The following is a 144,179-nucleotide window of genomic DNA, read 5'->3' on the forward strand; positions in this document are numbered from 1 at the left end:
GGGCCGACTTTATGATACCCTACACCACTTTGCTAATTTAGTAGAACTCCACATAACAATTAAAAGTTTTTATGGGAGAATTCAATCATACACGCTATGATTATAATTGTAATTTAAAGTTCAAAGGACTAAATGTGCCGGAGCATTTGTATCTTTTAAATTCGGACTTGTATTGCCTATTTGGTGCAAAATTAATTTTAAATCAGATAAATATATATATGGGAGCTATATCTATATCTGAACCGATTTCGATCAAATTTTTCATACTTACTTTCAGGCCTAATTTGGTTGTATGTGCAAAATTCCCTACTATTCGAGCTGGTATTACACGTCTGGTGCACAATAAAAGGCAATCGGACAAATATCTATATCTAAATTTTACCGATTATCTCCAATTTCAATAGGGTTCGTCCTAGGGCCAAACAAATGATTTGTGCAAAATTTCATATTAATCGGATAATAAATGCGACCTGTATTTCGTTCACAAGAATACACGGACAGACGGACGGACGGACTGACATGCATAAATCAACTCAGAAAGTGATTCTATGCAGATTCTCAAAGTAACTATGGGTCTATCTTGCTTCCTTCTCCATGTTACAAACAAATGTACAAAGACATAATACCCTGACCACCTTGTGGTGTAGGGTATAAAAATCGCATGCGAAAAAAAATAAGAAGAAATAAAAATATGCCGCAAAATACTACAAAATCTATATTAACATCATTATGGGCATATTTTTATGCGATTTTTAAGATTTTATTCTTTGATGCCAAGAGGGCATTCTGAATTGACAAATTTTGTCAAAATCGGTTCAAGCATTTTTGAGATATAAGCGTTCCAGCTAACATTAGCTTTCTTTGTATATACACATTGTATATATTTCGCTATATATATCTGATATATTTACTGTCGGCATCTATGTAACGGTCAGAAATGACCTGCTTGTCTATTTGTGATTTCGCCGGGACTAGAAATATTCGCGGTTTAATGGAAAATTTGACTTTTATTTAAAACAAATGTTATGGTCTATTTCACCCACTTATTACATGATGACCATTAAAATTGGATGACTTCTGCTCAGCCCTAAGCTCTAGCCCCATGCTAACTTCTGCGTCGATTGGTCTATAATTGCGACCTGTAGATCAACTGGAAAATCAAGTAATTTTTTTGGTCCATTTCAACCTCTAAATATTATGTGATCAATTTTTGGCCCAATCAAACTTATAATACCCAAACCACATAGTGTTGCAGGGTATAATAAAGGTATATCAAATTGAATCTAAAGCTCAGCCGTTAAATCTCACCTCCGCTTGGTTTCTCATTCTTCCTCTTACTGCATTTACCAGGAGGCTGGGCTTGTGTTACCTTTCTGTTCTGAAAACTTTAGGCCCTGCCCCTGACTTTTCAAGGCGCATATGGAAGCAATGGCACATTAATTGCAAAACACTTTTGCTTCGCAAGCCCAACGTTTTACAGACAATGTTTTTTTCCTACATTAACAAATCTTAAAAAATTAAACAGGCCGAGGAGTAAAATAAAATTACAATTAAAAAACAATCCTTTTATTATTCCCTTATCACGAATGGCAACAGTGGTGTGTAGGATAGCCAACATCAAAGTATGTAGCAAAGTATGATTGGTGGCAGAGGCAAACGCAGCGAGACAGACAACGCTTACAACCAATAGTGGTAATAAAGATGATGGCATAAAATGGCAGGACAGCCAAATGCTGGTCAACAGGACAACGATGGACACCATAAGAGCTAGCCAGTCATTATCATTGCCCCACGGAGAAACAGTGAAGAGTTGAGACCACAACAACAGCAGCAGCAGCAGACATCACATCAGAATGGAAGGCGCGCGAAGATGGTACGCATTTACTGTTGGCATAATTTGTGGTAATGTTTTATTAGCCCATTGGGAAACATTATACGATTTTTTCCTGTTTTTTGGTTTCAAATGATTTATTTTAACATGGTTTATTTGTACGGTATGGACGAGGTCTACTTTCTGGAAAAGGCATGACCTTTCCTTTGCTCTCTCGTTCTTGCTCGCTCTCCCTCTCTCCCACGGCCCATAAAATCTGTTAAGCGCCAGGTCTTTTATTTTTATATTTTAAGGGAATTGAAATTGTTTAAACCCCTTTTTGGCAATTCAATACAAGTACTGAGAGGTGAATACCAAGATATATTGGTGTTCTACAGAAAACCGTTAATGGAATGCACACACACACACACACACACACACACCACACCAAGAGCAATGTAACAGCCCATAGGTTGTCGAGCAAGGAAGAAAATTTAAATTCATTAAAATTGAAATTTAATTGCCATGGCAAGGCAAGCAATTGAATAGTACCAGTCATGTAAAATTTACTTCGTGTTTGTATTCATGGCACGTTCCAGGGCTTTAAGTTACAAATTTTGTCCAGTGTTTATTTTCTTTGATTCTACTTCCTAGAAGGAAACACAATGAAAATAGTGAAGCAATTTGTATTTTATAATGGAAAAGTAGAAAATAATTTTAAATCCACTGCTCCTTGGCGAAAATGTTATTTAATTTAATTGCCCAGGTCAAAATTCAATTGTGAAGTTTTGAATACTTTGAATAAATTATCATGACTTTTATACCCATTCTGTGTAGAGTATATTTAATTTGTCATTCCTCGAAATATTCATGTTAGACCCCACAAAGCATATATATTCTGGATCAGCTCGATTTAGCGATTTCCGTTGGTCTGTCTATTGTTATCACACTATATTTCGAAGCAATTGAGATAGAAGGCTAAAATTTTGGACACATGTGTATTTTCTCCATTGGCAGGTAAAGTTCGTAAATAGGCCACTGTTGTCGTATAGCACCCATATAACGATATTTCCGATTATTCGGTATTTTGATGATTTTAGCGACATTATTCACCGGAATTGTTTCAAATTTCGTATTCGAAGTTCGGATTCGGTACTACAGTATATGTCACAAAATTACTTATGCAGGTTCACGTCTTCGTATAACTCCCATTAAACACTATGCCACATTTTATTGATGTTATTAATATTGTTTTTATACCCTCCATTATAGTATGTAGGGTATATTAAGTTTGTCATTCCGTTTGTAACACCTCGAAATACACATTTTAGACCTCACAAAGTATATATATTCTTGATCAGCATAAAATTCTATTTCCATTTAACGATGTCAGTCCGTCTATTCGTCTGTGGAATTCACTCCTTTTTACTCAAATCTATGTTGTCTGCAGGACTTTTGGTATTGAAAAGGGCCATGTAGGTCCACGTTTTGGTACAGCCCCCATATAACGGAACCTCCCGATATTCGGTATTTTGATGATTTTAGCGACATTATTCACAGGAATTGTTACAAAATTTGTATTTGAAGTTCGTAATGGGTACTACAGCCTAAGACAGAAAATTGTCAGTACCACCCGATATTCGGTATTTTGTTGATTTTCGCTACATTACTCACCGATTTTTTTAAGTTTTTCATTTGAATATTGTAATGGCTTATTATAAAAGTTAACTATGCAAGTCCATGTCGTCGTACAAACCCTAATATAACAGCTACATTCAGTATTTTGAAGATTTTAACAGAATTGTTAACAAATTTTATTGTTTTTGAAGATTGGAAAATTCGTTCCAAATTGTGGAGGGTATTCAAAGTTCGGTTTGGGATTTGAATAGATGTTGATGTCATTTCATACAGAACTGTGCCAATGACACACAGCACACATAACAGTGCCTTATGAGAGGCGAGTGCGGAGAACATTTTATTTCCCGTTCGGCAACGGTCAATTGGCCGCCTAGATCGTGCGATTTAATTTACAGTTTATATCTATATAGACAAACCCGCTTGACGTAGTAGAAGACAACATTGAAGCAAAGTGAGACTAAGTAGATGGACCATTTGTCGCGGTCAACATTTGCCTGAAATAATCTTCAAACATTAATTTTTATCATGCAGTACTTATTTTTAGATACAGTACTTTTCTCAGTTTCATGAGATAAAATTAAAACGTGTTTTTTAGGAGCAGTAACAAATTCTTTCAAAGAATATTCATTTTCTATTTCTCCTGCAATTGTCAAAGTTCATCGTCCAAATGAGCATGCCAAGAGGACCTCCCATATACGGAGCCTCCTATATCCTCCTATATTGGGGCTATAAGAGAACTATATTTCGAGAAGTTACAATGTGATTGGCAAATTTTATGTATCGTCCTTAGTATGGTGAGGGTATAAAAAGTAAATATTAGTCCTTGTTTAAGTATAGTTCTCATATAATCTGATTTAATACTGGTTCAGTACTGTATGACTCTCATATAACCTGCCGATTTGAAATTCCTTCTTTCCCAAAGGGACCATTTCCAATTTTTATGAATTGCCAAAATCGCTGCTGCCGTTCTTCATTTCTTCACTTATAAACATTTATATTCAAATATGTGGTATTTAGTATAATGAAGATTTCAGAATTTTTTTAATCAAATGCTATGCAATTTTTGGGTTCTAAATATAAATCCACTTTTGGATATAGCTCTAATTTGGCGATCCCACCCCATATTCGGCATTTTGCAAATATGTTCAAATAGTAGGTGTCTAAGTACCGTATAATTTTTCCAGACAAATTATAAAATGTTTTCCAATAACAGATTTTATTTAGGTATTAAGAAGAAAATATTATATGCAGAATAAATGAGGGAATGCTGTTAACAATGAAAGCAATAAAACCTAATTGGCCGCCATAGGCACTATTAGAGGGCAGTATTATCTTTACGAATTATGTATTACCCAATACAATGGTGGATACAAAATTTCTTGATAACCTCAGCCATTAGTTAAGGAAGCAGCCGAGGTAATTCCTGATAGTTTTCATTCATTTCAAGGACCCAATCTGCAAGGAGCGATGGTGTTAACAATAGGCCGATTTGATTTCTTGTGCTAATTGAACTTTATAAACCCAAGTCTTGAAAGTATGCTTAATTACCGTTTAGTAATGTAAAATTCCAAAGAACGACGGGGAATGGGATTATAAAATGTTAACTGGGATTATAAAATGTTTAACATTTCTATAACCTCAGCCGTATGCATGAAGAAAGTACATATCATTAGCGAAAATGCGCACGATAATTCGCGGATTCCCTACAATCGAGATCAAGTTCGGAAATGGCTTATATCGGTACACTCCTTGCCTTATGGTGCCCCTAAAAATGGTAACATTTGGCAAAATTATAAAAATTGCATATCTCACAACGAGCGAAGGCAAGATATTTGGAAAATGGAAAAGGATAAATATTGATATTACCATATAAAGTAGACAATTAATTTGAGATTTTATTCAAACTTTTAAATAAACTTTAAATAGAGCAAAGATGGCCAACATCGAACGACTCTTTCAATCATCAGTAATATATCTATCGTTATTTAAACTATCACTCAATTTTTGGAAATTGTACCCTTTGTACAATTATAATACACATTTCCCAAACCATCTTCATATGTCCAGGACACTCTTGAACTCTTGAATAGTACTGTTTAGTACTTTTCGTGCACTTGTAGTAAAACCCATCTTTTTATCACAAACCTTCAACCAACAGGGACCCCAATATCGAAACTTCCAAATTCAATACGTTGACCCTAATCAAACTGTTCCAAATTTAGTGCAATTTAAACTCTAAGGACGCGTTTTCAAAACCACCTTCAGATAACAAATCTACTTTCCAGCCTTAGTTCTCATAACAAATTTTAAGTTTTTCTCTTTCCGTCCACATAGTAGCAATGAGTACCATTTTAGAAATTTAATTTAGTACAATTTTAGAGCCTTTTGTTACCTTAAAGTTCGAATTTCCCAAACCCTTTGATGCATCTATCCTGCACTCCATCAGTGACTCCCATGCCAAATTTAATAATTCCAGCTAATTCATTTTGCCCAGTACAATGTATTTAATTTTTAGCAAATTGTAGAACTTTTCGTACCCTTTGGAAGATCTATCCCGCACTCGAAATGCGATTCTCATTCCAAATTTCAGAATTATAGCTTATTTGTCCAATACGTAATATAATACAAATTGTCAAAAATCCAACTTAATCACAAGCATACGCACCAAGACAGATCCTCGTGCAAAGAAAAAAAAAAAATATATATATAGATATGTATCTATTTAATATAACCCTTTCCAAGTGATATAATGCACTCTACAGCAAACTATAACTGCTCTAAAGCCAAATGTCATTAGGTGGTATGATCTACTTGCAATAAATTCTTTTGTTACGGGAGCTCTGCTAAATATGCATAGTGGTGTAGGGTATCAAATAGTCGGCCCCACCGGACTTCTGACTTTTCCCTTCAGGTTTTTTTTGTTTCACCTTTTCACAGGTATTGTAATATCACTCAAGTGAAATAAATTATATGAAGAAGTGGAAAATATATTCTTTAATATTTTTTCTTATAGAGGTTCCATATTTTCAACAAACACAAATTGATATACAACACACGTTATTTATATGTCTGTTGGCACCATTAAATGCTAATATACCATAACCGATGTTAAATCACTTTAACATTTTTATAGTCCCATATAGATGCTATAATAATATTCAGCAAATGCTAAACCTCTGTTAAACTGCTGTTCACATCAAATGCAAACATTGGAAAGTGTTTCATTCGACAACATAACAATTTCCTTGTTGTACTCTGTCTCCCCCATCAATGTTTTCTGTTTCACATTCTCGCATGTTCCTAATTGGGTGAAATGTTTCATTACACAAGTGGACACACCCCCACAATATACACAACTAAACGGCAGTTATATCCTTGCTCACGAGAAATAATAATTTGGTTCTCACTCCGGCTTTCTAGGATTTATTGTACTCCCTCTCTCGCGCTCACTTTCTCTTTGGTAGTGTTTGTTTTTTGGTGGGAGCGAGATATGAGTACTAAAAACATCTAGAGAGCATGAATGTCAATTGTACCGTTAGACTTTCGAAGCTCACACGGCCGACCTATGTTTAGAAATGTATCTAAAATAAAAAGTAATGTTGTCAATGACCCAAAGAGAAGCGGGGCTAGTGAGAGACAGAGATAAATATGTTGGGAGAGTTTAGGATAAATTCCTTAACGGTTCTAAAACAAATACTAAAACACGATTCTCGTGTCCTGTTTTCCTTTTTGCTAGCATCACATCTGCTGGCCAGTGAGAAGACATTGTTTACGACAACCAGCAGCCTCTGTCGTTTTAGAAGATAAAACCACCAATGTAGATAAAGGACTCAGCTGAACAAAACTGAGAAAACAAGACACGAAACGTGTTGTGAGCCGTAAAAAATAGAGATACACGACGAAGTTACTTTACAATTTTCAGTTATAATGATAATGTCTAAACGAATAGATGTAATACCCGACACGGAGTAGAAGAATTTCTACCGACGCACATTTTTGCCGACCGAAAATATTTTTTTGGAAAACAAAGCAGGAAAATTATACCGATAAGTGTTTTGGGCATTTCAATGTCGAAAACTGCCAAGTGTCAAAATAAAAGAAATTCAAAATAATAATTTGCAGTTCAAATAAAAAACCAGTGAATAAATTATACATGATTTTTCGAATCGCTTGATAATTGCTCGTGTTATCACCACCAAAGACGACAAGTGTTGGGTGTTAAATTTGCAAAGCAATCGTTGCAGCTCTTTGTTTATGTTCTCGTTTTTGTCGTATGCCAGCATCGTGTTATCTCGCATTTTCAAGAAACCGGGATTTAAGTAACACAGCTTTTTTTATAAAAATAACAAAAATCATCAGACCAAAAAAATTTTTTAATCTGAAATTCCAAAGAAAAAAATATTGAAAAAATAAATATTGTGATTGTGCATTGTTTTGTTGTGTTGAAATCGTTGTGAAACAAATATTTCCAGTTTGAGTCCCATTGCCTTGGCTTAGAAGACATTCATTCATTCCTCCCACAGCTTGCCAAACAACAAGTATTGCAAGAACCAGGAGCAAAAATAAAAAATCACCAAAAAGTCATAACATAAAAACCCATAAATTTTCCTCAGAAAATTCTTGTCGGAATCAAGTGGGGAAAACTTATTCTCTGGTTTCATCTAAACCAGAAAAAAAATATAACAACTTTCATAGCAGCAGCAGCAGCATCCAGCCAGCTAGCCAGGCAACAAACATCATACCAAAGTTTGATTTGTAGTTGAAAACTAAGCAAAAAGTGTTTGTAAATGTGTGTGTGTGTGTCTCTTGTGTGTGAATGTGTAAACGACAGGCAAGCAAGCCAACAAGAAGTAAACCAGCAACTGAGCTAAACTGAAGGATCCTACTAAGAATTTCGGCCACAAATCATAAAGTTTATGATTTGTTATCCCAAAGGTAAATATATAACGAATAAAAAACTCAACAGAAACGTGTAACAAACAATTTCACCAAAAAAGGTATTTTTTGGAAAATTTAAAAATAAAATTGAGAAATAATTCGACCAGTTGTTGCCCCTAAATTTGGCAAAATAGTTAAGGAGTAATTTTATGGGGAAATAATTTCTATTTGAAATTTAGTTTTCAATACTTGTGTTCTAGAAGACAAATCTAGACAAGCTATGCAGTTAAAAAATCAAGAATATACTTATATCGAACAGTATGATTCATTGTACTACTGATGATAATATCATACACATACATGTAAACTTATATAGATTATAAAATTAGAATGCCCGCAGAAGAAAATATTCATTTAAGTATCTAAATACCAGTCGATATTGAATTGACACTGTGTGTTCTTTATGTCAGTTGCCATGAATATAAACATAATCTCAGGGAAATAAATTCTCGATTTAAATAGTTTACATATAGAAACCGGTGTAGAATATGGCGTGGGCATAACTAAACAAAATATCTCAATGAAGAAACAGGAATTTGAAAGATAGACATTATTACTAAATTAAATCTTGAAAAAAGGAAGTAAATCAAAATTTTTGGAAAACAAGGTCAGTAGAGCAGGGATATAAAAAATGTTTACCAGGAAGGTTTTTATTTTCTTAAAAAAGTGCTGGGGTTCATGTGACATTGTGACACCCTACACCACTACATTTGATCAAAAGTTTTCGTACAGAGTAATTTATTGTAAATTTCAAGTAAGATTTTGCACACAAAATTAATCCTTAAGTGCTATAAATTATATAAGGGCAAAGAGGGCTAAAATATAAGTTGAATTTAAAATTATTGAAGGAAAAATATGTAGAAAAAATAAATTAAAACTTTTAATTGAATATTATTCAAAAATTGACACAAATGTTTGCTAAAACTTAGCGAGCCGAAAATGTGTTGCATTTCAACACTAGACTAGAATGAGTGAATCCCTCAAGAAATTGAAATACAGGTATGAACGATTTTAAGAATCATTTCCAATTTCAATGATACTATGATATTGAAATTGTTACATTCCTCCCTACGAATAATCCTCATAGAACTAAATCCTAAAATGTTGTTAAAGGACTATGTTCGCTAGAAGGACATATCATGTATTACATGGATATTAATTTTTATATTCCCCCTCATCGCAATAACGGTTTTAGACCCTAGATCTCTTTAGACAAAATCCGTTTCAGGACATTTGGATTCGATCTAGCGATGTCCGTCCGTCTGTCCGGCTGGATCGAGTCCGGAGATGGGCAATATCCGTCCACTCCTTCTGGTATCTACCCCACTATAGACCAAAAAAATCATCCAATTTTGTTCAAACTTTGCAAATCCTAATATATTTACTAGTGGGAAAATTGGCAATATCAGCCCACCTAGTCAAGTACCTCGTCCACAAATTATCAAAATAATAATAATTATAATTTTTATAAAATGTGAGCTAAGAGTCTGATTGTCTATTAATTTCTCACATCTTAATATGTTAATTAACATAATATGTAATGAGGGAATGGGATCTAAAGGTTCACTCTTTTAGATACCTTCACACAAAGGGTCAACATTTTTAATACTCTTCTCTCTTATAAAATGTGAGACAAGTGTTTCATGGTCTTCAAATTTTAACACATCCCAATTCTTTTACCAACACAAAATAGAATGGACCATTCTCCTGGTACCTCCCCCATAACGGGTCAACATTTTGAACAACAGTGACGCTCAAAAAAGGCGAAATGAGCATCCGATTCTTTTAAAATGTGGCACATTCTTATATTTCAATTAACACAAGTTCTAGTATGGAGATGGAATACATCCGCCTACGCCTCCCCCACAAAGGGTCAAATTTTTGAATAATTTTTAAAAAAATGTGACATAAGGGTCTGATTCTCTTCAAATTTTACAATTCACAATGTTATTATTTTACAAAATTAGTTATTATTTTACTAGATTGGTTCCTGCTCAGTCCTGTCCCGTCTATAAAATTTTTATCTGTAAAGCGACTGCAAAATAAGAAAAAACTCAGTTTTTGGTTTATATCATTTACTAAATATTTTGAACGTATCCCTGACTACCTCATAACATAACAATTTTATAATCACCAAAAACAAAGTAAACTCAAATATCAAGTGAAACTCTAAATAATTCTCTCTCAAAATTGGGAACAACTGTCAAAGCCTTGAAAAACGTGGTTACGACCTCAAAATAAAATACCTTATAATTGTAGGTCACTGGGAGCAATTCCAAAATTTCTCTCTATTTTTAATAATTTTTGCGAGGATAATTTTTACTCAATAAAATTTTAAAATATGTATATGAAAAAAACGGGACAAGAATCAAGAAAATAGCCGGTGAATTATTGACATTTCTGAAACCTATGTGTGTTGGGCTTTTCACCTATAGTGTAATCAGGTTTTAGCTTCAGTTTTAATCAAATCATTGTGTTATAACGTTAACAAGCAAGCAAAGGCTATGGGCTTGCTAAAGTCCTTACCATTAACAGTCCCAACAGCTCTTCAATTTATTGGCCAAATAATGGGATATTTAAGAAAAACATTCCAAATATCGTGACTTTCACAGGTAAGATGTGTATAACGCATTAATTGGCAATTTATGAGTAGAATTTTGTCATTAATACCTTCCAAGTTTTGAAAAACCCACTTAGGTCCAAACCCATTTTGGTCTAATTCGGTAATTTTTTGTGTTTTTTTTTCACACAAGAGTTGTGGTCCATCTTATACCAAAAATATTATCTTATGGTCATTGAAATGCTCGGCGTCTGCCCTGACCTTAACCTTAACTTAACCTTATGCCAATTTCCGTGTCGACTGGTCTTCTAACAAGTAACTTCTAACAAGACTTCTAAACAAGTAAAAAAGTGTCAGTTCATTTCTACCCCTTAATATTTTGGGCACATCATCAAAAAACAAGAGGCTTCTATTCTCACCCTAAATATGAGAAATTTGGTGAGGATCGGAAATTACTACCAGTATATAAGTAATAATCCTATCAAATAAAAAATGAAAAAAACAATAATGCAAAAAAACAATTCTTTATTTTAAGTCTGAAACTGAGAAATGACAAATAATAACACAAAATGCAAAAAATATCCACTTCTTAATGGAATATTTTCATGCGATTTTTTGATATTATCTTTTTCTGTCGAGAGGCCTTTCGAAATTATTGAATTAGAATTATCAAACTCACTCCAGTCGTTCTTCAGTTATAAGCATAGTAACTAAAATGCATTTTATATGAATTGATTTTATATATTTTGACATGTATCCAATATATTTCCTATTAGCATCATGTAACGGTCAGAAGTGATCTGTTTGGGTATTTGTGATTTCGATTAAAAATATTCTGGGCTAAAAATACTCGAGGTTTATTGGAAATATTTGCATTTTTTACACAAAATTAGATCAATTTCATCCTCTAAATATATTACCATGACAATCCAAATTGGAAGGCTTCTGCCCTGTTTTAAACTCTAAACCTATGCAAAATTGAGCTTTGCAAAATCAGAATAAAAATAAATAAATAAAAATAAAATCCATTAAAAATGCTTTTAAAATCTCAAGAAATCCGAATACAGAGATTTAAAGTTATTTTGAGGTCTATATGAAGACGTGGGCCTACATAAGCAATTTTCTGTCACAGGCTGTAGTACACATGAGAAAGGTTAAATACGAAATTTGAAGCAATTCCAGAGAATAACGTCGCTACAATCATCAAAATACCGATATTTATGGGTTGACCTGGAACTGCATAGACAATTTTCTGTCATAGAATGTAGTACCCATTACGAAGTGCAAATATGAAATTTGAAACAATTGCGTTGAATTTTGTACCTAAAATCGTCAAAATACCGAATATAGGGAGGTATAGATATATACGAAGACCTAGACCTGCAATGAAAATTATCTGTCATAGACTGTAGTACCTACTAGAAACTTCAAATACGAAATTTGAAACAATTCCGTTGAATAATGTCGCTAAAATCATCTAAATACCGAATATAGGGATGGAAAGGTTTATGGGGGCTATAACCACACGTGGACCTATAGCCCATTTTCAATACCAAAAGTCCTGTAGACCAAAGACACATATTTGTAAAATTTTATCAACCTTCTTCAATAAGTTTGGAATCTAGAGTGGACAACCAGACAGGCGGACGTACATCGCTAAATCGACATAGAATTTTAAGCTGATTAAGAATTTGTGAGGTCTTAAATGTATATTGACAATCTTAATATACCCGCCATACTATAGTGGAGGGAATAAAGGTGGAGAGGAGAGGAGCTTTGTTTGACTGTTCTTAAAAATTTGGTTCGAAATTTGGTATTTGGCGTTCCTAATAACCGCTATTTCCACTGGCAAAAAGGTTTTATAAAGTTCCATGTTTTTATACCCTACACCACAAGGTGGTCAGGGTGTCTTATGTCTTTGTGCATTTGTTTGTAACAGGCAAAAGGAAACGAGATAGACCCATAGTTCCTTTTAATGATCTGCAAAGAATGACTTTCTGAGTTGATTTATGCATGTCAGTCCGTCTGTCCGCCCGTCTGTCCGTCCGTCCGTCTGTCCATGTATTCTTGTGAACAAAATGCAGGTCGCATTTATTATCCGATTGAGATGAAACTTTGCAAACAACATTTGTTTGGCCCAAGGACGAACCCTATTGAAATTGGAGATAATCGGTAAAAATTTAGATATAGCTCCCCTATACATCTTTGTCCGATTTGCCTTTTATTGTGCACCAAACGTGTAATATCAGCCCGAATAGTATGAAATTTTGCACAAACAACCAAATTAGGCCTGAATAAGTACGCCAAATTTGAATTAAATCGGTTCAGATATAGCTATAGCTCCCATATATATTGTTCATCCGATTTGTTATTTTTGTCCTCCGCAGCCGTAATATGCACTCTATAACAACAATATTTGGGGAAATATATCAAATGCAGCTCAGAAATACATTTGCTAAATTTTATCGAGATCGGTTCAGATTTGGATATAGCTCCTATATATAACTTCGTCCGATTTACCTTTTATTGTGCACCAAACGTCTAATATTTGCCCAAATGGGATGGAATTTGGCACATACGACCGAATTTAGTTTAGAAGGTAGTATGCCAAATTTGGTGAAGATCGGTTCAGATATAGCTATAGCTCCCATATATATTGTTCATCCGATTTGTTGTATTTGTTAGGGACTTTAGGACTTTCTTTACTGTTTTTTTTTTTTTTCGTAGCCTCTGTGTAACTATTCAAAGTTAATGATTTTTGTAACATTTTCCAATGGAATTGTTTTGGATTTTATATTTAAGGTTTGTAATGGTTACCACCCCCTATGACAAAATATTGGTTAAACAGATCCTCATTTTGAGAGCTGATTAGGATTTGTCAATATTTTTCTCATATAAATAAATTCTTCTACAGCTTGTACTTCTCCATTCTCGGGAAGAAGATTGTAATTTAGCAAATTTATGAAAAATTCGAAAATGCCAATATTTTGAAGAGTTAAAATTTTTCAAAAAAAGTCATATATAACCCATAAATGTTCGACATTTTGACTAATAACTGTGGTAATATGTGCTCCATTTTTCAGGAAACCCCAATATGAAAATGTGAAAATATATCAGATAACTCCTTTTGAATATTGGAGTATTATTTTAGTAAGGAAGTATCGCACGAAGTTTTAGCTCGGCATATCATATAATTAAAATAACATGTATATGAGGTGTAAAAATGGATTCTATTACCCCACCAACTCCTGCACTTCCGCCATAAAAACCGATTTTTGAATAAAATAACTCCCTTAAAGTGGGAAATTAGTGTAAGGCTTTCTATGACTTTTTAACACCCCAATATATTTTCCATATCCCTGAAAATGGAAAATGTCGGCCCACTTTTTGTTGTACCTCTGCCACAAAAAGTTTAAAAAAATATATATCATGCTTTTGGCCATGTAAATCGGATTGAGTAGCCGATTTAGTTCAAACATGGTCCTTGGTAAAATTTGGTACAAAAAGGTTCAATCTTTATGGTATGTCCTACCAAAAGAGGTATACATATATAAATGGCCAAATCCTAGGTGTATATATCTGTCCGAAGAACGACTGACGATTTTCTAAATTGAGTAAATTGGGAGGATTCGGAAAGATTTAAATTTCTGATTAGAATCAAGAATGTGATCAATCTAAACACTATTCTGCAGCTAAATCAAGACTATGATATAAAACCTTGTCCCAAATTATTCATACAATATTCTTAGCCTCACAGAAGTGTAGGGCATTGTCAAACTTCACTTATTTAAGGTCTCCAATGGCAAAACCTTAGACAAATATTAGAAATATTGCCAAACCTGAAAAGAATGTTAGATGAAATCTTTCTTGTCTGACACAAGACAAATGTTTGTTTCTTGTTTAATTCCAATTTACCCACAAAAATGCAAACAAAAAAGGGGAAAGGATGCGAGAGCAAACACGAAGGACGCTTTGTAGAAGAAGGCACGTTTAATAACAAAAAGGAATTCCTTTAAAATAGATAGACAAAGATTTTCGTCTAGAGGAATTTTTCATAGAACCAAAAACAACAACAACAACAATATCAGCAACCTAAATACCTTTCCACGCTTAGGTAATAAGTACCCTTTGTCATGAATGGCTTAGGAATTTGAAAATTTTCCAAATAATTTTGTAAATAATGATTAATGTTACAATTCCCACCATTACCGGCACCTATCCTTTTTGTCCGGTGTGTTTTGGGGGCCCCTGAGTTAATTAATGTTTATACAAGCATGGGACCGTAAAAGGAAAGGCTACTTAAATCGCCCTTCCCCTCACCCACAGGTTTATAAAAGGCTGGCTATGTGATAATGGCGCTGGCTGTCTGAATTATAGTTTATTTCAAAACTTGGAGGTTGCTTCCGTACTCTAAAGGTCAATCAATATATAAACAGGTTTACGGCCTGGCACTTGCGTTTTCTTTTTAAGATATCCAGCCGTTGAAGGTAACAGTTGTTGTTTAATGGAGTTGGACCATTGTTTTCAGTTTTTGTTAAAGAATATCTTTTGACATCATATTTAAGCTGGAGTAAAATTAAGGAAGTAAGGCAAATTTATAAACATTAGGAATTTTCTTGGGAAATTTTCTTTTTTTTTTTTCTCTTCTACTTCTTAAATTTATTTATAAACAACAAAATATGTACATTTTATGTGGTTTCTGGAGTAGTGTGGGGAGTGGGGGACTGGGAAACTTTTTCTTTTTAGATAAAGTAGTGATATTTTCGTGTAAAACAAAGTTTATATTTATAGGACTTTATTTTCATAACTTATTGAACTTCGTGGAAAACAAGGACGATGCTTTTTAGAATACTAAGGCATGAAACAGGAAAAAGGGAACATTGACGTCATAAATTTAGACAAAACATGTTGATGTTAATAGACAGAGGATTTGGGGATTTCTTTAGGAAATAGGAAAATTGAATAGAACAGAATTTCACGTTTTGGGGTCATTCATCTTTTGCCAAACACAATTAATTTTTTTTGTAGAAAATATTTGGAAACGATATTTAAAGAGGGAAAACGGGACTTAAAAACACTTTTGAAAGCTTTTTGAACATTTGAAGAGGTCTTAATTTTTCGACGTAATTATTCAGCGGATTACTTTGAATTGACATTAAGGTTATGATCCTAAGATTCAAAATTAAGTTTAGATTTGAAGGTATTCAATATAATTCAGAAAAATATTACTCTCCAAAAATCTGGTAAAAAAACCTCTGCTCATTAGATATCCAATATTTGCTATGATTATTTTTGGAAAGTTAATATGTTAGAGTGATTCTCATTAACTTGAGAATTCTCGACACTTAAGGGATTATTTTCCTAGTATCAAAAGTAATTCAAAATCAAGAAATAAATCTTAATTGTAGACATTAAGGTAAGCCTAAGATTGAGAGGCCGTTGAAATAAAAGTCAAGAGGTAATTAAGAAACGGTCTTTTATTTCCAAGAGAAGGCCTTGAAAGGTTCTCCATATTCAGTGGACTAATTTTAATGTACTCAACTATTGGGTGGAAACCCTTGAGATGTAGTTAATTTTTCGATGGAATTCTGATGGTAAGATAATGAAGACAGGTTCCAAAATTGAATTTTTATTTAAGGACACCCAAAATAAATTTGAAATATCTTGTAAGAAAATATTTGTTAGGATTATTTTTGGAAAAGTTAATAAATGAGTGTGATTCTCATTTTCTTGAGAAAGCTCTGCCATAAAGAGATTATTATTATTATTTTTTTTTGATATGAAAGTGGTTAAAACTCAGTTTAGATCAACCAAATGGCGAGGGCTCTGAAAAAAACGAGAGTTATTTAAGAAAGTATTTTGAAAAAGTATTTTATTTTCAACAAAAGGCTTTGGTAGGACCTCCATTTTCAGTGGAATAATTTAAAGTTATTCAATTATTGGGGGAAGCCTTTGAGATTTGATGGGATTCCGATGGGGGCATAATGGACACCGGATCCAAAACGGAATTTTGATTTAAGGACATCCAAAATAATTCTGAAACCCTTTTTTTCTCACATCTGGTAAAAAAAATCGTTGGTCACTGGCTTTGCAATATTTGTTATGAAACTTTATGGAAAAGGCTATCAGTGAATGTGATTCCCATTCACTTGACAATGTTCAACACTTAAAGACTTTCTGGTACAAAAAGTAATCAAAACTCAAAGAAAGTTCTTGCATTAAGCCCTTTAGATTAATCCAAGTGTGAAACGTCGGTAAAAAAAATAGTTAAGAGTTCATTAGGTAAAAGTCTATTATTCTAATTGAAGGCGTTGAAAGTACCTCCATTTTCAGTGGAAAAATTTTTAGGTGTGCAATTATTAGAAGAAAGCTATCGTGGGGGCTTATATTTTCCATGTAAGAACTTCCAAGGATTTTCATTTTCCATTTTCAGTAGATGTAGACGTTTAGATTAACACAAAAGTAAAAGATTGTGGAAGTAAAAGTCAAAAGATAAATAAGTAAAGGTTTTTTATCTTCAAAAGAAGGACTTGAAAGGACCTCTATTTTCCGTGGAATACTTTAAAGGTTTTTAATTATTAACAGAAAACTTTGGATAGGCTTCAATTTTGGCCCTATCCCTAACTCCATGAAATTTCGGGAAAATTGGACCCTAATTGCGCCCTAAAGCATTAATCCAAATCAACGGGCGGACACACATATCAGCTTGGCGAGATAGAAAGATCCACACATAACATCGTAAGCGTAGGACCAATATTTCGCGATAATACAAAACTTTTGGACCAATCAAACTTAAAAACCCCTAACACATAGGTTGTAGGGTATAAAAATGGCCTTCAAGGGATTTGGACCACATCGAATCCTATTTTCGTTGGCTATAGGTCACAACAGCCAGACAGGAGGAAAGGAAGACCATTTAACTTCCACGACCTGAAACAAATTTCGTTCAAAGGGACTTGGTGTAGAAGTTTTTTATGTATAAGACTTTAATGGGCTTCTTTTGCTAAGGTTTTGTGAGATTCCTATGCTTTAAATGCCTTCTTAAGATGGTGGCATGTTATTGAAGCCCTTTTAACAACTCTTATTGACGCCTATTGTAGGACTACTTTTAAAGGAATTATATGGCCTGACTGAATTATATTAAAGACTTCTACTGAAAACCTTTGAAGCCTTACATTGGCCACATCGATACCCATTTCGTGAGTGAGTTTCGAATGTCCTAAAACGAAAACTAAAATTCCTGTGAAATATATTTTTGATAATTGCAAAAAAAAAATATGCCGCATAAGAGCTCTGTAAATAGCCTTCAATTGACACTGAATATTAAAATAGTAATATTACATAATAATCCAACATAGCTAATTTTTCAATTGTTATTGAATATTAATATAAAAAAAAAACCTACACAAAAATCCCACATACAATTTCCCTGTCATTTATTTTAAAACGACTTCCAGCTAATCAATAAAAATTATCGCTGTCACTCATTTGTGCTTGTAAGCCTCGGAATGTATTTTTATCATCATGTGATTGATTGCTAACAAAACTAATAATAATAATAATATAGTTTGTTGTGTGTAATATTTCATATTCGCAGGTTCAAAGGTCATTAATAAAATTCAATATCATTTTCAGTTTTATTGTGTTTTATTGAGACAATTGATTTGTGCTTTGATACAATCAATTTAACTCTAAATGGGTTATTTATTGACTTAAAAATTGGCCATAAAAACAATGTCACAAAACGGCATAGAATGTAGTTGCGATTTTAGAAGCTCTGGACGAAAGGCAATGTATTAAATATTGAAGGTGTTTTTATAGGAAGAGATGAAATATGGGAATACAAAAAGGTTTCTTGAATTGTATGAATTACTTATTTCTTATATTAGATTTCCACTGCAAAAATTGACTCGGTCCAAACAATTCTCACAAATATTATTGTAGTTATGATAGGGCGACATTTCGAATCGATCTGACTAGGGATGGAATCAGTGGAGTAATTCCTGAATTGAAGAAAGCATGTTTCAGGTCCATTCCAGTTTTTACGGTTTTTTTTATCCATAGCTTGAGTTTGTAATTGGGACTTTCAGGGTGTTTACAAACTAGCATTGTGGGGTAGACATTAAATATTGGTTTTAAGAGCAATATTTCAAACTATAACCAACTTCTGGTCCAAAAACTGATAATGTCCTTTCCACAAAAAGGTAAAAAAAACTATGGGAATTCTGTTCCAAAGTTTTAACATAAAATAATATTTTGATCTCTTTCGGTTTCTTTCCTGTAATGTTAAATTTCGTCCCGATTGCACACATTTCTTACATTTGATGCATAATAAAGATGAAACAGATTTTAACCAAATTTTTGCATGCACTTTTTGGTTAAATTTGACAAATGTTCATGTAGACTGTAAAAAATCACGAAAATTTTGGATATTTTATGCGGATTTTAGATGCATAAGCTATGGGAAAATAATTTAACTGTTATAAAATATACTATAAATTGGATTACGATGAGTTGGCTGAAAATTGTTTGCAAATATGTTTTGGACTTATTTTGATTAAAAAAATTTTAAATCTTTGGACTTAAAAAATGTGTCTGAGAGATTAGCAATACCAAAATCGAGTTGGTACCACTACACAAATTATATTCCAAAAGTGGAACATAATTCGTAGATTCGAATAAAAAGGAAATATAAAATTACGAATTATATTCAAATTTATATTCAAAACCAGTTAGAACTTACCAGTCGGTTTTCGAGATGCAAAACTCAGTGTATATATATTTTTATACATACATGGTAAAATGAAAAAAAATGCAACCAACTTCAGACTGCTGTCATTTCTAAGCAAATCGTCCGACAGCTGATAAAATTATTCCAGTGACAGCTCTTTATATTGTTTACAAGCGTACACACAATAATGGTTACAAAATGAGGTTCCTCGCTTCATTTCCACATTGCGATGGACACCAAAATATCCGGATACCAATCCGTTGGACTATTGTGTCTGGAGTATTTTGGAGAGCAAGGTCGGCCCTAACAAATACCAAAATATCGATCACCTCAAGCAAGCGCTTCGGCGGGAATGGGCCAAAATACCGCAGAGAAACATTTGGCCTGCGTGTGACCGTTTCATTAGCCGCTTGAAGGGCATAATTCGTGCCAATGGTGACCAATACGAACAAATCTAAACTTATTCTGAAATTTTTAGCTTTCAATATTTTGGCTTTTGACTTTTTGACTGTATACCATCGGTAGCCGTTCTCTGTGATCTATATCAAATAGTGCAATATCTTTACCAAAAAAGTCATAAAGGTCACAGCCGTCATTGTATGTGTGGAATCTCGCACTAATATATATGTATTATCTGATGTATAATTGGGATGAAAGATTTTTCAATCCGAGAATTTTCAATAAATTAAAAAAAAAACAGTATGCATAGGCTACAGTCAGATAGTGCAGGGTATGTGATATGCTATAATTTACGGTAAAATTTCGGAAGATGAAGAATAGCCCTGGAATGAACAATGTTATGCATATTAAAACCACATTTTATTTTTATTTATTTATACATTTTTTTACATTCATCGAAACGAAAACAAAATTTAAGTTCAAAACTTTATTTTCCAAGTGTAACTAACAATACATATACCTCTTGTTAAGGTACGTTTTTGGTCCACTTAATTCTTGCGAAAGGCTATATTGTTTTTTTTTTTTTTTTTTTTTTTTGGAATATCCCTTTATTACGCCGTCCGTCGTTCAAATTAGAACTAAAAACAATATTTAAAAATTTTGATATATATCGGAAAATCTCCTATACCAGAAGTGTCCTTTTTAAGTACTTGAAAATCAGGAAGTGACTTTCAGCATTGAAAATATTCGCGGTTGAATAGAAATGTTGGTGTTTTTCACACAAAGTTAAGGTCTATTTCACCTTGTATATTTGCGAAAGACTAACGTTAACGTGGACATACCAACGGGCAGCCATAGCTCGTCGAGATGTCATTATCGGTGTCCTGAATTCGAGTTGTTATCACTTTTTTAGTCAATTGAAACTTATTATACCCTCTCTACAGATTAGTATAGAGTATAAAAACGTCTTTAATTTCAGCCATTCGGATAGAATTTGAACATATTTTGAGAGGATATTTTTGTTGAGATTAGTACATATTCAATTTAAGTAGAAAGTGTGGCTATAGCTTACGCAAAATGAAGAACGTCATGTAAAAATTTATATTTGATGAACTTTTATACAATGAAATCCTTACATGGAAAATGATAGTCAAATATCGAAATTTATATGAATTACTGTATCACACTGAGAGTCTGACCTGTATTATTCTGGAAAACCTGTTCAACTTTCAACGAAAAAAAAAAAAAAACAAATTTGCATTTTCTCATCTCTTTCATCTCTAAATCAATCAATCACCAAGTATGGAAGTTCTAAAAAATTAAACGTCTTTGGGTGGATATCTCGACAAATTTTGTAATCCACCAAAAAATTCATAAAGAGACTACCGAAACCCCCAATAATTATTTATTTACTTTTCAAAAAGTCAAAAAAAAAAAAAAATGCGCAAAGAATAAAATGACCAAATGACTTCTGGGGTCTCTCATGGCGTATACTGTTTCAATTTAAATCACTTATACGCCACCTGTTATAATTATCAAGAGATGACAAGAAACATTTGTTATTCAAATTTTTAGAGGTGTTCATAGAAACGAGTAAAACATCGCAGAGTTACATTAAATTACATTCTATGTCTTCAATGAGAAAGATAAGTCAAGGTCTCTTAATGATATGTCATGAATTTTCATCGTTTTTGCCATATTTTGCATATTCATAAATTCTCCGCTCTTCATAATACCCAGACCACAAATATTGTTTTTCTCAATTATTGAAATGATTTTCGCTAAATAAAAAGCACTCGCACATACACTCATATGTGTATACACTAAAGCTTTCTACCAACTTTCACATATGCTTATTGTGCAGCATTCAGAATAATCCTTTAAGTGCAAAAAATATAAACAATTGTATCGCATACTTGCAGAAAAGGGGAGAATTCATAGCAATGCAATTCATTGCACTTTGAACTTTTCCCCACGCACCTGATGCCTTGAAGAGGAAAACATAACAAAACGACTATAACAAATCAAAAGCACTAGAAAGACGTTACCATTCGGTTTTGGTGTCTGGGGTCACTGGCTCTGGAAAACATCAATATATAACAAAAGCAAGTGGGTATGCAGCAAGGCAATGTGATTATGAGTTACACAAAAAGGAGGCATAAATAATGTTCCTTCTTAACCAGACATAATCTCGTTATTTTTCACCTTTTGCACATGTGCTTGCATTGTGAACAACTTTTTCGCGTAATATATGGAGTGTATTTGCAAATGTTGTATATTTTACTCCAACTAATAGGATGCTGTGAAAGGGAAACATTTTTAGAATCATGACGTGGTGCACTAGGTGTTTTGTCGTATATACTGAATGAATAATATAGAATATTTAATCGATAATTGTAGGACATGAATGGGTAGAAATACAAGTACTAATGGAGCAAAAATCCAGAGCATATCTGACCAATAATCAAAATATGGAAATTGGAACAAGACATTTTTCCTAAATGCCATTTCAATATGAGATGTTTTCAATAGCCACCAGTAAAGCAGAAGAACTCCATGAGCAATGCAGGGCTCCTCCTATAAAACATAAAATTCTAATTAAACTGTCATCTACATATACAATGGAAGTTTGTGTAAGGTTCTTCGCTTATAACTCAAAAACCGCTAATATTATTTTAACGATTCAGACAAATTCGGAATTGTCTTTTGGCAGAAAATAATAAAATTTAAAAATATCGCGTAAAAATGTTAAATTTGAATTTTTTCATTTTGAGGTTTGGTATGTACAAAAGAAGTATTTTATATTGGAGGATTTTTTTTATTTTTTCTTACTATGTTCGATGCACATTTGTAGTGTATTTTTATACCCTCCACCATAGTATGGAGGGTATATTAAGTTTGTCATTCCGTTTGTAACACCTCGAAATATACGTTTTAGACCCCACAAAGTATATATTCTTGATCAGCATAAAATTCTATGTCGATTTATCAATGTCCGTCCGTCTGCCCGTCTGTGGAAATCACTCTAACTTCCGTACGAAATGAAGTAAGTTGATAAAAATTTATTCGAATGTGTATTATGTCTGCAGGACTTTTGGTATTAAAAATGGGCCATGTAGGTCCACGTCTTCGTGAGTTTTTAATGGATACTGCATCCTAAGTCAGAAAATTGTCTGGGCGGGTCCACGTCTTCGCCCCTATATAACGGTGCCCCCCCATTTTCGGTATGTTGCTGATTTTAGCGACTTTATTTACCGGAATTGTTTCAATTTCGCATTTGAAGTTTGTAAGCATAAGACAAAATATAGCCCCATATAACGGTTCTCCCGATATTCGGTATTGATGATTAATTAATATTTGAAGTTCGTAATGAATAATACAGCCTATGACAGAAAATTGTCTGTACAGGTCCACGCCTTCGCCCATATAATGGTGCCCCCGATTTTCGGTATGTTGCTGATTTTAGCGACTTTATTTACCGGAATTGTTTCAAATTTCGCATTTGAAGTTCGTAATGGATACTGCATCCTAAGACAGAAAATTGTCTGGGTAGGTCCACGTCTTCGCCCCCATATAATGGTGCCCCCGATTTTAACAGAATTTTTAATGGATTTTAATTTTTTAAAAATGCCAAATTTGTACCAAGTTTTGGAGGGTATTCAAAGTTCGGCCCGGCCGAACTTACAGCTTTTTTACTTGTTTTTTAAACAAATCTCAGCGAATTTTGGATTTGGCCCTTATTTGTCGTCTTGGGTTATAAGGGGGTAGAAGAAAGTTTTCAATGTAGGTCAATTTTTCGGACTAGATAAGTCAAGGTCTCTTAATGATATGCCATGAATTTTCATCGTTTTTGCCATATTGTGCATATTCATTAATTCTCCGCTCTTAATAAATGTACCTCGTGACTTTACCATTTCGAAGGTCTTCACTACATATTCCAATGGATTTGGCTAAAAATGTATATTTTGTTTACTTTGGGGGTGCAAATGTTACACAAAAATTTCAACATAGGTAAATATTTTTAGAATCTTCACCATACAACAGTACGCCCCAGGTCCACCGATCTATAGCCTTTTGGCGGACAAACAGACCGACATTTTTTGGGGGACTTATGGGGACTCTCTAACGCACAATTTTTGATGCTATGGTAATGGGTGTAAACGAGTCATAAACTTTGGCTATTTTTAAATCATTCTACCCTCAATTAATCGGTTATGAGGTGTATAAAGCAAAGCAAATTCCAAATTACTGCTGATTTTACTGGACAATTTTGCTAAGATTTTTACAATACTAAAAATTAAGTTGAGCCCTTACATGGGGGTAAGGTTGATATATAACTTTTAAAACAGCTTAAATCGACCAGTACGGGAGGGAACATTCATATCAGCCATATCTGTGAATAATTATGCATTGAAAGATATACATAAAAGACAAAACAAAACAAAGGGTCGGCAAAGCGAACCGGGTCAACTAGTTTATAATAAATAAATAAATATTTAGAACAAATTCTTGTGATTTAGAATATTAGAATATAAGAAAATTTCAGGCACGTATTATGGCATTTAAGATAAACAGGGTGAAAAAAAACTGCAACAAAGTCAAACGCAATATTTTTACACTTTTTTAAAATTTGATTGAACAAGTTATAGAGTATCCATCGGTTTTGCCGACAGATGTATACCCTCAGCCAATGTGCGATTACTTAAAATATTTTGACTTCTGTGATGATTATTTAAATGTTTAACCCCTTATGGAGTAGGTTCCAAAAGAATTGGCCAATATTGGCCATTTCGTATCGGGCCTAAATAAAATGATATAAATTTTGCGACGTGCTAGGTTTGGATTATATTGGTAACATTCTTCAATTTACATGACATATATGATACTTTTTAGAAGATGTTAACGTGCGTGAGCTACCAGATATAGTCGATTGAAGCATTCCATTTTCATGCTTCATCTAATACATATAAAAACATTGGTATGGGTAATATTACAAGAAAATCGAACATTATATACAATTTTTGGAAAATCATAAATTCCATTTTCATCTCAGGTTTCTGGAAATAGGGAAATATTTAGATATAGGAAGTTGTAAAGAATCGCTGACTTGTTTCGCAAGTTATGACAGATAAATGTATTTTGTGACCCTTTGTGAAAGAAGTACCACAATCATTTCCACAACATATATTGTATTTGCAAAAATGTTTGTATTTGGGAAATTTGAGGAGCGTTGGATGCTTATTTCGCTTTCTTTAGCCTTTGCGGGGGAGGTACCGGAAGGAGTGGACCTATATATCTCATCTTCACAGCAGATCTTCTTTTAAGGAAAATGATGGGATGTGTGAAATATAAAGAAAACCCGATGTTTATTTCGGATTTAATAAGCGTTTTGGTTATTCAAAAATTTGTGGGGGAGGTGCCAGAAGGACTTGGTGGAGTGCACCGATATTATTCATTTGTGCACCCGGCATAGAACTGACGCCAATATTAGGATATGCAAAGTTAGAGCCGAGTTGGATTATTCCTTCTCTTTCTGTACAGATTTTTTTTTTTTTTTTTTTTTGAAAATTTCGACCTTTTCTGGGGGAGGTACCAGAAGAAGTGCACCGATGTATTCCATCTTGGCACCAGAACTTGGGTTAATAAAATTATTGCGATGTCTGAAAATTGAAGACAATCGGACTCTTACATCACATTTTATAAGAGTTGTAATTATTCAAAATGTTGACCCTTTGTGGGGGAGGTACCTGATGGAGTGGACCGATATTGTCCATCTTCGTACCTGACCTAGCACTGATGAAAATATTATGATTCGCAAAGTTGGACCAAAATCGGATTATCCTTTCTTTTTCTGTGCAATAAATTATTTTCTTTGAAAAATTTTGACATTTTGTGTGGGAGGAGTCGACCAATTTTGTCCATCTCAGAACTCGATCTAAGTTTTATAAATATAATACGATGTACCAATTTTGGATCAAATCGGAAGCTCCCTTCGAGAGTTATCGTGCGAACCAGCCAGGCAGCCAGCCAGCCCGACAGACAAACAGACGGACGGCCGGACATCGCTAGATCGACTTCAAATGTCCTGAAACGGATTTGGTCCAAAGAGACCTAGGGTCTAAAACCGTTATTTCGATGGGGCACGTTTTGGCCGTATCAAATGATATATACCCCCTGTAGCCACATGGTTGCGGGTATAATGAAAGCAAAAAATTTCGGAAATAGTATCAAATTTTAGAATAAAATTAGATTTGTGCGAATTGGCCACCTTTGGCACGAATTATGGCCTTCAAACGGCCAATGAATCCGTCACACGCTGCCCGAATGTTGCTCTGCGATATTTTGGCCCATTCCCGGCGTAGCGCTTGCTTGAGGTGATCGACACTTTCGTATTTTTTAGTGCCAACCATTTTGGTGGCCATTGTGCGCTGGAAACGAAGCGAGGAATCTCATTTTGTAACCAGTCTTGGGTGGCACTTGCTGAGTGCGATGGTGCTGAGTCCTGTTGGAATGTCCAAGGTCTGCGGCCAAAATGTTTGCGTGCCCTGGAATAATCTTAACAGCTGTCGGATGAGTGGCTTATAAATGACAGCAGTCTGAAGTTGGTTGCAGTTTTTTCATCTCACCCTGTACATGCTATGTGGAGTCTAAAATGTATAATTCGAGTTGTTACAAATGTTGTCATCCATTTGTAGCTAAATATACCCTCCATTGAAATTCCTATTTCTTAAACAAAATTTCTACTCCTAGTAAAATATGATTTTAAGTTTTTTATGCCCTTGCTTCTCAATAAATTCTCTAGTATTACGGATATACAAAAAATCTATATTAATCCCTTATGAAGAAAAGCATACACATATATTTTGTTAAGCAATTAATGCTTAGTTAACGATTGTCCATAATCTTCTTTGAAATTTTAGAATTCCAGGAATTAAGACATCTTACAGACAATACGAAAAAAGAACACAAAGTTTACTATTAATTAAACTGCCTTATTTAATGCTATTCGATTGTTTAATACACTTCGTGTTTATGATTATCGGATGCTTTAAAGCTTTAAACATGTTCAATTATTTATACTTCTGTTTGCTCGATAATTTGTTTTTCTTTTCAATTTATTTTCCAACGCGAGGAAAAACCAGGGAAAATATACTTTCACACAAACTAATAGAAAATCGTTTGTTAACATCATCAGCAACAACAACAACAAAATATATGTAAGTGCAAAACAGCAGGAGATTCCGTTTTTTGTTGTTGCAGCTTCGTTTTTTTTTTTTTTTTTTTTTTTTTTTTTTTTTTTGCTACTGCTGTTGAACCAGATATGAAATTGTAATAGAAGTTCTTTTGGTTAGCTGTTTTTCGCCACATATTTTTTCTTTCAAAAAAAAAAAAAAAAAATACCAGAATTCAACTGTGTGTTTTTTCTCTAAACGATAACACAAACAATTCACCGCTTCTGTGCTTTCACTGTGCGTGTGAAAAATGTGCTTGTGTGAGTGAGTGTGTGTGTGTGCGTGTATGCTTGCATGTGACATGAGTTTAGCATGTTTTTCTTCCATGTCTAGAGTTATATTGATGGGAAATGTTTGTGAACAAATTATTCCATTTTTTTTTGGTTGGAGTACTCTAAGCCACTACATGATACAGGATTTCGATATGTACTTCGGGAGAGATTTGTAACAGAGGGAAGTCTAAATATACCCTTTGATATGGAATATTGGTATTCTTTTAGATGCAGCCTAAGTTTTAATAAAATGTGTAAGATATTTTCATGAATATTTTAAATTTGCCTTGTTTCTATCTATATCTATAAAAGAGGAAAAATTTTCCTTTTTTTTTGGTTGGAGTACTCTATGCTACTACTTGATACAGGTTTTTTTCCGATATGTACTCCTGTGCAGCGGAGATATTTGCGATCGTTTGAAGTTGAAGGGCACTAGTCAATTTTCAGTACAATTTCCAGCCTCCAACGAAGGCTGTTATCTCTTTGTTTAAATAAAATACAACTAATATTAGAACTGTTTTTAATGTAAAAAATGTTCCACGACACAATGGAATCATTCCCAGAGTCCTAAGTATGTTAGTTTCCGAGATTTTTGCGATCGTTTGAAGTTGCAGGGCACTAGTTAATTATCAGGAAAATTTCCAACTTCTTGAAAAGAAGGCTAGAACTGTTTTTAATACAACTAGTATTTGAACTGTTTTTAGTGTAAAATGTTCCTCGAAATAATGGAATCATGTCCAGTGTCATAAGTCTGTTAGTTTCTAAGATATTTGCGTTCCGCTGCACAGATTTTCCTGAAAATGTCCAAGTATATTAAACATCGCCTGAAAATAACATATGTTATATAGCATCAGAATCGGATGTACCTCCCAAAAATCTAGATTTTATATGCACATATTTACGACCGATTACAGATAAAGACCTCAAATTTTGAATGCGTAACAGAATTTGACACAAAAATAAATTTGCCAAATGACATGGAAAACGGTTCAGATTTGGATATTGTTCATATATATATTTTTGCTGATATCATGTATTTTTATTAAACACGCTGTGTTTCAATGAAATTTGGAATGTTTGATGGAATTTGGCTAATTTTTTTTTTGCAAAATTATATCGAAGCCGGTTCAGATTTGGATAAAGCTCCCATATACATTTTCGACCGATTTCTTGTATTTGATGCACCAAACACGTTTCAATAAAATTTGTAATGTGTAACGAAATTTAGAACAAATAAACATTTGTAAATTGTATTGAATAGGTTCAGATTTGGATATAGCTCCCATATATATTTTCGACCGATTTCGCTTAATTCATGCACCAAACACGATATGTATGTTTTCTTTTAATGAAATTTGGAATGAGTGACGGGATTTGATTACAAAATAAATTTGTCAAAGTATATGGAAATCGGTTTAGATTTGGAGCTCCCAAATACATATTCGGACCATTTTACATATTTAATGCACCAAACACGATACATATGTCCGATTCCAATAAAATTCGGCATGAGTGACTAAATTTTGTACAAAAATAAATTGTTAAATTATATTTAAATCGGTTCATATGTATTTACGGCCGACGTTATATTTTTGATACACGCATCGCGATATGTATGTACGATTCCAATGAAATTTGGATAGAGAGGCGAACTTTGGTACCAAAAAAAAAAAAAAAAAAAAAAAAAAAAAATTGCTAAATTATATTGAAATTGGTTAAGTTTTGGGTATAACTCACATGTATACAGGATTAGATGAAAAACCTGCAACGTCCGACAGCTGTAAAAATTATTCCAGTGGCAGCTCATTATATTGTTTACAAGCGTACAAATGCGTTTTGATGAGAATTTTCCAGAAAAAATGTTATACGTGATTCAAGCAAATTAGTGTGATTTCTTATATATGGCAGGAAAAATACAAGTGCCTATCGTTAGAGCACCCCAGCATTTAAATGGGGATAAAACTTTTGTGTCTCGTATCATCGCTTCGCCCGACGTCAAGGAAGTGGCCGGAAGAAAAGAGCAACATCAGCAGAAATGGTTCGAAAAGTAAAGAAGCGACTTGATCGAAACCCACGTCGCAGTGGGCGAAAAATGGCTCGTTTTCTGAACATATCGCAATATTCCATTCGGCAAATATTAAAATTCCAAAAAGTGCAAGAACTTACACCGCAACAGAAAGAAAATAGACTGAAAAAGGCTAAAGAGTTGCTTCACTTGACCGAAAGTGGTGAACTGCCGAATTTGGTTTTCTCCGTTGAGAAAGCATTCGTTGTCAACTAACAATATGATCGTGTTTGCTTGCCAAAGAGGTCAGCTAAAAATGTGCACCTTCGGTTGGCGACCAGAACTCAAGCGCCGGCCATGGTGATGGTGTGGGCTGCCATAACAGCCGATGGTCGCTCTCCATTCGTATTAATTGACCGTGGCATCAGAATAAATGCCGAATATTATCGCGAAAATATCCTGGAGGGTGTATTAAAGACTTGGGCACTCAAACATTTTGGCCGCAGACCTTGGATATTCCAACAGGACCCAGCACCATCGCACTCAGCACGCGGCACACAAGAGTGGTTTCATTTTCATCGCGGAACGGTCATCAAAACCTCCGGATACCAATCCGTTGGACTGTTGTGTTTGGAGTATTTCGGAAAGCAAGTTTGGTACTAAAAAAAAAACAAAGTGGCCAAAACCTTAAGCCAGCGCTTAGCCGGTAATGGGCCAAAATACCGCAGAGCAGCATTCTGGCAGCGTGTGATGGTTTCATTGGTCGTTTGAAGGCCATAATTCGTGCCAAAGGTGACCAATCCGAACAAATCTAAACTTATTCTAAAATTTGATGCTATTTCCGACATTTTTTACTTTCATTCAATAAAATTGAAAAAAGTAAAAATTATGGCGTTTGACTTATATATCCAAATCTTACCATTCTTGATAAAATTTTGCAAAGGTATTTCCGAGCTATCTGTTACCAAATATCATTGTTGAATGGATATTACGAGCGTGAGAGATGAAACATCTATGGGAACTATAGCTATATCAGATCAGATATTGGCAATTTTGCGCATATTTAACCCGAAAATGGTTGAAGACATATATTGGAGATATATCCAAATCTAAACCGATCTTGACAACATTTGTCAGAGGTATGTCTGAGCTATATATGATGTCTGATACCAAATACCATTGTTGACGAATGGATATTACGAATGTGAGGGACTTAAACAGAAAATGGGGTGAAGTATGTATATGGGGACTATAGCTATATTGAACCGATTTTCGCTAAATTTGATGAACTTGCTTCTAGACTGAATTTTGTCGGATCTACCAAAACATTCTGACTAATATTGGCCATTTGGTGCACAGTTAACCTGAAATCGGTGAAGATATATGGGAGCTTAATCTAAATCTGATCTGTTTGTCGACTTGATCAAAACAAATATTGTTTGGAAAATTTCATCTCAATCGGATAATAAGTGCGACCTTTATTTTGTTCACAAGAATAAATGGAAGGACGGACAGACGTAGTCAGAAGGTGATTCTATGGAGATCCTCAAAAGTAACTATGTTTCGAACAGTGTGGCTTGTTTGTTCGGGATACCGTAGTATTTTGTTGTTGCAAAATGGTCAGGCTTATCCCTTTATTGTTGTTTTTATAAAAACAACGTTGTTTATTAGTGGAGACCGATGGTAATGTTTACCAGGGGGTAAGGCAGGGAATACCTAGGTTTCGGAAAGAGCCACCAATCCTCATCAGTTCCCTTGTTTTTGTCTGGGATATTCTCCCCAGAAGTTATTTTTAAAATATTATTATATTATTTTTAAAATAACTTCTGGGGAGAATATCCCAGACAAAAACAAGGGAACTGATGAGGATTGGTGGCTCTTTCCGAAACCTAGGTATTCCCTGCCTTACCCCCTGGTAAACATTACCATCGTTCTCCACTAATAAACAAACGTTGTTTTTATAAAAACAACAATAAAGGGATAAGCCCGACCATTTTGCAACAACAAAGTAACTATGGATCTATTTCGCTTCCTTCTCCCTGTTACAAAAAATGCACAAAAACATAATACTATTGTATACTATTATATATAATATTTGAAAAATATTTTTATAAAATATTTGAAATTGGCTTGTTTCTTTATCAAATAAAGATATGAATATTTGTTATCCTAGTGGAAATGCTTGTTTATTGTCTTGTCTATAAGAAATTTGAGCATGTTATCCTTAATTTTCTGATATTCTAGACAAAGCCCCAGATTTGTTTTTCAGTAGTGCCTTGCAAATGTCTAAAAAATATAAAACTATTTGTTACGGGGTCGAGGACAACATGTAGTTCCAATCGAAAATAAATTCCATGTTTATTTTACAGAAGGAGTTTGAGCTTCAACTTTTGAAAAAAATTAACATAAAGGTATCAAAAGTTTCGTTTTAACCGAAACTGCTTGGTATTTTCCACTTTTTCCCCTCTACTTTTTATTCACACCAAATTCAATTGCAAACAACACAATTTTTTTAAAGTTTAATATTTTTTGAAAACAAAACAAAAAAGAAGCACCTTACCAATCACACACTGGAAATATTCGAAACTAACAGTGGCAAAACACGAACACACACTCACACAATAAAAGTATAATTTCATATGTGGGTCAGTTAGTATATAAGATCAATGCTCTTGAAAATTGTGTGTGCGAGTGTGTTTGGTATTTTTTGTTTCGAAACGGTTATACAAGCATACTCACAAACGGTATCTGGAGACTTTATTCATTCTCTATGCATATGTGTGTGTGTCTGTGCATGTGTACATGGCAATTTATTCGCATGAATTTCAATTTGCAGCAAAAACAAAATCAAATTCTATTGTTTTAACGCTTGGGATTTTGGGTGAATGAAAACAATATTCAACAAAATCGTGTGCGAGCGCGTGTGTGTGTACGTGTGTGAAAAATATGAATAATGTGATATGCAAATGTAGTTCATTTTTTCGATTTGCAAAGAATAATTTAAGAGAATTTAGTTTTTTTATGGTGTTGTTGTTGCTATTTGTTTGATCATAACCAATACATAGAAGTAGCACAACAATTTCTTCATATTTATATGTTTGCTGAAATGTGGTGATTTTTTTCTGTGGCATTTTTACGTTAAATTAGAGTAAATTTTTTCCCAAGTTTTATTAGAATATTTAATTTTTTATTTCTTTCTTGTTTTTCATGTGCATTCCATGACATGAATAATTGAAGTTTGAATGAAATGTTAAATAGAAACAATGGATTTTCAATATCCTCTTCATTTTAACAATTTCAGTTTTTATTAACCACATGGAGATTTCGGAGATAAAGGAAATTAATGAAATATTATGAGAAATAAAAGGATATATATCAAATCTGCCACTTTTCTAGATAAACTGTTATCAAAAGTGGGTTATACGTTTACCAAGGCCAAGAATGTAACATTTTGCCTTATCATCTGAAATAAGACTTGAAAACATTCAAAATATCTAAGATTTTTGATAATATTGTTATTAGACGAAGACATATATCTTGACAATATTTTCTTAAATATTTACATATCATTTTCTTAAATATTAACATTATAAAATAAAATAAAAAAGCCGGCGAATTTATGTTATTCCTACACTATTATCTTTTTGCACACATTTTCAAAACCACCCCGAAATTTCAACGCTACACACTAACAGTAACCATAATGCCACCATTTAGATTCAACCTAATATGAAATTTAGTAAATGTTACCACTTTTCGTATGGGAAGTATTTTTCAATCCTACTCACCAACGGCGACTCAATTATCAACAACTCATCTGCTTACCTAACCCTAAATTGAACAAATAAAGTACCACTAAGTACTAGTATCAACCCTACTATATTCTTCTGATAACACTTATGGTTCGCATTTTCATAAAACCTTAGATACATATATTCTATCGACTCTAATTCCAAATTTCAAAACTCTAAGTCTATTGCTTTGAACATAGATTTTCAATTCAATGGATTACATTTTTGTGAATTTCAAAAAACTTCTACACATCTTCCTTAACTTCTAAAATTTGGAAATTATACTGTTAAAAAAAAAAAAAAAACAAGTAAAACAATGTAAGTTCGGCCGGGCCGAACTTTCAATACCCTCAACCATTTGGAACGTATTTGGCAATTCTCAAAAACAATTAAATCCGTTAAAAATTCTGTTAAAATCTTAAAAGTAAAAAAAAAAAAACGGTAATAATGTATATAAAATCATAAAAATAGCAAATATCGGGAGGTACCGTTATATGGGGGCTATACGAAGACGTGGACCTTTACAGACAATTTTCTGTATCCATTACGAACTTCAAATACTGAATTTGAAACAATTCCGGTAAAAAATGTCGCTAAAATTATTAAAATACCGAATATCGTGGGGGCTTTACGAAGACGTGGACCTGCACAGACAATTTTCTGTCTTAGGCTGTATTCACTACTAACTTCAAATACCAAATTTGAAACAATTCCAGTGAATAAATTTACTAAAATAATCAAAATACCGAATATCGGGAGGTACGGTTATATGGGGGCTATACGAAGACGTGGACCTGCACAGAGAATTTTCTTTCTTAGGCTGTAGTATGCACTATGAATATCAAATACCAAAGTTGGAACAATTCCGGTGAATAATGTCGCTAAAATCATCAAAATATCGAATATCGGGAGGTACCGTTATATGAGGGCAATAACAAAACCAAAAGTCCTGTGATTTCCACAGACGGACGGATATCACTACATCAACATAGCATTTTTGCTGATCCATAATGTATACAAGGTGATATAAAAAATAACTGCAACAAAGTCAAACGCCATTTTTTTAAATTTCATTGAATGAAAGCAAAAATTGTAGGAAATACTATCAAATTTTAGAACATGTTTTGATTTTTTCGCGTTGGTCACCTTTGGCACGAATTATGGCCTTCAAACGGCCAATGAAAGTGTAACACGCTACCCGAATGTTGCTCTGCGGTATTTTGGCCCATCTCTGCGAAGCACTCTCTTGAGGTGATCGACATTTTGGTATTTTTTAGTGCCAACCTTGTTTTCTAGACACAATAGTAAAACGGATTGGTATCCGGAGATTTTGGTGGCCATTTTGCGCTGGAAATGAAGCGAGGAACCGCATTTTTTAACCATTCTTGGATGGAGAGTACTGAGTGCGATGGTGTTGAGTCCTGTTTAAATGTATAAGTTCTGCGGCTAAGATGTTTGCGTGCCCAAGGCTTTAATACACCCTCTAGAATATTTTCGCGATAATACTCGGCATTTATTCTGATGCCACGGTCGATTATACGAGCGGAGAGCTACCATCGACTGATATGGAGGCCCACACCATCACCATGGCCGGCGCTTGAGTTCTGGTGGCCAAGCGAAGGTGCACATTTTCAGCTGACCTCTTTGGCAAGTAAACACGGTCATTTTGTTTGTTTACAATCTGCTGAACACGAATGTTTTCTGATTGGGGAAAACCAAATTCGGCAGTTCACCACTTTCGCCAAGCGAAGTAACTCTTCTATTTTCTTTCTGTTGCGGTGTAAGTTCTTGCACTTTTTGGAATTTCAATGACCTTACCCCGAGCTCATTTTTCAATATTTTCCGGATGGAATATTGCGATATGTTCAGCTCACGAGCCATTTTTCGACCACTGCGATGCCGGTTTCGATCAAGTCGCTTCTTTACTTCTCGAACCATTTCTGCTAATGTTTCTGTTTTCTTCCCTCCACTTCCTTGACATCGGGCTACGCTACCAGTATCACGGTAACGAGCGATGGTACGAGACACAAAAGATTTATTCACATTTAAATGATGGAGTGCTCTAACGAAAGCCACTTGTGATTTTCCAGCTAAATATAAAGAAATCACACTTGAATTCCATCACGAATACCTTTTTTTCTGGAAAATTCTCACCAAAATGCTTTTGTACGCTTATAAGCAATATAATGAGCTGTTACTGGAATAATTTTAACAGCTGTCGGACGAGTGGCTTAGAAATGGCAGTAGTCTGAAAGTGGTTGCAGCTTTTTCATCTCACCCTGTATATGAAATATTATCGAGAAATAAAGGGAAGGGAAATAAAGTGAAGCTGTGGTCTGTTGTGGTTTCTGAATTTAGCAAAGTGATGTAAATTCACAATTCTAGCTCTTTTCCTATTATTTATACGAAATTTAGTTGTACTTAATACTTTTCGTACACGCTATGGTACGCATTTGTAAATCGACCTCCTTATCGAAATCTTAAACTCTCACAGTGATCTTAATGACGAAATTTGTATTTCACTTGATTCTCATACTAAACTTCAAGATTTTATCACTATTCTTTTACATAATTCAAAATGGTAAAAACTTATAGTTCGAATTTCCCAAAGGAAAAGAAAAAAACTTTGTTACATATTTATGAAGATATGGACCTATACATATTGGTAATTTTCTGTTATAGGAAATGATACATATTACTAACTCCAACTCCAACCAATTACCAAATTTGAATGGCTTCCGAGAAAAAGTGATAGGGCAGACAGGCGGACTGACTGATGGACGCACGTTGCTAAATCGACGTGCAATTTGATTCTGATGAAGACAAAATATACTTTATAGGGTCAAAGAGGCTCATGTCGAGAAGTAACATACAAGATGCCAAACTTAATTAAGGCAGGTTAAATCCGTAGTTGGGCCATGTCGGTATACGTTTTTCTATAGCCCCAATATAAGTACTACTTGTAGATATTAGTGTTGAATAGATTTCGATTTGGATGTGTAAGAAAAAAAAAAACGACAAAAGATTTATAGAGATCTTTTTTTTAATTTTAAGGCGTGTACACATTCTCAGTAAATTTTATTGGAAAGTTTTTCTGCTGAACATCAATAAAAACATGCTTTCGAGATAGGTGGCTAAAATTTTGCACACATGTGTATTTTGCCAGTAGACAGGTCCTAATATAACGATAACTCCCTATATTCGGATTTTTTGAAGATTTTAGCGATATTTTGCACCGGAATTGTTTCAAATTCAGTATTGGTTTTTTTGAAGGTTTTAGTGACATTTTTCACCGGAATTGTTTCAAATTCAGTATTGGAAGTTCGTAATTGGAGCTTTAACCAATGGCGGAGAATTTTCTATGAAGTCTAGCCTACATATAACGGTACCTCCCTTTATTCGGCATTATGATGATATTAGCAACATTAGTCACCAGATTTGTTTTTTAATTTCGTATTTGAAGTTCGGAGTTGGTATTACAGACTATGACACAAAATTACTTGTGCAGATCCAGGTTTTCGTATAAAACGGTTAACATTAAGCGGTATTTTTCGATTGATTTTTTTTTTTAAATTTTCAAATTTCTTCCCAATGGTGCAGTTCGACCAGACTGAAGTAATCTCCTTTTATACTTGTTTCAAATAAATTTTTATTTGAATGAATTCCAGTAATATGACCTTTGAAAAATTTTGATTCGATCCGATAAAATTACAGAGACAATGCCAATGAAAATATTAATTCGGTCCAAAATAAGGATATATACCTCAACACGGGAAATGGCTGAGGGATATATCTGTCGGCCAAACAACTGATATTGACATTAACTTTTGTGATAACCTGGGCAGCATGTAAAAATCACTTGTCTATTCAATGTTTCAAGCTATTAACGCTTACATTTCCCCATCTGCCCATCTTTTTTTATTATGTTCTCTCATTATTTGTATTACAAAATATACTTCGAAAGTAATTTGTGTTATAAGTTTTGCTAAAATAAACATAAATCTCTAATTGTCTAATTTTCATTGAAATTTACGATTTCCCACCACGATATGCTAACCAAACAAACCCCCTCCCACCACACAAACACACGCAGTCAGTCTATAACGGATCATTAAAGTATCTTTGAAAATTTGTTACTTAAAACATTAAAACATTTTTTATGACCATTAAGTTTCTGGGAACATTTTGTGTTTCGAAATTTCCTCAGTCCTGCCATCAACAAAAACGAAAAATAGCATTTCGAAAGGAAAAACATAAAGCAAACATTATTTAACATGGCATCATAAAATCAACCGCACAACATTTAAAAATTTACAATGTTGGGATGATATATCCTTGTTGGCGGAATTGTAGGTTTAAAATATCGACAGCGAAAAAATGAAAATCTAAAATAACATTTCGCGTGTTAGTTCTGAATTTTTTTGTTTATTCTTGTGATATTGTTTAAGCCAAAGGCACTGTTGGCAAAATACGTCTTTATTATGACAATATAGTAAAGTGGAGATTGGAAAATCTCGTATTTGTAAATATTAGAGTTGCAATTTGGGAACTGTCAAAATAAAAATTGGTCGGAGAGATTTGAAAAATTTATGTATACCAAAAAAAAAAAAAAAATAAATAAATAAATAAATAAATAAAAATACCAAGAAATAAATAATAAGTTCGACCTTTTGAGTAAACAAAACATTTTTATATAAAGTATCTGAATTCAAACGTGTTCCACTTTAAACTACAAACAAACGCCATAAAATGGGTGCGGCCGTCATATGGGAGCCATACCAAAAACGTGGACCTATATGTACAATGTTCCGCCTCCGAAGCTGGAGCCCATCACGAACGACAAATGAAATTTTTAGGGCAAATTCGTAAAAAAATATCGGGAGGTACCCTTATATGGGGACTATACGAAAACGTGGACTTATGCATACTATGTTCCGCCACCGGAGCTACAATCGTTTACGAACTACAAATACGAATTTTATGCAAATCAATGGAAAAATGTGGCAAAACTCAATCAGATCGGAGCTAGAAATCCATATGACCTACAAATATAAATTTTTAGACAAATCCATGAAAACTGCGAAAATATTATCCAAATACCGAATAACGGGAGGCACCGTTATATATACATACATTGTTCCGCCACCGAAGCAAGAGCCCATTGAGAACTACAAATACAAATTTTTAAACAAATCTCTGGACAAATGTGGCAAAAATCATCAAAATACCTAATATCGGGAGGTACCCTTATATGGCGGCTATTCCAAAAGGTGAGCCCATACATCTCATTTTCAATGGTGACCATCCTAGACACAATAAGAATTGTTCTGCAAAGTTTTGAAACTCTACGTCAAATGTGGGCTGTATCGTGATTTCAACAGACAGACGGACATACGGACATCGTTGAATCGACATAGAATTTTATGCTGATTTTGAATGTATATCTTATGGAGTCTACGGCGAATATTTAGGGATGTTACAAACGGAAAGACACCTTTTCAAGGTGGAGGGTATAAAAACATTTAAATCCCTAAAAGTCGAAATAGACTCTGTTATGGGGATCCATGAAATATATACTCCCTAGATCCAGAGATATTAAACCCACAAAATCCGATTCAGTTCAGTTCTTTGAAATTATGTTTTAATTCAAAAAACTTACCAGTAGTCGGTGTTGGACATATGTGAGGAGAAAATCTCAACCAATGGTCGAAAAAGTATTAAATTTGGGAAAACTTTGGTACGCGTAGCCGGTGTTGGACATACCAAAAGAGGAAAATCTCAAAAACCAGTCGAAGCCAAATACTTAAAACAGTTTAAAGAACGAAAAAAACTTAGGTTCGCGTATCCGGTGTTAGACCTACCAAGAAGAAAACAAGTAAGAAAGATCTAAGTTCGGCCGGGCCGTACTTTGACTACCCTCCACAATTCGGAACGAATTTGGCAATTTTCAAAAAATAAATCCGTTAAAATTTTTGTTAAAATCTTAAAAATACCGAATGTAGCTATTTTTCGTCATAAGCCATTACAATATTCAAATGCGCAATTTGAAAAAAAAATCGATGAATAATGTAGCTAAAATCGTCAAAATACCAAACGTATGGTGCTACCATTATATGGGGGATATACCAAAACATGGATCTGCACAGACAATTTTCTGTCATAGCCCGTTGTATCCATTAGGAACTGCAAACGCCAAAAAATTCTGATGAATAATGTCGCTAAAATCATCAAAATACCGAATATCGGGAGGTACTGTTTATGGGGGCTACATGTCATATGCTGTAGTATCCATAACGAACTTAAAATACCAAATTTAAAACAAAAGCGGTTAATAATGTTGCTAAAACCATCAAAATACCGCTTATCGGGAGGTTTCGTTATATAAGGGCTATACGAAGGCGTGGACCTGCACAGACAATTTTCCGTCTTAGGCTATAGTACCCATTACGAACTTTAAAAAACAAATTTGAAACAATTCCGGTGAATATTGTCACTTAAATCCCCAAAATACAACATATCGAGAGGTACCGTTATATGGGGGCTATACCAAACCGTGGAGCTACATGGCCTATACCAAAAGTCCTGCAGACATAACATACATTTGAGCAAAATTTTATCAATCTACTTCAATTCGTTCAGAAGCTGGAGTGATTTTCACCGACGGACGGACATCGCTAAATTGACATCGAATTTTATGCTCATCAGGAATATATATACTTTGTGGGGTCCAACGGTATATTTCGAGGTGATACAAACGGAATGACAAACTTAATATACCCTCCATACTATGGTGGATTTTATAAAAGGTCGGAACCAAAGTTTTTTTATTTTAATTAACCGGATTCAAAAACCTATATATCTGGAAAATGTAAACACACATATTGTAGAATTTTGGAAAGGTTAGAATACCAGCTGTAAATTGTTTTATGGCCCCCATAATGGCTCAACTTTTTTGGAATTTAAATATAGCCCCCAAACCATTTGTTGGAATTTTATTTTCATAAGCCGTCAATATATTATGTATTTTGGTTTAATCGATACGGGTCTAACCATAACCATTCGGGTCAAATATATGGGTATCGGTATACCTACGGAAAATTAAAAAAAATTCAAGTGTTTTTCCTAATCTAGAGTTGTTTCAAATTTTATTCCAAAAATAGATGGAACTTAAACAGAGTCATCTGATGATATAGACATGGTAGAATTAAGAAGCTAAAGTCATGCAATCATATGTTTACAATTTTTTTCAATATTATTCATTTGACAACATCTCATTGTCAATATTGATATTTAAAAAACCATTGAATACACATAAATCAGAGATAGGAATCTGTTTATACCCTACACCACATAGTGGTAAGGGTATTATGTCTTTGTGCATTTGTTTGTAACATGGAGAAGGAAACGAGATAGACCCATAGTTACTTTTGAGAACCTTCATAGAATCACATTCTGAGTCGATTTATGCATGTCAGTCCGTCTGTCCGTCCGTCCGTCCGTCCGTCTGTCTATGTATTCTTGTGAACAAAATGCAGGTCGCATTTATTATCCGATTGAGATGAAATTTTCCAAACAATATTTTTTTGGCCCAAGGACGAACCCTATTGAAATTGGTTAGAATCGGATCAAATTTAGATATAGCTCCCATATATATCTTCATCCGATTTCGGGTTAAATGTGCACCAAATATCCACTATCAGTCCAAATTACCTGAATTTTGGCACACCCAACCGAGTTCGGCCTAGAAGCAAGTATATCAAATCATCCGATTTGATCTTTAAGTCCCTCACATTCCTACTATGCACTCCACAACCGTGATATTTGGTACCAGGTATTAGATGGAGCACAGAAATAGCTGTTTTAAATTTTATCGAAATCGGTTCAGATTTGGATATAGCTCCCATATATATATTCATCCGATTTCGGGTTAATTGACCACCAAATGGCCAATATCAGCCCAAATGGCCCGAATTTTGGCACATGTGACCGAGATTAGCCTTAAAGCAAATACAACAAATTTGGAGAAAATCGGTTCAGAAACAGCTATAGCTCCCATATATATCTTCATCCGATTTCGGGTTAAATGTGCACCAAATGTCCACTATCAGTCCAAATTACCTGAATTTTGGCACACCCAACCGAGTTCGGCCTAGAAGCAAGTATATCAAATTTGGAGAAAATCGGTTCAGATATAGCTAGAGCTCCCATATATATCTTTCATCCGATTTGGTGTTTAAGCCTCTCACATTCGTAATATGCACTCCACAAGAATGATATTTGGTACCAGATATAAGATACAGCCCAGAAATAGCTGTTTGTAGTTTTATCGAAATCGGTTCAGATTTGGATATAGCTCCCATATATCTTCATCCGATTTCGGGTTAATTGTGCACCAAATGGCCAATATAAGTCCAAATGGACTGAATTTTAGTACATCGGACCAAATTCAGCCTAGAAGCAAGTATATAAAATTTAGTGAAAATCGGTTCAGATATAGATATAGCAATCATATATATGTTTCATCCGATTTAGAGTTTTAGTCCCATACATTCGTAATATTCACTCTACAACCGTGATATTTGGTACCAGGTATTAGATGGAGCACAGGAATAGCTGTTTTAAATTTTATCGAAATCGGTTCAGATTTGGATATAGCTCTCATATATATCTTCATCCGATTTCGGGTTATATGTGCACTAAATGGTCAATATCAGCACAAATCACCAGTCTAGAAGCTAATACGTAAAATTTGGAGAAACCCGGTTCAGAGATAACTATAGTTCGTAAAATGCACGATATAATTAGATAGATTTTGATTTTGTACCAAATATCTCATAGAGCTCTGAAATGCCCTGTATAAACCTTTTTACGAGAGCTCTACTAAATATGCATAGTGGTGTAGGGTATCATATAGTCGGCCCCGCCCGACTTTTGAGCTTTCCTTACTGGTTTTTATTCAGTGAAAGTTGAGAAGGTAAATTACAGAAAATGGAGAGGTGGTCTTATTTGAAATGCCTTTACTTTTCTTTGCCTTTATTTACCTTTACCATGGATATAGATCTATTGAAGGCTACTGACACATTCCAGCCCTTTTTCTATTTCCTTCCCAAAGAAAATGTAACTGCATTGGCAACACTCTTGACAGAGAATAAAAGCTGAAAAATAAAAACACAGCACACAAATGGAGGTTAAAAGCGGTAGTTGTTGTACAGCGAAGAAAACTCAAGAAATTGTTACATTTTTAAGTGTTTCTTTGTAGTTTTATAGAACAACATAAAATTTAACAAAAAAAGCGGAGAGAAATACAAAAAATATACAGAAGTGTATTTTTTAAGTTGTTGCTGATCTGGCTGTTAAGTGTGAGTATGAGTGAGTGTGTGTGTGCGTGTATTTGTCTTGTTGTTTCATGCAAGTCATAAACATTTTAAGTATTACAACATGGCCATAAAAATGGGACGAAACAAACGCAAAAAAAAACGAACGAAGAAATGGCAGGCATTAACATGACTCAATTTAAAACTACATTCTTGTGATAAATATATTTTGTTGCTTTTTCCAGTTTTTTTTATATTTTCCCCCAAAAGCTTTTCCAAGGAATATAACAACAAAAGCAATAAGACTATCATAAAGAAAATAGTAAATATGCTTTCATGTGTGACATTAAAACATCTGCTACTGAGCTGAGTATGAAGTAACAAGTGACAATGTTTTATTTGGCAACAAATAAATTCTGTTTAAATACATGCAAACATATACTTCCAAATATATATTTTAATGCTGATGACTAACGGAGTGTTTAAGAAAAAAATATTATTCGCAAAATATGGTGTTCTAGATTGGAATATTTTTAGATTTTTTTACGAAGAGGCGTTTATGATACTCCAAACCCAAAAGGATATTTGAATAAAGGAGTATTACTGGGGAGGTATTAGAAGGAGTGGGTTAATATGTCTCATATTCATACTAGAGATACATCTTCTATATAAAAAAGAGAAGTGTGATGAGTGACTGACAGGCTGATTCACTAAGGTTCAGGCAAAACGACAGAAGCTTAAGTCATGAAATTTTGAAACTAAGTCAATGTTGGTATGTAGGGGTGGTATGCGTCTAGGATTTTGAAAATTGAATGGTTCTAAAAGTAATAAAAAAACAACAATTTAAACCACTCTACTGGGCTAGAATTCTGAAATTTGAAAAAAAATCTCGCCGATGCAGGATAAGTTTACAAAAGGTTTTTTTGAAAATTTGAAATATAAGTGTAGTAAATAGCCCTAGATTTAGTAGCAATTCTGCTGCTGTTTAGGGTGGTTATAAATATGTTGTTTTAGAAATGCCCGCTACAAATATGTAACCTGATGATATCCTCACATACTTTAGCCATAAAATACAATTGCACTCATTGTATCAATAGTAACACAACAACAGCAAAATCACAAGAATATGTGACGATAAAAATGAGAACAGTATCACCCAAGCATACCACTGTTCGTTGATCGCGTAACTGACAATTCAACTCATTCACTTCGTAATAGCGATCACATGTGGTTTGCGGTTTGGGTTTCGATGAGACGGGTTTGCTACAGCCGAAAGCATGTCAAAGGGTAGTTAGTGATTTTCTGAATCACTTTCTGTCCTCCGACTAAAAGAATCATTAGTTGGGAAATCTTTTTGAACTGGCTCTCATTAAGTTGAGTGGCCGTTAATTCATTTATACAGGGGCTTCGGATCGTTGTTCCGCAGGAGTCCTTGGCTCGTTGTTCCACAGGAATTTTTTTCCACATATCTCCAGTATGCTGGCGAACCCGGACGAGTTCTAATCCATCTTCTCCCGAGTATCTTCAATGAACTGGCGTCTCTGAACAATTAAACCAACAGTCCCCAACCCATCTCAGAGAACTTGGACATCAACATTCCAACCACCTACATCGCAAACCCTGATTATCTATTACTCGTCAGTCCCATGACCATTCATTGAAGTTCCCGATTACCTTAAAATCGCCAACATTCCGAACGCTTATCACTCCGAACACAAACATCGTTATTCGTGATTACATTCATCTCATCGACAAGCGACGACCCGCAGTCCTTATATGCTCCCCATAATAACGATATTCTAGAAAAGAGATCGGCTAAACAACAAAATTTAATATCAGCTCAAATAGGGTTGATCCGAAATATATTTTTTAATTTAAAGGGTATAAAATATAACTTCTAACAATAAGCCAATCCAATTGCCATAATACGAATTTGAAGTTAAGATTCGCTATATATTATACCCTCCACCACAGTAAGGAGAATATATTAAGTTTGTCATTTCATCTGTAACACCTCGAAACATACATTTTAGACCCCACAAATTATTTATATTATTGATCAGCATAAAATTCTATGTCGATTTAGCGATGTCCGTCCGTCTGTCCGTATCTCCGTCTGTGGAAATCACTCTAGCTTCCAAACGATATGAAGTAGATTGATAAAATTTTACTTAAATGAAAATTGAAAATGGGCCAGGTAGGTCCGCGTTTTGGTATGGTCTCCATATAATGGTACCTCCCTATTTTCGGTATTTTGATGATTTTAGCGACATTATTCACCGGAATTGTTTCAAATTTGGTATTAGAAGTTCGTAATGGATACTAAAGCCCAAGACAGATAATTGTTTGTTGAGATGCGCGTCTTCACCCCGATATAAAGGCACCTCCCGATATTCGGTACTTTGATGATTGTCTATGCAGGTCCACGTCTTCGAATAGTCCTCATATAACGGCACCTTCCCATATTCGGTATTTTGTCCTCAGCCCTTTTTTTGTATGATTCTACTTTTCGGGGCATAATTTAAGTAGTAGCCTTAAGGCTTATTGTAGCAAGTTGTGAGCACAAACATGTTGTGGCACTTTTAGTTAATGTAAAGTAGGCGTTGTACAAACGCATGTTTATTTATCGTATAGCTAAGTTTAAGCCATTTTACCTATGTTAGTAGTAAGTTTTTGAATTAATAAAACGGCCATAGGCTAAAACTGAAACTGAAATTAATTCGGTATTTGATGATTTTAGCGAAGTTATTCACAGGAATTGTTTCAAATTCGTTATTTAAAATTCGTAATGAATACTACAGCCTAAAGCAGATAACGACTTCGCATAACGGTACCTCCCGATATTCGATATTTTAATGATTTTAGCTACATTATTTACGGATTTTTTTATACCCTCCACCATAGTATGGAGGGTATGTTAAGTTTGTCATTCCGTTTGTAACACCTCGAAATATACATTTTAGACCCCACAAAGTACATATATTCTTGATCAGCATACAATTTTATATCGATTTCGCAATGCCAGTCCGTCTGTGGAAATCCCTCTAGCTTCCGAACAAAGTGAAGTAAGTTAATAAAACTTACACAGATGTGTATTATATCTGCAGGACTTTTGATATTGAAAATGGGCCAAGTAGGTCCACGCTTTCGTATAGCTCCCATATAACGGTACCCCCCGATATTCGGTATTTTGATGATTTAAGCGACACTATTTATCGGAAATGTTTCAAATTTCACATTTGAACTTCGTAATGGATAGTAGAGCCTTTGACAGAAAATCGTCGGTACACCCAGATATTCGGTATTTTGATGATTTTAACGACATTATTTACCGGAACTATTTCAAATTTTGCATTAGAAATTCGTAATGGATACTACAGCCTATGACAGAAAATTGTGTGTGCAGTCCACGTCTTCGTATAGCCCCTATATAACGGTACCTCCCGATATTGGGTATTTTGATGAGTTTAGAGACATTATTTACCGGAACTATTTGAAGTTCGATATGAATACTACTTTGCAGGTCCACGTCTTCGTATAGTCCCCATAGAACGGTACCGCCGATATTCGGTATTTATACCTATATTTGGTATTTATATACTTTTAAGGACATTATTTACCGGAATTATTTCAAATTTCGCTTTTTAAGTTTTTAATGGATATTACAGCCTATGCCAGAAAATAATCTGAGCAGGTGCAACCCCCATAGAACCTCCCTATATTCGGTATTTTGATGATTTTAGCTAGATTATAAACAGATTTTTTTCAAGTTTCGCGTTTGAATATTGTAATAGCTTATGAAAAAGTTGCCTATCCACGTCGTCGTATAGACCCTAATATACCATGAAGAATTCTGGTTTTTACTCAGAATTCTGATGTTGAATTCCCAAAAAAGTTGAAACAATCAAGTTCTTTGAGAAAATTCAGTTTTTAAAACTGTTGCTTTATTGAGTTGATCTTACAAACTAAATTGAAAAATGGAAGTTTAAAACTACATTCGGTATTTTTAAGATTTTAGCAGAATTTTTGATGGATTTTATGTTTTTGAAAATTGCCAAATTTGTACTAAATGGTGGAGCGTATTCGAAGTTCGACCCGCCCGAACTTAAAGTTTTTTTTTATTTTTTTACCTATTAATATTCACTTCTACCTTCAATGCAGATAGCAGCTTAATTTATGGAATATTGACGGTTATAATAAACTCAGATCAGATTTTATATAATTCAAGAGATGTCCAACAAACACTTCAAGATATTAAGAAATTGTCCCATTCACTTAAACAATAACACTTAAATCTGGCAACTGCAAACTACCGTCTCTTTTCAAATAATCTATTTGACGTTTGTATTTAATAAACATTGCAAATAGTAAACAAAGTAATTTTTGTTGTATTATCGCATCTAAACTAGCACTTATTAATATTATCATTATTTACCACTGGAAAACATTTACAAATATTTGTTTATAATTTGTAATTCAATTACAATCCTACCATCCTATTTCCATATTCAAACCCTTTCGACATTTGAATTAATTAATATTCATTTGTCACGACGAAATAACACAAAACAAAGCAGAACAACTAATGAGTAATACATCACATTGTCTGCTGCGATACTATAACGAAAGTAGGTAAACAGCCATTGGTATTTTGTACACAATACAAATAATACAAGTGTAGATATATATGCTATAAATGAATGAATACATACGTATATAAACAATTATATGTGTATGTAAATGTCAATAATGTCGCTGTTTTTCTTATTATTAGTAATAATAAAATTGCTGCATTTAACAGGGTAAACATTGACAAAACCACCAGAAATTAATGACAAACAAAACGGTTTTTGGCATATAAAAAAACTGTAGTGAAGTTAAAGGATGGAAGTAAACATTTCCATTATTGTATATAGGTATATTATTGTATTATAGTAATGAATTGTATATATACTATGTATAGGAATGTGTAGGTGCATGTTATTGAAGTATTTATTTTTAATGACTATCGGCAATACCACAATCATCATGGAAAAGAAATTTATATGAAAATATGTTCCAGATGACGGTGATGATTTGAAAATATATCCTTGGTATAACATTTTAATATACCACGGGTTGGGATCAAATTGGATGAAACAAATAGAAACAAATCATAGTTTTATCTGATCCAATTTTTATACCCTCCACCATACTATGGAGGGTATATTAATTTTGTCATTCCGTTTGTAACTCCTCGAAATACTCACGTCAGACCCAACAAAGTATATATATTCTTGATCAGCGTAAAATTCTAAGACGATTTAGCCATGTCCGTCTGTCTGTCTGTGTGTCTGTCTGTCTGTCCGTCTGTCTGTCTGTCTGTCTGTTGTAATCACGCTATCTTTTGAACAAATTGAGATAGAAGGCTAAAATTTTGCACACATGTATATTTTGCCAGTAGGCAGGTTAAGTTCGTAAATGGGTTATGTAGGTCCAAGTTTTCATATAGCCCCCATATAACGGTAACTCTCGATATTCGGTATTTTGATGATTTTAGCGACATTATTCACCGGAATTGTTTCAAATTTGGCATTTGAAGTTCGTAATGGATACTACAGCCTAAGACAGAAAATTATCTGTACAGGTCCACGTCTTCGTATAGCCCCCATATAGTGGTACCCCCCGATATTCGGTATTTGAGGATTTTAGCGACATTATTTAACGGAACCGTTCCAAATTTGGTATTTGAAGTTCGTAATAGATACTGCAGCAGAAAACAGAAAATGGACCATGTAGGTCCACGTCTTCGTATAGGCCCCATATACCGTACCCCCCGATATTCAGTATTTTGATGATTTTAGCGACATTATTTACCGGGATTGTTTTAAATTTCGCATTTGAAGTTCGTAATGGATACTTCAGCCCATGCCAGAAAATTGTCTGTGCAGGTCCACGTCTTCGTATAGCCCCCATATAACGGTACCCCCTATATTCGGTATTTTGATGATTTTAGGTACATTATAAACAAATTTTTCTTCAAGTTTCGCATTTAAATGTTGTAATAACTTATGGCAAAAGTTGTCTATGCAGGTATACGTCGTCGTATAGACATTCGGTATTTTTAAGATTTTAACAGAATTTTTAAAGGATTTTTTTTATTTTATTTATTTATTTATTTTATTTTTTTTTTTTTTTGGAAATTGCCAAATTTGTACCAAATGGTGGAGGGTATTAAAAGTTCGGCCCGGCTGAACTTACAGCTTTTTTACTTGTTCAAGTTAGATTTAGTTCAATACTAAATTCGTTCGTATGTACCAAAGTTCATCCTATTTAGGCTATTTAGACACATGGTGTAAAATAAACGTGAAATCGGGTGAATATATTCATGGGAGGTATATCCAAATCTAGATTTAAAGGGAACGAAGAGTACAAAGGTGCATAAATTGCGCAGTACAGTCGTACAGCAAGAGCAAGAGCTCTGGAATTTTGTAGTATAAATATTTAGAAATGAGTACTTCAAAAGTAGGTCAAGTACTAAAAATTACATCATTATTATCCAATGTAGGAAAAATCTAGTAAAAAAAAAAATAGTAAAACAGCAGCGAATTTGGCAATTTAAAAACAAAAAAATAAAATCAGTTAAAAATTCTGTTAAAATCTTAAAAATACCGAATATAGTCGTTATATTAGGTTCAATACGACGACATGGGCCTGCATAGGCAACTTTTGTCATAAGTCATTACAATTTTCAAATTCGAAACTTTAAAAAAAAACAATTGGTGAATAATGTAGCTAAAATCATCAAAATACCGAATATCGGGGATACCGTTATATGAGAGCTATACGAAGACGTGGACCTGCTCAGACAATTTTTTTAGGTCAAATTTGAAACAATTCCAGTGAATAATGTCGCTAAAATAATTAATATACCGAATATGGGGGCTATACGGAGACCTGGACCTGCACAGACAATTTTCTGTCCTAGCCTATATTATTTATTGCGAACTTCAAATATTAAATTTGAAAGAATTCCGGTGAATAATATCGCCAAAATCACCAATTTACCGAAAAACGGGAGGTAGCATTATATTGGAGCTATACCAAAACCTACATGACCCATTTTCAATTCCAAAAGTACTGTAGTCATGATACATATTAAAATAAAATTTTATCAATCTACTTCATTCCGGGTGGGGTCTAGAATGTATATTTCGAGGCGTTACAAACAGAATGACATAATTAATATAGTCTCCATACTATGGTGGACGGTATGAAAACATTGCACAATGGACCCACAACCATTTTTTCCAAAACTATTTCAAAGTCTCCAAATTTATACCTGAATATCAAATTTCGGGATTTAAGCTCTATTACTTGACCAAATACCTAATTTAGTATTATTTTCGTACAAATGTTGGACGCATTTCCAAACCACCGCTTAATCTCAAATACAGATACCATCAGTTATCAAAGTAGCAAATTTCAGAAATTTATTTCTAACCTCGCACCTCCATATGTCGAGGTTACACATCGATCGCATCAAATCACATCAAATTCACCCAATACCAAATTGAGCGGCACAAAGTACAATTTACTAAAAAAATTAATAATATTGGCATTTGACTTTAAAATTGGAAATTTAAACATTATTCATATAAATACAGAGTGAGATAAAAAAACTGCAACAAAGCCAAAAGCCATAATTTTAATTTTTAAAAAATTTTAACGAATGAAAGCAAAAAATGTCGGAAGTAACATCAAATTTTGGAATAAGTTTAGATTTGTTCGAATTAGTCATCTTTGGCACAAATTTGGCCTTCAAACGGCCAATGAAACTGCCCGAATGTTTCTCTGTGGTAATTTGGCCCATTCCATGCGAAGCGCTTGCTTGAGTTGATCGACACTTTGGTATTTCTTAGTGCCAGCTTTGCTTTCCAAAATACTCCAGACACAATATTCCAACGGATTGGTATCCGGAGATTTTGTGGCTACTGTGCGCAGGAAATGAAGCGAGGAACCTTCTTTTGTATTCATTCTTGGGTGGCACGTGCTGAGTGCGATGGTGCTGAGACCTGTTGGAATGTCCAAGGTCTGCGGCAAAAATGTTGCGTGCCCCAGACTTTAATACACCCTCCAGAATATATTCGAGATAATATTCGGCATTTATTCTGATGCCACGGTCGATTAAAACGAGCGGAGAGCGACTATCGGTTGTTATGGCGGCCCACACCATCAGCATGGCCGGCGCTTGAGTTCTGGTGGCCAATCGAAGGTGCACATTTTCAGCTGACTTCTTGGGCAAGTAAACTCGATCATTTTGTTATTTTACAAACTACTGGACAGCGAATGTTTCTCAACGGTGAAAACCAAATTCGGCAGTTCACATCTTTCTTTAGCTCTTTTGAATCTATTTTCTTTCTGTTGCGGTGTAAGTTCTTGCACTTTTTGGAATTTCAATAGCTTTACCCAGAGCTCATTTTTCAATATTTGCCGAATAGAATATTGCGGTACGTTAAGCTCACGAGCCATTTTTCGGCCACTGCGACGCGGTTTTCGATCAAGTCACTTCTTTACTTTTCGAATCACTTCTGCTGTTGTCTGCCGTCCAATTCTTTGACGTCGGGCTACGCAACGATTATCACGGAAATCCACGAGCCACAAAAAAAAAAAAAAAAAAGATTTATTCACATTTAAATGCTGGAGTGCTCTAACGATAGCCAATTGTGATTTTCCAGCCAAATATAAAGAAATCACACTATCGCATAATTCCATCACGAATAACTTTTTTTCTGGAAAATTCTCACCAAAATACTTTCGTACTCTTGTAAACAATACAATGAGCTGTCACTGGAATAATTTTAACAGCTGTCGGACGAGTGGAATGGAAATGACAACAGTCTGAAGTTGGTTGCAGTTTATTTTTTTTATCTCACGAAGATTTAGTATTTTCGGACATTTTTAGTTCGAATTTCCAAAAACACAGCCTTATTACACACCTACGCGCCAAGGTTTTAGCTTCGTCTGGACGTTGATTCTTGATAAGTCAGTAATTTATATCACTGCTCATATTGGTCCACCTTCTTTGGCAAACGGGTAAAATAAAATTCTATTTTCCGATTCTTAAGAATTTTTGCTAGAAAAATTAGATCGGAATATATGCCTACTTTGCTTGGAAATTATTGCAAATGTGGATGTGGTAATATCTTAGCAAAGGGTAGAAGCCTACTATTTTGAATGGTCATCAGATAATATTTAGCGGGTAAAATGGACCACAACTTTTGTCTGATTGTGTTTGATGTTGAATATGAATTTAAGGTGAAATCACATATGCATGAAAAATTCACTTCTGACTATGCCTGTCAATTGTTTCAATCTGCTTTATAGTTCAGTACACGAGTTCCTACACGTATGAGTGATATAAATTTCATACTCAAATCACTCATACGCAGTGTTTTCATACAAACACGAAACTAGAAGAGTAACACTACATGTTGATTTTGATTTCGTAGACGTATAAAGGCAGAAGCAGGAGTTATATAGAAGAAATTAACATTTATATTTCGGAATACTGTTTTGAATTCCCGTTTAAAGTACAGATTCCGTAAATATATCATAATTGCCCCGAAAATAATCATGGTCTCATGGGTACGGTCAAAAATTAAAAATAATCTATAACTCGTTCCCGTGATACAGGTAGCGTAGCCCGACGTCAAGGAAGTGAACGGAAGAAAACAGCAAAATCAGCAGAAATGGCTCAAAATGTAAAGAAGCGACTTGTTCGAAATCCGCGTCAGTGTGGCCTAAAAATGTCTCGTGAGCTGAACATATCGCAATGTTTTCTTCGACAAATATTGAAAAATGAGCTAGAGGTAAACCATAGAAATTCCAAGAAGTACAAGAACTGACACCGCAAAAGAAAGAAAATAGACTCAAAAGAGCTAAAGAGTTGCTTCTCTGGGCCGAAGGTGGTGAACTGCCAAATTTGGTTTTCTCCGAGGAGAAAACATTATTTGCAAGAGGTCGGCTGAAAATGTGCATCTTCGATTGGCCACCAGAACTCAAGGCCCGGTCATTGTGATGGTGTGGGCCGCCATAACAGCCGATGGTCGCTCTCCGCTTGTATTAATCGATCGTGGTATCAAAATAAATGCCGAATATTATCGAGAAATTATGCTGGAGGGTATATTAAAGCCTTGGGCACGCAAACATTTTGGCCGCAGACCTTGGACATTCCAATAAGACTCAGAACACTCAGCAGGCGCCAGCCATGAATGGTTATAAAATGAGGTTCCTCTCTTCATATCCAGCGCACAATGACAATTAAAACCCCCGGATACCAAACCGTTGGACTTTTGTGTCTGGAGTATTTTGAAAAGCAAGGTTGGCAATAAAAATACCAAAGTGTCGATCACCTCAGGCAAGCGCTTCGCCGGTAATGGGCCAAAATACCGCAGAGCAACATTCGGTCAGCATTTGACGGATTCATTGGTCGTTGTAAGGCCATAATTCGAAAGGTGACCAATTCGAAAATCCAAACTTATTCTAAAATTTGATGCTGTTTCCGACATTTTTTTGCTTTCATGCAAAAAAATTTAAAAATATGTAAAAATTATGGCGTTTGACTTGGATGCAATTTTTTTATCTCACTTTGTATATAGTCAAAAACAGAAGTTATAGCGAAAAAATATAACCCTTATATTTCGGAATACCATTTGAATTTCAGTTTAAAGTACAGATTCCGTAAATATATGGCAATTGCCCCGAAAATATTCATGGTCTCGTGGGCACGGTAAAAAATTAGATAACCCATCTGCTATAATGAACGGGCCATAGGACTGAATTAAGTTTAGATAGAATTCTGCCAAATATGAAAAATTCGGCTTAGTAATTCCCAGACTATTCGGTTTTAAACAATCTGATATCTATAATATGCTCCCGATATCAATAATATATGTTAAAAAACCATAACATTTCTCTACAAATTATATGCAATCGCGTCAACAGTCAAAATGGATTCTCTGAGTAAGTGCTGGCATTCGTATAATTAAAATTAGTTAAATTCTTTCAATTTTGGTATAGCTCTCTACACTCTCAACTAAGATTGTGATACCCATAGAGATACCTATAGGAAGGCATTTCATTCTACTCCGACCTCAACCCGTATATCTATATTTAGCAGTATATATATTATACATAGACAATGGCGCCCAACTTTGACTCTTTCCTTATTCGTTCCTCATTCCGTTCTTATGCAAATGACATCCTTATTAGATTATCACATTAGAATATGGGATACCATTATCTCAGGCTTATGTAACCCACTTAAGCATCTTCTTTTTGAACTCGTTTTAATGACTTGACTTTCTTCAACACTCAACTTTGACCCTTAAATGCGATTAACTCGTTTATTCAATAGCAACTATTCAGAATACTCTGCTACAAATAACAATGACAGTAGACAGTTTTTAAGACTCTTAAGTAACAAAAGAACCATTAGTTGACATTTTTTCATGGGAGTCTCTGTAAATCTCTTTAAGGAATCTTTGTTAGTCCGTTTGAAAACCGAAAAGCAACGTATTTCTTTAAAAATCTGTTCCAGGGAAAAAAGAAAAATCATCATATTATCTAAAACTAACAAGAAACAAAATCCATATGTCTGTTTGGCCAGGGGGAAAGGGGCTATAAACGACCATGGTAACCAATAGATAAATCAATGGTTTGAGACGCACACACATGTCCGTCCTTTCACATACAACATATTTCAATGAAATATGTTGTTTACATAAGCAAAACCAGTGAAACAAACCAGACACGTGTATATAAGCCTTAACTTTTTCCAAGTTGTTGTAGGCAATTTTTGTACATTGTTGTTTTTGTTGTTGAGCCTATTAAAAAAAGAGAGGATAGAACGCATACACACCATTAAATCGATATCCAAAAGCTGTTGTTATTTTCATGCCACTGTTTTTCTTTAAGATTTGCTTCTTTTTTTTGAAAAGTCCATTCAATTGAACACTTTCGTATACAAAATTCGTCAATATACACGTATACGTACATTGTTATCAAAAAGGCCAAAGGCATATTTAACCCCATAGTTACTAAGGAAAAAAATGTTATCGAAACTCAGACGAGAGGATTTAGGGCTTGCTGCAACGTAAAATGGGAAAAGTATTAAAAAACAAATTTTACCTAGAGGAAGAAAATATAATGTGATGGGCCTATATAGGGGAAGTATAGGTATACTTTAAGTACTTGTGTAAGTACTTACGAAGCCGCACGATTCTGGAGGCAATCTCGAAATAAAAACAAAAGTGCTGTAAGAGTTTTTTGACGATACGACCCTTGTCCCACTGAAATCGAGTAGGTTAAGAGTTGTTTCTATAAAAATATGTGCACTCGGCTTTTTAAAAACCCGGATCAAATTTTAGATGTGGCTCACAAATCTTAAATCACCCGATTTCACGTTCATTGTGCTCAAAATATCTAATATATGTCCAAATATATCAGAATTCAGAATAAAAGTAAATCTGTTGAATAATATAGAGATTTTGGACGATTTGAGTTTTAAGCTACCTACAAGCCGTAACAAGCTCCAGATATCAGTAATTATTAGTACGAGATATAATATTAATCCTGGACATGACTTTGTTAAATTTTATCATTTATTCATTTTATACCCTCCACCATTCTATGGAGGGTTTGTTAACTTTGTCATTCCGTTTGTAACTCCTCGAAATATTTATTAAAGACCTTATTAAGTATAAATATTCTGGATCAGCGCAAAATTCCAAGGCGGTCTAGCGATATCCATCTGTCTTTCTGTATGTCAGTCTGTTGTAATCTCGCTATCTTTCGAACGAATTGAGATAGAAGTCTAAAATTTTGAATACATGCATAGTTTACCAGTAGGTAGGTTAAGTTTGTAAATGGACCATGTCGGTACACGTTTTCGTATAGCCCCTATATCACGGTACCTCCCGATATTCGGTATTTCCATGATTTTCTACGGTATTTACCGGAATTATTTCTAGTTTCATATTTAAAGTTCATAATGGGTACTACATATAAACAGAAGAACCTATTACGGTACTCAAATACTTTATCTAAATAATTCCGTCAGAAAGTATGGCTTAAGTCGTCAAAATACCGAATATCGGGAAGTACCATTACATAGGACTATAGGAAAACGTGGACCTATAAGAACAGTGTTCTGCTACAGGATATGGAATGCAAAATCATCTCTAAATATCTCTAAGGTACAATTATATGGTGGCTATAGAAAAACGTCGACAAATATACGCAATGTTCTTCCAGAGGAGGTAAAACATATTATGAACTTTAAATACCGAATTTAGATCTATTCTGGCTATAATCGAATATGGGTAAGTAAAATATATGAGGGCTCTACGAAAACGTTGTCCGATGTAACCCATCGTGGAACTTTATCTAAGTACAGAACCAAAACGCATATGTACTACATTTCAGCACTCTATCTCAATTCCTTCGTGATTGTACTAGCAGGACAGCAGGTTCGAATATATATTTTTGTTAGGTCTAAAATGATAACATCGATGAGTTACAAACGGTATGACAAACATAATATTCCCATTATGTTATGGTGGAGAGCACAGAAAACATTAAAAGACAAAGCCGAGTGTGAATGCCTTTATCAAACCCTACAATGCTTGGCATATTTAGTAGAGCTACTTTTAACAAATAAATATTTGTACCTATGGGATGAAAATAATGTCAACTATGATCGTTATCGATTATGTATTTCGACTTTCGGAACCGATTTTCGCCAAATTTAATATACTTGTTTTAGGCTGAATTTGATCGAAGTTTCAAATATCCAACTGGAAACAATTCTGTGAAAATATGTGTCCAAACTCAATAAGATGAAATCCGAAATGCGGTAGGTACCGTTATATGGTTGTATAGGAAAACATAGACCTATATAAAAAGTGTGCTGCCACCGAAAATAGAACCCATTAGAGAATCAAATTATGCCTGAGAGAAAATGAAAATTATTGTTCCACTTTTTTCTGGTAGCACCTGAATATTCCGAAAAGTTCACCCAAAAAAGATGATGTGCGATAATGGGATATATAGCTTTCTCCTCCTCCCCATAATACGAGGAGGTATCCATATTGATTGAAATTTCGAATATTATAATGAGATTAATGGATTGACACCTGGCAATACAAGGTAAAAAAATAAAACTGCAACAAAGTCAAACATTATAATCTTTACTTTTTTTAAATTTTATTGAATGAAAGCAAAAAATATCGGAAATAACATCAAATATTAGAATAAGTTTAGATTTGTTCAAATTGGTCAACTTTGGCACGAGTTATGGCCTTCTAATGGCCAATGAAACCGTCATACGCTGTACGAATCTTGCTCTGCGGTATTTTGCCCCATTCCCGACGTAGCGCTTGTTTGAGGTGATCGAAACTTTGGTATTTTAAACCAACAAACCTTGCCTTCCAAAATACTCCAGACACAATAGTCCAACAGATTTGTATCCGACGATCTTGGTAGCCATTATGTGTTGGCCGGCGCTTGAGTTCTGGTGGCCAACCGAATGTGCATATTTCAGCTGAACTCTTTGGCAAGCAAGCACGGTCATGTTGTTTAGTTGTTCTCTTCGAAGAAACCCAAATTCGGCAGTTCACCACTATCGGCCAAGCGAAGCAACTCTTTAGCTCTTTTGAGTATATTTTCTTTCTGTTATGGTGTAAATTCTTCTTTTTTTGGAATTTTAATAGCTTTACTCCGACCTCATTTTTTCAATATTTGTCGAATTGAATATTGCGATATGTTCAGCTCAAGAGCCATTTTTCGACCACTGGGGCGCTGGTTTCGAACAAGTCGCTTCTTTACATTTTGAAACATTTCTGCTAATGTTGCTGTCTTCTGCCGTCCACTTTCTTGCAGTCGGGCTACGCTTACAGTATCACGGTAACGAGCAATGGTACGAGACACAAAAGATTTATTCACATTTAAATGCTGGAGTGCTCTATCGATAGTCACTTTTGGTTTCCAGTCAATTATATAGAAATCACACTATCACGCTTGAATTCCATCACGAAAAAATTTTTGCTTGAAAATGCTCACCAAAATGCTTTTGTACGCTTGCAAACAATATAATGAGCTGTCATTGTCATTGTCGGAGGAGTGGCTTAGAAATGACAGCAGTCTGAAGTTGGTTGCAGTGTTTTCATCTCACCTCATCTCATCTCTGTATTTTAATTTTTAGGATATCACGTGTTCAACTCCGCCCGACTATAGCCTTTGCTTACTTGTTTTTATAAAATTTAATGTTCAGTGGAAATCATATTCCTTAAAATATTGATTATTTTCGAGAACAGAATAAATGAAAAAACTGTAAAAAAAAAATTATAAAAATTCTATTGGGATTTGTCGAAATCTTAAAATGATTGATTTCTAAAATACGTAAATCGATTGATTTCTAAAAAATCCAAAATTTTATTTTCAATTTATTTGAATACTGTACAAAATTTCAGTTGTAATTTTAATATCAATATAACAACTCTTTCCTTTATTGCAGAAATATAACCAGTATGTTTCATATTTTACATCATTCAATATGAATCTTTACATTAATTCATTTACACCCTCCCCCTCCCTCCGCCCACATAAAATCAATATCAAATATATTTTAAATCATCCAACAGCAACCTTCTTTGTATTAGTTCATCATCATAGTCATAAAGTTTTATAAATTTAAGCTTCTTTTAACGAATACAATTTGCAATGGACATCTTCTTAACTTTATTCTTATAACAAATGGCAACACACACATATACATTAATTTATACATTTGTGCATATGTACATGTCAGTCATGTGTGCTTGTGTATGTGTGTGGATGTATGAGTGGTTTTTGAGTGATTGTGGCTCCATTATGTCTGGCCATTTCCTATGAGTGTTCAAAGATTAGGTCTACTTTTGTGGGTGGCACATTAGTCACCACATGCACACACGCTCACGCACACATGTGCACATTATCCTGGTCTGCCAAGCAATTGATTAAAGTTTGATGAATGCAAAGGCTTTACAAGTAAGACAGCAACAACAACAAACATAGGGTTTTTTTGGTGAAAACCATTTTCATTCTTTATGTTCTGTTTTGATGTGGGACAACAAAAGTCAAATCTTTGGTCATGCCTAAAAAAATAGATTTGTCTTTGGGTGGTTTTTTTGTACCTTACTTTTGAACGCACAAAAAGGAAATGTCGTTAGCTTGAACTTCCTTGCTCTTGTCACATTTTCCTTTTTTTTTTAAAGGGAAAAGGTGCCAGAAGTTGTTTTTGTTGCTGTTGTTGCTTTACAACATAAAAATGGGAAAAATCTTTGCCAAAGCTGATTGAAGTTTAAATATTAGCTAAACACAAATTTCAAGCCTGAATGAACATCCTTTTATGTGCCTGAAAGGAAAATACTTATAAAAAGGGGGCATACACATAAATGGAGATGTGTGCGTGTAAGTGAAAGTAACTAGGAATTGTTGCTCAACATAACAGCTTGAGGAGAAAATTTAAATTTCAGAGAAATAGGTCTTACTTTATCATCCCAAAAAATATGATGGAAAGTATCGAACGATTTGTCGACAAAAAAATAGACCTAGTCTAGGGCCTTCTATCAGCTCAATACACAATACATACATACTCCTTCGTTTTCGTACCTCAATAATAACGTTTCGTATCAGAAATATTTGAAATTAACATTTTCTAAAATTTTACCATTGAAGTGTGGGACTATTTCCCTTTTAAAATCTCACTTAAATTTGATGAAAATAATGTAACGTTCGAATTTCTATATTTTCATCGATTTATGTTGGATTTAGATTTTTCAAAAGTTTCGTTTTTGGGGAATGCTCTCAGATGTATAGCCAATGTTCGATTATTTTTATATATTGGGGCTTCTGTTATGATTATTTAAACTGTTGACCTTCTATGGAACAGTTTACGAAGCAATGGGCCAATATTTTCCATTTCGTATCGCACCTAAACATATATGATATAAACATTGCGACATGCCAAGTTTAGACTATATCGACTACTTCCTTCACTTTTTATGAGATATATGATAATTTTTAAATGTTGAAATGTGGCTGTGGTACCAGATATTCCATTTTCATACCTCATCTAATACACATGAAATGAAATCGGACATTTACAGGGTGATATAAAAAACTGCAACTAACTTCAGACTGCTGTCATTTCTAAGCCACTCGTCCAACAGCTGTTAAAATTATTCCAGTGACAGCTCTTTATATTGTTTACAAGCGTACAAAAGCATTTTGGTGAGCATTTTCCAGAAAAAAAAGTTATTCGTAATGGAATTCAGTGTGATTTCTTTATATTTAGCTGGAAAATCACAAGTGGCCATCAGTAGAGCACTCCAGCATTTAAATGTGAATAAATCTTTTGTGTCTCGCATCATCGCTCGTTACCGTGGTACTGGTAGCGTAGCCCGACGTCAAGGAAGTGGACGGAAGAAAATCTCAACATCAGTAGAAATGGTTCGAACTGTAAAGAAGCGATTTGATCGAAACCCGCGTCGAAGTGGCCGAAAAATGGCTCGTGAGCTGAACATATCGCAATATTCCATTCGGAAAATATTGAAAAATGAGCTCAGGGTAAAGTAATTGAAATTCCAAAAAGTGCAAATCCCAACTGAAAGAAAATAGACTCAGAAGAGCTAAAGAGTTGCTTCATTTGGCCGAAAGTGGTGAACAACCGAATTTGGTTTTCTCCGATGAGAAAACATTCGTTGTCCTTGCCAAAGAGGTCAGCTGAAAATGTACACCTTCGGTTGGCCACCAGAACTAAAGCGCCGGCTATATTGATGGTATGGGCCGCCATAACAGCCGATGGTCGCTTTCCGTTCTCATTAATCGACTGTGGCATCAGAATAAATGCCGACTATTATTGCGAAAATATTCTGCAGGGTGTATTAAAGCCTTGGGCACGCAAACATTTTGGACGCAGACCTTGGACATTCCAACAGGACTGAGCACCATCGCAGTCAGCACGCGCCACCCAAGAATGGTTACAAAATGATAGCGCTATATAGGGCTATACAAAAACATTCATTCGCCAACGGAGCCAGAACCTATTATGACCAACTTATTCCAATTTTTTGAGAAATCCTTGAAAAAATGTGACAAAAACCATCAAAATACCGAATATCGGGAGATACTGATATATGGGGGCTATACCAAAGCGTGAACCTATACATACAATGTTTCGCTACCGGAGCTAGAACCTATTATGACCAACAAATACCAATTTTCAGACAAATCCATGAAAAAATGTGGCAAAAATCATTAAAATAGCGAATATCGGGAGGTACCGTTATATGGGGGCTATACCAAAACGTGGACTTATACATGCAATGTTTCGCTACCGGAGCTAGAACCCATTATGATCAACAAATACCAATTTTTAGACAAACCCATAAAAAATGTGGCAAAAATCATCAAAATACCGAATATCGGGAGGTATCGTTATTTGGGGGCTATACCAGAACGTGGACCTACACATGCAATGTTTCGCCACCGCCGCCAGAACCTACTATGGCCAACAAATACCAATTTTTAGACAAATCCATACTATTATACAAATTGTATATATTTTGCGATATATATGCGATATCTTGGATGCCAACATCACTGGGACGATCACAAATGACCTTTGTGCAGTTGTGGTTCCGCCGGGTTTAAAAATATTCGCATGTTTCACCCCGTAAAATTTATTCGATGGTCATTTAAATTGGGAGGCATCCCTAAACTCCAGTTTTATGTAATTTTCCGCGTCAAATGGTCTATGGTTGCGACCTGGAGAGCAACTGCGTAATCAGAAAGTGTTGCTCTTTCTTGCTTTTCAACGATTAAATGTTTTGCGATCATTCCAAAAATACGCTTTAATTTTGACCATAATTCCACGTTCATGTAAAATTTCGTGAAATTCGGGCCATTATTATTAAGAATTAAATTATTAAAAATTAATATGGACAGAGGGAGAGTCGGACGGACATGCATAACTAGATGGACGGCTACATAGGAAGGTCCATATATAACATCCCATGTGTAAGACCAATGATTCCAGAAGTTACATAATTTTTGGCCCAATCAAACTTATAATACCCCCACACATAGTGTTGTTGGGTATTCTAAATAATTTTAAAACAAAAACGTAGTTATAGTACTATTTAATACAAATTTTAGTATGAATTTCCAAAACCACCTCCTTATCTATATTTTTCTCTATTTTGTCTAGGAAACCTGTGGATTACTGTGCGTTGCTGTGTAATGGTGAAAAACCCAAGGAAGTCTTGAATTTCCATCCTAAATCCACATTTTGCATCCTTTTTCCTTGGATTTTTGGATAAACTCTTGAGGTAATTATGTTTGTTGCAGATTTTTTTCCTTTTCCTCTTCTTTAAAAAAAAAAAACTGAACGGATTTGCATTTATTTTAATTAAAATCCCTTTTCTGTGAAAAGTTTCAAAGCCTATGAACAAAGAACGTTATATTATTTACATGATTGTGTCCGACCTTCCGCTTTAGTTTCCTTTTGTTATTTATTTTTCATTTTTCCCTAATTCCAGGATTTTGTCCAGGAATTTTTGTTTAACTCCTTGAAAAGTAATTTTAAATTTTAGTACCCACATTTTCTTCGAGGGGGGGAAAAGGTCATTAAGGGGTTTAGCATTCAATTTCCTATGGCCAAAATTTTCGGCCACAATTCTTTAAATAGTTTCAGGCAACACACAAAGCAACCTCTATTCCTGTTCCTGCCAAATGACGTCCTCTACAATAACAATAATAACAATAAGCCTTAACAAATTTACGCAATATTATTAACACTCGCACTCCCAGCAATTTAAGAGGAGTTAAGGATTTAGACAAGAAATTGCCCATAATAAACATTTGGCCATTTTTCCTCAATGTGTCAGTTTGAGTACCTCCTTCCAAGTTAAAATTTAAAATTCAATTGCTACGGAAATCAGCGCCCCTTGTTTTTGAGACAAAACTCTAAGACTCATTCAACTTGTGCCCTCTCGTACTCCGTATGTCTTTGTGTGCGTGTGTGTGCTGCAGATGACACTCAGTGTCACATGAACGCCTCCACCCACATTGTGCCCATACAGCCAGCCAGCCTTTGGATGTCACTGTCAACGCCACAACAATTGTCAGTGATGTTATGTTGCCATTTTATTCATTTTCTTCCTACCTCGTCCTCCTCGTTTTCTTCTCCTAGGTTGTTATGGCCAATGTTATTCCCTTTTTTGGGTGACTGTCTTGCCGGCGACTGCTGTGCTGCTGCCACAGTTGCCATTTTTTGCTGCTGTTGTTGTCAAGTATATAATCGATTTTGACATTTTAAAGTAAATGCTTTCAAGTATTTTTGGGAAATTATTTAAATATTTTATTTCTAACGTTGCCAGGACTATTGTTTGGTGAGTGAGGATTGGGGGAGGACCAGAGGGAAGGCAGTAGGAACTGGGTCCTTGTAAAGTAACATCTTTTATTATGTGTTTCCTTGGCAAAGACGAAATAAACAATCAGCGAAAAATGTTGCTATTCTAACATTCCTTTGAAACACTCCTCCAATGGCATATATTTCATGTAATACCTCTCCCTTCCCTTCCACCCCTCCCCTCACCCAACTACTTCTTATTCAAGGCTATTAACATAAGCCAGCATGTGACTTATATTGGAAAATGTTTTCCAATTCCATTTTTGTATTGAATTGAATAACAACTACCCGTGTTCCGTTACATTCCAACATTTGCGGAGAGCCCGAGGGGGAGGACTAAATCTAAATAAATCACAGTTGGATGAAAACAATTTTCACAAAACTTGAATGGAATTGAAGAGCAATATTATTTGAAATGTGCGATTTTATTTCTTTCTTTCTTTGAAATTGGAGATCATAAAATAAAATAAAAAAAAAATTGGGAAAAATATCAAATTGTTGAAGTGATTTGAAAAACGTTTCAAATTTGTTGCTGTTGTTGTAACGAATGGTATAACAACATTGCCAATCATTAGATGCCTTGAATTATACAATGTGTGAGTTGAATGGGCTGTCGTCAAGGAGGACAGTATTAGGGATAAATAAGTAAAAACTATACTAATTTCGGCAGCGCCGGTCTTTTATTATCACCACCTTGTGAATACTTAATTTATGGTCAAATTGGCTGTCCTAAAATCCCCAAAAATATGGATCTTCCGCCAAAACGGAATCTATGACTTCTTTGACTATTTTTGAAGAAGTTAAACTGCCTTCAAAGAAGCCGAAAAACCTTTGTAATATAGAAAATTTGGGTCCTTAACCCGCTATCAAAAAAGTGAATACACATTTTTGGCAGAGTTAAACTACCCAATAAGAACCCCAAATATCAAATTACATCTGATGATTGGAAAAAATGGCAGTATACTGTGGGAGCTATAACAGAAGGTAGAATATTGAATATCCTTGCGAGGAGTTAAACTACTCCATCATATCTCAAAATATGACATTGCAGCTATTTACATGGAAATTAGACCAAAAATTTGGAAATTCTGAAAAAGAGAAGTTTCCTTATATAAACGCAAAACACCAAATATCAGGGGAACCATTCGTTATATGGGTGACAAAGGAAGATGCGGACTGTATAGGTAATTTTTTAATGTAGGAAATGGTACCCATCATGAACTCCAAAAAGTTAATTTTTAAACACTGCAGTCGAAAATTTTGACATAAATCCAAAATACCGAACATCGTTAGCTGAATTTATATGGGTCCTATACGAACCAGTGCAATTTATTTCCTATTTCAAAATATCAACTTTGAACCAGTAAAAAGAATCCTAAAGTCGGGCGGGGACGATTATATGATACCCTACACCACTTTGCTAATTTAGTTGAGCTCCACATAACAATTAGAAGTTTTTATGGGAGAATTCAATCATACACCCTATGTTTATACTTATAATTTAAAATTCAAAGGATTAAATATGACGAAGCATTTGTATTTTTTAAATTCGGTGTTGTATTGCCCATGTGGTGCAAAATTAATTTGAAATCAGATATATATATATATATATATATATATATATATATATATATATATATATATATATATATATATATATATATATATATATATATATATATATATATATACATATATATGGGAGCTATATCCAAATCTGAACCGATCTCGATAAAATTTAGCAAATATATTTCTGATATATTTCCCCAAATATTGTTGTTACAGAGTGCATATTACGGCTGCGGAGGACAAAAATAACAAATCGGATGTACAATATATATGGGAGCTATAGCTATATCGGAACCGATTTTGATCAAATTTGGCATACTTATTTTCAGGTCCAATCCGATTATAAGTGCAAAATTCCATACTATTCGGACTGATATTACACGTTTGGTGCACAATTAAAGGAAAATCGGACGAAGATATATATGGGAGCTATATCTAAATTTTGACCGATTATCTCAAAAAAAAAATCCAGATACAACAGTTAAAATACCCTCAGTACGGTAGAAGGTATAGAAGATATAGATCAAAATATTGTGTTGTAATTATAATTCTACTTCTTAATTTTTATACACTCCACCATACTTAGTATGGAGGGTATATTAAGTTTATCATTCCGTTTGTGACTCATCGAAATAATAATTGTAGACCTAACAAAGTATATATTCTCCATCAGCAAAAAATTCTAAGATGATTTAGCCATGTCCGACCTTGCTTATGTAAAATTTCGCACGGTTCAGTCTTTAGTCTACAGACAGGCCAAGTCCGAAGATGGGCTATCTCGATGAACGATATCGTTTAGCCCCCATATAATGGTATCCCCGATATTCGGTATGTTGATGATTTTAGCCACATTTTTCAATGGAATTGTCTGAAAATCCACACCAGCAGTTTCTTCTTAGTTTTTTACCCCTGATATCGTATATCCCCAATATAACAGCACCTCCCGATATTCTGTATTTTGATAATTGTAGCCACATTTTCCAATGGAATTATCTCCAAATCCACATAAACATTTCCTTCTGAGTACTTTACCCCCTGGAAGAGAATTCTCTACATAGATCCACGTCTTCATATAGCCCCATATAACAGTTTTCATTTAAGTGGTATAATTTGGCATTTTTTTCTAGTTTTTAAGATCCATAAAGATGGTGGGGGTATTAAAAGAACTAAACTGCTTTTGAACTTGTCAATCACTCCACACGACGCAATTATGGTCCGAACCCCATTGTTATTTACTATATTTGTAAAATATTCTGAAGATGAAATGGACCAAAACTAAATTTTTTGTTGATTTTGCAATCTCCAATTGTGAGATGTACAATTATTGACCAATCGAATATACATCTTATTTTATATTTAAGCCCTCTCAAAGCTCGGAGAGGTCAATTACAGCAGAAATTGTGATGTAGGAGTTTCACCTTGAAAAAAACCCTTTGTGAAAGTTTCAACCAATTCCGTCATACCCTTCACTCTCTGATTTTATACCCTCCACAGTAGTATGGAGGGTGTACGGAGTGAGATAAAAAACTGCAACAAAGTCAAACGCCATAATTTTTACATTTTTATACCCTACACCACATAGAGGTAAGGGTATTATGTCTTTGTGCACTTGTTTGTAACATGGAAAAGGAAGCGAGATAGACCCATAGTTACTTTTGAGGATCTCCATAGAATCACTTTCTGAGTTGATTTATGCATGTCAGTCCGTCCGTCTGTCCATATATTCTGGGGAACAAAATGCAGGTCGCATTTATTATCCGACTGAGATGAAATTTTGCATAAATCATTTGTTTGGCCCAAGGACGAGCCCTATTGAAATTGGAGATAATCGGTAAAAATTTAGATATAGGTCCCATATATATCTTCGTCCGATTTGCCTTTTATTGTGCACCAAACGTGTAATATCAGACCGAATAGTATGGAATTTTGCACATACAACCAAATTAGGCCTGAAAAATAGTATGCCAAATTTGATCAAAATCGGTTCTGATATAGCTATAGCTACCATATATATGTTTCATTCGATTTGTTATTTTTGTCCTCCGCAGCCATAATATGAACTCTGTAACAACAATATTTGAGAAAATATAGCAAATACAGCTCAGAAATACATTTGCTAAATTTTATCGAGATCGGTTCAAATTTGGATATAGCTCCCACATATTACTTCGTCCGATTTACATTTTATTATGCACCAAACGTCTAATATTTGTTCGAAAAACATGAAATTTGGCACTTACGACCGAATTGAGTCTAGAAGCTAGTATGTCAAATTTGGTGAAGATCGGTGCAGATATAGCTCCCATATATACTGTTCATCAGATTTGTTATAATTGTTACCCACAGCCGTAATATTCACTCCGTAACAACGATATTCAGGGAAATATAATAAATGCAGCTCAGAAATATATTTGCCAAATTTTATCGAGATCGGTTCCGATTTGGATATAGCTCCCACATATATTTTTATCTGATTTTAAATTAATTTCGCACCAAATGGACAATACAAGTCCGAATTTAAAAGATACAAATGTTTCGGCATATTTGGTCCTTTGAACTTTAAATTATAATTATAATCATAGCGTGTATGATTGAATTCTCCCATAAAAACTTTTAATTGTTATGGGAGCTCTACTTAATTAGCAAAGAGGTGCAGGGTATCATAAAGAAGGCCCCGCCCGACTTTAAGACTTTCTTCACTGGTTTTTTGTTAAATTACTCAATCATAACTCGAAACATCTCATTGCAGGTAATTTGCTTGTAAATTGGGACCGTCAATTTCTAATTTCGAAAAACTAGAACGTACTGTTATATGGTGTATACTCTAATCTGGACAATATCACAGATTTTCAAAAATAATCTTCTTAGAAGTACTGCAAACATACGTGGCAAATTGTATTTATTAATCTTAAGAATCGAAAACTTTATCATGATATCAATTGATGGACATCGTTATATGCATTTATAATTTAATAATATTTTGAAAAGATACAATCCAGATAACACAGTTAAAATACCCTCAGTATGGTAGAAGGTATAAAAGATATAGATCAAAATTATTGTGTTGTTGGGCTACTTCTCTGAGGCACTCGAAGAGCTTATTTCAATTCGAAAAAAGTCAGTATTGGTTTCTGAAAAAGATTTAATTTATATAGTCTAAGCTAATGCATAGATACCTTATAATTCTATTTCTTGATTTTTCACCTAAGTATTGAGGGTATGTTTAGTTCATCATTCCGTTTGTGACTCATCGAAATAATAATTTTAGACCTAATAAAGTTTATATATTTTCCATCAGCAAAAAATTCTAAGACAATTTAGCCATGTCCGACCTTGCGTATGTAAAATTTTGCACGGATCAGTCGTTAGTCTGAAGACAGGTCAAGTTCGAAGATGGGCTTCATCGATGAACGATATCGTATAGCCCCCATATAATGGTATCCCCAATATTCGGTATTTTGATGATTTTAGCCACATTTTTCAATGGAATTGTCTGAAAATCCACACAAGCAGTTTCTTAGTTTTTTACCCCTGATATCGTATAACCCTCATATAACAGCATCTCCCGATATTCGGTATTTTGATGATTGTGGTAACATTTTCCTATGGAATTGTCTCAAAATCCACACAAAGATTTCTTTCTGAGTACTTTTCCCCCTGGAAGAGAATTCTCTACATAGAACCACGTCTTCGTATAGCCCCATATAACAGTTTTCCTTTAAGTGGTATCTTTTGACGGTTTTTTATACCCTACACCACATAGTGGTAAGGGTATTATGTCTTTGTGCATTTGTTTGTAACATGGAGAAGGAAACGAGATAGACCCATAGTTACTTTTGAGAACCTTCATAGAATCACTTTCTGAGTCGATTTATGCATGTCAGTCAGTCCGTCTGTCCGTCCGTCCGTCCGTCCGTCCGTCTGTCCATGTATTCTTGTGAACAAAATGCAGGTCGCATTTATTATCCGATTGAGATGAAATTTTCCAAACAATATTTTTTTGGCCCAAGGACGAACCCTATTGAAATTGGTGAGAATCGGATCAAATTTAGATATAGCTCCCATACATAACTTAAATGTGCACCAAATGTCTACTATCAGTCCAAATTACGTGAATTTTGGCACACCCAACCGAGTTTGGCCTAGAAGCAAGTATATCAAATTTGGAGAAAATCGGTTCAGATATAGCTATAGCTCCCATATATATCTTTCATCCGATTTGATCTTTAAGTCCCTCACATTCCTACTATGCACTCCGCAACCGTGATATTTGGTACCAGGTATCAGATGGAGCACAGAAATAGATGTTTTAAATTTTATCGAAATCGGTTCAGATTTGGATATAGCTCCCATATATATCTTCATCCGATTTCGGGTTAATTGGCCACTAAATGGCCAATATCAGCCCAAACATGTGACCGAGATTAGCCATAAAGCAAATACAACAAATTTGGAGAAAATCGGTTCAGAAACAGCTATAGCTCCCATACATATGTTTTATCCGATTTGGTGTTTAAGCCTCTCACATTCGTAATATGCACTCCACAAGAATGATATTTGGTACCAGATATAAGATACAGCCCATATATATCTTCATCCGATTTCGGGTTAATTGTGCACCAAATGGTCGATATAAGTCCAAATGGACTGAATTTTAGTACATCGGACCAAATTTAGCCTAGAAGCAAGTATATCAAATTTATTGAAAATCGGTTCAGATATAGATATAGCAACCATATATATGTTTCATCCGATTTAATGTTTTAGTCCCTTACATTCGTAATATTCACTCCACAACCGTGATATTTGGTACCAGGTATTTGATGGAGCACAGGAATAGCTGTTTTAAATTTTATCGAAATCGGTTCAGATTTGGATATAGCTCCCATATATATCTTCATCGGATTTCGGGTGATTGACCACCAAATGGCCGTAATAGCATCAATTTTGGCAAATCCGACCGAAACCAGCTTAGAAGCAAGTACACCAATTTTAGTAAAAATCGGTTCAGATATAGCTATAGCTCCCATATATATCTTTCATCCGATTTGGTCTTTAAGTCCCTCACATTCGTAATATGCACTCCACAGGAATGATATTGGTACCTGACAACAGTTAAAGCCCAAAAATAGTTGATTTAAATTTTATTAAAATCTGATCCGATTTGGATATACCTCCCATATATGTCTTCATCCGATTTCGTGTTAATTGTGCATCAAATGGCCAATATCAGCCCAAATGGCATGAATTTTGGCAAATTCAACCGAAACCAGCCTATAAGCAAATACACCAATTTTAGTAAAAATTGGTTCAGATATAGAAGCTAATACGTCAAATTTGGAGAAACCCGGTTAAGAGATAGCTATAGTTCGTAAAATGCACGATATAATTAGATAGATATTAATTTTGTACCAAATATCTCATAGAGCTCTGAAATGCCCTGAATAAACCTTTTTACGAGAGCTCTACTAAATATGCATAGTGGTGTAGGGTATCAGATAGTCGGCCCCGCCCGACTTTTGAGCTTTCCTTACTGGTTTTTTCTAGTTTTTTAAGATCCTTCAAAATGGTGGGGTTATTAAAAAAACGTATCTGCTTTTTACTTGTTAATCACTCCACACGTCAAAAATATGGCCCGATCCTCCCAAAAATTTGCAAAGATTTCGGATCCTGCACGGAATAGAACCCCATTGTTATTTACGATGTTTGTAAAATATTTATAGGATAAAATGAACCAAAACAAATTTTTTTCTTGATATTTCAATCTCCAATTCTGAGGTGTACAATTATTGACCAATCGTATATTCTTATTATTCTCAAAGCTAGGAGAAGTCAATTACAGCAGAAAAATTACATCCGTCAAATTTAATGGAAATTCATTCTGATTTAGGTATAGCTCCCATATATTAGATTTAATTCCACTTCAACCGTTCCAAAACCACAACACGCATGCAATAACGATAATAGTTGATGGTATTTACATCAAACAAATTCCCATTTGAAACATATATTTTTATGTCATATATAGTGGGGTAGGGTTGGCCTGCTGTTCGACTTCTGTCCCTCCTTAATAATTTTTTAGTATAAATCAATGATTAGCAGATGGAGAAAGAGAGGGAATTTGAACAAAGCCTCTTGTGACAGTTTCAACCAATTTCGTCATACCCTTCACTATCTGTTTTTATACCCTCCACAGTAGTATGGATGATTTACAGGGTGAGATAAAAAAAACTGCAACGAAGTCAAACCCCATAATTTTGAAATTTTTTAAATTTAATTGGATGAAAGCAAAAAAGGTCGGAAATAGCATCAAATTTTAGAATAAGTATAGATTTATTCGAATTGGTCATCTTCGGCACGAATTATGGCCTTCAGGCGGCCAATGAAACCATGAAATGCTGCCCGAATGTTGCTCTGCGGTATTTTGCCCATTCCCAGCGAGGCGCAATGGCCGGCGCTTGAGCTTTGTTTGTTTACAAACTGCTGGACAACGAATGTTTTCTCATATAAGAAAACCAAATTCGGCAGTTCACCACTTTCGGCCAAGCGAGGCAACTCTTTGGCTCTTTTCAATCAATCTTCTTTCTGTTGCGGTGTAAGTTCTTGCACTTTTTGGAATTTTAATGGCTTTACCTCGAGCTTTTTTTCAATATTTTCAAAATACGGAATGTATGGAGATACAGTTATATGACTATACCAAATCATGGACCTACATTTACAGTCCATTGCAATGATTCCTACATGCTGAAAATTTACTGGAACAGCACCTCCCGATATTCTGTATTTTGATAATTGTAGCCACATTTTCCAATGGAATTATCTCCAAATCCACATAAACATTTCCTTCTGAGTACTTTACCCCCTGGAAGAGAATTCTCTACATAGATCCACGTCTTCATATAGCCCCATATAACAGTTTTCATTTAGGTGGTATAATTTGGCATTTTTTCTAGTTTTTAAGATCCATAAAGATGGTGGGGGTATTAAAAGAACTAAACTGCTTTTGTACTTGTCAATCACTCCACACGACGCAATTATGGTCCGAACCCCATTGTTATTTACTATATTTGTAAAATATTCAGAAGATGAAATGGACCAAAACTAAATTTTTTGTTGATTTTGCAATCTCCAATTGTGAGATGTACAATTATTGACCAATCGAATATACATCTTATTTTATATTTAAGCCCTCTCAAAGCTCGGAGAGGTCATTACAGCAGAAATTGTGATGTAGAGAGTTTCACCTTGAAAAAAAACCCTTTGTGAAAGTTTCAACCAAGGAAAAGGAAGCGAGATAGACCCATAGTTACTTTTGAGGATCTCCATAGAATCACTTTCTGAGTTGATTTATGCATATCAGTCCGTCCGTCTGTCCATATATTCTGGTGAACAAAATGCAGGTCGCATTTATTATCCGACTGAGATGAAATTTTGCATAAATCATTTGTTTGGCCCAAGGACGAGCCCTATTGAAATTGGAGATAATCGGTAAAAATTTAGATATAGGTCCCATATATATCTTCGTCCGATTTGCCTTTTATTGTGCACCAAACGTGTAATATCAGACCGAATAGTACGGAATTTTGCACATACAACCAAATTAGGCCTGAAAAATAGTATGCCAAATTTAATCAAAATCGGTTCTGATATAGCTATAGCTACCATATATATGTTTCATTCGATTTGTTATTTTTGTCCTCCGCAGCCATAATATGAACTCTGTAACAACAATATTTGAGGAAATATAGCAAATACAGCTCAGAAATACATTTGCTAAATTTTATCGAGATCGGTTCAAATTTGGATATAGCTCCCACATATTACTTCGTCCGATTTACATTTTATTATGCACCAAACGTCTAATATTTGTTCGAAAGAGATGAAATTTGGCACTTACGACCGAATTGAGTCTAGAAGCTAGTATGTCAAATTTGGTGAAGATCGGTTTAAATTAATTTCGCACCAAATGACAATACAAGTCCGAATTTAAAAGATACAAATGTTTCGGCATATTTGGTCCTTTGAACTTTAAATTATAATTATAATCATAGCGTGTATGATTGAATTCTCCCATAAAAACTTTTAATTGTTATGGGAGCTCTACTTAATTAGCAAAGAGGTGCAGGGTATCATAAGAAGGCCCCGCCCGACTTTAAGACTTTCTTCACTGGTTTTTTGTTAAATTACCCAATCATAACTCGAAACATCTCATTGCAGGTAATTTGCTTGTAAATTGGGACCGTCAATTTCTAATTTCGAAAAACTAGAACGTACTGTTATATGGTGTATACTCTAATCTGGACAATATCACAGATTTTCAAAAATAATCTTCTTAGAAGTACTGCAAACATACGTGGCAAATTGTATTTATTAATCTTAAGAATCGAAAACTTTATCATGATATCAATTGATGGACATCGTTATATGCATTTATAATTTAATAATATTTTGAAAAGATACAATCCAGATAACACAGTTAAAATACCCTCAGTATGGTAGAAGGTATAAAAGATATAGATCAAAATTATTGTGTTGTTGGGCTACTTCTCTGAGGCACTCGAAGAGCTTATTTCAATTCGAAAAAAGTCAGTATTGGTTTCTGAAAAAGATTTAATTTATATAGTCTAAGCTAATGCATAGATACCTTATAATTCTATTTCTTGATTTTTCACCTAAGTATTGAGGGTATGTTTAGTTCATCATTCCGTTTGTGACTCATCGAAATAATAATTTTAGACCTAATAAAGTTTATATATTTTCCATCAGCAAAAAATTCTAAGACAATTTAGCCATGTCCGACCTTGCGTATGTAAAATTTTGCACGGATCAGTCGTTAGTCTGAAGACAGGTCAAGTTCGAAGATGGGCTTCATCGATGAACGATATCGTATAGCCCCCATATAATGGTATCCCCAATATTCGGTATTTTGATGATTTTAGCCACATTTTTCAATGGAATTGTCTGAAAATCCACACAAGCAGTTTCTTAGTTTTTTACCCCTGATATCGTATAACCCTCATATAACAGCATCTCCCGATATTCGGTATTTTGATGATTGTGGTAACATTTTCCTATGGAATTGTCTCAAAATCCACACAAAGATTTCTTTCTGAGTACTTTTCCCCCTGGAAGAGAATTCTCTACATAGAACCACGTCTTCGTATAGCCCCATATAACAGTTTTCCTTTAAGTGGTATCTTTTGACGGTTTTTTATACCCTACACCACATAGTGGTAAGGGTATTATGTCTTTGTGCATTTGTTTGTAACATGGAGAAGGAAACGAGATAGACCCATAGTTACTTTTGAGAACCTTCATAGAATCACTTTCTGAGTCGATTTATGCATGTCAGTCAGTCCGTCTGTCCGTCCGTCCGTCCGTCCGTCTGTCCATGTATTCTTGTGAACAAAATGCAGGTCGCATTTATTATCCGATTGAGATGAAATTTTCCAAACAATATTTTTTTGGCCCAAGGACGAACCCTATTGAAATTGGTGAGAATCGGATCAAATTTAGATATAGCTCCCATACATAACTTAAATGTGCACCAAATGTCTACTATCAGTCCAAATTACGTGAATTTTGGCACACCCAACCGAGTTTGGCCTAGAAGCAAGTATATCAAATTTGGAGAAAATCGGTTCAGATATAGCTATAGCTCCCATATATATCTTTCATCCGATTTGATCTTTAAGTCCCTCACATTCCTACTATGCACTCCGCAACCGTGATATTTGGTACCAGGTATCAGATGGAGCACAGAAATAGATGTTTTAAATTTTATCGAAATCGGTTCAGATTTGGATATAGCTCCCATATATATCTTCATCCGATTTAGGGTTAATTGGCCACCAAATGGCCAATATCAGCCCAAACATGTGACCGAGATTAGCCATAAAGCAAATACAACAAATTTGGAGAAAATCGGTTCAGAAACAGCTATAGCTCCCATATATATGTTTTATCCGATTTGGTGTTTAAGCCTCTCACATTCGTAATATGCACTCCACAAGAAGGATATTTGGTACCAGATATAAGATACAGCCCAGAAATAGCTGTTTGTAATTTTATCGAAATCGGTTCAGATTTGGATATAGCTCCCATATATATCTTCATCCGATTTCGGGTTAATTGTGCACCAAATGGCCGATATAAGTCCAAATGGACTGAATTTTAGTACATCGGACCAAATTAAGCCTAGAAGCAAGTATATCAAATTTAGTGAAAATCGGTTCAGATATAGATATAGCAACCATATATATGTTTCATCCGATTTAATGTTTTAGTCCCTTACATTCGTAATATTCACTCCACAACCGTGATATTTGGTACCAGGTATTTGATGGAGCACAGGAATAGCTGTTTTAAATTTTATCGAAATCGGTTCAGATTTGGATATAGCTCCCATATATATCTTCATCCGATTTCGGGTGATTGACCACCAAATGGCCGTAATAGCATCAATTTTGGCAAATCCGACCGAAACCAGCTTAGAAGCAAGTACACCAATTTTAGTAAAAATCGGTTCAGATATAGCTATAGCTCCCATATATATCTTTCATCCGATTTGGTCTTTAAGTCCCTCACATTCGTAATATGCACTCCACAGGAATGATATTTGGTACCTGACAACAGTTAAAGCCCAAAAATAGTTGATTTAAATTTTATTAAAATCTGATCCGATTTGGATATACCTCCCATATATATCTTCATCCGATTTCGTGTTAATTGTGCATCAATGGCCAATATCAGCCCAAATGGCATGAATTTTGGCAAATTCAACCGAAACCAGCCTATAAGCAAATACACCAATTTTAGTAAAAATTGGTTCAGATATAGAAGCTAATACGTCAAATTTGGAGAAACCCGGTTAAGAGATAGCTATAGTTCGTAAAATGCACGATATAATTAGATAGATATTAATTTTGTACCAAATATCTCATAGAGCTCTGAAATGCCCTGAATAAACCTTTTTACGAGAGCTCTACTAAATATGCATAGTGGTGTAGGGTATCAGATAGTCGGCCCCGCCCGACTTTTGAGCTTTCCTTACTGGTTTTTTCTAGTTTTTTAAGATCCTTCAAAATGGTGGGGTTATTAAAAAAACGTATCTGCTTTTTACTTGTTAATCACTCCACACGTCAAAAATATGGCCCGATCCTCCCAAAAATTTGCAAAGATTTCGGATCCTGCACGGAATAGAACCCCATTGTTATTTACGATGTTTGTAAAATATTTATAGGATAAAATGAACCAAAACAAATTTTTTTCTTGATATTTCAATCTCCAATTCTGAGGTGTACAATTATTGACCAATCGTATATTCTTATTATTCTCAAAGCTAGGAGAAGTCAATTACAGCAGAAAAATTACATCCGTCAAATTTAATGGAAATTCATTCTGATTTAGGTATAGCTCCCATATATTAGATTTAATTCCACTTCAACCGTTCCAAAACCACAACACGCATGCAATAACGATAATAGTTGATGGTATTTACATCAAACAAATTCCCATTTGAAACATATATTTTTATGTCATATATAGTGGGGTAGGGTTGGCCTGCTGTTCGACTTCTGTCCCTCCTTAATAATTTTTTAGTATAAATCAATGATTAGCAGATGGAGAAAGAGAGGGAATTTGAACAAAGCCTCTTGTGACAGTTTCAACCAATTTCGTCATACCCTTCACTATCTGTTTTTATACCCTCCACAGTAGTATGGATGATTTACAGGGTGAGATAAAAAAAACTGCAACGAAGTCAAACCCCATAATTTTGAAATTTTTTAAATTTAATTGGATGAAAGCAAAAAAGGTCGGAAATAGCATCAAATTTTAGAATAAGTATAGATTTATTCGAATTGGTCATCTTCGGCACGAATTATGGCCTTCAGGCGGCCAATGAAACCATGAAATGCTGCCCGAATGTTGCTCTGCGGTATTTTGCCCATTCCCAGCGAGGCGCAATGGCCGGCGCTTGAGCTTTGTTTGTTTACAAACTGCTGGACAACGAATGTTTTCTCATATAAGAAAACCAAATTCGGCAGTTCACCACTTTCGGCCAAGCGAGGCAACTCTTTGGCTCTTTTCAATCAATCTTCTTTCTGTTGCGGTGTAAGTTCTTGCACTTTTTGGAATTTTAATGGCTTTACCTCGAGCTTTTTTTCAATATTTTCAAAATACGGAATGTATGGAGATACAGTTATATGACTATACCAAATCATGGACCTACATTTACAGTCCATTGCAATGATTCCTACATGCTGAAAATTTACTGGAACAGCACCTCCCGATATTCTGTATTTTGATAATTGTAGCCACATTTTCCAATGGAATTATCTCCAAATCCACATAAACATTTCCTTCTGAGTACTTTACCCCCTGGAAGAGAATTCTCTACATAGATCCACGTCTTCATATAGCCCCATATAACAGTTTTCATTTAGGTGGTATAATTTGGCATTTTTTCTAGTTTTTAAGATCCATAAAGATGGTGGGGGTATTAAAAGAACTAAACTGCTTTTGTACTTGTCAATCACTCCACACGACGCAATTATGGTCCGAACCCCATTGTTATTTACTATATTTGTAAAATATTCAGAAGATGAAATGGACCAAAACTAAATTTTTTGTTGATTTTGCAATCTCCAATTGTGAGATGTACAATTATTGACCAATCGAATATACATCTTATTTTATATTTAAGCCCTCTCAAAGCTCGGAGAGGTCAATTACAGCAGAAATTGTGATGTAGAGAGTTTCACCTTGAAAAAAACCCTTTGTGAAAGTTTCAACCAAGGAAAAGGAAGCGAGATAGACCCATAGTTACTTTTGAGGATCTCCATAGAATCACTTTCTGAGTTGATTTATGCATATCAGTCCGTCCGTCTGTCCATATATTCTGGTGAACAAAATGCAGGTCGCATTTATTATCCGACTGAGATGAAATTTTGCATAAATCATTTGTTTGGCCCAAGGACGAGCCCTATTGAAATTGGAGATAATCGGTAAAAATTTAGATATAGGTCCCATATATATCTTCGTCCGATTTGCCTTTTATTGTGCACCAAACGTGTAATATCAGACCGAATAGTACGGAATTTTGCACATACAACCAAATTAGGCCTGAAAAATAGTATGCCAAATTTAATCAAAATCGGTTCTGATATAGCTATAGCTACCATATATATGTTTCATTCGATTTGTTATTTTTGTCCTCCGCAGCCATAATATGAACTCTGTAACAACAATATTTGAGGAAATATAGCAAATACAGCTCAGAAATACATTTGCTAAATTTTATCGAGATCGGTTCAAATTTGGATATAGCTCCCACATATTACTTCGTCCGATTTACATTTTATTATGCACCAAACGTCTAATATTTGTTCGAAAGAGATGAAATTTGGCACTTACGACCGAATTGAGTCTAGAAGCTAGTATGTCAAATTTGGTGAAGATCGGTTTTAAATTAATTTCGCACCAAATGGACAATACAAGTCCGAATTTAAAAGATACAAATGTTTCGGCATATTTGGTCCTTTGAACTTTAAATTATAATTATAATCATAGCGTGTATGATTGAATTCTCCCATAAAAACTTTTAATTGTTATGGGAGCTCTACTTAATTAGCAAAGAGGTGCAGGGTATCATAAAGAAGGCCCCGCCCGACTTTAAGACTTTCTTCACTGGTTTTTTGTTAAATTACCCAATCATAACTCGAAACATCTCATTGCAGGTAATTTGCTTGTAAATTGGGACCGTCAATTTCTAATTTCGAAAAACTAGAACGTACTGTTATATGGTGTATACTCTAATCTGGACAATATCACAGATTTTCAAAAATAATCTTCTTAGAAGTACTGCAAACATACGTGGCAAATTGTATTTATTAATCTTAAGAATCGAAAACTTTATCATGATATCAATTGATGGACATCGTTATATGCATTTATAATTTAATAATATTTTGAAAAGATACAATCCAGATAACACAGTTAAAATACCCTCAGTATGGTAGAAGGTATAAAAGATATAGATCAAAATTATTGTGTTGTTGGGCTACTTCTCTGAGGCACTCGAAGAGCTTATTTCAATTCGAAAAAAGTCAGTATTGGTTTCTGAAAAAGATTTAATTTATATAGTCTAAGCTAATGCATAGATACCTTATAATTCTATTTCTTGATTTTTCACCTAAGTATTGAGGGTATGTTTAGTTCATCATTCCGTTTGTGACTCATCGAAATAATAATTTTAGACCTAATAAAGTTTATATATTTTCCATCAGCAAAAAATTCTAAGACAATTTAGCCATGTCCGACCTTGCGTATGTAAAATTTTGCACGGATCAGTCGTTAGTCTGAAGACAGGTCAAGTTCGAAGATGGGCTTCATCGATGAACGATATCGTATAGCCCCCATATAATGGTATCCCCAATATTCGGTATTTTGATGATTTTAGCCACATTTTTCAATGGAATTGTCTGAAAATCCACACAAGCAGTTTCTTAGTTTTTTACCCCTGATATCGTATAACCCTCATATAACAGCATCTCCCGATATTCGGTATTTTGATGATTGTGGTAACATTTTCCTATGGAATTGTCTCAAAATCCACACAAAGATTTCTTTCTGAGTACTTTTCCCCCTGGAAGAGAATTCTCTACATAGAACCACGTCTTCGTATAGCCCCATATAACAGTTTTCCTTTAAGTGGTATCTTTTGACGGTTTTTTATACCCTACACCACATAGTGGTAAGGGTATTATGTCTTTGTGCATTTGTTTGTAACATGGAGAAGGAAACGAGATAGACCCATAGTTACTTTTGAGAACCTTCATAGAATCACTTTCTGAGTCGATTTATGCATGTCAGTCAGTCCGTCTGTCCGTCCGTCCGTCCGTCCGTCTGTCCATGTATTCTTGTGAACAAAATGCAGGTCGCATTTATTATCCGATTGAGATGAAATTTTCCAAACAATATTTTTTTGGCCCAAGGACGAACCCTATTGAAATTGGTGAGAATCGGATCAAATTTAGATATAGCTCCCATACATAACTTAAATGTGCACCAAATGTCTACTATCAGTCCAAATTACGTGAATTTTGGCACACCCAACCGAGTTTGGCCTAGAAGCAAGTATATCAAATTTGGAGAAAATCGGTTCAGATATAGCTATAGCTCCCATATATATCTTTCATCCGATTTGATCTTTAAGTCCCTCACATTCCTACTATGCACTCCGCAACCGTGATATTGGTACCAGGTATCAGATGGAGCACAGAAATAGATGTTTTAAATTTTATCGAAATCGGTTCAGATTTGGATATAGCTCCCATATATATCTTCATCCGATTTAGGGTTAATTGGCCACCAAATGGCCAATATCAGCCCAAACATGTGACCGAGATTAGCCATAAAGCAAATACAACAAATTTGGAGAAAATCGGTTCAGAAACAGCTATAGCTCCCATATATATGTTTTATCCGATTTGGTGTTTAAGCCTCTCACATTCGTAATATGCACTCCACAAGAAGGATATTTGGTACCAGATATAAGATACAGCCCAGAAATAGCTGTTTGTAATTTTATCGAAATCGGTTCAGATTTGGATATAGCTCCCATATATATCTTCATCCGATTTCGGGTTAATTGTGCACCAAATGGCCGATATAAGTCCAAATGGACTGAATTTTAGTACATCGGACCAAATTAAGCCTAGAAGCAAGTATATCAAATTTAGTGAAAATCGGTTCAGATATAGATATAGCAACCATATATATGTTTCATCCGATTTAATGTTTTAGTCCCTTACATTCGTAATATTCACTCCACAACCGTGATATTTGGTACCAGGTATTTGATGGAGCACAGGAATAGCTGTTTTAAATTTTATCGAAATCGGTTCAGATTTGGATATAGCTCCCATATATATCTTCATCCGATTTCGGGTGATTGACCACCAAATGGCCGTAATAGCATCAATTTTGGCAAATCCGACCGAAACCAGCTTAGAAGCAAGTACACCAATTTTAGTAAAAATCGGTTCAGATATAGCTATAGCTCCCATATATATCTTTCATCCGATTTGGTCTTTAAGTCCCTCACATTCGTAATATGCACTCCACAGGAATGATATTTGGTACCTGACAACAGTTAAAGCCCAAAAATAGTTGATTTAAATTTTATTAAAATCTGATCCGATTTGGATATACCTCCCATATATATCTTCATCCGATTTCGTGTTAATTGTGCATCAAATGGCCAATATCAGCCCAAATGGCATGAATTTTGGCAAATTCAACCGAAACCAGCCTATAAGCAAATACACCAATTTTAGTAAAAATTGGTTCAGATATAGAAGCTAATACGTCAAATTTGGAGAAACCCGGTTAAGAGATAGCTATAGTTCGTAAAATGCACGATAGAATTAGATAGATATTAATTTTGTACCAAATATCTCATAGAGCTCTGAAATGCCCTGTATAAACCTTTTTACGAGAGCTCTACTAAATATGCATAGTGGTGTAGGGTATCAGATAGTCGGCCCCGCCCGACTTTTGAGCTTTCCTTACTGGTTTTTTCTAGTTTTTTAAGATCCTTCAAAATGGTGGGGTTATTAAAAAAACGTATCTGCTTTTTACTTGTTAATCACTCCACACGTCAAAAATATGGCCCGATCCTCCCAAAAATTTGCAAAGATTTCGGATCCTGCACGGAATAGAACCCCATTGTTATTTACGATGTTTGTAAAATATTTATAGGATAAAATGAACCAAAACAAATTTTTTTCTTGATATTTCAATCTCCAATTCAGAGGTGTACAATTATTGACCAATCGTATATTCTTATTATTCTCAAAGCTAGGAGAAGTCAATTACAGCAGAAAAATTACATCCGTCAAATTTAATGGAAATTCATTCTGATTTAGGTATAGCTCCCATATATTAGATTTAATTCCACTTCAACCGTTCCAAAACCACAACACATACAATAACGATAATAGTTGATGGTATTTACATCAAACAAATTCCCATTTGAAACATATATTTTTATGTCATATATAGTGGGGTAGGGTTGGCCTGCCGTTCGACTTCTGTCCCTCCTTAATAATTTTTTAGTATAAATCAATGATTAGCAGATGGAGAAAGAGAGTGAATTTGAACAAAGCCTCTTGTGAAAGTTTCAACCAATTCCGTCATACCCTTCACTATCTGTTTTTATACCCTCCACAGTAGTATGGATGGTACACAGGGTGAGATATAAAAACTGCAACGAAGTCAAACCCCATCATTTTCAAATTTTTTAAATTTTATTGGATGAAAGCAAAAAATATCGGAAATAGCATCAAATTTTAGAATAAATTTAGATTTATTCGAATTGGTCACCTTTGGCACGAATTATGGCCTGCCCGAATGTTGCTCTGCGGTATTTTGGCCCATTCCCGGCGAAGCGCTTGCTAGAGGTGATGGACACTTTTGTATTTTTTAGTGCCAGCCTTGCTTTCCAAAATACTTCAGACATAATAGTCCAACGGATTGGTATCCGGAGATTCTGCGCTGGAAGTGAAGCGAGGAACCTCAGTTCGTGACCATTCTTGGGTGGCTGAGTGCGATGGTGCTGAGTCCTGTTGGAATGTCCAAGATCTGCGGCCTAAATGTTTGCGTGCCTCCAGAATATTTTCGCGATAATATTCGACATTTATTCTTTTGCCACGGCCGATTGATATGAGCGGAGAGCGACCATCGGTTGTTATGGCGGCCCCACCATCACCTTTGCCGGCTCTGGAGTTCTTGTTGCTAACCGAAGGTTCACATTTCCAGCTGACCTCTTTTGCAAGTAAACACGGTCATTTAGCTTGTTTACAAACTGCTGGACAACGAATGTTTTCGCATCGGAGAAAACCAAATTCGGCAGTTCACCACCTTCGGACAAGCGAAGCAACTCTTTACCTCTTTTGAGTCTATTTTCTGTCTGTTGCGGTGTAATTTCTTTCCCTTTTGGAATTCCAATGGCTTTACCCCGAGCTCATTTTTCAATATTTGGCGAATGGAATATTGCGATATGTTCAGCTCACGACAGAAAATTTCCTATAATTCCTATTCATCTTCGCATCGCCCCTTCTCAATAGTCGGCAGTATACGGAATTTACGTTTATCAACAGATTTATTTTAAACTTGTTATGTTATGTGCGTATAGCCTCTTTACAGGGGTACCCCTCTATAGTAAATTATTTTATATCCCCAGCTATATGGCTGTGGAGGGAATATATCATTTGATACGGCCAAAACGTGCCTCATCGAAATATCAGTTTTAGACTTTGGATCCGGTGCGAAAATAGTAAATATTGGTCTACTCCAACAAGTGCCTCCCTCACAAAGGGTCAAAATTTAGAAATTTTAGAATAATCATAACTCCTATCGAATTTTAAATAAAAGTAAGATTGTCTGAAAATTTTACACATCCAAAAACTTTAACCTCACAATGGGTCAAATAAAATTTAAATAATCGTATTTCTCATAAAATGCGAAATAGGAACCGATGGACTTAAAACTTCATACATTCCATTTTTTTCTTTATCACATGTAGATGGTATATATCGGCTCACTCCTTCTAGTACCCCCCTAACGGGTCAGAATTTTGAATAATCCTGAAGCTTATAAAACGAGAAATAAGAATCCAATTCCACATTGCAATAGTGATGTCAGCACAATAGCTGGTATGAGTACGGAATAAATCGGACAACTTTACCAAGTACATTCCCCACAAAGGGTCAAAATTTTGAATAATGAAAACTCTTATTAAATGTAAAATAAAAATCAGATTGTTCTTGAAGTTCGGACATCTCAAGATTTCTATCAACACAAGATCTGACTAAGTATAACCTTTATGACTATATGAACAAAATATTATTCAGTGATAGACTAAACTTAAGATCTGATGTGAATATAGAATTTTTCGAACCCCTTATTTTGATACCACCCTGACAAGGAATTCTGGTTTTAAATGAGTCAAGTGTCATAAAAATAAAATAATGATTCTTAGAACAGTGTTTGGCTTGCTTGTTTGGGATACCATAGTATTTTGTTGTTGCAAAATCGTCAGGCAAATCCCATTATTGTTGTTTTTATAAAAACAACGTTTGTTTATGAGTGGAGAACGATGGTAATGTTTACCAGGGGGTAAGGCAGGGAATACCTAGGTTTCGGAAAGAGCCACCAATCCTCATCAGTTCCCTTGTTTCTTGTCTGGGATATTCTCCCCAGAAGTTATTTTAAAAATAACTTCTATGACAAAAAACATTTTTTACCCAAGTGACGAGATCGTAAGCTCAATAGAAGAGGAACCAAAGAATTACATAAAACTAAAATTCTTTTGGAAAATCTTCTATGATTCTTCTAACTTCTCACAATTCAGTCCCTTCTTCGGTATTAGTACTAGTGTGAATTAGGAACTCGTCGGCCTATTTTTTCAAATACCTCCCCAACAAAATGTAAAATAATAATATTTCTATACCTCCCCCAAAATACACACAAAATGTCAATATCAACAAAAATATTTACAGCCATCTCAAATAAAGGGAAAAGGAAGAAGTCAATAGAGCACAAACCTGGCACGTCGAAATAATTTATCAGACTTAAGATATTTGCGAAATGGAATATATTGGTACCGTCCCAATAAAATTAAAGATTCGGCTTTAAAACTTCTCTCAAATCAAAATCAAAACTCGATCACAAAAATACCTAAAGTCGAATTTACGATCAGTGGAAAGTCGACATACGTGTACTGAAAAGATAAATGCATTTAATCTTGCTAAAGCTTTCAAAAAATAGTCTATTTTAAAGTAAGTAACTAGGCATATATCAATTAAAGAACAATTAAAATTTGAAAATAATCCTCAGTTATTCGAAAGATATATTCCCATCTAAAATTTTTTAAATGTTTTCGGAAACTCCGTATTAAAAATTATTTTTGTTTCTCCTGTTCAGGGTTTTTTCCAAACTTTGATATCTTAAATGTCACAATATTTATTAAATAACAAAATATGCAACGTTTTTGTATACACGCATTTATATATATCGCCACATACGATGTATGTGTGTGGGTAGCACTGAAATTACATTTCACAAAAGCATATGCATTCCTATTTCTTTAGCATGGCCTTGGCATAATGAAACACTGACTATCTTATTGTTGATAATGCTCTTATTGCTGCTGCTGTTGTTGTTTTCACTCGTGATGTCGATGTGTTGTTGCCATTGACGTCGCCACTCATATCACCATTACTGTGAAAGTTAAAGTAGCATTATATGACTCTTACCACGCCCCGATTGCTGGTATTTGGCGACGAGGGCGTTACTGTTTTTATCTTCTTTATTATTATGGCTTGGTGTTGTCGTTGTTGGTTCTGTCTTAAGCATAAAAATGTGCTTGGCAAAAACATTAATCCGCATTTAATTACAGTGCTTCAGTGTAAATTATAATTACGAAACGGAAAATCCTTGTAAATTTATATACGAATTTCACTGATGAATGTGTGGCGTATTTGTTTGTTCGTTTTTTTTTTTTTTTGTTTTTGAACGTTGGAGGAAGAAAATTATTGTGAGGGTTAAATAAGATGGCTCATAGCTGATTACGTTTTAATTCACACACACACTCAAGTATTTGTTTCCATTTATTTGTTTCTTTCTTATGTTCTTTACGCAATTAATTCATGTTATTTATTATTACGAATTAGCGTATTTAATTTCCAATTTTCCGTGGAAGTAGAAACATTTAATGGGTCTGGTTGCTGACGTCATAGGAATGTTAATGGAGGTGGTGTATTATATTCAGAGATTTGGTATTTTAGCTTTCAAAGTGATAAAAACTATTGTGGGAGCAAATTGACTGCATTATTGTCATAAGCTAATCAGGGAAGACATACTTTTTCTTTTGGTATATTTCAATCACTTCTCTAAATTTAATCTAAAGAGAAGAACCTCGAATTTATGATTAGTGTAATTTTTAAAGAATAATTGAATTAAGAATTTTTATTTTTCTAACAATTTAGAATTTCTTAGTAATATCTTAATAAGGACGTTTTAAACGATACATTTGGAGGTTTATTTTGCAAGAGCCAGTTTTTTTAATACAATTTTTTCAAGAACGAGAGGACAACATTACATTTTTAAGATTTTTGAAGGATTAGGATTTTTTAACAATATTTTTGTTTTTAGGGGCCAACTTACTTTTTAACGAGAATGTGAATTCTTTTAATAGCAGCAAACTAACCAAAGTGGATATATTGAAAAGAATAAGGAGTTTTTTGCGAATATGTATTCGAGGACTAGCTGGCCAAAGGACGTGGATGTTAAGGAATATTTTTCTCGGGGGACAGTTGATCAATAAACGTTGATATTTTTTTAAAATATCTTTTAATGGATACTGAATTTTTTTTAGAATATTTCTTCAGGGATGACAAAAAGTAAAGTTTTAAAAATATTTTTTTTCCTGAGAACCAGCAATATATTTGGAACTGCTAACAAGTAACCGGGAATTTATATGATATTTTTCGAGGGCCATGAAAATTTAGAGAACATTTAATAAGGAACCGCAGACTAATAAACGTGGACATTTTAAGAATTTTCAAAGACCAGCAGACCAATAAACGCTCGTTTTTTAAAAATAATTAAAAGAAACTCTCGACCTATAAAATTTGTCTTTTAAAGAAAATTTAAAAGGAATTGTACACTAATTAACGTAGAGATTTTGAGAATATTTTTTAAGGGCCAGCATCAGACAAATAAATGTGGACTTTTTATACCCTCCACCATACATAGTATGGAGGGTATATTAAGTTCGTCATTCCGTTTGTAACTCATCGAAATAATCATTTTAGACCCAACAAAGTATATATATTCTTGATCAGCGTAAAATTCTATGACGATTTAGCCCTGTGCGTCCGTCTGTCCGTTTGTTGTAATCACGCTACAGTATAAACGAATTAAGATAGAAAGCTAAAATTTTGCACAGATCTCTCTTTTGTCTGCAGGCAGGCCAAGTTCGAAGATGGGCTATATAGGTCCACGATATCGCATATCCCCCATATAACGGTACCCCCGATATTCGGTATTTCGAAAACTTTACCCACATTTTTCAACGGAATTATCTGAAAATCCATACAAGGAGTTCCTTATGGGTACTTTATACCTCGGAAGAGAATTATCTATATCGGTCCACGATATCGTATATTCCCCATATAACGGTACCCCCGATATTCGGTATTTTGATAACTTTACCCACATTTTTCAACGGAATTGTCTGAAAATCAACACAAGGAGTTCCATGTGGGTACTTTATACCTCAGCACAGAATTATCTGTATAGGTCCAAGATATCGTATATCCCCCATATAACTGTACCCCCGATATTCGGTATTTTGATGATTTTAGCCACATTTTTCAACGGAAATTGTACACAAGGGGTTTTTTGTGAGCAATTTACCCCCGACAGATAATTCTTTATATAGGTTAATGATATCGTATAGGGGGTACCGTTATACCCCGATATTCGGTATTTTGATGATTTTAGACACATTTTCAAATCGTATTGTCTGAAAATCCACACAAGTAGTTTTTTGTGAGCACTTTACCCCCTGAAAGGGAATTGTCTATATAGGTCCGCAATATCGTATATCCCCCATATAACGGTACCCCCCGATATTCAGTAGTTTGATGATTTTAGCCACTTTTTCCAATGGAATTATCTGAAAATCCACACAAGGAGTTCCTTGTGAGTACTTTACACCCGGACATAGATTTGTCTTAATAGGTCTACAATATCATATATACCCCATATATCGGCCTATATTAGATATTGTAAAGATTTAAAAAAAATTTAATGGATTTTATTTTTTGAAAATTTTCTAATTCGTTCCAAATGGTGGAGGGTATTCAAAGTTCGGCCCGGCCGAACTTACTGCTTTTTTACTTTTTTCACGGGTCAACAAAGAACCTTTTTAGAATATCTTTTCAAGGACTAGAAGGGCAATAAATAATAATTTTAGGATTATTTTTTCAAGAGCCAACAGAGTAATAAACGCGGAGTTTTTAAGAACAATTTTTCATTTTACGAGTATTTTCCATGGAAAAGAGAAATATACGACATTTTAAACCATCAGCAATATGGCTTGAGAGGGTATTTATCATCTGATAGGGCCAAAACATGCCTCATCGAAATAACGGTTTTACACCCTAGGATTCTTTGAACCAACTCCGTTTCAACCAACTCCTCCATCTGTCTGTCTGGTTAGTGCGCACGATAACTATCGAAGGGAGTATCCGATTTGATCCAAACTTGGTACATCGTGATATTATTATCAATATCGCTCTACTCCTTCTGTTACCTCCCCCACAAAAGGTCGAAATTTCAAAGAAAATATTTTACTGCACAGTGAGAGATAGGATAATCCGATTTTGCTCCATCTTGAAAATCGTAATATTTGCATCACTTCCAGGTCAGATGCCAAAATGGACAATATCGGTTCACTCCATCAAGTACATACCCCACAAAGAGTCAAAATTTAGAATAATTATAACTCTTATAAAATTTTATGTAATTTTCCGATTGTCTTCAAATTACATACATCTCACTATTTCTGCTAACACAAGATCTGCTGTGAAGATGGGATATATCGGTCCACTGCTTCTGCTACCTCCTTACAAAAGATTAAAATTTTGAATATTCATGAAGCTAATTAAACGCGTCATCAACATCGGTTTCCATTCAGACTTGGTAAATATAAAAATTTTTATAAACACAAGATCTGCTACAAAGATGGTCGAGATCAGACCATTTCTTTTGGTACCTCCTCAATAAAGTGTCAAAATTTTGAATAACAAAAACGATCATAAAATCCGAAAGAATCATCCGGTTTCTCTTTAAATTTCACACATGTCATTATTTTTGTTTTAACACAAGATACTCTGTGAAGATGGGATATATCGGCGCACTCTTTCTGGCATTTCTCCCACAAAGGGTTCAAAATTAAAAAAAAAAAAAATTAAGCATCCAATTCTTTTCAAATTTCACACATCCAAAAATGTTTGCTAACACAAAATCATTTATGAAGATGATAGATATCTGCCAACCTATTCTTGTACCTTAACCACAAAGTCACAATTTCCAATAGTTATATCTGTCATTATTGCGAAACAAATCAGCGGTTCTCTACAAGTTACTATATATAAATATTTTTCTTAGCCAGAAATCTGATATGAATACGTAATTAATCGGAATTCAAAATTGGATATAAATGTTCAATTTCCTTTAAATTTTGCACGTATCAATATTTTTATCTGTATTAGATGAAGTGGAATATTTCGGTCCGCTATATCTGGTACCTTACGTATCCTTCCACATTTTCCAAAATTTGCACATATCTCATATTAAGTATAGGAAGTATACGATATAGTCCAAATATAGCACGTTGTAATATTTATATGCTTCGGAACTTGCCCCATAAAAGATCAACAGTTAGAATAATCATAACTCAAGGCTGGGGACTTATTTTTTAGAAAATTTGTCCAAGGACTAGGGAGAGCAGTCCAATAAATATGGATTGTATAAAAATGTGTTAACAAGTTAATTTTTATAAGAACCTGAAGTACAAAAAATATTTCAACAAAGACATATAGACCAATAAATAGGAAATTGTTTCAAATTCTAAATTTAATCACTGATCGTGGATTTATAAAAAATATTTTATCAAGGGTGAACGACGTTGATATTTTAAGAATATTTAAACAAAGATCTTCGGAGAATCACATCTTCACCTTCCGTCCATTCATCCACCCGTTCGTCCATCTGTCCGTTTGTCCACGTATTTTCGTAAACAAAGTAATCCAGTATTATTCTGTCGATCGAGATGAAATTTTGCACAAATAACTTGTTTGGCCCAAAGACGAATCCTATTGAACTTGATGAGAATCTGGTGAGAATTTAGATATAGCTCCAATATATATCTTCGTCCGATTTCAATTTTATTGTCTGTCATATGTGTAATACTTTAAATTTGCTGCTTCAGGTATTCCCATAAATATGTTTCATCCGAATTGGGGTTTAAATCCCTCACATCAATAATATGGAACGATATTCGGAGAAATATATCATATACACCCCAACATTATCTTTGCTAAATTTTATAGAAATCGGTTCAGATTTGCTTATAGCTACCACATATATCTTCACTCGATTTCAAGTTCATTGTGCACCAAATGCTTAATATAAGTTCGATTTGAATGGATTTTGGAACACACAAACGAATTTAGCCTGGAATAAAATGTATCAAATTTGGTGGAAATCGGAATCCTTCACACTCGTAAAATGCTCTCCACAACTACAGGGTTGGCCATATTCGACGGACCCATGACTCTTTGGGCCCATTCCAATCGACGAGGCTTGTCCGCAGGCAACATTCTTTGCGTCAATTAAATTTTGTACGGGAACAAATGCAAATCAATGCGAATAATCCGATGTAAAGTGGACCGAGCCATGCCCAACTGCTGAGAACGGCGTTTTTGGGATGTTCTTGGGGACATCTCAACACTGGCTCGTACGGCAGCGATATTTCGGCCGATCGCCTTGGTCGACTTTTATATGGCCTTTTCGGATTAGAAAGAGCTATACCAGTCGAAAATTTTTCGTATAAACGCTTTATGGTTTTCTTAGAAGGCGCACTTCTTATATTTTTAAAAGCACGTTGAGTTTTCACAATTGACTTCTTCTGTTGAATGTAAATTTCAACTATTTCAGAGCGCTCACGTGGCGTGTGTTGGTTCATGGTAAAAATCTGTTTGGACGGACGCTTCAAACGCGGTATGTCATTAAGCGATGTGACATCTCTGTCAAAAGTTATGGCGTTGCCAGATGGGTCCGTCTAATATGGGCAACCCTGTATATGTTTCATCCCATTTTGTATTTTACTCCTTCACACTCCTAAAATTCTCTCCACAACTACGATATTTGGTGAAAACTATCAGATGCAGCATATAAGTACCCCTGCTAAATTTCATAGCGATTGGTTTAGATTTGGATATAGCTCCCACATATATCTTCATTCGATTTTACTTTTATTGTGCATAAAAAGTATTATATCAGCTCAAATAAGATGATTTTTTTATGAAATTAGGTTCAGACACAAATGACTTCTTCAACTTTAGTAGAATACGATAGACACCTGCCAATAATTAGTTATTTTCGATGTTTTAACAATCACAGTTAGTGTATTTTTAGTCTTATAAATTCCCATAAAAACCCTTATTTGTTATATGTAGCTCTACTATATATGCAAAGCGGAGTAGGGTATCATAAAGTCGGCCCAGCCCAACTTTGAACTTTCTTTACTCTTTTTGTTTTAATAAGAAATTGAACTGGTCACTGGTTTCGAATTGAAACACATTCCAGTGAAAAGTGAGGGTAGGACCTTAGCGATGACAGTAATTGGAGATTATCGTTAAATGGGAATTAATCCAAAACCTAAAACTACATTGAACTATGATTGCAACGTTGTGCCCTTCACCTCTCAATAAATATTTAAAATGCTTAATTACAACAAATCCTTTATCAACTCTCTCCAATTATACATACTGCAAATAACCTACCTAGTTGAAGGCTAAAACTGGCGCTTAAGCAAAATTCTTTTTTTCTTTACTTAATTTACCCTTTGCTGGCAGGACAATGACATTGTTTTTCGCCCAGCACACATATATACACATACTAAACTCGATGGCCCTGTCGTCTGCTCGAAATTGCAAACCCAAATGACTGTATTCCCAACTACAGCTACTACCCCTGAGATTGCAGAGGTATATGTAGGAGCATTGGCCCAGCATGTTCCTGAACCCGAAACAAAAAACTAGAACCAACTGAACACTGCAGGCAAACGGCAATAATAATCCTTTAGCTGGAAGAAATTTACACATTTCAAAAGTTTTCTGGCGCTTTAAGCTGAGCTATGTGAGCTGACATTATACTTTGTGTTTTGTTGTTGGCTGTTGGTTGTTGCTGTTTTTTTCTTTTTGCTGTTCTTATTGTGTACCAAAAATTAAAACTCAAAAGTGAAAAAAATTACCCGGGCAAAGCTTATGTGCTTAGACTTAGTCATTCGTACACTCGCAATACAATTCCATGAAAATTGTCCAAAAAAGTAGGAGAAGAACGCAAAATAGAAACGACAAAAACAAAATAGAAGAAAGCAGAAACGTCCTTAGTGTACAATAACTTTGCCAAGTTTGGCATTAACAATGCCAACGCTTTCTCAAGAGTGAGAATGTCGAGTGTGTGTGTGTGTTCGTGCGTGTGTGAATAGGCTAAAGGAATTTCAAATGAATAACGTAATGTGAGGCGTTGTGCAAGTAGTAGAAAGTAGGTTCATGTGTTGGTGCGTATGAAGGGGGATTTTGTGTGAATGTGTGTGCATTTGTGGTGTATATGTGTGTGTGTGCGCGCATTTAAAGTAAATGGTAATGCATGTGTGACAGGGTAAGGCCTTGTGCGATTTGTTGGCAAACTGTAAGCACACTAAATGTCTAAAAGCGTCAAAACGGATACGGTAGTGGCAACAGGAATATACCCAATTCCCATAAGGGCTTTCCACATGTGTATTAAGATTTTTCTTATTAAAATTGAAATTATTATAAATATTATGTCAACAATAATATTTAACCGCAGAATACACCATGCAAAAAAAAAAAACGGACTAGAAAGTCCGAGATGCGAAAAAACATTATTTGGATAGAAGAACTTAGAAATGATATAAATAACCCTAAAGGGCAGAAAAGCCCCTATTCTCCCTATTCTATGATTCTCGATAACCTTAGGTACGTTGTGTAGCTTATTTTTGAGAATATATATCTTTACTAAAATATAACCAAAGGAATATCCCTTCCGCTATAATGTCGAAGTCTGATCTAAGTAGGTTCTGTTAGTCAGTTTTTTATACCCTCCACCATAGTATGAAGAGTATATTAAGTTTGTCATTCCACCTGTTACACCTGAAAAGTGTCTGTGCAATTCCACGTCTACGTATAACCCCCATATAACGATGCCTGCCGTTCGAAAGTTCGAAATGGATGCTATAGCCTATGACGTGAGATTGCCTGTACAAGTTCACGTCTTCGTGTAGCCCGATATAACGGTACCTCCCTATATTCGGTGTTTTGATGATTTTAACGGCATTATTCACCGGAATTGTTTCAAATTTGGTATTTGAAGTTCGTAATGAATACTACAGCCGATGACAGGATATTGTCTTCGTATAGCCCCATATAACGGTACCTCCCGATATTCGGTATTTTGATAATTTTAGCGACATTATTCAGCGGAATTGATTGCAGTTTGGTATTTGTAGTTCGTAATGGATCTGGGCCCGAATAGTGGTTGTGCAGGTCCACGTCTTCGTATAACCCCCATATAACGATGCCTCCCGATATTCGGTATTTTGATGAATTTAGCCGCATTATTCACCGGAATTGTTTCAAATTTGGTTTTTGAAGTTCGTAATGAATACTACAGCCTATGAGAAAAATTGTCTGTGTAGGTCCACGTCTTTAAAAGGAATTTAAAAAGAATTCTTATGGGATTTTATTTTTTTAAAAATTGCCAAATTCGTTCCAAATGATGGAGGGTATTCAAAATTCGGCCCGGCCAAACTTTTAGCTTTTTTACACTGCACTCATGCACAAAGAAACTGTTTTCTCCCCAGTCTTTAATCCCCGTTTTGCGACGTGAAACTTCCGCTCTATTCCCAAGTTCTGCTGTATTCCCATACAATTCAGAAAAATTCTTCATAGATTTTATTTAAATTTATAGTTTGGTTCATATACTTCATTGTTTAAATATTATTTTATGCAAATATTGACCTCGATTGTGCCTCAAATAGGGCATCCTCTTAGTCTTAGGTATAAGTGCTTCAATATTGTCTTTCAATAACACGATGTGTAACATAGACCGACGAGAAAAAAGTCTCGAACGTGAAATAAAATGTTCCCTCAACTGACCTTTCAATAAGTCCAGTTTTACGCGTACGGACATGTGACGGCGTCTTTTTTAACCACACGTCATGCAAATTATGCTCTTGTATTTTTGGCAAAAGAAAAGTTGGATAAAATCTCACGGAATCGCTCACCAATCACAGTTATGTTACGTAGGAAAGTGAAGTTCAATGATGCAAACTGTCTATAATCCGCACAAAACTGTGATTTATTCTCGATCCTTATAGCTTTCGTATTGCTTCTGACTGATTTGCACTTTAAAATCAATAATTTTCATTACTTGCGTACCCATTGGGCCAAAAATGAGCTTCGTAGCAAAATGGAAGAAGCGTGCGATGAATTTTCTTAGCATTTTTATAAAAAAATGCTTTATCTTAAAAATTTAAGAGGAGAATATTAACAACATTTTGTTTCAACAGGACGGCACTACTAACCACATTGCCGAAGAATCACTCAATTTTCCAAAATTTAGTAGAGCTCCACATAACAATTAAAAGTTTTTATGGGAGAATTCAATCATACACGCTATGATTATAATTATAATTCAAAGTTAAAAGGACTGAATATACCGAAGCATTTGTATCTTTTAAATTCGGACGTGTATTGCCCATTTGGTGCACAATTAATTTGAAATCGGATCATAATATATGACAGCTATATCCAAATCTGAACCGATCTCGATAAAATTTGGCAAAGATATTTTTGAGTTGTATTTGATATATTTCCCTGAATTTCGTTGCTACGGAGTGCATTTTACGGCTGTGGGTAACACATATAATAAATCGGGTGAACAATATATATGGGATCTATAGCTATATCTGAACGTATCTTCAAATTTGACATACTAGCTTTTAGACTCAGTTCGGTCATAAGTGTCAGATTCCATCTCATTTGGACGAATATTAGACGTTTGGTGCACAATAACAGTAAATCGGACGAAGTTATATATTAGAGCTATATCAAAATCCGAACCAATCTCGAAAAAATTTAGCAAATATATTTCTGAGCTGTATTGGCTACATTTCCCCAAATATTGTTGTTACAGAGTGCATATTACGGCTGCGGAGGACAAAAATGGGAGCTAAATCGACTCAGAATGTGATTCTATGCAGATCATCGAATGTAACTATGGGTCTATCTCGCTTCCTTCTCCATGTTACAAACAAATGGACAAAGACACAATAACCTTACCACTATGTGGTGTAGGGTATAAGAAATGCATAGATCTATATGTGGTATGTTCATCTCGCTCTACAAGATCTCTAATTAAACTCACTTCAGTACGACCAAGACAACTCTCTTCTGCTTGCCTATAAAAAGTCTCCCTTCAAACCATGTACAAATAATTCCTTTTGCTCGTCTATTAAGATTCCCAGTTCTTCTATGGAGACTTCCACACAATCATGTTTAACGACAGCTGTCGACCCGTGTATTGGAACTGCCTTTACCTCGTTCATTAAGACTCGCTCCACATCACCAATTGGGACTTCCTTTAGATCATCAATACAGACTATTCCTTCCAGCTCTACTACATATACAGAATTTCATCATCCAGCTCGTATTTATATATTTCTTACCTCCACCTCGTCTTCTTTAAACAAACGCTCTAGCTCGTCAAAAAAAAACCTCTCTCTCTCTGCTCGCCTATAAAGACTACCTCTAGCTCGACTATAAAGAAAAGCCTTCAGCTTGTCTGCAAAGACTCCCTAGAGATTTATATGAAATCGCCAACTTTTTTATAAAGGCATCCTCCGGCTCGGTTATACAGAACGCCAACAGCTGTTCTGAAGCTAAAGACGTCCTTCAGACCATCCAGCTTGTCAATACAAGGGTCGAAAGCTAGCACATACAGTTCCTCAATAAGGAACCCCTCTCAGCTCGTTTACAGAGACTACCTCCAGTCTGACTATAAAGACCCCTCTGTTTTTATATAAAGTCTGCCTCCAGCTTGTCTATAAAGTCTTCAGCTTTTATGTAAAGACTAGCTACAGTCCCCCATCAGCTGGCCTATAGTGTCTGACTCCACCTCGTCTATAAAGATGCTATCCAAATCGTCTATAAAGTTTACCTCCAGCTCGTAAATAAGCTGCATTCCGCTCGTTTGTAAAACTCGCTTCGGCTCGTTTTTAAAGCCTGCATCTCTCCCTTTAAGTCACCCATAAATACTATCTCCTGGACTCCTCTTCAATGAAAACTCCCATATACATATTTACATATGTGTTTATGTGTCTCCATCAGCATAAAAGGTTTGAGTTAAATAACCAAGAAAATTCCAAACAGAAAACAAAAAGAAATCTGTAAGCAAAATACCAGCCAGCAAGCCAACAACAAACATCAAACAATAGCATCCATGAAAATCGTTAACAACGAATCACAGTGAGGGCATAATACGGCATTAGCAGCATACTTTTGCTGTTATGCTTTTTTATTGTCATTGTTTTTGTCGTTCTCGTCCTCATGCTCATCGTTGGTGCTGTTGTTTTGCCCGTTGCTCTTCTAACATACTTAAATTGTTTAACTGTCTCTTTTATTTGACTTCGTTCTTACTCATTTTCATATTCCCCCCCACTGGTGTTCGTTCCATTCAAGCCAACTATCCTGATGTGTTAGTTGTCGTTGGTAGCTGGGCGGAAAAGGATATACTTAAATATACATTAAGTATTATATTACAAGCAAGCGAGAATTTTATTCTTTAGTTGGAAACTTCTTCTAACTCTATCCAAAGATCTCTTTGCTACACTTGTAGTGAGAGTGTGTGTGTCGGACCGTAGCTTTAATTATATGCGTCTGGGTAGGAAAGGATTCTTGGCCTACCCTCAGCCAATGTGACAACAGCCAAAAAATGTATATATTAACACATAAACATTTTCGGCTGTAATATGTCGACAAATTTAAGGTAATGAGTGCATACAAATGCAATTAAACACATACACTCTCACAGAGAAAAGAATGTGATGCCAAGAAAAAGAAAAAAAAACGGGGTCATATGGAAGCAAGAAAAGAGTAATACCATCAAAGAAAGATGGCACTTTTTTGCTTTGAATATTGTTTTCGTGAATATGTTCATTGTATTTCGTTATTCGTTCGTTCTTTGTATGTGTGTGTGTGTGAGAGAGTTTATGGGAAAGCCATAGAAATATAATTATCATCAAAGTTAATTGCATGTACGTACAAATTAATATATAAATTGGGGATAACATGAAGGCAGTAAGAATGTGAAAATTATAATTCGGTCATTGAGAATGAGAATGGGCGCAACATAGCTATTGTCTGTAGTAAGCCATGAAATAAATGGTTGGATGAAAAGCACAAGTAATTAGATGACATACTTGAATGTGAAATTTACAGGGTGAGATAAAAAAATGCAACAAAGTCAAACGCCATAATTTTCACTTTTTTTTAATTTTATTCAATGAAAGCAAAAAATGTCGGAAATAGCATCAAATTTAGAATAAGTTTAGATTTGTTCAAATTGGCCACCTTTGTCACGAATTATGTCCTCCAAACGGCCAATAATACCGTCACACGCTGCCCGAATGGTGCTCTGCGGCATTTAAGTCCATTCCAGGCTTACTTGAGGTGATCGACATTTTTATATTTTTAGTGCCAACCTTGCTTTCTAAAATACTCCATACAATAGTCCAACGGATTGGTATCCGGAGATTTTGGTGGCCATTGTGCGCTGGAAATGATGCGAGGAACCTCATTTTGTAATCATTCTTGGGTGGTGTCTAGATGGAATGTCCAAGGTCTGCGCATGCCCAAGGCTTTAATACGCCCTCCAGAATGTTTTCGGGATAATATTGGGCATTTATTCTGCTGCCACGGTCGATAAATACGAGTGGAGAGCGACCATCGGCTGTTATGGCGGTCCACACCATCACCATGGCCGGCGCTTGAGTTCTGGTGGCCAACCGAAGGTGCAAAAAAAATATTGTGCTGTCAATGGAATAATTTTTACAGTTATCAGCTTGGAAATGACAGCAGTCTGAATTTGGTTGCAGTTTTTTCATCTCACCCTGTATTTAAAACCAGTAAGGAAAAGTCAAAAATCAGGCGGGGCCGACTATAGAATACCCTATATCACTATGCATATTTAGTAGAGCTCCGGTAACAAAATAATTTATTTCAAGTAGATCATACCACCTATCAACATTTGGCTTTAGATCAGTTATAGTTTGCTATAGAGTGCACGATATCACTTGGAGAAGGATTATATTGAAAACATTTATCGGAGCCGAGTTGCCCATAAATGGAAACGTATACCCCGAAATTCACTCCATTTCAGCTGATATCAGCCATTATGTGCACAATAAATCTGAAATCGGATTGAGGATATACATGGAAACTATATCCAAATATTAGCCGTGGTCGATAAAGTTTGGCAAAGGTATTTCCGAGCTTTATAAGATATCTGCTACCAAATATCATTGTTGACGAATGTATATTACGAATGTAAGGGACTTAAAAACCTAATCGGATGAAACATATATATTGGAGCTGTACCTATATCTGAACCAATTTTCTCCGAATACGATGTACTTGCTTCTGGACAAAATTCGGTCGGATGTACCAAAATTCAGGACTTTTGGACAGATATTGGCCATTTGGCGCACAATTACCCAGAAATCGGTTGAAGATATATGTGTGACCTATATCCAAATCTGGGTCGATCTGCATCTGATATTTGGTACCAAAGATCATTGTTGTGAAATGCATATTACGCTTGTGAGCACTTTAAACCCCAAATCGGATAAAACATATATATGGGAGCTACGTACCAATACAAAATTGCAGAGAGAGAGAAAGAGCCTCGCCAGTTTATTCAGAGAGGGCGAGAGTGACGACCTTCGGCTCGCATATAAAGCCACTCGGCCTTCAGCTCGTCGATAGAGCTATTAAAGACGATCATCATCAGCTCTCCTACGAAAGACGACCATCGTTGGCTCGTCTATGGAAAACAACCATCAGTAGCTCGTCTGCGAAAGACGACCTTTCAGCTCGTCTATGAAAGACGATCATGAGCTCGTCTATGAAAGACAGTCATCAGCTCGTCTATGAAAGACGGTCATCAGTTCGTCTATGAAAGACTGTCATCAGTTCGTCTATGAAAGACGGCCTTCACAGCTCGTCTATAAAGGCGGGCTTCACAGCTCGTCTATAAAGACGACCTTTCACCTCGCCCATGAAAGTCGACCAGCAGCTCGTCTATGAAAGACGAAAAGCAGTTCCTGTATGAAAGACGACCAGCAGCTCGTCTATGAAAGACGACCATCATAAGCTCACCTATGAAAGACGACCATCATTTATGACCATCGTTTATGAAAAACGACCATCAAATCCCGACCCCGTCTATAAAGACGACCTTTCAGCTCGTCTATAAAGAAGGGCTGAAGAGCTCGTCTTTAAAGACGGGCTTCGCAACTCATCTATAAAGACTTTCACTTTATCTTGCCTATAGACTCCGAAGCCATCAGCTCGTCTATAAAGACAGGCTTCACAGTTCATCTATAAAGACGGGCTTCACAACCCGTCTATAAATATGGGCTTCACAACTCGTCTATAATGAGGGCCTTAATCGGCTCGTTTATAAAGACTGGCCTTACAACCTGTCTATAAAGACGGGCTTCATAACCCGTCTATGAAGACGGACTTCACAGCTCGTCTATAAAGTCTCCATCTAACTCGACTATAAAGGCTCCATCTAACTCATATATTAAAACACCCCTCAGCTAGTCTATAGACAGCGCCTAGACTTCCGTCGTCTATAAAGACGGGCTTCACAAAGTCAAGCTTCACAGCTCGGCTATAAAGATGACCAGCAGCTCGTCTATGAAAGATGACCAGCAGCTCGTCCATGAAAGACGGCTCGTCTATGAATGACGGCTCGTCTATGAATGACGGCTCGTCTATGAATGACGGCTCGTCTATGAATGACGGCTCGTCTATGAAAGATGGGTTTCAGCTCTTCTAAACGCTTCTTCAAAACGGGACTTCAACTCTTCTATTGAGACGGACCTTCAGCTCGTCTATAAAGACTCCTGCTCGTCTATAAAGACTCCATTTAACTCATCTATGAAGACTCCCCTCAGCTGGTCTATAGGCAGCTCCTAGTCTTTTGTAAATTTCCACTCTATCTGGATCCTCTATAAAGTCTTTCACTGGCTTAGGTTGAATTGAATTTTACCGTAACGATCTACCGAATTCCATAGTTGGTTTTTTAATATCTGTACAAGTGATTTCCATATCATTAATTATTTACGTTGTTGTAGTTTTTGATAATCTTCTTCCATTGCAAATTTCTCTATTCTTTAGTTAAACGGTGCTCAATATTTCCAATGAAGCCAGCTCGACGATAGGGTCGCTGTGCAAAGTGGAACAATAAAAAAATACTAAATGGAAAAATATTACGAAATAGATTAAAAATCTGTGATAAGCTCTGGATAGGCAAAGGGTGGGGTGGTGTGGAGGATGTGGAAAAGACAAAGCTGTGTAAGGTTGTGTGGCCAAATACATTATTTTGCAATTTACACAATGAAAATAGCCTGGCACAATATCAGGATTTTGAAACAATTCTGGCCGCAATCGAATGCGCCCGACAAACGGTAAAACCACAAATGACTATCGCAGCAGCAGCAACAAAAGCAAAGGGAATATAATAAAAAACAATAACAAGGACTATAATTTACAAAAAGAGAAGAGCCGCTGCCGGAACAGATAAACCTTAAATACACACACACTCTCACCATTGAGCAAAAAAATATACACAGGACATTGGCATACAAGGAAGACCTTTGTCTTTTGCTCATTGGTTATACTGTAAAGTCGGCATAAACCATGCAGACCACAAGAAAAAAAGACAGAAATTAAGGGACAAAAAATAACCAAATAAAATAGAAAAAAATTGAAACCATCAATGGACCACACAATTGTATCTGTGGCCAAATATCTTTACCAATAAAACGTTGCTCTCCACTCTGCCTGTGAATAAATGTCACCGTGCATAAAAGGGACACAGACACAGAGATAAAGATACTGAAAACGAGATCCTGGCTAAATGGAGTAAACCCAGGAACACTATCACTCGGTCATTTATCTTTATATGAATAAAAATGTTAAATAGCGGCAGCAATGGTAGGAAAGTAGCGCAAGCTAAAGTAGGAAGGAGTTATATTTGTAAACGGCCATACTAGCTACCATGGAATGAGTGTAAAATCTTAGATTTGAGTATCAGTGCTTTGTTTTCAATGCTTTATTTTCGCCTGAGTGAAAATAAAACTAATATTTTTTAAACTCGTACTGAATATAGATAGGAATGGAGTGGCTAGTTAAATAGCTTTTAATGGTTTTACAATATCTTTTGTGGCCTTAATTTGGAAATATGAAGTGATAATTTGTCTTAAATTTCGTTTTGACCTCGAGAAGTGGTATGGTATTGAAATTGGTATTCTAAGCAACTATCTTTCGAGAGTTCATACAGGGTGAAATAAAAAACTGCAACAAAGTCAAACCCCACAATTTTTAATTTTCTTTTAATTTTTATTGAATTTTATTGAATGTTGCAAATAGCATCAAATTTTTAGAATAAGTTTAGATTTGTTCGAATCGGTCACCTTTGGCACGAATTATGACCTTCAAACGGTCAATGAAACCGTCACACGCTGCCCGAATGTTGCTTTGCGGTATTTTGGCCCATTCCCGGCGAAGCACTTGCTTGAGGTGATAGACATTTTGGTATTTTGTAGTGCCAACGTTGCTTTCTAAAATACTCCAGACACAATAAGCCAACGGATTGGTATCCGGCGATTTTGGTGGTCATTGTGCGCTGGAAATGAAGCAAGGAACCTCATTTTGTAACCATTCTTGGCTGGCGCGTGCTGAGTGCGATGGTGCTGAGTCCTGTTGGAATTTTTAAGGTCTGCGGCCAAAATGTTTGCGTGCTCAAGGCTCTTCAGAATATTTTCGCAATATTAACTGGCATTTATTCTGATGCCACGGTCGATAAATACGAGTGGAGAGCGACCATCGGTTGTTATGGCGGCACATACTATTACCATGGCCGGCGCTTCAGTTCTGGTGGCTAGCCGAAGATGCACATTTTCAGCTGACCTCTTTGGCAAGTAAACACAATCATTTTGTTTGTTTACAAACTACTGGACAACTAATGTTTTCCCATCGGAGAATACCAAATTCGGCAGTTTACCACTTTCGTCCTAGCGAAACAACTCTTTAGCTCTTTGAGTCTATTTTCGTTCTGTTGCGGTGTAAGAACTTGCACTTTTTGGAATTTCAATGGCTTTACACCGAGCTCATTTTTTAGTATTTTCTGAATGGAATAATGCAATATATTCAGCTCACGAACCATTTTCGGCCACTGCAGTGCGGGTTTCGATCAAGTCGCTTCTTTACTTTTCGAACCATTTCTGCTGATGTTGTTGTTTTCTTCCGCCCACTTCCTTGACGTCGTGCTACGCTATGAGTATTACGATAACGAGCGATGGTACAGGACAGACTATCGCGCTTGAATTTCATCACGAATAACTTTTTTTCTGGAAATTTCTTACTAAAATGCTTTTGTATACTTGTGAAGAATATAATGAATTGACACTGGAACAATTTCAACAGCTGTTGGACGAGTGGCTTGGAAATGACAGCAATCTGAAATTGGTTGCAGTTTTTTAATCTCTCCCTGTATATGAATGTATAGAATGACTTATCTAGTTGGAAGATCGATATGCGATGTAATATATCTAGAACCAATCAGAAATAAGTTATGCGTGAAAATTGACAAACATGTTGTTATCGATGTTTCCTTGCTTTTGATATCTCAAAGATTTTGGTCCCAATTTCGAACTGAATTTGATGTCTCTTGTTTTTAGTGGGAATTTAACTGAACTCAAATATTATTCAATGTAGGAAAACTTCACATTTAAGGGATTGCGATAAGAGCTATTTTGACCATAAATGATATTCTCACAAGGTGGAGTGTAGAAAAATTCCGCTCCATCAAAGTTGGGTGCCATCTCCAATAGAAGACTGTCATATGTGTATGACATTAATAATCACTTAAAATTATCACCGAACGCTCAATATAAGCGTTGATTAAGCGTATGGAATACTAAATTTATATTATGCTGCTACTTTTCCCCAATAGAAACCAGTAAGGAACGTCCCGAAATTCACTCCATTTGGGCTGATATAAGCCATTATTTGCACAATAAACTTGAAATTGGATTAGGGATATTTTGGAACTATATCCACATCTTAGCCGATCACAATAAAATTTGGTAAAGATATTTCCGAGCTCTATAAGATACCTAGTACCAAATATCATTGTTATCGAAAATATATTACGAATTTGAGGGACTTAAACACGAAATCGAATGAATCTTATATGTGGGAGCTATAGCTATATCTGAACCTATTTTCCAAATTTTATGTACTTGCTTCTAGACCATATTCGGTTGGATGTGCCAACATTTAGGTCGCTTGGACTTATATTGGCCATATGTGTGCACACAATTAAACCTAAATCGATTGAAGATATATATGAGAGCTATATCTAAATCTGATCCGATTATCACCAATTTCAACAGAGTTCGTCCCTGGACCAAACAAGTATTGTTTGGAAATTTTCATCTCAATTGGATAATAAATGCGACCTGTATTGTGTTCACAAAAACACATGGACAGACGGACCGACGTACATGCATAAATCGACTCTGAAAGTGATTCTATGAAGATATTCAAAAGTATCCAGTAAATAAAGTTCTAAAATCGGGCGGGGCCGACTTTATGATACCCTACACCACTTTGCTAATTTTGTAGATCTCCACATAACAATTAAAAGATTTTATGGGAAAATTTAATCATACACGCTATGATTATAATTATAAGTTAAAGTTCAAAGGACTAAATATGCCGAAGCATTTGTATATTTTAAATTCGGACTTGTATTACCCATTTGGCGCAAAATTAATTTGAAATCCGCAAAATATATATATATATATATATATATATATGTGAGCTAATCCAAATCTGAACCGATCTCGATAAAATTTGGCAAAGATATTTCTGAGCTGTATTTGATATATTTCCCTGAATATAATTGTTACGGAGTGCATATTACGGCTGTTGGTAACAAATACAAAAAATCGGATGAACAATATGTATGGGAACTATAGCTATATCTGAACCGATCTTGGCATAATAGCTTCTAGACTCAATTCGGTCACATGTGCCAAATTCCATCCAATTTGGGCAAATATTAGACGTTTGGTGTACAATAAAATGTAAATCGGACGAAGTTATGTATAGGAACTATATCCAAATCTGAACCGTTCTTGATAAAATTTAACAAAGGTATTTCTGAGCTGCATTTGATATATTTCCCCAAATATTGTTGTTGCACAGTGCATAGTACGGCTGCCGAGGACAAAAATAACAAATCGGATGAACAATATATATGGGAGCCATAGCTATATCTGAACCGATTTCGATCAAATTTGGCATACTTATTTTCAGGCCTAATTTGGTTGTATGTGCAAAATTCCATACTATTCGGGCTGATATTACACGTTTGGTAAAAGGCAAATCGGAAGAAGATATATATGGGAGTTATATATAAATTTTTACCGATTATCTCCAATTTCAATAGGGTTCGTCCTTGGGCCAAATAATTGATCTGTGCAAAATTTCATCTGGATAGGGCGATAAATGTGATCTGTACTTTGTTTACAAAAATACATGGACAGACGGACAGACAGACCACAAAGTGGTATAAAAATGTATAAAAATGTATCAATTATGGCGTTTTACTTTGTTTCATTGTGAAGGCCTAAAAAGATCGGAATTAACGCTGTTTTGGCCGGAATTTTTCAATAATGGTCAAATAATAATAATATCATATAGACTATTTATTTATTTTTTTTTTTTAATCTGAGTAACAAATAAAAATACTAATCTGGTTAAGATGTGGACCTGTATATGAAATTCTTGTCAAAGGTAATGCAAAGACGTGTACCTGCATAGACAATTTTCGGTTAAGACTGTAGCACCCACTACGACCTTGAACTATGAAATTTGAAACAATTCCGGTGGATAATGTAGCCAAAATCATCAAAATACCGAATATAGGGCGGTCTCGTTATATGGGACCTATATTAAGATATGAACCTGATCAGGCAGTTTTCTGTGGGTGCAGCCTGCATTACCCATTATGAACTTGCAATACGAAATTTGAAAAATTCCGGATAATAACGCTGCTAATATCATCAAAATACCGAATAAAGGGAATCATCAGGGATATATGGGGGATATATGAAGACGTAAACTTGCATACGCAATTTTTCTGTCATTAAGAACTTTAAATTCTGAATTATAAACATTTTCGATGAAAAGTGTGACATAAATCTTTCAAATACCGAATATCTGGAGGTATAGTAATATGAGGACTATACCAATATTTGGACCTATATTGGCAGCTCTAAGCAAGATGCTTTCTTACATAATGGAAACACAATCTGCCAATTTACAACATTTTCAAAATTGTTACTAAAACACCCAAAAAAAACCCTTAAATTAGTCGTAACAGTTATATGGGGCCATACCAATCCTTGGATCTACATAGCCCATACCAAAAGTACTATAAACCTGACTCACATCTGGGAAAAATTGTATCAACCTACTTTACTTCGTTCGTAGTTATTTCCAGAGACAATCGGACAGACAGCGCTAAATCGACACAGAATTTTATGCTGATCAGGAATATATTTATGTTACTGGATATAAATTTACATTTCGAGGTGTTACTAACTGAATGCCAAATACTATGGTGGAGGGTATAAAATGGCCTAACACGAACTATTGGAACCATTTCTAAGGTGCACTTTTTGCTGACAAAATAGTGGCACTTACCGGTCTGAGCCCTTTCAAGAGTTTACGATTTTGTCGAGAAGTGATTTAAATAATTTAAATATTTCCGATTGAATGACAACGTTAATTTATTTCATACAAAAGTTATTGACCAATTCACCTGCTAATTATTATCCGATAGCCTTTCAAAATAGTGTGTTTTTACCCTTTCCTAAGCTCGAACCTGGCTCAACCCATCTTTAATCAAGGTTGGGCGCCATCTTCAATAGAAGAGGGCCACATGTGTATCAAATTAAACTCTTTTAAAATTATCTCTAACGGGCCAATATAAAAATTCGTCGAGCATTGATTAAGAGTATACAACACTAAATTTAAGTTATACTGCTATTTTTCCACAATAGAAAAGAAGTTAAGTTATGAACACCAAAAACGAATGACGTTACTTTTGGCTGTTGCAGTTTCCGTTAAAGTAAACCAAATTAAAATAATTACTGATATAAATTACTTAATTCTCTCCAATATATCAAAATAATTATTACCACATCATGAAATTAAAATAACCCCAAAGTAGTCATCCCCTTATTTCTTGCACTTTTCATCATCCTGACGTAAGTTAGGTTAACCTGTTGTGAACTTTTTAAATTATTTCAATTAAATGACCAGAAAAAATACGTCCATGAAATTGCATTTTTTCGACAACACTCAATTGTTTCAAATAACACAAATATGTACTTCTACTAGTTTGTCATAGGAAGTTTACGATTATATATTTTTTTCTTGCAACTCTCAACTGTTCTACTGACGTAGATTTTGCTTTGCGTCTGCTCGGTTGGTTGGTTGCATTCAAAAGCGTGTTAGTAGTTGTAATTGTTTACTATTATTGGTTTTTGTCAACACAGCCAGGTCAGGCCGGGTCGGGATGGCGGTTGTGATGCCTCTGTTTGTATTTTAGTATGTTTTTGAATCCTTTGTTATCCTGTTGTTCTGGCTTTTCTACTCCATAAGGATCGAGTTGCGTTTTTTTGTTGTGTGTTGTGTTGCTGTGTTTCTATTGCAATTTTAATTACTTTAATGAAAGTTTTAATTGCATAATGGTATCAACACATACATACCATACACATACCTACAGATTTGCAAAACAATGTCACCAACACATATATGCATACAGACAGGCAAACAAACATATATACAGTCACCCAGACAAACCAACAATACAGACAATAAGAACTAAAATCCTTAATGAGTTTTACTGTCATGGTTTTTCAAACCGTTCTCATTTTTCCGGCAGTTATTGCTTTGAGCCAACTATGTATTTGTGTGTGTGTGTGTTAGTGCAAATACTACCACTACTGTTGAACACAAGTGCATTTGCACATATATGCCAGTGTGTGTGTTTATAATTTTTTTCGTTAGCAAATAAACAATGTGTACACACATTAACATGTGTGGGTGTGTACGTGTATGTGTGTGTGCATGCGTTAGAGTTTGTTTATAAATTGTAAATTCATTGTAGCAGCCAGTTTTTGTTTATGGTTCGTTTGCCAGCAATTGTTTTTCTGCCAAAGTCGTGGTAATAGCACTACTTTTTTCTGCTTTTGCTGTTGTTGTTGCTGCTGTTATTGTTTCAAATAAACTAGAAAACGTACTATTTCGTACTTTTATTACTGTTCTCAACTTTCTGCTATTTTGTTTTATTTTATTTTTTCTATATTGAAACACTGCGTAATACATTTATTTGTTTTGCTTTGCGGTACTTTGATAAATGTTTTCTATGTGCGTTGTGCGTGTTTTATAAGCTTAGCTCAGTGCAAGAGTGACAGTATTACAGGAGACTGGTGTAATCGACTCATTTAATGAGTTTACCATCACATGATTAAATGGAGTTTTTTTGGCGACATACATTTTTGGTGAATTAGAAAAACACACGCTGTACATTCCGTTTGTAACACCTCGGACCGGAATTATTTCAAATTTTGTATTCGAAGTTCGTAATGAATACTACAGTCTATGTCAGAAAATTGCCTTGGCAGGTCTACGTCGCCGCATAGCCCCCATATAACGGTACCCCCTTATATTGGGTATTTTGATGATTTTGGCGACATTATTTACCGGACAGACAGAAAATTGTCTGTGCAGGCTTCTGAAAAATATAGCCCCCATATAACGGTACCTCACGATATTCGGTATTTTGATCGTTTTTGCCACATTTTCCCATGAGTATGTCTGAAAATTGGCATTTGTTGTCATAATAGATTTTAATGTTTCATTTACCCTAAGATAGAGGGAATTAAAAGTTCGGCTCGGAACTTGTTTAACACTTGCGGTAGGATACAAATTCGCCAATTTCGGAAATTTTTTATACCCTCCACCATACATAGTATGGAGGGTATATTAAGTTCGTCATTCCGTTTATACCTCATCGAAATAATAATTTTAGACCCAACAAAGTATATGTATTCTTAATCAGCGTAAAATTCTAAGACGATTTAGCCCTGTCCGTCCGTCTGTTGTAATCACGCTACAGTCTAAACAAATTAAGATAGGAAGCTAAAATTTTGCACAGATCTCTCTTTTGTCTGCAGGCAGGTCAAGTTCGAAGATGATTTATATCGATCCACAATATCGTATAGCCCCTATATAACTGTACCCCCCGATATTCGGTATTTTGATGATGTTAGCCACATTTTTCAATGGAATTGTCTGAAATTCCACACAAGAAGTCCCTTGTGAGTATTTTATCCCCTGAGGGAGAATTGTCCACGATATCGTATATCACCCATATAACGGTATCCCCCGATATTCGTTACTTTATAACTCGGAAGAGAATTATCTATATAGGTCCACAATATCATATAGCACCAATATAACGGTACCCCCGATATTTGATATTTTGAAGATTTTATCCACATTTTTCAACGGAATAATCTAGAATTCTACACAATGAGTTCTTTTTGAGTTCTTTACCCCCTAAAAGAGATTTGTCTATATAGGTCCACGATATCGTATATCCCCCATATAATAGTAACCTCCGATATTCGGTATATTGATGATTTTAGCCACATTTTTCAATGGAATTGTCTGAAAGTCCACACAAGGAGTTCTTTGTGAGCGCTTTATCCCCTGAAAGGGAATTGTCTATATAGGTCCACAATATCGTATAAACCCCTATACAACGGTACCCGATATTCGGGTATTTTCCAAATAGTATTGTCTGAAAATCCGAAATCGGTATTTTGATGAGTTAGCCACATTTTTCAACGGAATTGTCTGAAAATATACACAAGGAGTTCTTTGTGAGCACTTTGCCCCAGACATAGATTTGTCTATACAGGTCCACAATATCGTATATCCCCTCATATATCGATAACTTCCGATATTGGGTGTTTTAGAGATTTTAACAGAATTTTGAATGGATTTTATTTTTTGAAAATTTGCTAATTCCTTCCAAATCGTGGAGGGTATTCAAAGTTCGGCCCGGCCGAACTTACTGCTTTTTGACTTGTTTAATATCGGCTTAATTTTGCAATGCCTGTCAATTTTATGAGTTTCATTCCTGAGTTTTGCAGCCAAAGGGATTGCTTGTTGATACACCTTGCCAGTTTAGTAGGTGAGTTTATTCTGGTGCCAAGAAAAGGTTGCCCAACATGCGGTAAAAATGGCGCCCGAAGCTTACCGCTCTATTGATTATTGACTCAATGAAAAGAACTGCGGACCGAATACAGTTGGAATTAAAACTTGATGATTCAATAACTCCAAAAAGGGTTTTCCGAATTTAATTCCAATTACGTAGGTTGTCCTCCGTGTCCACTTATTACAATAGGAAAAGATTAAAGATTTAGAGATAGTTCCATACACCGACTAAGTCTATGCTTTCACGAACTCAAAGAATTACATATTCTCCAGAAGTCTGTCATAATTTGTTAGCGAATTAACTGTTTATTAGGCCTTGAGATTATCTTTGGCTGGCAGTATCGACTCAATTTAGCATGTCTTTAGATTTCTATGGGGTTCATTAATGAATTTTGCAGTTAAGGGGAGTGTCTGCTTATACAGATTGCTAGCTAGATTCTGGTGCCAAATGAAGAGATTCTCCAGCATGCTATAAAAATGGCGCCCAACGTAGGCAGTTACGTAGGTTTTCCTCCGTATCCACCTATTAAATAGGAAAATAGGAAAAGATTTAGCCGGTCCCGTTGGAGATGGCTCCAAACACCAACTTTTAGGGACTCAAAGAAGTACATATCCTCCAGAAATCGGTCTTAATTTGTTAGCGAATTGGCTGTTAGTTTGCATATCTTTGTTATCTTTGGCTGGAAATTTCGCTGCCGGAAATAGTTTCCATATCGGTTCTACTTGGCGGTGATGGTCGATCCTTATGGGGTTCATTTATGATTTTACAGTTAAGGAGATTAGTTGCAAGGCAAGGCAAGAGTTTCCTAAATTTAATTAATTTACTTAGATTGTCATCCTCTTTCACAATGGGAAAAGATTTAGACGGCCCTGTGGTTTCAAAGAATTCCATATTCACCAGAATTTTGGATATCGAGTTGGTTTTACATGATTCTCGCCTTGACGACTCCAATCATGATGCACCATTGCACCGGTGTCGCGATGTGTCGGTAAACGCCACTTTATAATCACACAGAGTTTTCTTACTGAGTTCCAGGTCTATTCAGCAGGTACCAATTCGAAGATCAGCTACATGGGCTTAATTCCCCTCTTGGTTAGGGGTTGAGAACTATCTTACATCTCTGCTGCCATATGAGTCACAGCATCCAGTGGAGAAGGCAACCCCATATTGAGGCGAAGCCATAGCTGGGTATAAACTGCAACTGAGTTGCACCCAAAACAGATACCTCTCTGTAGTTAAGCTAGATCAAAAGAAGAGTCTGCAGACCATATTCTGTTGTCGAAACTACTACCACTTTTTGTTTCATACAACATGCGACTGGTCACCAAAAATGGGACAGACACGATCGGGAAATAGGACGAGTGCAACTTACAAGTGCCACTCTGATAAATCAGTCTAATCACTGGGTTTACATAAGGAATTGATGAGAATTGAGATTCCCTGGGATCCCCCACTACCTTCGGTACCATAAAAAGAGGAAGTCCTGAATATAATGAAAGAAATTCTTTAATAAACCCTATCTCAACAAATAATTTTTGACTATGTACAGATGGCACCCAACCATTTCTGCAATGCCATTTTAAACTTAACCCGCATTTTTTTATTTTACCAATTATGATTAGGACAACCCTCAGAATTTTTAATTACAAGGATTCTTCATTGTCTGATTTTTTCTTTAAATTCATTCCTGTCATACTTTAAATGAAGTTAAAAAAATTTTTCTTACTCTGAGCAAACAAAATATTTGCAATACGCATGAGATGGCGCCCAACGTATATTACTATGTTCTTATATTTTTTTCTACAATTTCATATGGCGCCCAACCAATTTTACAAAGCCGTTTTACACTTAACTATTGTTCATTATTATATTATTGGCTGCGCTTAAAACGTCATCGAAATCTACAATTTAGTTCCTTCGGTTTATTAGCAATCCGGATTTTCAAAATTTTTTCAGTCATGTATCAAATGGAGTCGAAAAAAATACTTCTCCTCCGATCCCAAAAATATACTACACCTTTAACCTTTACGAAATCGATCTTAAGAAATCCTACCTTTAACCACCTACTGGCTGGATTATTTATGGGATCTTTACCTAAAATTATCATTCCGGTCGAGCTTAACAAATCGGTCGAGCCGTGTACTCGCTGAATTCATTTCTGTTGCCAAGTAAATTCAAAGCGTTCTTTAGTTGACATTTTAGTGACATTCGGCAGAATGTAGACTATGAAACATTTGGACTATGAAAATCCCCTTGTGGGGGAAAACGACTCCCACAGTACGCTTTGTTTTAGGCTTTGCCATACTTTTTGGAAATATGAGTCTCCAATTTACCTGCTTGAATAATTCCTCATTATGCTACCGGATTCTGATGGTCGAGGTATTCCAATGCAGTGTTTAATTGTTAAACAAATACTTTAAAACAATTTTCGTAAAATCACAATTTCAGTAAATTTTAACTATTTAAGAAATCGGCTAAAAGCTTTGGTTTTGATAGAGAAAAAGTTTACGCTTAAACCATTTAAAAAGATTTTTATAAATACTTTTTATTGTTAATTTTATCTGCTTGTCTCATCCCATCCCCCAAACCTAAATACTCTGAACTTAATCCTCGCTTTTTTATTTGTCTCTTTATAGAAAACTAAGCTGCACATTCACATCCATTCAATTTGAACCAACGAGCGAGTGAACGAACCAACACATACATCATAGAGAGATAATAAATGCTACTAAATTTAACCCAGCATGTGTGTGTCTGTGTGTGAGTGAGTGGGAGAGAGACAGAGAAAAGACCATGCTTTAAAAGACAATTCAATTGACAATTTGGTTTAAATAAATCTACATAAAAATCCATAAAAAAAAACAGCTGGAATTGAATTGAATGGTAGATGAAATGAAATAAAAATCCGGCAAAAGGAAAGTAACAAAAAACTAAAGAGACAAAATAAGTGAACGAAATTGAGGGGAAAACGAAAGAGAGGGAGAGGAAAAATAAATGTGAGTGGTACAAGCAAGCGAAGCAAACGGTTAAAAAATAACAGCGATACACATAAACAGTAAAACGGAAACGGAAATTGTAAAATAAAAATCCGCACACAAATATACCCAAACGAACACACAGAGTGAATGGCAGATTATAAAGTAGATTCATAAAAAAGGCAACAAGAAACTTTGACAAAAAAAGTACAAGGACAATATCCTTGCAAAACAACCAAACCAAAGAATAAAGAAAACAAAACACAGAACAAACCAAACCAGCCAAGCCCAGCCCAGCAAGGACAACAGTACAAACCCCCTAGCATGCGGATGGTCCTTCGTCATTGAGGCCAAGTAACAAACAAACAAACAAACGAACGAACCAATAAACTGATAAACATTTACAGTTATAACTATCCTCTTTAAACAACTACTGCCACTTCCGGTTGACTGGTTATTGGTGTGCTCGACTTCGGTTCGTTATTTTTTTTCGCTGCTTCTCCGTTCATTTCAGTCGTTTGTCTGCCGTCGTGTTTTTTTTTTTTTCGTTTTGTGGCATATCTTAAGAAGTTTCTGACATTTACACAGTGTAGTCTACGTTGAACCGTAGGAAAAACACAACAACAACAACATAAACATGACGTCTTCGACGGCAATGCCAGCGAAAGCAATCAGAACAAAAACAAAAATCCTGCCGCCTTTAATAGCACCAACAACAACAATTGAAGCCACAACACCTCCACTTAGCAGTTATCGTCATCACAGCCACAAGCATGGACGCTGTGGAAGTGGCATCACGAGACAATATCCCCGACATCTGTTGGCTTACAGTCTGCTATCGATTTTGGTCGTATTGTGTTGGCTACCCGGTAAGTTATGCGAAAATAAATAATTCCAAAAAGAAAAATATTCATTAAATTGGGAGTTTAATAATTAAATGAAAAAATATGGAAAAATTCTACTTCAATGCAACTCCACCTGGCTTCTTTAAAAGAAATTGCAGATATTAGCTGATGATTCCGATTTTTGGAATTAGAATTCTAGGGAAAGAAAGAAAATAAATATATCTTATTTTTAAATCCTTCAAGGGATATTAGCCAAATTATAAACAAATAAATCTATGCATAAATCAATATAAATATATGAACCAGTAAGGAAAAGTCAAAAGTCCGGCGGAGCCGACTGTACATATGATACCCTACGCCACTATGCTTACTTAGTAGAGCTCCCGTAACAAAAGAATTTATTTAAAGTAGATCATACCACCTATCAACATTTGGCTTTAGAGCAGTTATAATTTCGTCGCGGAGGGAACTAATATATGGGAGGCATATCCAATTCGGAAGCGATTTTCACTAAATTTGACGGAGACATTTTAATCTTTTATACCAAATAACACTGCTATTGAGTGCATTATATCACTTCAAGAAAGTTTATACAAAAAAGAATATACATCGAAGCCGAGTTCCACAAAATGGAAACGTACGTCTCAAAATTCACTCTAATTAGGCTGATATTGGCCATTATTTACACAATAAACCTGAAAACGGATTAAGAATATATATTGGAGCTACATCCAAATCGGTGCCAATCTTGATAAATTTTAGCAGAGGTATTTCAGAGCTCTATAAGATATCTAGTACCAAATGTCATTGTTGTCGAATGCATATTACGAATATGAGGGACTTAAAACCCAAATCGGATGAAACATATTTACAGAAACTAGAGCTATATCTGAGCCGAATTTCAAATTTTATGTACTTGCTTCTAGACTGAATTCGTCCGGATGTGCCAAAATTCAGGTCATTTGGACTTATATTGGCCAGTTGGTGCACAATTAACTCGAAATCGGTTGAAGATATATATGGGAGTTATATCCAAATCTGAACCGATCATGACAATTTTGAGCTGAATTTGATATCTGGTACAAAAGATCATTATTGTGGAATGTATATTACACGCATGAGAGACTTTAAACCCCAAATCGGATACCAAACCGATTTATACCAAATTTGAAGAGCTAGTAATTGCCAAAAATTCAGCTGATATTAGTCATTTGGTGCACAATATCAGATAAAGATATATATGGGAACTATATCCTAATCTGAACCGATCTCTATAAAAATTGACGGAGTAACTAATGTCTGGAACCAAGATATGGAAGCTATATCCAAATCTTATCCAATCTTGATTAAATTTGGCAGAGGTATTTCCGGGCTGTATATCTGGTACCAAATATCATTCTGGTGGGTGCATATTACGAATGTGAGAGACTTGAGAACCAAATCGAATGAAACGTATATGTGTAATATCTGTACCGATTTTTACCAAATTTGATGTACTTCTAGATTCATTCGATCGGATGTGGCATTTGGACTGATATTGGCCATTTGGTTCACAATTAACCGATTTGGTGCACAAATCTCAATCGGATAATAAATGCAACCTGTATGTTTTTCACAAAAATACATGGTCAGACGGTCTAACATGCATGAATCGCCTCAAAAAGTGATTCTATGAAGATCCTCAAAGTAACTATGGGTCTATCTCGCTTCCATCTCCCTGTGACAAACAAGTGCACAAATACATAATACCCTTACCACTATGTGGTGTAGGGTATAAAGAGTTCTGAAATCGGTAGGGAGAATAAGAACAGAACTGAAAATATATATTTGTTATACCTTCCACCATATTATGGAGGGTAACACCCCAAAATATACATTGTAGATCCCACAAAGAATATATATGTATGTATATTGATCAGCATAAAACTATATGTCGATCTAACAATGTCCATCCTCCACTCTGTCTATGTGTCTATAACGGCAGATTAATGCTTTAGCGGCTTTTATACCCTACACCACAAGGTGGTCAGGGTATTATGTCTTTGTGCATTTGTTTGTAACAGGCAAAAGGAAACGAGATAGACCCATAGTTCCTTTTGATGATCTGCATAGAATCACATTCTGAGTCGATTTAAGCATGTACGTCCGTCCGTCTGTCCATGTATTTTTGTAAATAAAGTACAGGTCGCATTTATTGCCCGATCCAGATGAAATTTTGCACAGATCATTTGTTTGGTCCAAGGACGAACCCTATTGAAATTGGAGATAATCGGTCAAAACTTAGATATAGCTCCCATATATATCTTCGTCCGATTTGCTTTTATTGTACACCAAACGTGTAATATCAGCCTGAATTGTATGGAATTTTGCACAAACAACCAAATTAGACCTGAAAATAAGTATGTCAAATTTGATCGAAATCGGTTCAGATATAGCTATAGCTCCCATATATATTGTTCATCCGATTTGTTATTTTTGCCCTCCGCAGCCGTAATATGCACTCTGCAACAACAATATTTGGGGAAATATATCAAATACAGCTCAGAAATACATTTGCTAAATTTTATCGAGATCGGTTCAGATTTGGATATAGCTCCTATATATAACTTCGTCCGATTTACCTTTTATTGTGCATCAAAGTCTAATATTTGTCTTAATGGGACGGAATTTGGCACATACGACCGAACTGAATCTAGAAGCTAATATGTCAAATTTGGTGAAGATCGGTTCAGATATAGCTATAGCTTCCATATATATTATTCATCCGATTTGTTATATTTGTTACCCACAACCGTAATATACACTCCGTAACAACGATATTCAGGGAAATATATCAAATACAGCTCAGAAATATCTTTGCTAAATTTATCGAGATCGGTTCAGATTTGGATATAGCTACCAAATTAATTGTGCACCAAATGGGCAATACAATTCCGAATTTAAAAGATACAAATGCTGCGGCATATTTAGTCCTTTGAACTTTAAATTTTAATTATAATCATAGCGTGTATGATTGAATTCTCCCGTAAAAAACTTTTAATTTTATGTGGAGATCTACAAAATTAGCAAAGTGGTGTAGGGTATCATAAAGTCGGCCCCGCCCGACTTTAAGACTTTCTTTACTGGTTTACTTATGATATTAGGATCACTGTGAGTGTGTAGCTTTAAATAAGTATGTCAATTTGCATGTACGTACTATAAGGTGTACGAAAAGTAATAAATTGTACTAGGTTGGTACTCTTGAAAGGTAACTTTAATCATCAAAATACCGAACACCAGGTGATACTGAACTACACAGACATCTTTCTCTCTGAGAGGTTGATATTCACTAAAAAGTTTGAATACAAAATTTTATAGAATTCCATTTGAAAACGTGAACCCATGCTGACAATTTTTATACATGTTCTGTACTGTGAGTTTTAAATGCCAAATGTTAACCAATACTTTTGAAAATGGGCCGTAAACCATTAAAATATCGAATATCAAGAGGTATCGTTATTGGGAGCTATAAGAAGAACTTAAGTTTTTCGAAAGAACTCTTTTTTCTAAGAGGTTGATGTTAACTTTAAAATGTGTGTGTGTGGGAAAATCTGGATTCAATCATCAAAAAATCGAGCATTACGAGGCAGGTAACTTTACTTGGGGCTGTACGGAAATCTTGAACCCAATTTTCAAGTTCTTAAAATTTAAACATAAAAGATAACTGTGAAGATTTCCACAGAGATGCTTCTTCATATAATGACCTAATTAATGAACAACTACTGACAATTTCAGCAAACCCCATAATTCTTTAACCACACTTGCCATACCATCCCCCTTTTCGAGAATAAACAAATCACAATAAAAAAAATTCAAATATTATTCAACATTTTTTTTATTTATGTTGTTTTTTCATTAATAACTTTATGTTTTCAAAATTCTCTCTTTGCATTCATGCAAATCCACATTCCCTTGTCCCTTCAGTGTATGAATCCAGCGTTGGGTCTGTCCATTCTACGTTGGTTCATCCCATCGCAAAAGGGCCATAAATTTACTTGAATACTTTAGTTCCTGTTATTCGTTATTTATGGCGAAGCACGTTGCAAGGCTAAACCATTTGAACGATGAATGAACGAACGAACGGACAATTCCAAGAATTATTGAATTAATAAGTGTCGCTCTCATAACAGAGTGTTGCGTTTTTTATGATTCTCTGTGTCCTTATTTCTGTTTCAAATTCTAAAATACGCTTGCTGGTATTTCTCTTATGTTGATTGAGTGTTAAGTGGAATAAATTCAACACTTTTAAATGTGTTTTGAAACAATTTTCTGAGAATAAAAAAAATATGGTATTTGCCAATGGATATGTTTAAGTTCTGGAGGAAACATGAACATCACATCGCAAGTTTGAAGGCTGATTATCCATGGAAATTAAACAAATGGTATACATCTATATTAACAAAAAAAATTAAAGTAATTGGGTCACTCTTGGCCCAAAGGAGTCAGATAAGGCCGAGTACAAAAAGTATTAAAAGGTACTAAATATGGAACCCTTTGTATTTTAGGAAGCATTAGAGGTGCAAACTCTTAAAATTGGAATGAAGATCACTGATGGAATGTTGATAGATGTTTTTGGAAATTCGCACTATAAGTGTACGAAAAGTACTAAAATGTACTACATTTGGTACCATTTCGTATCATGTGAACGGTTTAAAGGTAAAATCTTGAAATTTTGAATGGGGAATCAAGGTTGAGGAGTAGAGTCGATTTAAGAAGGCAGTTTTGGAAGAGTGTACTCATGTATACGAAAAGTACTAAACGGTACTAAATTTAGCACAATTTGAATTTGGAGGAACGGATGGAGCTGGAATCTTAAAACTTGAAAAAAATTAACATTACTAGCGGAGTGTAGGATGGGGATGTGGAGGAAGTTTTCGATATTTGTAGTTATGTGCAAGAAAAATACTAAATGGTACTAAATTTGGTACAATTTCGATTTGGCTAAGGACTAAGGAATGTAGGTAGTTTTGGAAATTCGTAAAAATGTGTACTAAATGGTACTAAATTTGTTAAAATTTCGATTTGTGTAAACCGATAGAGCTTGAATACTGAGATTTGGAAATAGGCTTACTATTGCATTTTAGGACTAAGGAATTTAGGTAGTTTTGCAAATTCGTACTTATGTGGACAAAATTGTACTACATTTGGTAAAATTTAAATTTTGAGAGAAGCAGTAGAGTTGGAATCCTGAAATTTGGGAAATAAAGTTACTATTGCATTTTGGAACTGAGGAACGTAGTTAGTTTTGGAAATTCGTACTTATGTGTACTAAATCGTACTAAATTTGGTACAATTTAAATTTTGAAAGAAACGGTAGAGTGGGAATCCTGAAATTTGAAAATACGATTTCTATGGACTACATAATGCAGTTTATTATGGAAATTAGCACCTATGTGTACTAAATGGTACTAAATAAGTTACATATTGGAACTGTGGTAACCCGATAGAGCTAGAATTCTGAAACTTGGAATGAGAGTCACTGATGGAGTGCAATATAGCTGTACCAAGGGATTTTGTTCAAATTCAAACTTTTTGGTCACGAAAAGTTCTAAAATGTTACTTTCTTAAATGGTTCAATTTGGTAATATGTGAACGGATAAAACTAAAAACTTAAAATTTAGTATGGGAACCAAGGTCGGAAGGTATGTTTGATATATGAAGATGGTCTTTGGAAATGTGTACTAAGTGTACTAAAGGGTACTAAATTTGGAACAGTTCGGTTCAGAATGAACGGATGAAGTTGGGATTTTGAAATTTTGTATTGGTGTTGGAGGAAGGTTTGTGATAAAGAAGTGTTTTTGGAAATGTGTACTACATGTGAACGAAAAGTACTAAATAGTACAATATTTGGTATTGGGCAAACATAGTGCTTGAAATCTGAAATTTTGTATTAGGGTCGCTATGCATGTGTAGCCTTGATATTTTGAGATGTTTTTGGAAATGTGTACTGTAACTGTACGAAAAGTACTAAATGGTACTATTTGGTATTGGCTGAAGGGACAGAAAATAAAATTCTGAAATTTGATATTTAGATTACTATCTGTGCTTGAGATATGGCAGTTGTTTGGAAATGCCTCCTATATTCGTACGAAAAGTAATAAACGGTACTAAATTTGGTTTTCGATGAAGACATAGGCTTTGGATGACGGTGTATTTGATGCAGATGTCTCTGTTGGTATCCTGGATTGACATATGGAGATGATTTTAAATTTGTGAACTATAATTGTTGGAAAAGTACTAAATTTGATATAAATGGTAGGAATAGAGCTGAAATCCTGAAATTTGACATTAATGTCACCGTTTTATGTATTTGAAAAATGAGGTGGAGGAACGTACGAAAAGTGTGATTTGCCAAAAATGATGTTAGGATAGAGATGAAATTCTGAAATTACTGATGGTACGAAATGTACTAAATTTGGTATTGGACTTTAATCCTCAAATTTGATATTGAGGTCTCTTTTGGTATCTGGAATTGAGGCAACTTTTATCGTAAGCCATTACAATATTCAAATGCGGAACTTGATATAAAATTCGATGAATAATGTAGCTAAAATCATCAAAATACCGAATATATGGAGGTACTATTATATAGGGACTATACAAAAAAGTGGTCCTGCATAGGCTGTAGTATCCATTACGAACTTCAAAAACGATACTTGAAACAAATCCGGTGAATAATGTCACTAAAATCATCAAAATACCGAATATCAGGAGGTACCGTTATATGGGGGCTGTACGAAGACGTAAACCTGCGAACAAAATTTCATAGGTTGTAGGAGACGGGGACTGGCACACACAATTTTCTGTCATGCGCTGTAATATCCATTACGAACTTCAAATGCCAAATTTAAAACAATTCCGGTGAACAATGTCGCTTAAATCACCATAATACCAAAAAAGGGAGGTACAATTATATGAGGGCTATACGAAGACGTGGACCTGCACAGACAATTTTCTGTCATAGGCTACATTATCCGTTACGAATTTCAAATACCAAATTTGAAACAATTCCGGTGCATAATGTCGCTAAAATCAAGAAAGTACCGAATATTCGGAGGCACCGTTATATGGGGGCTATACGAAGATGTTCACCTGCACAGATAATTTTCAGTCATAGGCTGTAGTATCCATTACGAACTTCAAATACCAAATTTGAAATAGTTCCTTAAATAATGTCGCTAAAATCATCAAAATAACGAATATCGGGAGGTACCGTTATATGGGCGCTATACAAAGGCGGTGAATAATTTCCCTAAAGTCATCACAGTACCGAATATCGGGAGGTACCGTTATATTAGTGTTAAACGAAGGCGTGGACTTGCACAGTCCATTTAAAACATTTCCGGTGAATAATGTCACTTAAATCACCAAAATAACAAAACAAAGGGAGGTACAATTATATGGGGGCTATACCAAAACGTGGATCTACATGACCCATATTAAAACCAAAAGACCTGCTGATATAATACACATTTGAGTAAAAGTTTATCAACTTTCTGCAATTCATTCGGAAGCTAGTGTGATTTCTACAGGTGGAAAGAGGGGTAGACGGACGTACATCGCTAATTTTACATGGAATTTATAGAATGTATATTTGCAGGTGTTACAAGCGGAATGACAAAGTTAATATACACTCCATACTATGGTGGAGGGTATAAAAATGGATGTGGACCCATTGTGTAATGTATTTACTAATATCCTCCACATAAACTTCATTGGCAAACATCGATTGTCATCATAGCTTGATTTATTTATTCCCGTATTTCCCTTCATGAAAGCAGGCCTCTTATATTTGACCTGACCGAAACTTAACGTCATTCTGACATTATTAATTTTCATATATATTTTTTTCGATTATGTCAACAAGTTCTTCATCATACAACTGTTTGTGTTCTCCTTGATATAACAGTGAATATTGAATTGAATTGACTTATTGACTTTATCTTCCTACGAATAAATGTAAATATCGGCGACCATGTGTTGAAATAACATATGGAAATTACAATTTTTTCCACGTGAATAAGTTCCATTCACTTTTTATACCCTACACCACATAGTGGTAAGGGTATTATGTCTTTGTGCATTTGTTTGTAACATGGAGAAGGAAACGAGATAGACCCATAGTTACTTTTGAGAACCTTCATAGAATCACTTTCTGAGTCGATTTATGCATGTCCGTCCGTCTGTCCGTCCGTCCGTCCGTCCGTCCGTCCGTCCGTCCGTCTGTCCATGTATTCTTGTGAACAAAATGCAGGTCGCATTTATTATCCGAGTGAGATGAAATTTTCCAAACAATATTTTTTTGGCTCAAGGACGAACCCTATTGAAATTGGTGAGAATCGGATCAAATTTAGATATAGCTCCCATATATCTTCATCCGATTTCGGGTTAAATGAGCACCAAATGTCCACTATCAGTCCAAATTACCTGAATTTTGGCACACCCAACTGAGTTCGGCCTAGAAGCAAGTATATCAAATTTGGAGAACATCGGTTCAGATATAGCTATAGCTCCCATATATATCTTTCATCCGATTTGATCTTTAAGTCCCTCACATTCCTACTATGCACTCCACAACCGTGATATTTGGTACCAGGTATTAGATGGAGCACAGAAATAGCTGTTTTAAATTTTATCGAAATCGGTTCAGATTTGGATATAGCTCCCATATATATCTTCATCCGATTTCGGGTTAATTGACCACCAAATGGCCAATATCAGCCCAAATGGACTGCATTTTAGTACATCGGACCAAAATCAGCCTAGAAGCAAGTATATCAAATGTAGTGAAAATCGGTTCAGATATAGCTATAGCTCCCATATATATCTTTCATCCGATTTGATCTTTAAGTCCCTCACATTCCTACTATGCACTCCACAACCGTGATATTTGGTACCAGGTATTAGATGGAGCACAGAAATAGCTGTTTTAAATTTTATCGTAATCGGTTCAGATTTGGATATAGCTTCCATATATATCTTCATCCGATTTCGGGTTAATTGACCACCAAATGGCCAATATCAGCCCAAATGGCCCGAATTTTGGCACATGTGACCGAGATTAGCTTTAAGGCAAATACAACAATTTTGGAGAAAATCGGTTCAGATTTGGATATAGCTCCCATATATATGTTTTATCCGATTTGGTGTTTAAGCCTCTCACATTCGTAATATGCACTCCACACGAATGATATTTGGTGCTAGATATAAGATACAGCCCAGAAATAGCTGTTCGTAATTTGATCGAAATCGGTTCAGATTTGGATATAGCTCCCATATATATCTTCATCCGATTTCGGGTTAATTGTGCACCAAATGGCCGATATAAGTCCAAATGGACTGAATTTTAGTACATCGGACCAAATTCAGCCTAGAAGCAAGTATATCAAATTTAGTGAAAATCGGTTCAGATATAGATATAGCAACCATATATATGTTTCATCCGATTTCGAGTTTTAGTCCCTTACATTCGTAATATTCACTCCACAACCGTGATATTTGGTACCAGGTATTAGATGGAGCACAGGAATAGCTGTTTTAAATTTTATCGAAATCGGTTCAGATTTGGATATAGCTCCCATATATATCTTCATCCCATTTCTGGTGATTGACCACCAAATGGCCGTAATAGCATCAATTTTGGCAAATTCGACCGAAACCAGCTTACAAGCAAGTACACCAATTTTAGTAAAAATCGGTTCAGATATAGCTATAGCTCCCATATATATCTTTCATCCGATTTGGTCTTTAAGTCCCTCACATTCGTAATATGCAATCCACAGGAATGATATTTGGTACCAGATATCAGATAAAGCCCAAAAATAGTTGATTTTAATTTTATTAAAATCTGTTCCGATTTGGATATGCCTCCCATATATATCTTCATCCGATTTCGTGTTAATTGTGCATCAAATGGCCAATATCAGCCCAAATGGCATGAATTTTCGTACATAAGACCGAATTCAGTCTAGAAGCTTATACGTCAAATTTGGAGAAACCCGGTTCAGAGATAGCTATAGTTCGTAAAATGGACGATAGAATTAGATAGATTTTGATTTTGTACCAAATATCTCATACAGCTCTGAAATGTCCTGTATAAACCTTTTTACGAGAGCTCTCCTAATTATGCATAGTGGTGTAGGGTATCATATAGTCGGCCCCGCCCGACTTTTGAGCTTTCCTTACTGGTTTTTGTATTCTAACGCCAATTGTCAACAAGTTTGATAATAGTCGTTTGTTTTTTCAGTTTTTTTTTTTTTTTTTTTTTTTTTTTTTGTTCAGTTCATTTCTGTTTATTTAACAAACGGAAATAGCTGTTTTCCATTTGTTGTAAATATCAGTAGTAGATTTCCAATTTTTTTTTGCACGCTCGCATTTGTTGTTTGCAATAGTTTACAACAATTAATATTTATGTAAATTAATGTTGAAAACGGGTCATCAGCGTCGAATGTGAGCGCGCGCGCCGAGTAAATGGCTTAATTAATGTGACATAAAGTTGTCATAGTTTTCAAAACTTAATAAGAAAAAAACTATTTAATTAGTTTGCTGAAAAGTTGAAATTCGCAATAAAATGAGATGCAAATTAATAATGATATTGTATTTGGAAAGAAGTTTGTGTTAGATGAAGGAGGTGGAAGGTAAATGGATTGAGATTTTGATATTAAGTAAGTAAAAAAGCAGCTAAGTTCGACGGGTTGAACTTTTAATACCCTCCATCATTTTAAAGGAACTTGAAAAATTTCCAAAAAAAAAAAAAGAAAAAAAAAAATCCATCGAAAAATATAGCTCAAATGAAAACCGTTATATATCATCGTATAGCCCCCATATAACGGTTTCCATTTGAGCTATATTTTTCGATGGATTTTTTTTTGGAAATTTTTCAAAATCCTTCAAAATGATGGAGGGTATTAAAAGTAGTCCAGCAAATGTAGTTATATCCTACAACACTATGTGTTGTAGTCCTAATATTGGACCCCTACATAGGAAATTATATATGGATCTTCCCCTCTCGCCAAACTGAATCAATCTAACTATGTATGTCCGTCCGTCTGTCAGTCTGTCTATGTTAACGACATTGAAAATGAAGGTGGGGTTGGGGTCAGCCTAATGCTTTTTAGAGATGATTGAAAAATATTTGAAATGGAACAAGGTAAGGAAACTTTCCTAATTTTGTTGTTGCTATACCGACCACAATTATGAACCAATCGAAGCGGAATTTTGCATGGAGAGTTTAGAACCGGGAAAAAGCCCACCAATTTAAACGGTCCTCGAACTAGCGTGTCAAATCAAAAAATACTACAATTCCCACCAAACCGCGAATATTTTAATTCCAGCCAACTCACATATACATTAAAAGGTAAATTTGGACCATTGCAGTGATGCTGATAGATAAGATATGAGATATAAAGCAAGATAAAGATAGATCTTAGTAATTTCGCTTATAAGTCAAGCACCACCAGACTGATCTTCACAATTTTCATCGATTCGGAATGGTCTCTCTCCAGAAAAGGATAACATCTAAGACAATCGCGTAAAATATGCCAATAAAAAGTGAATATTTTTTATATATTTTTTTCATATGGAGGGTGTATTAGGTTTGTCATTCCGTTTGTAACACCTCGAAGTGTACATTTTAAACCCCACGAAGTATACATATTCGATTTAGCGATATCCGCCGCTCTGTCTGTCCGTTGGTCTGCCCATCTGGGGAAATCACTCTAGCTTCCGAACGAAATAAAGTAGGTTAATCAAATCTTACTCAAATGTATATTATGTCTGCAGGACTTTTAGTATTGAAAATGGGCCATGAAGGTCCACGTTTTGGTATAGCCACCATATAACGGTACCTCCCGATATTTGGTATTTTGATAATTTTAACGACATTATTCACAGGAAATGTTTTAAATTTGGTATTTGAAATTCGTAATGGATACTACAACTATGACAGAAAATTGTCTGTGCAGGTCCACGCCTTCGCATTGCCCCCATATAACGTTACTTCCCGATATTCGGTATTTATATGATTCTAGCGAAATTATTCATCGGAATAGTTTTAAATTTGGTATTAGAAGTTCCAAATGGAGACTACAGCCTATGACAGAAAATTGTCTGTACAGGTCAACGTATTGGTATAGCCCCCATATATTTTGACGATTTTAGCTAAAAATTGTAATGGTTTATATTGTAAGTTGCTTATGAAGGTCGACGAAGGACGACGTCGTATAGACCCGTATAATATAACGCCTTAATTCGGAATTTTTAAAATGTTAACAGAAAACTTTTGAAAATGCCCAAATTCCTTTCAAATGGTGCAGAGTATCCAAAGTTCAGCCTGGCCGAACTTACACCTTTTTTACTTGTTTCAATTTGACTTACAATTTTGAATTGTACATTTTCTATAGGTTTTCTAAACCCCGCAACACTATGTGTTGAGGGTATTATATAGGGGTCGTAATTATCGTCCGATCCTTACGAGATTTTGTTTTGGGGTCAGAATTAAAGTCTATTTTTTGAAGATATATATTTGAGGGGTTCAAATGGGGTAAATTAAAATTTTGCCGATTTTGTAGTCGCTCTACAGGCAAAAATCAAAAACCAATCTATACGGATTTTGAACAGAAGAGAGTTAAGAACAGGGAATAAGTCTAGCATTTTGGATGACCATTAGATTAAATTTAGCTGTAAAATGTAGCGCAACTTTCGTGTGAAATTGTTTTGAATACCTAACAACGATAATATTGGGCAAATGCCCCCGGTCAAAAAGCTAAAGGTATCATCTGAGCAGGGCTCTATGACATAATTTTCAAAAAGAAAATCTTCCAAATGGATTTTGATACACGTTAAATGTAAAACAGTTCCGGTGTATAAAAATAAATCATCAAAATTCCGAATTCTCTGTCTCTTTTCTGTCCAATGTCCTTTAGAAGCCCAGAGCCTGTTTCAAAATATGTATATTTCCAACATTTCCAACATTTCCACCATTTCAATATTTTGTTTTTAATTTGCTCCCTCCAGTTTCTTAATGGATAAAATGTGTACTTTTTCTGTAACCAAAATGTTGCACATTATCTCCATTTCATTTAAGCTACATAATAAGGTCAAGTAGCAGTAGCAGCAGCAGCTGCTGCACCACTGCAGTTCAAAGTTTCAAAACGACAAAGGTCAACCTTGCCCTTTTCTCTAACCCAAACAATACATTGTTTCGGTTTCTCTTAAAACCTACCTCCCTCCTTCCCCTTCTTTCATTTATTTTATAATATTGCAATTCAAATTTGCTTGGTCTCTTCATCCTCTCAACCAAAAAGTATTTTGTAACAAGTTTCCAACTTGTATTTTAGTTAACCTCACATTTGCCATTTGATATTCAAAATACAAGAAAAACAGTTACATTTCCCAACGAATTGAATCAAATGCATACAATGTTTACATTTCAAGAAAGAATGGAAACGAAACTAGAGCTATGCAATTTCAATTTACAGTTGAAATTCGACATCATCTTCCTTTACTCTCTTCCACCAAAAAAAAAGAAGGAAAAACTCTGCATCCATATTAGGTACAAGGAATTGTAGGAGCTTTAGGCAATAGTAAGCTATGCAGAAATTAAAGAATGGAATGACGACTAAGGTCTGGGTGATTAATCGATCATTCAGTTTGAAAATAAAAGGCCTTTGATGCATTCTGATTGAATCTGCAAAATTGCAAAGGGTTTCCGCAAATAAAGCCTGGTAAAGATTTCTGCAGAATAGGCCTTACAAATGGTCGATATTTACACTAATAGATAGTTTTATTGTTACTATTTTAAAATATCGATATTTATCTAAGGCATCGGTCCCTGTATAAGGCAAAGGATGTTACATATGGATCTTCCTATCTCGCCGAGCTGAGTATGTCCGTCCTAGCTATGTATACGTCCGTCTGGCGGTCAATGTTAAATTGCAATAATTCTACAGGTTGCATTTATTTCACGATCCTCCCGAAATTTGACATGTCTGTGGGACATAGGTCAGAAAAGAAGCCTTATGGTTTTGGAGATATTCGCTAAGTATTTGGGGGTTTTAATGGACCAAACGCAGACAAATGTCTTGATTTTGCAACTGCTCTAGAAATCACAATTTTAAGTCAATTGTCTCGGAATTTTGAAAGGCTCTAGGGTCTAAAGATGGGCAAGGGTCTACAAATTTGGATGGCCACTTTTTAGTACAAAAATATGAAATTTCCGTTAAACTGTTATTTTTGTAAAATATATCTTTATTTTTGCCATATTTTTTATCGATTCGAGATTTTTTACAACCTGACTTTAATATTGAATTGTACAATTGGTAATATTCTTTTTTTATGCGTTGGAGGTATTATATTTAGATCATAATTATCATTCGATCTTCATGAAATTTTGTTTGAAGGTAATGTTAGGATTAGAATAGAAGCCTATTGTTTTGAAAGGTGTTCGCAAAATATTGAAAGGGACCAAATGACTTAAAAATGGTGAGATAAAAAAACTGCAACAAAGTCAAACGTCATAATTTTTACATTTTTGTTAATTTTATTGAACGAAAGCAAAAAATGTCGGAAATAGCATCAAATTTTTGAATACGTTTAGATTTGTTCGAATTGGTAACCTTTAGCGCAAATTATGGCCTTCAAACGGCCTATGAAACCGTCAACGGCTGCCCGAATGTTGCACTGCGGTATTTTGACCCATTCTCGGCGAAGCGCTTGCTTAAGGTGATCGACACTCTGGTATTTTTTAGTGCCAACCTTGCTTTCCAAAATAGTCCATTGTGCGCTGGAAATGAAGCGAGGAACCTCATTTTGTAACTATTCTTTGGTGTCGCATGCGGAGTGCGATGGTGCTGAGTCCTGTTCGAATGTTCAAGGTTTGCAGCGAAAATGTTTGCGTGCCCAAGCCTATAATACACCCTTCAGAATATTTTCGCGTTGATGTTCGGCATTTATTCTGATGCCACCGTCGATTTGTACGAGCGGAGTGCGACCATGCGCTGTTATGGCGGCTCACACCATGACCATGACCGGCGCTTGAGTTCTGGTGGCCAACCGAAGGTGCACATTTTCAGCTGACCTCTTTAGCAGGTAAACAAGATCATTTTGTTTACAAACTAATGGACAACGAATGTTTTCTCATCGGAGTAAACCAAATTCGGCAGTTCACCACTTTCGACCAAGCGATATGCTGAGCCATTCTTCAACCCACTTCCTTGACGTCGGGCTACGCTAACAGTATCACGGTAACGAGCGATGGTACGATACACACAAGATTAATTGGCACAATATTTTTATTAACCCAAGGTCTGGTGTGAAGATGGTATGTATAGGTCCACTCCTTCTCGTAACTTCCTTACAAAGGGTCCAAATTTTGAATAGCCATGACGCTCATAAAACGCGAAATTAATATCCGATCCAATTCAAACTTAGTACATTTCAATAGTTCTATCAACATAAGATCTGTTATAAAGATATTGGAGATTGGACCATTTCTTCTGGTACCTCCCTCACAAATGTTGAAAATTTTGAATACCCACGAAGCTTAAAAAAGGCGACATTAATATACGATTCCAATCAGACTTGGTACATCTCAATATTTCCATCAACGCAAGATCTGCTATAAAGATTTTTTTGAATAACCAAAACGATCGTAAAATCCAAAATAAGCATCCAGCTCTCTTATTATTTCACATATCCCATTATTTCTACTAACACCAGATATGCAGTGAAGATGTGATATATCGGTCCACCCTTCTGATACCTCCCCACAAAGGGTCAACATTTTAAATACCCTTGAAGCTCATGAAACCCGAAATTAAGATCCGATCTTATTCAGACTGAGTACATCTCTGATACCTCACCCACAAAGGATCGCAACACTGTCCGCGCTTTGGCATTATATAATTTGTCTGTTATACACTTATAATTCGAATTTGAAAAAACCCTCTGGAACTAGAATATATGTACCCTCATTCACATTTTAGGATTCTAGTTCTATCTATTTGCCCAATACAATAGATTCAAGTTTTAGTACCAGTTAGTACTCTCGGCACATTCATAGTTCGAACAGGACATTTGGGGTCGATCTATTGATGTCCGTTCGTCTGGCTGGTGCGCTCGATTACTCTCGGATGTAGAATCCGATTTTACCCAAACTTGGTTCATCGTAATATTATCATCAAACTTATATCCAGTTCGGAGATGGACAATATCGGCCCACTGTTCTGGTTGATTTCAATATTGAAATGATTAAAATGATTTGGATAGAGGATAGAGGAATAATAATATACTCCAATACTCCCTCCCTAAAGCCTTAAAAACTCCATTGTAATGTTGCAGTGCAGGATATAACTCAGTCGACCTCACTCGCATAGCTACCGACCTTTTCTACCTATTTTCAATTTACATTTCTCGCATTCCATTGCGTGTCGTTGTTTCTTCAGATGTAGCCACATAGAGTCAATTTAATCCTCCTTTTTTCTCATATTATTTTCTATGTTTCGTATTCTGAGGTTAAGAAGAAAAGAAAATATCAGCTCGAATGTGTGTCTTCTTTCATGTTTTATCAGCTACAGGAAGATGAAGACCAAAAACACACACACATACACAAACAAACACAATACTTCAGGTATTGTCTTTCGACGGCTTTCTTGTGTTGGTGTTGCCATTGTTGTTGTTGTTGTTGGTTTTGTATTGTAACACAATAACAATGACAGGTGAAAAAGTCCATTGTAAAGTCAAGGAGATGATGGCATGGAACCTTTATTCCTCTGCCCTCCAAAAAAACTACAAGATGAAGAAGAAGCAAAACAAGATACTGTTATTCTTGTCATTTGGCCATGCATCCTTTTTGTTTAGTTGCATTTTCATCAAGGTTTCCTCTTTTTGTTGGCCAGGTGTGTGCGTTTGTGTGTGTGTGTGCGGGCGTTCGTGGGAGTTTTACAGCTGTAGGCGTTTGCTTACATTTGAATGTGTTATTACTTTCATATGAGCAAGCGAATGTGCGACGTGTGTGCGTATGTGTGGTTAGTGGTTGTGGTTCCGTTCGCTGGTCTTGTATTTTTCCGTAAAATCCTACTTTTTTTGCCATCAACATTCTTGACAATATATATGTGTACGCATCATTCGCACTCTTATTACACTTACGGGGTGTACTATTGTTGCATGTTGTGTGCATGTGTGTTGTTTTTTTCGTAATCTTCTTGTTCTTCTCGTTTTTCTGTGGTCCGTTGAAGGCAGTATTTTGTTTCCTCTTTGCTATTTTACCATACCAATTTTATGTGTTTCTGGTTTCTGTTCTGTTCTGTTTTTTTTTTGTTTTTTTTTTTGCATAAACATGAGATGTCATCATATACCCACTACTTGGACAAAAACCCACAGCAATAATAACAGCAACCACAGAACACAACACCAAGAGCAGTAGTCGAGTCCGAGTATCAAGTACCAGTACCAGCTGAAACATAAAAAGGCCACAAGGGTCTGATATGGTGAACCAGAAATTAACATAAAGTAAACAGAATATAAAACAATTGGCAAGAATTAAAAATCTCTGACTTTAAATGCATACGTGCGGGCAAGTGTGTGTGTGTGTGCGATTGTGCCAGTGTGCGCCTGTGAATAGATTTTCATGTAGATTACATGCGTTGCAGGACACAAAATGAAAATATCATTTTTCAAATGCAAAGGAGGAGGAGTAGGGGGTATGAAAATATGAACACAACTGAAATTAAATTTTATGGAACAAAATTTAACATAACGATTTTAAAACCAGTAAGGAAAGCTCAAAAGTCGGGCGGGGCCGACTATATGATACCCTACACCACTATGCATAATTAGGAGAGCTCTCGTAAAAAGGTTTATACAGGACATTTCAGAGCTGTATGAGATATTTGGTACAAAATCAAAATCTATCTAATTCTATCGTCCATTTTACGAACTATAGCTATCTCTGAACCGGGTTTCTCCAAATTTGACGTATAAGCTTCTAGACTGAATTCGGTCTTATGTACGAAAATTCATGCCATTTGGGCTGATATTGGCCATTTGATGCACAATTAACACGAAATCGGATGAAGATATATATGGGAGGCATATCCAAATCGGAACAGATTTTAATAAAATTAAAATCAACTATTTTTGGGCTTTATCTGATATCTGGTACCAAATATCATTCCTGTGGATTGCATATTACGAATGTGAGGGACTTAAAGACCAAATCGGATGAAAGATATATATGGGAGCTATAGCTATATCTGAACCGATTTTTACTAAAATTGGTGTACTTGCTTGTAAGCTGGTTTCGGTCGAATTTGCCAAAATTGATGCTATTACGGCCATTTGGTGGTCAATCACCAGAAATGGGATGAAGGTATATATGGGAGCTATATCCAAATCTGAACCGATTTCGATAAAATTTAAAACAGCTATTCCTGTGCTCCATCTAATACCTGGTACCAAATATCACGGTTGTGGAGTGAATATTACGAATGTAAGGGACTAAAACTCGAAATCGGATGAAACATATATATGGTTGCTATATCTATATCTGAACCGATTTTCACTAAATTTGATATACTTGCTTCTAGGCTGAATTTGGTCCGATGTACTAAAATTCAGTCCATTTGGACTTATATCGGCCATTTGGTGCACAATTAACCCGAAATCGGATGAAGATATATATGGGAGCTATATCCAAATCTGAACCGATTTCGATCAAATTACGAACAGCTATTTCTGGGCTGTATCTTATATCTAGCACCAAATATCATTCGTGTGGAGTGCATATTACGAATGTGAGAGGCTTAAACACCAAATCGGATAAAACATATATATGGGAGCTATATCCAAATCTGAACCGATTTTCTCCAAAATTGTTGTATTTGCCTTAAAGCTAATCTCGGTCACATGTGCCAAAATTCTGGCCATTTGGGCTGATATTGGCCATTTGGTGGTCAATTAACCCGAAATCGGATGAAGATATATATGGGAGCTATATCCAAATCTGAACCGATTTCGATAAAATTTAAAACAGCTATTTCTGTGCTCCATCTAATACCTGGTACCAAATATCACGGTTGTGGAGTGCATAGTAGGAATGTGAGGGACTTAAAGATCAAATCGGATGAAAGATATATATGGGAGCTATAGCTATATCTGAACCGATGTTCTCCAAATTTGATATACTTGCTTCTAGGCCGAACTCAGTTGGGTGTGCCAAAATTCAGGTAATTTGGACTGATAGTGGACATTTGGTGCTCATTTAACCCGAAATCGGATGAAGATATATATGGGAGCTATATCTAAATTTGATCCGATTCTCACCAATTTCAATAGGGTTCGTCCTTGAGCCAAAAAAATATTGTTTGGAAAATTTCATCTCACTCGGATAATAAATGCGACCTGCATTTTGTTCACAAGAATACATGGACAGACGGACGGACGGACGGACGGACGGACGGACGGACAGACGGACGGACGGACGGACGGACGGACGGACGGACGGACGGACAGACGGACGGACATGCATAAATCGACTCAGAAAGTGATTCTATGAAGGTTCTCAAAAGTAACTATGGGTCTATCTCGTTTCCTTCTCCATGTTACAAACAAATGCACAAAGACATAATACCCTTACCACTATGTGGTGTAGGGTATAAAAATAACGGGAAAGGGAAAAAAACGGAGGACTAATCCGATCTGTAAATCACATGCAATTGTCGATATAGAGGTTATAGGCACTTAGATAGGTGTCAATATATAACAGAACTTCATGGATTTCTAAATGTCATTTCATTGGCGCCAGCTCAATATTGAATCAGAATCACTATGCCAACATAGTGGTTTGAGACATGGCTCATAAGTCCTACTCTCAGGTTTTAAAAAACAGCATTTATTTCCATGTTTTGAGATAATATGACGTGGGTATCGTCCGATGACAATTTAGATAGAAATAAATCTGCTCAGCGAATTGTTGATAACCGTCATATTTTTGGATAAACACAACCGGTTATTATATACCCAACCGAGCAATGGATGATATATTATTCTTACAATTCCGTTAGCAACACTATTTTTTTATAACCCCAATAATTACCGAATCAGAGATATTTGCCTCATACTGTTATCAATATAAAGTTTTCAATATTCATGACAAATGATTATCATTATACCCTACACCACATAGTGGTAAGGGTATTATGTCTTTGTGCATTTGTTTGTAACATGGAGAAGGAAACGAGATAGACCCATAGTTACTTTTGAGAACCTTCATAGAATCACTTTCTGAGTCGATTTATGCATGTCCGTCCGTCTGTCCGTCCGTCCGTCCGTCCGTCCGTCCGTCCGTCCGTCTGTCCGTCCGTCCGTCCGTCTGTCCGTCTGTCCATGTATTCTTGTGAACAAAACGCAGGTCGCATTTATTATCCGATTGAGATGAAATTTTCTAAACAATCTTTTTTTGGCCCAAGGACGAACCCTATTGAAATTGGTGAGAATCGGATCAAATTTAGATATAGCTCCCATATATATCTTCATCCGATTTCGGGTTAAATGAGCACCAAATGTTCACTATCAGTCCAAATTACCTGAATTTTGGCACACCCAACCGAGTTCGGCCTAGAAGCAAGTATATCAAATTTGGAGAAAATCGGTTCAGATATAGCTATAGCTCCCATATATATCTTTCATCCGATTTGATCTTTAAGTCCCTAACATTCCTACTATGCACTCCACAACCGTGATATTTGGTACCAGGTATTAGATGGATCACAGAAATAGCTGTTTTAAATTTTATCGAAATCGGTTCAGATTTGGATATAGCTCCCATATATATCTTCATCCGATTTCGGGTTAATTGACCACCAAATGGCCAATATCAGCCCAAATGGCCCGAATTTTGGCACATGTGACCGAGATTAGCCTTAAAGCAAATACAACAAATTTGGAGAAAATCGGTTCAGAAACAGCTATAGCTCCCTTATATATGTTTTATCCGATTTGGTGTTTAAGCCTCTCACATTCGTAATATGCACTCCACAAGAACGATATTTGGTACCAGATATAAGATACAGCCCAGAAATAGCTGTTTGTAATTTTATCGAAATCGGTTCAGATTTGTATATAGCTCCCATATATATCTTCATCCGATTTCGGGTTAATTGTGCACCAAATGGCCGATATAAGTCCAAATGGACTGAATTTTAGTACATCGGACCAAATTCAGCCTAGAAGCAAGTATATCAAATTTAGTGAAAATCGGTTCAGATATAGATATAGCAACCATATATATGTTTCATCCGATTTAGTGTTTTAGTCCCTTACATTCGTAATATTCACTCCACAACCGTGATATTTGGTACCAGGTATTAGATGGAGCACAGGAACAGCTGTTGTAAATTTTATCGAAATCGGTTCAGATTTGGATATAGCTCCCATATATATCTTCATCCGATTTCGGGTTAAATGTGCACTAAATGGTCAATATCAGTCCAAATCACCTGAATTTTCGTACATAAGACCGAATTCAGTCTAGAACCTAATACGTAAAATTTGGAGAAACCCGGTTCAGAGATAGCTATAGAATTAGATAGAATTAGATAGATTTTGATTTTGTACCAAATATCTCATAGAGCTCTGAAATGCCCTGTATAAACCTTTTACGAGAGCTCTACTAAATATGCATAGTGGTGTAGGGTATCATATAGTCGGCCCCGCCCGACTTTTAAGCTTCCCTTACTGGTTTGGAATAGGCATTTGTAGTACTCCTAAGGTGCTGGGCATTGAAAATTTGCATTATTTCTAGAATAGTCGCCATAAATCCCGATACTTTTATGATTAAGGGTCAACTTCAACCACTTCCAACCAAATCAGCTTTAATTTGACCTACGGATTTTTTAGTAGGTATGGTCTACTCTAACAAAAAACCAGTAAAGAAAGTCTTAAAGTCGGCCGAGGCCGACTTTATGATACCCTACATCACTTTGCTAATTTAGTAGAGCTCCGCATAACAATTAAACATTTTTATGGGAGAATTCAATCATACACGCTATGATTACAATTATAATTTAAAATTAATTTGAAATCGGATAAAGATATATATGGGAGCTATATTCAAATCGGAACCGATCTCCATAAAATTTGGCAAAGATATTTCTGAGCTTTATTTGATATATTTCGCTGAATATCGTTGTTACGGAGGCCATATTACGGCTGTGGGTAACAAATAAAACAAATCGGATGAACAATATGTATGGGAGCTATAGCTATATCTGAACCGATTTTCAAATTTGACATACCAGCTTCTAGACTCATTTCAGTCGTAATTGCCAAATTCCATTCCATTTGGAAAATATTTAACGTTTGATGCACAATAAAAGGTAAATCGGCCGAAGTAATATATGGGAGCTATATCCAAATCTGAACCGATCTCTATAAAATTTAGCAAATGTATTTCTGAGCTGTATTTGATATATTTCCCCAAATATTGTTGTTGCAGAGTGCATATTACGGCTGCGGTGGACAAAAATAACAAATCGGATGAAAAATATATATGGGAGCTATAACTGAACCGATTTCGATCAAATTTGGCATACTTATTTGCAGGCCTAATTTGGTTGTATGTGCAAAATTCCATACTATTCGAGCTGATATTACACGTTTGGTACACAATACACGGCAAATCGGACGAAGATATATATGAGACATCTACATTTTTACCGATTATATCCAACTTCAATGGGGTTCATCCTTGGGCCAAACAAATGATCTGTGCAAAATTTCATTTGGATAGGGCAATAAATGCGAAATGTACTTTGTTTACAAAAATACATGCACAGACGGACGGACGGACGGACGGACGGACGGATATGCATAAATCGACTCAGAATGTGATTCTATGCAGATCATCAAAAGGAACTATGGGTCTTTCTAGTTTCCTTTTGCCTGTTACAAACAAATGCACAAAGACATAATACCCTGACAACCTTGTGGTGTAGGGTATAAAAACTTTAATTTTAAATCGACCAAAGCCAAAAAATAAGCAAAGGTATGAATTCGGACCGCAGTTTTCACTAGCTTTTATTTGTGGATTTCCTAAAAAAAGAATCCAATAATGATTTTTATACCCTCAGCCTTATGGCTATAAAGGGTATATACCATTTGATACGTCCAAAATTGCCTCATCGAAGTAACGGTTTTAGACACTAGGTCTCTTTGGAACAAATCGGTTTCAGGGCAGTTGGAGTCGATATAGCCATGTCTGTCTGCTGGCTGGCTGGTGCGGACGATAAGTATCCGAATTGGTCCAACTTGGTTCATCGTAATATTATTATCAAACTTAAATTCAGAGATGGACAATATCGCACAACTCCTTCTGGTAACAACCCCCACAAAAGATTAAACTTTTCAAAAAAAAAAAAAAAAAAAATGTTACTGCACAAGAAGAAAAAGGGTAATCCGAATTAGCTCCAACTTTCAAATTTTAAAATTTGCATCAGTGCTAAGCCAGGTACGAAAATGAACAATGTCGGTCCACTCCATCCAGTACCTCCCCTACAAAGGGTCAACATTTTGAATACTTACAACTCTTATAATGTGTGATGTAAGAGTCCGATTGTCTTCAAATTAGACACATCAGAATATTTTTATAAACACACGGTGTTGTGTGAAGATGGAGTGTATCGGTCCACACCTTTTGGCACTTCGCCCACAAAGGGTCAACGTTTTGAAAACTAAAACTAAAACGATTATAAAATCCGAAATAAGCATCCAGTTCTCGTCATGTTTCACATATCCCACTATTTCTACTAACACAATATCTTCTGTGGAGGTGGGACATATATCTAACGATAGCCACTTGTGGATTCACGAATATCTTTTTTCCGGAAAATTCCCATCAAAAAGCTTTTGTGCGCTTGTAAACAATATAATGAACTGTCACTGGAATAATTTTAACAGCTGTCGGACCAGTGGCTTAGAAATGACTGCAGTCTGAAGTTGGTTGCAGTTTTTTCATCTCACTCTCAATGGGGTTCTATTCTGACCCTAGCTCCACCTCCATTTGCAATTTCGTGAGGATCGAGCCTTAATTGCGACCTCTAAAGTGCTTACAAATTAAGATGTACAGACGGGCATACATAGCTAGATCGACTCCTCCCGGCGAGATAGGAAGATCCAATATTTCGACGTGTTACATAATTTTTGGCCCAATCAAACTTATCAATTTGCCGAATTAAAATAGGTTCAGATTTGGATCCTGTATATTTTTTCGATCGATTTTCATTTCGAATGAAATTTATGCATGTCCGTCCGTCCGTCTGTCCGTCCGTCTGTCCATGTATTTTTGTAAACAAAGTACAGGTCCCATTTATTGCCCAATAAAGATGAAATTTTGCACAGATCATTTGTTTGGGCCAAGGACGAACCCTATTGAAATTGGAGATAATCGGTCAAAATTTAGATATAGCTCCCATATATATCTTCGCCCGATTTACCTTTTATTGTGCACCAAACGTGTAATATCAGCCCGAATTGTATGGAATTTTGCATATACACCCAAATTAGACCTGAAAATAAGTATGCCAAATTTGATCGAAATCGGTTCACATATAGCTATAGCTCCCATATATATTTTTCATCCGATTTGTTATTTTTGTCCTTCACAGCCGTAATATGCACTCTGCAACAACAATATTTGGGGAAATATATCAAATATAGCTCAGAAATACATTTGCCATATTTTATCGAGATCGGTTCAAATTTGGATATAGCTCCCATATATATCTTCGTCCGATTTGCTTTTTATTGTGCACCAAACGTCTAATATTTGCCCAAATGGGATGGAATTTGGCACTTGCGACCGAATTGAGTCTAGAAGGTAGTATGTCAAACTTGGTGAAGATCGGTTCAGATATAGCTATAGCTCCCATATATATTGTTCATCCGATTTGTTATTTTTGTTACCCATAACCGTAGTATGCACTCCGTTACAACGATATTCAAGGAAATATATCAAATACAGCTCAGAAATATCTTTGTCAAATTTTATCGAGATCGGTTCAGATTTGGATGTATCTCCCATATATATTTTTATCCGATTTTAAATTATTTGTGCACCATATGGGCAACACAAGTCCGAATTTAAAAGATACTTCGGCATATTTAGTCCTTTGAACTTTAAATTATAATTATAATCACAGCTTATATGATTTAATTCTCCCATTAAAACTTTTAATTGTTATGTGGAGCTCTTCTAAATTAGCAAAGTGGTGTAGGGTATCATAAAGTCGGCCCCGCCCGACTTTAAGACTTTCTTTACTGGTATATATATTTTTTTGTTTTTTCTCAAAACAATATTTAGTAACCAACTCAAAAAACTGCAAAAATGTAAGTGGACCAAAATTGGCTTCTATTGTACTATTATTAGCAACACAAATATAATGTCAAACAAAGGCATGCATTCCAATTCCATAAAATTGCAACGCCCGCCCCAAAAACAAAAATGCAATAGGTCAATGGAAAACAATCTTGACAGGCCAACAACTTGACATACACAAAAAAAAAAATGCATAAAATGCAAATATATTTTAGCAATTACAATTGTGAAAATTTTTATTAGGTTTTTCACAATTGGAAAATAGAAAAAATAAATATAAACATAAACATAAAAAAGAAGTTATCTTTTTTATGGCATATTTATAGTTTATAAATGGTCATATATTTTGCAATTTTGCTTCTGGATTTTATTGCATGATATGATGCTGCTGCTGCTACTATTGCCTCAATGCTGTCGTCATTGTTGTTGTTGTTGCTGTTGTTGACCGTACGACAAACAGACGGCTGTCTATTTGCCGGAATATTTGTTGTCGTTGTTATTGTAATTCTGGTTGATATTTATTATAAGATAAAGTGGACGACATCAAAACATTTTTGTTTATTTCTCGACATAAACACACATTGATGTATGTGTGTGTGTGTACGTGGCTTAGAAAGAAGCAGCAGCAACAACATCGACAGCGGCAGCATCAAAATATAAAATAGAATCATAAAAAACCAAATAGAAAAATAAAATTGTATAAAGAAAATTGGACATATTCCAATTTAACAGATACTGAATAACAACTAATACAGGCATAAACAGACCATAACAACATATCAACCTAACTCAGATACTGTATAAAAGTCATCGTCGTCGCCGTTCTCGCATATAAACAAACATGCTCACGTGTATTCTCCGCTGTGAACAGGGTGGCGCATAAAGTAATGGATGGAAATGGGATATGACTGGTCGGCGGGAAGGAATTGCGTGAACTGACTAATTGAGATACATATGCCTTCGACGTAGGAAGAGTAATTCATATTATAAATATCGGAATTTTTATACTTGCCAGACTTCTCCTACAGCTATATTTTTATACCCTCCACCATACATAGTATGGAGGGTAAATTATGTCCTTCATTTGTAACTCATTGATCAGCGTAAAATTCTAATACAATTTAGTCCTGTCCGTCTCTTGTAATCATGCTAGAGACAAAACGAATAAAGATAAGATCTCTCTTTTGTTTGCAAGCAGGTCAAGTTCGAAGATGGATATATATCGGACGATATCGTACAACCCCCTATAACGGTAACTCCCGATATTAGGCATTTTGATGATTGTAGCTAAATTTTTCAACGTTATATGCGGCACTCTACCCCCTGGAAGAGAATTGTCTATATAGGTCCACCATATCGTATATCCCCCATACGATAGTCGGTATTTTGGTGATTTTAGCGAAGTTTTTATCGGAATTTTAAATTTCGCATTTAAAGTTCGTACATCTTTTAATGTTTGGCTAAAAATTGACACAAGGAGTTGCTTCTGAGTACTCTACCACCAGGAAGAGAATTGTCTATATAGGCGCACCATATCGTATATCCCCCATACAACGGTACCTCCCAGTATATTGGTGATTTTAGCGAATTTCAAATTATGTATTTAAAGTTCGTAAAGGAAACTTCTGCCTATGAGAGAAAATTGCGCATGCGAGCTCACATCTTCCTATAAGCCCCATATAACGATGCCTCCGGATACTCGATATACAACTGTACCTATATTCGGTATTTTGATGATTTTAGCTACATTTTTCAATGAAATTGTCTGCAATTCCTTACAAGAAGTTCTTTCTAAGCACTTTATCCTCCATAAGAGAAGTGTCTTTATAGGTCCACGATATCGTATAGACTCCATATATCGGTAACTCCCTATATGCGGTATTTTGACGAATAGAATTGAATAGAATATTCACCAAAATTGTTTGTTTCGTTTTTGAATTCCCTAATAGGTACTACAACCTATGACAGAAAATGTGCTATGCAAGCCCACGTTCTCGTATAGACCCCATATATCGGAGCCTCCATTTATGCGGTATTTTCACGATTTTCTGTACAATATTCACCGGAATTGTTTAAACTTGCCACGTCTTCGTATATTTTGGCGACATTTTGTTTTCACCGGAATTGTTTCAAATTTGGTATTTGAAGTTCGTAAGTGATTTTACAGCCTACGACAGGTTCACGTCTTCGTATAGCTCCCATATTCGGCATTTTAATGATATTAGCGACATTATTCACCGGAGTTGTTTCAAATTTGGTATGTGAAGTTCGTAACATGCACTACAGCCTGTGACGGGAAATTGTCTTTGCAGGTCCAGGTCTTCGCATTACCATGTATCGGTACCTCCCCATATTCGGCATTTTCAGAATTGTAGGTACAATATTTACCGGATTGTTTCAAATTCGTATTTGAATATTGTTATGGCCTCTGACGAAAGTTGCAGGTCCACGTCTTCGTATAGACCTCAATTAACAGCTATATTCGGAATTTTTAAGATTTTAACAGAATTTTTAGCGGAATTTGTGTTTTTTTTTTTTTTTTTTTTTTTTTTTTTTTTTGGAAATTTTAAAATTCATTCATTGGTAGAGGTTATTCAAATTTCGGTCCGGTCGAGCTTACTGCTGCTTTACTTGTTAGTATTAATCTGATCGAATATATATATAATATATTTTTTCGAATTAAGCTTCATACTTTGGGTCTAGTACAGTATTTCGTACCTTTTGATACTTCTCGTACCCTTCATTGAAAAATATTCTAAAATCCATTCCGATCCTCACAAGAGAATCGAGCTTACTGCTGCTTTACTTGTTAGTATTAATCTGATCGAATATATATATATATAATATATTTTTACGAATTAAGCTTCATACTTTGGGTCTAGTACAGTATTTCGTACCTTTTGATACTTCTCGTACCCTTCATTGAAAAATATTCTAAAATCCATTCCGATCCTCATAAGAAAATTGAAGAAGCTAGCTTCTACTGATACCGAATAGTATTTGTTATATATTTTGGAAATTGTAATACTTTTCTTGTGGAGTGTATATTACGCATGTGAGGGACTTAAAACTCCAAATAGGATGAAATATATATATGGGAGCTGTAGCTATATCTGAAATTTGATGTACTTGCTTCTAGACCAAATTCGGTCGGATTTGCCAAAATTCTGCTCATTTGGACTGATATTGGCTATTTCGTGCACAATTAACCCGAAATCGGTTGAAAATATATATGGGAGATATATCCAAATCTGAACTAATTTTGATAAAATTTGGCACAGATATTTCGGTGAGTAATGTAGGTACGATCAACAAAATACCGAAGATAGGGAGATACCAATAGATGGGAGGTATACGAAGACCTGGATCTGCATTGGCCATTTTTTACAGGCAGAAGGACCCATTACGAAGTGCAAATACCAAATTTGAAACATTTCCGGTGAATAGTGTAGCTAAAACCATAAAACACCGATTATAGGGAGATACCGATGTATGGGGGCTATACGAAGACGTTGACCTACATAGCCAATTTCCTGTGACTGGCTGTAGTACCCATTAGAAGCTTTCATTACAAAATTTGCGACAACTCTGGAGAACAGTGTCGCCAAAACCATAAAAATACCGAGTATCGTGGACCTATAAAGCCTATTTTCAATACCAAAAGTCCTGCAGACCGAACACACATATGAATAAAATTGTATCAACCTACTTCAATTCGACGGTCAGTCGGACGGACATAGCATTTTATGCTGATCAAGAATATATATACTTTGTGGGGTCTACAATTAATACTTTGCGGTGTTACAAACGGAATAACAAACTTAATATACCCTCCATACTATGGTCGAGGGTATTAAAAGCGTGTCTCATCCTTTGGGTCTTGTAAAAAAGTTCGTACCTTTAGGTACTTTTCAAACCCAAAATTGCCTTTTTCCGAATCCATTCTCATCTTTTACGCTCCCGATTGTAAACACTCATCTTGCTACACCCTGTACATTTGATACCGGTTATCCTGGTCATAGATTTACATGTTGTGACAAACACAGAAACAAACACGCACACACACACACTCATCCGATATGTAGACACATATGGACAGCTAAAATGACAGTTTAGTTTAGTTCAATTGCGAAAAGTTCAGAAGTTTTCTAGCTAAAAGTTGAATTTTGTAGCCACAGTTGTTGTTATTGTTATTGCTGCTGTTGTTGGATATGGCAATGCACGAATAGTCGTTTATTCATCCGTTGATATTGTTATTTTTCCAATTGACTCAATTTTGTAGGTTGTTGTTGTTGTTATTTGTTCATTGTACGCTCTGTCAAATGATATTTGTTACCTCTCTCTCTATTGTTGTATTGATATGCACTAATACACCAGAACAAACAGAGATGGATGAACACACACACACACATATGCTTGTTTGATTCAGACAACCGACTGCAACATTTATTTATTTATTCGCATATAAATCCCCAGACGTTTACATATGAATGGTTTTTGTTTTTTTTTTATTTTGAAGAAAATGAAAGATAAATAGTTTTTTGTGTGCTTTACAATTACCAAAGGGGGGAATTTTGTGTATTTCGAATATGCTTGATTTGTTTAAAATAGAATCTAACTAGGTATTTAAAATATTTTAATACGTGACAGATTTTTTCTCATCATTCTAAAAATTGATTTAAAAAAAAAAAAATTCTTCAATTGAAATTTACAAAAAAAAAAAATCCAAACAAACCTTTTCAATTTCTGTATCATTTATTACAACAATTTTCTTAGAATTAATTTTACAATATTACATTTTTTTAATTAAGTTTTTGTTATGGGTCGTATAACAACTCTTAAATTTGGAATGAGGATCACTGTTGCAGGGTATGATGGATGTACCAAAGGATTATTGGGCACTCGCACTTTAAGTACTCCTAAAGTACTTAAATGTACTACATTTAGTACCATTTCGTATCATTTGTACGGTTTGAGCTAAATGCTTGAAATTCGGAATGGGAATCAAGGTTGAGAAGTAGGGTCGATGTAAGGAGGCATTTTTTGGAAGTGTGTCTGATTGAGTAGGAGGTGGTTTTCGAAATTTGTACTTATGTGCCCAAAAAGTACTAAATATGGTACAATTTAAATTTTGAGAGAACCGGTGGAGTTAGATATGTGAAGTTTGAAAATACGATTTCTATGGGATTGTAGGTAGTTATGCAATTTTGTACTTATGTGTACTAATTGGTACTAAATTTGTATTTGGGTGAACCTAAATGGCTGGTATCCTAAAATGTAGAAATAAAATTACTGTCGGATTATAAGATTAGGATTTGAAGGTAGTTTTGGAACCGGGTGAAGCGATAGAGGTGGAATTCTGAAATTTAGAAATATGATTACTATTGAAGTGTGTTATTGGGGTTCTGGCATTTGATTTGGAGATTTATAAAAGAGTAGATATACAAAAGAGTAAAAAATGAGTGGAGTGAAGCGAGAATCTTAATCATGTGGGTCAATGTTGGTGAATAGGGGTGAGAAAAGGCTGGGTTTTTGAAAATTCGATATTCGGTATAGTGAGTAAAAGCGTACCAAAAATACAAAAAAAACAACACATTTCAAATCTTGATATGTGATATAAAATTTAATTTGTGAAGTAGAGTTGATACTAGAAAGTGTTT

The 144,179-nt window shown here is 35.2% G+C and overlaps 1 long non-coding RNA gene across 1 annotated transcript; it reads left to right on the forward strand.

Moving 5' to 3' along the window:
* Window positions 1–7,864: 7,864 nt before the first annotated feature.
* Window positions 7,865–113,129, forward strand: LOC101897966 (uncharacterized). The gene is made up of 3 exons (XR_225533.4): window positions 7,865–8,383; window positions 61,982–62,102; window positions 111,928–113,129. It is a non-coding gene; the product is annotated as an uncharacterized LOC101897966 (long non-coding RNA).
* The last annotated feature ends 31,050 nt before the right edge of the window (window positions 113,130–144,179 follow it).

The sequence above is a fragment of the Musca domestica genome, unplaced genomic scaffold, assembly GCF_030504385.1.
Source record: "Musca domestica strain aabys unplaced genomic scaffold, Musca_domestica.polishedcontigs.V.1.1 544, whole genome shotgun sequence".
NCBI lineage: Eukaryota > Metazoa > Arthropoda > Insecta > Diptera > Muscidae > Musca > Musca domestica.